The sequence below is a fragment of the Mytilus edulis genome, chromosome 12 (genome assembly GCF_963676685.1).
Source record: "Mytilus edulis chromosome 12, xbMytEdul2.2, whole genome shotgun sequence".
NCBI classification, from domain to species: domain Eukaryota; kingdom Metazoa; phylum Mollusca; class Bivalvia; order Mytilida; family Mytilidae; genus Mytilus; species Mytilus edulis.
In genome coordinates, this window is record NC_092355.1 from 54,653,679 (window position 1) to 54,797,857 (window position 144,179).

General features: G+C 31.3%; 4 protein-coding genes across 15 annotated transcripts; 3 read left to right on the forward strand and 1 right to left on the reverse strand.

The window, feature by feature from the left end:
* Positions 1–1,280: 1,280 nt before the first annotated feature.
* LOC139497711 (uncharacterized) lies at positions 1,281–21,252 on the forward strand. Its single transcript, XM_071285947.1, has 8 exons — positions 1,281–1,518; positions 9,548–9,994; positions 10,620–10,777; positions 12,433–13,653; positions 15,494–15,577; positions 16,586–16,666; positions 18,058–18,553; positions 19,667–21,252. Exons 1-8 carry the CDS (start codon positions 1,281–1,283, stop codon positions 19,708–19,710), a joined length of 2,769 nt encoding a protein of 922 aa, XP_071142048.1. The 3' UTR covers positions 19,711–21,252.
* A 9,487-nt stretch (positions 21,253–30,739) lies between these two features.
* Positions 30,740–36,053, forward strand: LOC139498829 (uncharacterized). Its single transcript, XM_071287391.1, has 5 exons — positions 30,740–30,877; positions 32,447–33,238; positions 33,889–34,041; positions 34,682–34,827; positions 35,595–36,053. The coding sequence occupies exons 2-5, from the start codon at positions 32,497–32,499 to the stop codon at positions 35,820–35,822; spliced, it is 1,269 nt and encodes a 422-aa protein (XP_071143492.1). The 5' UTR covers positions 30,740–30,877; positions 32,447–32,496; the 3' UTR covers positions 35,823–36,053.
* A 7,326-nt stretch (positions 36,054–43,379) lies between these two features.
* LOC139498830 (coiled-coil domain-containing protein 60-like) lies at positions 43,380–87,836 on the reverse strand. Of its 11 annotated transcripts, XM_071287392.1 has the most exons (22): positions 87,514–87,821; positions 78,123–78,418; positions 69,761–69,847; positions 67,472–67,548; positions 66,492–66,561; positions 65,617–65,747; positions 64,571–64,600; positions 63,135–63,242; positions 62,364–62,528; positions 61,868–61,978; positions 61,067–61,160; positions 59,520–59,715; positions 58,419–58,466; positions 52,037–52,154; positions 51,393–51,441; positions 50,914–51,026; positions 49,629–49,769; positions 48,452–48,616; positions 47,448–47,541; positions 46,988–47,023; positions 45,646–45,684; positions 43,380–43,830 (listed from the first exon to the last, which is right to left on the reverse strand). In XM_071287392.1, exons 1-22 carry the CDS (start codon positions 87,560–87,562, stop codon positions 43,504–43,506), a joined length of 2,544 nt encoding a protein of 847 aa, XP_071143493.1. In that variant the 5' UTR covers positions 87,563–87,821; the 3' UTR covers positions 43,380–43,503. The 11 variants fall into 11 exon arrangements, with proteins under 11 accessions (XP_071143493.1, XP_071143494.1, XP_071143497.1 ...); XM_071287393.1 differs by lacking the exon at positions 64,571–64,600 and having other exon boundaries at positions 87,514–87,834; XM_071287396.1 differs by lacking the exon at positions 58,419–58,466.
* A 265-nt stretch (positions 87,837–88,101) lies between these two features.
* Positions 88,102–100,810, forward strand: LOC139498832 (uncharacterized). 2 transcript variants are annotated; one of them, XM_071287404.1, is made up of 7 exons: positions 88,102–88,161; positions 93,298–93,523; positions 94,611–94,720; positions 95,197–95,253; positions 96,757–96,867; positions 98,379–98,546; positions 100,391–100,810. In XM_071287404.1, exons 2-7 carry the CDS (start codon positions 93,349–93,351, stop codon positions 100,430–100,432), a joined length of 663 nt encoding a protein of 220 aa, XP_071143505.1. In that variant the 5' UTR covers positions 88,102–88,161; positions 93,298–93,348; the 3' UTR covers positions 100,433–100,810. The 2 variants fall into 2 exon arrangements, with proteins under 2 accessions (XP_071143505.1, XP_071143506.1); XM_071287405.1 differs by lacking the exon at positions 100,391–100,810 and adding an exon at positions 99,147–99,718.
* Positions 100,811–144,179: the final 43,369 nt, after the last annotated feature.

A 144,179-nucleotide genomic window follows, 5' to 3' on the forward strand; every position in this document is an offset into this window, starting at 1 on the left:
TATATTCAGATCTGTAGCTAGTTTGCGGAGATTGTCGATGGATAGCTTCTTTAAATTTTCCCGGGTCGCGATACTTGTTTAGTGTAAACAGTTGATGTTGTCATGGTATCATTGTTGTAAAAAAGTAATCTAATGTTTCATATTTTATTGTTAAAATGCATTGAAAATAATATTTTTAATTTTATAATAATGAAATAAAGTGTTTTGTTACTATAAGATTGTGGGTGGTGCCCCAGAGCCGTTTCGGCGCATGTCTGCATAAATTAGTAAACAAGACTATTCCTCAAATTGAGAAATGTTGTTTTATTTGCCAAATCCTTTCTGAGAATGTGCATTCAGTGTAATTGTTTTGTTATTATCTTGCAAAAAAGAATAATGGATACTCATATAACTTTTTTTTTTATCTACTCACAAGTATTCAAAATATTGACTATATTCGATATTACAAAACAAAACATCAACAAGTGTTATAGAAGACTCTGATGTTACCTGAAAAAAAATATACAATCACAACCATTTTCGTCTCGACTTAGAATATTTCATCTTACTGGTACTCCAAATATATTCACACTTACCTGATGTCATCCATCATTGATACTTTTTACAAATTCCATTTATACTAAAAAAAAAGTCTATACAGTTTGTTCCTTATCATTTATTATGGGGCCGGATCGACTTGGGACGGATCAACTTGGGGCCGGATTGACTTGGGCCGGATCGCTTTGGGGCCGGAACGACCGGATACCATAAAAAAAACATTGCTTGGAAAGAGCATTAAATTTGGTAAAGGGATTTCAACTGAAGAAAGCACTTCTGTATGTTTTCGCTGTTTACTAACAATAGGTTTCTAAATCAGCAAATACTTGTAGAACAGTGGTTGCAGGGGCAGATCCAGCCATTTTAAAAAAGGGGGTGTCCAACTATATGTCCCCATTCAAATGCATTGATCGTCCAAAAAAAGGGTTCCAACCCCTGGATACACCACTGGAATGCTAATCAGATTTTTATTTGAGATTTGAAAAAATTATGTACGATTCTTTATACCTGTATATACATGATATAAGCTTATTATTACACTTGCATATATGAAGAACACGTCACAATAGGGTTTCATAAGAAAAAAAATCCTCCCAGCCGCCCCATTTTTTTCATTTGGATGAAAATCTACTAATTAATTTTAGTTGGCCTTATAAATCTTCTTAATTATTGATAAAAAATATCTCTTAATCGTTAGAAATTATTTCGTTGTAGATCATTTTATTCCAACTGAAATAGAATTAATGGCTGACAAAAAGTCAGTTCCTTTGTACCTTGAATTACTTAGGTCTGGCTCTGAGAAGAAAAGGGACATTCGTTTGGTTATTGTTGGAATGAAGGGTGTAGGGAAAACTTCATTGCTTAAGAGATTGTTCGGAGAAGGAATAAGCCATGGAGATGTACCCAGTACAAATGGAATTGAAATTCATAGAATTAAATGTAAAGCAAACACAGATGAAGGCATATGGAACAAATTAGGAGGTATGATTTATAAACCTTAATAAAAAACTATTTCATTCTTCAGAAATACTTTAAATATATGAACTCAATTTTTTTCTTCATGTTTCATATTTAAGGCCTACCACTTTATTCACAAAATATTACAAACACTTACAAGTAATGTAGATGTTGACCAGAATCAAAAGTTAATCACTCTTTAGGTTAAGTTGACTTTTTAAATTTCACTTGAAGATCTAAGTAATTAAATGAGTGAAAATCAGATAATGAATAAAGATCCAAGTTAACTCTCGAACAAGTAAAAGTATGTATGACATATTTTTATAACGATAAAATGCAGGTATACCGTATATAAAATTGATGTCATGTGGGCTTCAACATTTATATTGAATACAAGTTAGGAACTTGTTTTGCCAGGTTTTTCTTTTGAAATAATTTTTATTAAGAATGATGGGACTCAAATTGACAAAAATTGCTTAAAATTTTATTTGAAGAAAAGCTTCCATGCATCAGGATCACACTCCCTACAAATGTATAAATAAAGTGAAATTTGGAAAAATTTTCTTAGACTATATCTGGGACAATATCCCTAATGCGCCTCCGATTGAGGAACACAAAAGTTGTTTGTAAGCAAACAATTTCTGTGTAGTGATATTAGACATGTTTCAATTTTTAACAAGTGACTGAGTTTAATCATTTGTGTTGATCTGGAAAGTATAGGACCTTAGAATAAATGTGTTAAAACTATGGAGTTATTATACGTATTCAAAGTATTCAATTTTCAAAGAAATTATTGTGTGAAAAAAAGGGACTTTTTTTTACCATGAAGAGCCGCATCACAAAAGGATTTTCGGGGTATTCTAACTTACGGAAAAATGAATCACACTTCGTACCCCGAAAATTTAACCACATATGTAAAAATGTCTCAGCTTCGAAACAAGCCATCATACATATACAAGTTCACGATATGGGCTGAGCTACAGAAGAAAAACGTTACCATTACCGCCTATGGAGAAACAATTGCGCATACTGCCCCATCTGTTGAATACTTACTTATATATATGTTACAGGCATTTTCTAAATTTAGGCATTTTCTAAATTTAGGCATTTTGTAAAATGGCTACAAGATTCAGTCATTATACATAAATGCCTGAAATTATTTTATAGAATAAAATATCAAGAAAAACAGTTGAAAGCTTTGAACGCCAGAGCTGTTTTATTTATGATAATTACTGAATTAAAAAAGTAGAGCTTGAATAATAAAGAATATATTTTACTGAATTATTACAATTCACACAAGCACAGAACTTGACAATTTTTTTAAAAATTTCTCAAAATGTTTGCACGACAGAATTGTACACAATAGTTGTCTTCATTTTTTGCAAATATATTGTTTGGCGTAAAATCCGAATCTCCGAGAAATCTGGATCATCAGACTTTTAGCTCTTTCATTACCTTTACATATAAAATACTTAACGTTAGGCAACATAAGGTTTTCAATAAGCACACACGTCACACATGCATATCTTATTTTTCATATGTTCCAAAAAAAAAATCAAGGTATTATCCTGATTCTTTTATCCGCATCTTTTTACTTATAGCTTTAACGGAACTCATTAGCAGATCTGCCCATGGCGGGTGATCCCTCTTTAGCAGGAAACGCTTCTTTCAAAGCATTGTAATTTTTCTTTTCTTTGCCGTTTTTCAGCTCTCCTAGCCAAAGGAGTCAAGTCTGTTTTCCATCTTTGTCTGTTAACTATTACAATAAAATTGAAAAAGGAAAATGGGAATGTGTCAACATGTTCTCCTATGGAACTACTAGGTAAAATTTAACCAAACTTGGCCACAATCATCATTAGAGTATCTTGTTTAAAAAATATCTCCATTTTATCTTCGATTGCCACAAAAAATGGCCAACATGGCTATAAATAGAACATATGGGTAAAATACAGTTGTTGGCCTAATATATCTCTAAATCTAATGCATTTAGATCAAATCTGACATGGGGGTTAAAAATTTCATCAGGTTAAAATCTATCAGCCCTGACATCTTAAGATGGTCGGACAACCCTTTGAGAACTCTGGCTGTTCTGCAGGGGAATTTTTTGTTCCTATCCAAAATACTTTCATTTCAATTGCAAGCTACAGTCTAAATTTCTGTCCTTTGTCAAGGTCAATCTACTGTAGAATCATAACCAAATTTTTCACGTTTTAAAAAATACATGACATATTTGCTACTGAAAGCAAAAAAAAACAGCAATCGGTCAATTAAAAACGATTTTTTCTCTACTCTATATGTTTTACTTCAATATTTTGAATCTATATTTTTAAAAAAAAAAGTGATTGATAATTTTGTTCTATTGACAGAACAATTTGTCTTTTTGTCATTTTGACAAAATAATCAAAAATTCACTTTTGATATTTGAAATACAGAGTGAGTACGTACTTAATGTAGTTTCACTAAAAAGAACATATCATAAGGCATAAAAAACTTCTGATCTGGTTTTTGGCGAATAAATTAGTTCTACCGAACCTTTAGTTATTTTCTATGCAAAATATTGTGATTTTGTCAACTTTTGCCATATGCATCTCAATGGTATCCTCCTTCTACAAATTGCCTGAAACACAACAGGCAATTTGTGGAATTTTGCTTACAAATTTCAGTCATTTTACAAAATGATTAGGTATTTTTAGTCATTTTGTATAATGCCTGTCAAGGTTAAGCATTTTGAAAATTGCCTGAAAATTCAGTCATTTAACAAAATGCCTAAATTTAGAAAATGCCTGTAACATATATATATATGCCTAAGAGTGAAAATTTCAATTGATGTTGAAGTCACTTAGTTCAAAGTTCAAGGGGTCTAAGAGGTAATAGATTTACCAAAATTTTACGAAGTCTTAAACGCTAGACTGACGTGTGGCGTGATCAACGCCAAAAACTTCAACAAACTATTACAGTTTGTTTTAAAGCTAGTATAAGGGGAACCATTTGAAGTTAGCCAATGAAATTAGGTTTGCAGTTGTATTAACATTGACAAATCTCATTTCTGTGGAGATTGTTTGACCGGCTCTCTAGATCATAATCTGTTGTCTTTATATTTTGCATATTACATGTACAAGTTTGTTATAAGGTATCGCTTATGTCAGTCAATGAAATTTGCTGTGCTGATGTATTCGGATTGGCACATCTTACATTCATGGAACTTTTTTTTACATTTTACCATTAGCCATGCTTGTTTGTCCTCAGTGCAATGTTACTGTAGAAGGCATAGAAATATAGAAAAATATCACACGTACATTTTTTGCTAGATTTTTTAAATGAACATCAGCCTTGTCTCAGATAAGTTTGGAAATCAGTGCAGATAATATGAGTAAATATTGTATCGATAATTGCATTGAAAGCACTCAATATAAAAACAAGGAGATATGATATGATTGCCAATGAGACAACTATCAACCAAAGTTTAAAGGAGGTGGATATAAGCAATTATAGGCAACCATACGGCCATCAACAATGAGAACATTATACCGTATGATCGGCTTTATAAGGCCCAAAACTTGGAAAAATATGAAGCAATTCCATTGAGAGTTGTAACGGCCTTATCTATAACTAATCAATTCAACAAATCTACATTTCATGTAGGAAATTCATGAACTCATGTCAAAAAATTATTTTATTTTGAAACAAGTCCTGGCCTTGAAGTCATAAAACTTTCGAGTCAGTTGTGTGTACTCATACTCCAAAATCAACCAATCAAAATGCTCAACTTCATGTTTCGATCATGATTTTTGTGCTCCCAGCACTGAGCAAAGTTTTATGGCTTCAAACCCTGATTAAAAAATATTTAAAGGAGGTATTTAGCTTGGAAATGTAAATTTTATAGGAAATTGCATTGTTAGAACTCGCAAATTTCTTGTTTTTAAAACTCACAAGTAGAGGTAAACTGAAAACGATTTGCAGATAATAAAAGACGAGAAAAAGTCAAACACATTCTCAAAACACTTAATAGAAAACTGGAAGGATAGCTAATATTGTTCAACTAGCAACAATTTTAAGGAATTAGTCATTAAGTTATGTTTTAGAAAAAAATTAAAAACACTGGCGTTCAATATTTTTTAGAGAATTTTGTCCTTTACATTATATATTGAACATTGCATTGTAAGCACTCTCACATACTTATTTCTTGTTGCATATTTTTATATGAAATTCATATGCTAAAAGTTTAATATCATTAATGTCTTGTACCCCAAGAATCCAAACCTCAATAAAAGGAATGTTGGGATTGATTTAAGGGGCCATGAACCAAACCCGTTAGAAATAAGGTGACAATTTTGTGCCAAAATAGAAGAATTTTCTGGTTTCTAAACAAAAACTTGAGGAAAATTCTATGGGTCTGTATACATTTTTTCAACAAGGTTCCATACAAAAAACAAAAATGGTCAGTTGATTTTGGGGGTTGAGGTCATAACCGTATAGGAAAAAGGGTCAAAAACTGTTCTAATACTTGGATTTTGTATAATCATATTTTAAGTTGGTTTTTTGTTGGTGTAAATATTTCTCAGATACATACTATAAGCAATAGGTCAACTATATATTTCGAAGTATGTCTGGTAGAATTTTTATGACATTGATGGTTTATTTGTCAATGTTAACATTTTATCGTTTAATCTGTTAAGCAAGTGTATGAATTGATAGTAAGGTGTACATGTGTGTCTGGCATAATTCGTCTGCCCGTGACATCATGGTCATAGAACATAGATTATGTAACATGTATGTGATACTTGTAGTAAACCGTCATATTACAGACTTTCAACATAAACTTAATGATAAGTAAAACAGGCTAGACATTTCACCGTGTGCATTCTTTAGTGAAATTCTGACTCATTAAAAGTAATAGGATATATACATTTGGTCTATGGTCTAGATGTCTATCAGACAGGATTCAACTGACTTTGAGCTATACACCAATAGTTTTTTGGGATTTTTGTCTGTTTTTCTAGTAACTATATGCAATAGCACGCTAGGTATAGTGTCCGGCTAGGATCGTGGTTTTTCGAGTGATTTGGTCCATTTTTGTCGAGTGTAGTTCGGGCTTTTTCGAGTGATAAAGCTTGCGATAAGTTCATTCAACTTCTATTTCGTAATTATAATAGTTTTTTACATTACTACCCATCTTATATTGAAAACTATACATATTTACTCCAACAAAGAAGCACAATTTCCTTGTAGTTAACCAAAATGTCCGGGCTTTTTCGAGAGTAACTGTGAAATCGTCCGGGTTTTTAAACAAATGGTCCGGTTTTTTTTTACAAAAAAATCGATTAAAAAAAATGGTTTTCTAGACTTTAAACAATGACTTTTCTAGTTTATACCTGTAATTTAATGAATGGAAATATCATGTGTTCTCAATTAATCACACAAACATATTACTACATTGATCAAAATTAACCTTTTTGAATTTAATGCAAATTTTCTGTTCGGGAAACGTTTAACCACAACTTTCCAGTATAAAATAGGAAATTATTGCATCGACATTCGTTTTAAAAGTCTTTACAACATAGTAAAGGGGAATTATAATCTTTTCAACTTCATTCAATGGTACTTTTGTTGTCAAAGTAAATAAAAAATTTCGTGTTGAACCATGGAGTTTTTATACGGAACGTATCATGGTAACCCGTTGTCCATCCGTTCATTGTCAGCATGTCGGACAAAAACTCACAAACTCTGTAATCGATTTACATGAAAATTCGGTGAATTTTCTGTCTATTGTGGTTTCCTCCCTTTTGGATTTTATAAATTTTAGATTTTACGTTTCCGATTTATGGGATTTTATTAGAAAAAGCTAAAGTATAATATATAGAGACTGTGTCACTCACCTTGCTACAGTGCATTTTAAACAAAGGACACTCTTCAACATTAAAGACAAAAATAGAATTCATGACACAATTCTCTGTTTTGCCGGTGATATTGACTTGTTTGTAGACCTTACTTAACTGAAAATTATTGCTGTTTACAGTTATCTCTATCTATAATGAACTTAGTCAAGTACATTCAAAGGAGAAGATTTTTGTAAAAATTAACGGACGACGACGACATACCACGACGAACACCAAGTGATGAGAAAATCTCACTTGACCTTTTTGGGCCAGTTGAGCTTAATGTATTTTCTTTGGCGAGTTTATTATTATTATTTGAATTTTATAATGAGAGTTGAAATTCAGCGATATCCCATTCTCACAAGTTATAAAACCTAGTTGTCGTAATATGGTCAACATTCTCATTTAGTTAAATTAAAAATTCCGCGAATCGTTGTTTTAGTATTTTGCACACGAAATGTACATCGTCGTTACCTTTGATTGGTCATCAACCGAATAGCCTGTGAAAATGCCGTGATATCGTCTTATGATGATCACATTAACGCAGATTTTCGTACCGGGCTATTTCATAGCACACTCCTTGTAGTGTGGTACGATAAATTTCTATTCATGCAAGAAATAGAAAATAAGACACAACCATGCATTAGAGTTCTAAACGAACTTTAAAAACGTGGCAGGTGTATCATACCACCCTGGCTCAGCTGTCTATTACAAAACGTAAATAGAAAATACAAAACTAAGAAACCTTAGTAGTGGACAGCAAAGAAAATTCAGAAAAATGCTATGTAATAAAACACATTCTACGAATGGAGGCCTCCCCCCTGCCCCAAGACAAAAAAAAATCCATGGAGAAAAAATGAAGAAAGAAAAACAAATACAGACACACTTAATTCGTCCCATTACTATTCTAATTGACAAAAAACATTTGAATTAGATTTTATACATACGCAACAATGCAATGAATAGCTCATTAGGAATACAAACTATCTGTATGTACACCTTAAACCAAATTGTCTATGCTTACAAAATATTGATGACATCACAAGTGTATACTGTACTTGTAAGTCATAAGAAATGACAAACAACAATATACATGTACAAATAGACGAATGCTTTTAACATGTAAATGTTAGAACACCATTATAAAACGAATGCATTGGTTCATGCCTGGAAACGTACTTAATTTGAACCTTTGTTCATTGTTTTTAAACGTGAATACACTGACAAATAGCATTTTAAGCTATAGGAAATTTGTATAATCACTCGAAAAAAATCGGACACACTCGAAAAAGCCCGGACTGCTCTCGAAAAAAACCGATAATAAAAAAAATGAATTTAGTCTTAAAATGTCGTTTTCAATGGATAAACAAGAATTTTTGTAAAGTGTCTGTATATCTGAGGATATATAGATTCCATGTATGCATTTCCTTAAACAATATCAGTGTTATGCGTACAAAAATGGCTTTATTATGTATTCTGGAATTAAAGCATTTTATGGCTTATTTTAACTTTTTTTTAACGATTAGTAATATCTTTCTACATCAAGTACTATTAAAATAATATAACTTTGTACATTCAACTCAAGCGTCTATATCACGTCTTGTTAGAAATGAAGTCTGTTTGTTTACACTTTTGTTCATAATCACTCGAAAAAAAAGTGCTCACACTCGAAAAATCCCGATAAAATCACTCGAAAAATGTAATGTGTATATATCTGCCTGGTAGGTTTATCTTACCTCTGTATAGTCAGTTGACCGATTAGTTTCTGGTTTGTTTTCGTTGTTTTAGATACTGAAAGCAACATGTCAACAATATTTTTGGTGGAATGATCGTGATAAATTGTTTTTTTTTTCTGCAGGGTTTGTTTAACCTTTATCTCATTTTCATGGTTAATTGGTATATGTTTATTTTTGAGATACTAAATGCAAATTGGCAAAACAGTTGTTTTATGGAATCATTTAGCACAAGGAAGGAACTTATTTTCAAATTTCATCTATAAGGGGTGTGATTTTTTTCTTCTGTACTGTTGATTTATAATTGAAATTGAAATTAAAAGTGTTTACAATAATGTGCCAGTACCTTCCCTGGATGTCCTATCAACATTTAGCTAATACCTCCTGTTTAAATACAAAATATGAAAAACAACGTATTCTTAATACTGTATTTTCTAATCATAGGCAAACATAAAGCAACTGAACTGTGTGTCAGACTGTTAAAACCTTATGAGGAATCACTTAGTAGTCAGGGCAAAGGAACTGTCGAGTCATTTGGAGAAGCAACAGCCAACAAAGCCTTTAAGAACAACACATCAGCAAAACGCTTTGGTGATTCTCCAGTTAATCATCCTACAGGCGCTGAAACTCAGGTTACACATTGTGTTGCTGATTCATCTCACGGTCAACAACCAAATTCAAACTTATCTTTAGAACAAGCACATAGTGATATTAAAAATATGTTAAAATCTGCGGTAGATTTACATGACAAAGAGGAGTATGCCACATTATTGTTATGGGATTTTGCAGGAGATGAAGAGTTTTATCACACACATCAAACTTTTTTGTCTCCAGATGCAATTTATCTTGTTGTTACAAAACTTAATGAGGCTGATGACAAAGAGGCTCAAGGTAATGATGCTATCATATTCGTGATAACATTGTTTCATATTGTCTAAAGAGAAGGTGACAAAAAAGTATTAGAATATAGAAATAGTGCTGTTTGGATGCAGTAAAATTGTTTCCGTTCCTGTGTGTATATCTTTAACTAAAGTTATTGATTTTTGGTTTGGAGAAAAAAGTCTACCTTTAGTTCATTGATGAAGTGCGTATACTGAACTAAAGGTGTTTATTTCAACTCGTTTTTTTTGTGGATAGTTTTCTATTGGCAATCATACCACATCTCCTTCTTATTTTAAAATAAAGTTAAAATTTTATTGAATGACAGACCACACCATGACACAAGATGGGCCCTATTATTCCAAGCAGAAACTAAATTTGATTAATATTTATCATGAAAAACATACCCTTAATATTTACATATGATAATTAACATTGTATTTATAATGTGTTATCTTGGCTATAGTTGCAATCATTGTAAATTTATGCGAAAATATGAACTTACAATACTTCACATTGTCTTCTTATTGCTGTTAATGTAAATATGTTATCGTCTTACATACATATAACTGAAAAAATTCATTACATTTAATGAAATACTCAATTAATGTAAAATCCTTGTGATATCATCTTGCAGATTTATTCCAATTATGGATGAACTCGATACATTGTTACAGTAGACTGGAAGAGGACAGAAATAAATCTAATGTCAACAAGACAACATCAGATGATATTGATCCACCTGTAGTTATTGTTGGCACTTGGAAAGATGCTTTGACATCTGAGTCAAGAAAGGTATTGAAAATGTACATCTTCAAATCAAATTTCTATTAACCATGATTGGCTTTAGTCATTTCTTTACGTTTTTCGACTATCGTCCGTCATCTGTATTCCATTAATCTGCTTCCCTTTTGCATTTAAATATTAATTCGACTTTCATAGCTACCAACTCGACACTCAGCAATAAGAAATCTTCTTTAGATACATACGATTTTTTTTCTTTGAAACTGTTTGACAGATTAATTGAAAATATGCCTGAATCAAAGTTTGATGATCTTGAAATCCAAGATAAAAAAAATAGCTAATATTTGAAATAAATTCTGCCAAAACATCAAATAAAAATGTTATTGTCTGAAACTATTATGCCGATTAGGACGACACTTGTTTTCAAGTTAGTTGACCGTTATTAAATACATTTATTTCACAGATGATATCGGATATAGATATAAGAAAATGTGGTATGAGTGCCAATGAGACAACTGTCCATCCAAGTCACAACTTATAAAAGTAAACCATTATAGGTCAAAGTGTGGTCTTCAACAAGGAGCCTTGGCTCACACCAAACAGCAAGCTATCAAGGGTCCCAAAATAATTACTAGTGTAAAACCATTCAAACAGGAAAGCCAACGGGCTTATCTATATAAAAAACGAGAAACGAGAAACACTTATGATCCATATCAACAAACGAAAACTACTGAACATCAGATTCCTGTTCTTTATGTCTTAACTACAATCCCTTTACCTTTTCTGGAATGTGACTTACGGAATAAGACTATTTACCGGGTTTGTAATAATATAAGCAACACAACATGTGCCACATGTGGAGCAGGATCTGCTTATCCTTTCGGAACACCTGATATCACCCCAAGTGTTTGGTTGGGTTGGTGTTGGTTAGTCTTACGTTTTCTATGTTGTGGCTTGTGTACTATGATTTGTCTGTTTGTCTTTGTCTTTTTTCTTTTTTAGCTATGACGTTGTCAGTTTATTTTCGATCTATGAGTTTGACTGTCCATCTGGTATATTTTGCTCCTCTTTTATAGGAGTGTCCTCTCTGATAATTATGCCACACGAATCTGCCTACCATACAATTCAAGATGTTCACCACTAAATAATATACACCACTATGAGTTAAAATGCAACGCAAGGGTTGTGACAAAACTTGTCTGTTAGTCAGTCTTTTTCGTCAGTTTTGTTTTAGATGCTGACTCAAATGTTTTACATTTTGTAGATAAGTTTTTTTTAGATATACGTTCTCATATAACGAAGGTAAGATCCTTATTAATGTTGACTATGTCAAAGTTAAAGGTCAAAGCTATTAAAACAGAGACAAAAAATGAATACTGCATTTTTGGATGTAACATTACTTGGAATTATGGACATAGAGGAAAGTCCGTATAGATATTTTGTCACTAGATCTAATATCAAGGTTTTACTTTATAAACTATATTACTGCCTGAAATATTATCTGAAAAGATTCATATCTCAGAGTCAATACAAAACTTGTGGCTTAATTTTATTATAAGATTTTGCCCTTGTGTAGGGTTGTGGGTATGGAAGCTCGCACCATAAAGGTTCTTTAATTTTTAAATTTTGCAGGTGAAGATACTAAGCAAAAGCAAATATTTCTGTTTGTTTAGTTCAAATGTACCAAACAATTATTCTTTTTTTAGTTTGAAGAAGCATGCAAAGAAAACCTTTTAAAGTATACTGCAAATATGACTGACGATCAGCGTCAGCATATAAGGGACGCAGTTTTCATTTCTAATACAGAGGACGATAACAGTGTTTTCCAGCAAATACGACAAAGCATCTTAAAGTTAGCAAGAAATATGAGAACATGGAATGAAAACTATCCATTAAAATTTATTCAGCTGGAAAAGCTTCTTCAAGAAAAGAAGAATGAGTTACCAATTATAACCTTGCAGGAACTAACACAGATTTCTTCTAGATCACCAGAGCCATTGAAAGATGAGGAACTAATATTATATTTGAAATTCCACCATGAAATCAGAGCTTTAATTTATTTTGAGGATCTTCCAGATTACATTATTTTAGATACACAATGGTTGTCTGATGTGTTTAAGTGCATTGTAACAGCAAAGAAGTTCCGAGATGTAAGTATCAGGAATCAAAGCCGATGGGAGGATTTTTACAGTAGAGGGAAATTACACAGGGAAGTAATAGAGGAAATGTTAAAAAAAGAACAAAACGTTTTGTACAAACATAAGGACCATATCCTGAAAGTAATGGAAAAATTTGATATCATCATACGTCCAACCATATCCAATAAAGATGGTCCTGGTGAAAAACAATGCTATTATGTACCTTGTATGATTAAAGCAGAACCTGAATATGACATTTATCAGCTGTTTAATGTGACAGAAAATACCTGTGAAAAATCTACCTGGTTATGTTTTAAGTTTAAGTTTTTGCCACCATATCTGATGAATCATTTGATTGCCTCATTGTGCAGGGAATATGACGTTGCTGAAGTTGCTACAAAAGAACAGAAAAGACAAATTGCTCTTTTCCGAGGATCTGCTGTCTTTGAGTTACAGAAGACACCAAAATTAAGAAAGTTACTGGTAATGAAAGGTCTGAATATTATTCAAATTCAGGTTTTGCAGTTTGGGAAACAAATAGAAAGAGGGTTGTACAATTATATTGCTAACTTTGTGACAGAGGAAATAGTCCAGATAATAGATACAAGATTTAAGATGTCAAATGTCAAATTTGAGAAAAAGTGGGAATGTAGCCTAACAAAACCAAAGTCTGTGACAGGATTCAAAGAGTTTAGTGAAGAGCAGACTGAAATATATTATTGTGGCATCTGTAGAACTACACATAGTTATACTGATGAATGGTCAGATCCACAGAGACAAAACCTTTCTGTAAGTTAATCTTTTAGATAAGGTTTGGATTTAAATGTAAGACCCTTGAAATAAACCAATCAACAGTTTAACACCGGTTTACAAAACACTATACAAGAAACTAATTGACAATCAGCACAAAATTTTAGGTGAACAGTGCTATTTTTCTGAAGTTGCACTCATTGGAGTTATCTTTAGGAAACCCAGTGGGGGATCCAGAAATTTTATAAGAGGGGACCGGTTCAAGTCATGCTTCAGTGATTCCCTATACAAGCAATCAAATTTTTCTCACAAAAGGGGAGCCCGGGCTCTCTAAAAAAACCTTTAAATCCGCCATAAAAATATACAGTACTCCACTTAAAACTACAAACACAAAGTTGTTTTTAGACATGTAATCTATAACAAATGCCTTGTTCGAACTTATATGGTTCAATAAAACGTTTTATGAATTTAACACACATAGTAACTGTTAGTTATTCCAGCCTGTGTTTTTTTTTTACAAAAATTTATTTCATTGATAGGGAATGTTATAAAAGAGAACTGTTGTTTTTAAATAAGAATGATTTGAAATCGCCAGTGTTTACTTGTGAAAATTAAATTATTTGTAAATGCATGATACATTCAATAAAACAATAGAAAATACGAAAAAAGAAAAATAAGATTTCATCTGATTTTTCAATTTGAATCAATTCTTACGTACGATACATTTATGTGTTCTTGTGGTTACAATGTAGCTCTTTTATTTAGTAATTTCGTGAAGAGCTATATTTTGATTAATACTAAAATAAACTCATAAAAATATTGATTTTCGCTTTACTGTTGTACATTATTGTAAAAGCTTTATATGAACTTAATATAATCTGTTCTGGCTATTCTCCCAACAACAGGTTTGCTCATTTTGTTTTCATAATCATAATAATGTTATATTAACATAGTTAACATTTCTTAATAAACAAATTTGTTTGTAAAAAGTTAAGTAACAAAAATACTGAACACCGCGAAAAATTCAAAACAGAATGTTCATTTTCAAATTGAAAAATCAAAAGCTCAAACACACCAAACGAATGGATAAAAACTGTCATATTCCTAACTTGTTACAGACATTTTCTTATCTAGATAATGGTGGATTAAACCAGATTTTATAGCTTGCTATATCTCTTACTTGTATAACAATCGCTAGAAATGTGTTATCTCTATCAAGTAGCATACTTGATTCGTATGCAAGAAGAGTAAAAAATGTGATTTTTGATTTTATTTAATTAATCAAATGTTTAATTAGTTTTGAAGAAGTGTTCAGAATAGACCATTGATTGTAGTCAGAGATATGAAAAAGCCCCATCCTCTAATACTTTATTATTTTTCATATGCTAAGATTATCATTTAATTTTTTCATATTCTCTACTGTTTATTAAAATTTTAAGAAATAATCAAGAATTAATTTATCGTCCATAAACATTCAATGATTTTTGTGGAGTTCGTGTTGTTTCTTATTTCTTATTTCTTATTTATAACTGTTGATGTAAATGTCCTTTGGTTTTATGAGTCCTTTTTTACTCCTTGGTTTTGATTGTTATTGTCTTTATGACAGTCAATGAAAATTAGAAAATAATCTGAGATCTGGAAAATTTTAAATGAACATTTATGTGTCACATCTGCATATAAAATGCCAGGTTTTTATATTATCATTTTCTGACTTCTTCCATGTACTCAACAACCACCATCATTGGTTTTTGATGATCATATCATGTTTATTGTGGTATAAATCCATAATTGTTTAAGATTTTTAACTAGAAATGTCCTTTACAGATTTGTTAATAATTTGATAAAATGATAATTGTTACTGTTTTGAATATCATTTTAGTTGCCCCAGATGCCTTTTGAAGATGTTCCAGAAACAGATCCTAAAACAGAAACCACTAGGAAAAGTCAAACATTTTCTACAAAGGTAAAAGGCTATTTGAGACTGATGGAATAATTGTAAATCATATTTTAAATATTTTCATACTGAACATAGTAATGTTAAATTCTTTCTTATTATTAGTTATAGGATAACTATATTTGTTATGAACATACCTTGCAAGGTCCTCATGCCGGTCAGACAGTTTTCACTTGACCTAGACATCATTCCATGGGTCAGTGAAAAAGGTTAAGTTTTTGTGGTTAAGTCCATATCTTGCATACTATAAGCGATAGGTCTAGTATATTCTGTGTATTGAAGGACTTTAAGGTACATGTCCAATTGGCAGGTGCCATCTGACCTTGACTTTGTTTTCATGGTTCAGTGGTTATAGTTAAGTTTTTGAGTTTTGGTCTTTTTTTCTAATACTATATGCAATAGGTCAACTATATTTGGTGTAAGGGATATTTTATGATCTATATGTCAGTCGTGCAGGTTTCATTTGACCTTGATTTCATTTTCACGGTTCATTGATTAGTGTTAAGTTTTTATGTTTTGGTCTGTTTTTCTTATACGGTTTGCAATAGGTTTTCTTTATTTGGTGTATGGAATGATTGTAAGGTATACATATCTAGTTGGCAGGTGCCATCTGACCTTGCAATTGACATCATGTTCATGGTTCTGTGGTCAAAGTTAAGTTTTTCAGTTTTGGTCTTTTTTTCAAATACTATATGCAATAGGTCAACTATATTTGTTGTATGGACGAATTTTAACAATTTCAACTGTGTTCAAAAATCTGGGGTAAAACTTGGAATAATTGATTATAATGTTGAAATAAAAATTGGAACTCTTAAATACATGTTGCTCAAAATTTGAAGTGACCTAGCTGTTTCCCCTTCTTATTGATTTTTAAAGAAATGGTGGCATTATGTTCGTTTATTTTGCAAATGTATGCCAATAATTGTCAATATGTAAGCCTAAAATAATAAAAGAATCAAAATCTCTTTATTCTGTTATGACTGATATATTAATTAAATTAATGTATATATTTTTTAGGTGCATCTCAATCTTCAAAGTGGTATGGAAGCATTTTCAAGTGTCTCTGAAGGGCCAAATAGAACAGGCAGTTCAACAGGGGTATGTAACGAATTCACCAATTTAAGGTAGTATGAGTGTCTTTCGCCATCTTGGAGATTTTTAAAAGCCATTGTATTAATGATCTATAAAATTTTGGATTTTTTTTCTTTTCTGTGGTAAATTGTTTGAAGAATTTTGTGGTAGTTTTGTTTGTTATTCTGTAAAAACTAGTTTTCTGAATGTTATATATATTTCTTTTTGATGAAGTGAACTCTTTTAAAAACTAAACTCATATTGTTTATCAATAAACATAAATTTAGTTTTCTAACTTTTGTCCAAGGTTTCAATTGGTCCAAATCAGGTACAAAATTAAAATGAGTTTAATTTCAACATAAATTTAATATAGATATAGTATATATATATATATATATATAGGTTTCTTTGACATGCAGAATCTTTATTAATTTTAATTATAAATTAGATAATATCACATTGAGGTCCAAAGGGTCCTAAATTAAACTTTGTCAAATTATCAAAAATGAATACTTGGGGCTCTTTGATATTCTGATTTAAACAATATTTTAGCCATGGGTATTATATTATTGGTTATGAATTGAAAATAGATATATAACACATCATTTCTAATTTGTGAGAACTATTTATTTGATTTTTTTTATATGAACAGAAAATTACATGAATAAGATTAAACTGTGTTTCATTTCAACATACATCAAAGTATATGTATGGTTCTTTCAAATGCTGAATCTGAACCTGTATTTGAATTTAAGATATTCGGAACCAGTTGTAAAGTTGGTCCAAATTAGGGTCCAAAATAAAACTTTGTTTGATTCAACAAAAATTTAATTTATGGGGTTCTTTGAAATACTGAATCTAACCATGTATTGAGATATTTTGGATTATAGTCGCCTTTATCAATTTGGTCCACATTGAGGTCCAAAAGGATCCTACATTAAAGTTTTGTTTGATTTCATAAAAAAAAAAAATTATTGGTGCTTTTTGATACGCTGATTCTAACAATGGACTTAGATTTTGGATATAAGACCTTAATTGGAAAATGCCATGTTTAATTATTCAGTTCTTTAACCACATCCATTTTGTGTCACAAACCTATGCTGTGTCAAATATTCAATCACAATCCTAATTCAGAGGTGTTTTCAGCTTAAATTTTGTGTCCATACTTGCTCCACTGACCAGAGTTTGACCTCGCAGGTCAAACCGGTTTCGCAATTTTAACTTTTTACTTGATCCTGTTAAGGGATCCAGACTGCAAATACCGTTTTCTGCAGGAAAATCCTGTTTGCTATCAATCTGATATTTCCAAAATTGTTTTATTCAAATCTAGGTGATCAGTTATTGAATAATATCTTGGATTTTTATTTTGCAATTAACATATTTTACAGAACTTTTTTAAACTTTTAAAATATTTTCAGTTTACCAAGGAGGAGTTCAATTTTGCAAAGATGGGAATGATTGTTCTGAATGTTCTTGCCAATGCTTTATATGATTTACTCAAACAAGATAAACCAAACATATGTGCAAGGAGCGATTGTGATATAACCTACTTATACAGTGAGCACAGGAAACTTAATAAACATGTTCCAAGTAATTCAAACCACCGACGATGTCCTCCTGGGCCATGGGGAGGATCTTGGCAAGATAAACAGGTTACAGACATAGCTATTGGAGATGATATTGAACGCATACGACTCACCAGGAATGAACTACAACACTCTCGAACATTTAGACTTGATGATAAACGGTTCAATGATTTGTGCAATATTGTCACTGATCTTTTGAAAAGATTTGATCAATATAGTAAACCAGCAAGATTGTATATAGATCACCTAAGCGAAATTTTGGCCAAAACAATATCTGAAGAGGAAGTGAAAATTGTTCATCAAAGAATTGAAAATGAAATAAAATCAGGTACATACATTTTCTGATTGCTCAAATTATATGAGGATGAAATCCAAAACAGTTATAGATTGTCTATACGGTAATCTGTTCTGCTGTCTCTGGATTTTAAATTTTTTTACAGCAAAACTTACAAAAGACAAGATAACATTTCAATTTTAAATATTTTTGAATATCTTGTCCCTAGATATTGGTCTATAATTGGTAGGAATTCAATTATAGTCTTTTCATATGATACCTCAAGTAATTCTATTAAAATTTTGTGAATTTCAGTGAAATGTTTTACCTCATAAAGAAGGTTCCTTTTCAAGTTTCAACATTTTAGATATTGTTCATTTGAAGTTTTTATGCAACAACAACAATTTTTATTTATCAAAATGCAACGAATGTCAATATACTTACAGTTTAAAATACTAAGTAATCGAAAGTCGTATAAAGCTGAGTTCTTCAGGCATGTTATTGTTTTTGTCTCCCTTTTGACAAAAATCTTAGTAGTTATGGTTTACTAGTGCGTTTTTGCCTCGGAGTTGTCAACGATAATTTATGTTAATGTTATGCCAGAAAACGTTTTTATGGGTTTAAATATGTTTTAATTCCATCATCATGATCATAGGGTTGTTTCAGACAGGAAAATTAAGAAGATTGTCTACCTCTGACTGTGTTTGTAAATGCATGTTATCAATTCATGTGAAGAACAGCTTTATCAGACATGATTTGGTGTTCATGTTTAATCAATTGAGAGTTTCATCCTTGATCTTAAAGAGTAGTTAATGTTCTGACCAATATCTCATAAATACATCGCATACTGAACAGCTGACTGTTAATTGACCAACTGACATATGAAATTTAGAGGCAGATAAAGCAAGTTGTAAACATGGTTAGGACTATGTTTCCTGCCTTAATGCAATATACAGTGTTAAGGTAAACTGCTTTGCTGGACACTTTTTTTGTAGGTTTAGGCCTATGTTAAGTACACAGTATTGAGTTTTTAGGTTCTTCTGTTAATATTTGGATGCATGTTACTTTTCATGAGTTGTTTAAAATGGTTGTATAGTAAATGTGCAAAATATTTGGTTTATTTTATTTTAAATTACTTCATGTAGTAATGATTTTCTTTCTTTTCAGCATTGGCAATTGAAGTTGAAATTGAGCATCAAGTTCATGTTTGACCACAATTGAGCAGATTTGGAGAGAATGAATCAAATTGCAATACAAGACATCTAATTGTCTACCCTTTATACAGACACTATGTGAACTACTCAGCTGGTACTACTTTTGGAATTTATTTTGAAACGAAAGTTTAAATATTGGGCCAATGTTGAAATATTAGATCAATGATGATTATTGGACTTAGATTTGAATATAAAATGTTCAAATTTTGTACTAAAATTGAAAATGTACATGTGTGCAGTAGTTTTTTTGTGTCTAGCTTTTAAAAATTTTCAGATTTTGAATGTAGTCAGTATTGAGGAACTTTCTTTTGAGGCTTCAAACTGGTGTTTTATACTCGAATTCTGCTTACAATTTTCAATGCAAAATCTTTTAATTTTATAAGACAATTGTTAATATATTATAAATAAAGTTGCCCATTTACAGATGGTGCTGTTTTTCTTCATTTTTTTCAATTAAAAGATGTTAAATCTTTAAGTACTTTGTGTCCTTGCATTATTCAATACCACAAGGACCATAACTCCTGAAGGGTAGAAGTGTCAATCATTAATACTGAACTTTACCTTCGTTTTGTTTTTAGTAACAACAAATTAAAATTTGAAAAGCTTTGGTTAAATGGTTTTAAAATCAGTTAAGCACGGACACGACAACTGGAAACACCATTTTGCAATCTTTATAGAACCACAACTCCTGTGTGGTGAAAGTGTTAATCGTCAATATCAAACTTGACCTCCATTTTTTCAAAAGAAATAAGATATTAAAATTGAAAAAGCTTTGGTTAAACGGTTTATAAGTAACAGCACCGACAAGTCTGGAAACGCCATTTTTCAAACTTTCAAAAACCATAACTTCTGAACGGTGAAAGTGAAAAACGTCATTATTGAACTTGACCTACATTTTGTAATCAGAACAAAACGTATCAAAATTTGAAAAGCTTTGATTGCACGGTTAATGAGTAAATGCACGGATACTGTTTTGCAACCGTACACAATTCATGACCGATATTTCATTCGGAAATCCAGTTAGAATTAAGTTAATAAGCGTGCTAGTATTTTTTTATGCTTATGTGTAAATTAAAATTGAGAATGGAAATGTATTTGTCTTACATAAAACTTTGTTGAAAGTAATGTTTTGTATTAATGTTATAAGTCAGATGTAAAAAAACTTAAAATATTAAGCTTACTCAAGTTAATGTTTGTTGTTAATTGTACATACATGTATGTGCCGACTGTAAATGATTTTGAAGGTACTTTTGCCTATTCTCCCAAAATCATAAAATATTAAGGTTACTCAAGTTAGTGTTTGTTGTTAATTGTACATATGTGCCGACTCTAAATGAAACTACTTAAAACATACCAACTTAAACTGAGTTTAATATATGAAAATGTATTTTGTAGGTACTTTTGCCTATTCTTCCAATTTTAGAAACAAACATTCATACTAAATACGTCATACAGTCATGTACATAGTCCATACAAACATTCACACTAGGAACATAGAAGAGCTTACAAACATTCATACTATGTAATTATACATTAAAAATATTTACCATTCTTTAAAGTGATATGTTTATCCTGAATTTATTGCATTCTATAAATCTGTTTTGGTGCATAAATCCATCAACGATGAGTCCCTCATATATTCAATTCATAAATGTAAAGCAATGTCAGAAAAAAAAATTGTTTAATGAAGACATCTTGCAAAACTTTGACTTTTCAAGTCAATATCAAACTTGACCTAAGTAACAGCACCGACAAGACTGGAAGTCAAAGTCAAAGAACAACCATTAATTTCAATTTTCCGTTGATAAATATTGTGCTTGTCTAATTAAATAATTATGACGTCTTCACAGCACTAATTTAAAAAAAACTAGTAGCCTTTCAAGACCGTCATACTCATGATAATTATTTGGACTAGTATTGTGTAAATAATTGGAAATTTGTGGTATCTTGTTTCATAAAATTGTATAATCAAGATTATATATACGTCACAACAATGCGTCACTTTTTGATTCCTGTGCTGTCGTTAAAGGATGATGTACGATGTTATTCGGCGGTTTACATGTTGTCATCGTACTATTATATAATGCATTTATGTGTTAGTTTGTGCTGAGTGTTCTTGTGTATGTTTGTACTGTATTCCTTTCATGAAGTGAAATACATTGCGATATATTTACATTGACATATAAGCGGAAGGTTTGGCTAGAAATAAAGCCAGGTTTTCTTAAAATGTCCTCAAACAAGTCAGAAATATGGCAGTTGTTAACATATACTCCGTTTCTATGTATGTTGGTGTTTGTATTGTTGCACTTTAGTGTGCCTGTTGTTCCGTTGAAACAGTTTTACTCTTATATTTGATGAGTTTCCCTCAGTTTTAGTCTGTAACCCGGATTTGTTTTCCCTTAATCGATTTATGACTTTTGAACAGCGGTATACTACTGTTGCCTTTACAAGGACTTTCTCAAAATACACTTTCAATATGAAAACACCATAGTAAATTCTATTTATACAATTACCGATCACCAATTTGGCTTTCAGCATTGAGCAAAACGTATACCATAAAGTAACGATTATATGATAAAAAGACCCTGGATGAAAAAATTGTGGTACGATTCAAAGGAGCACAACCATGGGCTGAATTAGTCAAAGAGCTAAAAAAAAACCAACGAAAAACCATAATTGCAGACTAGGGATTAGACATAATGAATGTGTCATGGTTAAAAATGCGTTCAACTGTCTCCTTGAGTTGAGGCATTGATGTAAAAATACAATAAAAATGCTAAAAATCTAACAAACTGTTAAAGAGGGACGATAGGCATATCAAATTTGTCAACTTTTGAGTAATTGTACATGTTTTGAAAGAACGAAGGTAAATTGTATCAATTTCTGTATTTTATAACACATCTAAGAGACATTATACCAAATCATCTTACTATTTGTCTAACTGGTAGAATCACCTGACCATGAACTTAATTGCGTGATTCAGTGGTCAATCAAGTTTTTAAGGTAGGTTATAGAGAAAGAAGATGTGGTATTAGTGCCAATGAAACAACTCTCAAACCAAGTAACAATTTGAAAATTTTATAGTAAACCTATATAAAAAAAAAGAGAAACATTTATGAACCACATCAACAAACATTTGTTTGGGACTTTCTGTTTTGAATTTTCCTCGAGTTCAGTATTTTTGTGAATTTACTTTTATATATAAATTCTTATTGAATGCTAATTGCATACAATTATACAATTGAAGGAATGACATACACTATTTTGATAAAACTCGTGCTATACATGGCAAACATAGGAGCTGACCTCTGGTCACTATGTTATTTCAGAGACATAAACATTCAAAGACATGCAATAAAATTCGAATTGAACAATTAAGAAAAATCAGAGTAAAAATAGGTTACACTGATAAATAAAACTAAACATGATTAAAGCGCAATGTCCGAGCAAGCACTTTTCTTTCAGTAAGTCTCGCCTCTTCCTATCATTTTCAAAAAGAGAAGTCTTGCTATCATTAAGTCTTGTTTGTGAGAATCTTTTCTTGGCACTTATGATACTCAGGCAGTTAGAATCAAATGCCAATAGTCTTGTTTGATTAATACAGTCCATTGTCTACTGTTCTTCTTATAATTCTTTTAAATAAGGACGAACATAAAAGTATAAATCGCAAAAACATTGATTTGGTGGTGCATTGATTAAATCAACTGTTTGGTTACTAATATTTATAGCATTGCTGATAAAGTATTCGAGCTATAATCTAATATTCTTAATGAGAAGTTTTCTTGGTTCTAATACTGAATCTAGTTTCAGTTTGGTCACTGGTTTATATAGGTATAACTTTGACATGAAAACTTTTATCCTAAATAGATTTAGAGATTGTAATAACGATATCAGGAACACATCCGCTGTCATCTGCTAAACGGTTATTTCATAACGGTCAACCAACTCGTGATGGAGTCCGTAAAACTTCCGAAGGGATAATTTCAACTTCATCATTTTGAACTTCTGGTTAAATAGGTTCCTCGTGACCAGTAACTCTCTATTAAGGAAATCATGATAGACAATACAAACCCGGCAATATCGTATCAATTGGGAGATATGTACTCTGTATGCAGGCGCTGCTGGCATGTTGCTACATAAAAGTGGAAAGTTAACAATGGGAAAGCTAAAATCATCTCTTTTTTTGTAAAGTTTTGTTTTCAACCGACCCTCATTGTCAATTTCTAGATGCAAGTCACTCAACATTTGTGTCTTTAAAGATTGATGTAGCATGGGTTTGATAGACCCATTCAGTTTCATAGTTCTGATTTGTATCCATTCGTAAATAGTATATACGTCTTCTTTCTTGTATTTAACCCATTACCTGGCTTGACCCTTCACTGAATTTATCAGTATTTTGAAGTTGTGTTTCCGATTGATGGATCGCGATATTTCGGACCTCTGGACAACACATTTCGCAGGGAAGTGTTATTGACATTGGTGAGGTCATCGGTAATAACTAGGCCAGCCAAACGCGCATGCAAGTTCCGGAAACTTCGACAGAAGCATGTTTATGATCAATATAGACAAAATAAGCAAATTTAGAAATACATTCAGTTTTTACGTTACCATTTCGATGCAATCGGATCTTCGTGATTTCTAATTAAGACGTCAAAACTTCATAAAATTTTATGAAACTTCGACAGTAGCATGTTTATTTACAAAGTTCCATTAAGAGTACACCTTTTTTTAATTTATATATATCTTCCAGTATCAGCTAAATTCTGCACAGAAAATCCGGTTTATAAGTCGAGCAGTCTATTTTAAGGTCAAATGAACGAAAGGACTTCGGGTACTATAGGTAAGAATTCTGAACAAATTATCAAAAGTATTTTTTATGTAAACTAGCTCAAATAGCACTTATTTCGACAGTCTAATCACCTTTGTCTGTTTTAGGAACAACCACAAGTTTGAGAATTGTGTGTTTAGTTTGTAGATCTTCTTCTCATTCCGTTAAAAAGTTGGCCTCATATTTGAGTGTTTTAATAACTCCGCTCGGTAAAACAGCAGGCTTCTTCAATGAATAAAATTGAAAATGTCCAGAAATTTAAACTATTTACACTGTACAATTTGGCAAGCTGGTGTCTAGTGAGGCTGCATCTGGGTCCAGGGTACACTGGTAATCTGGCCCTGAACTCTTCAAGTATTGCTGCAGCTGCTACTGTGTCTTGCAGTAAGCTCAAGTCTCTTATAGAGCTTGGTAAAAAGGAGTTGTTGTATACTTCCTTTGTTGTCCTGATTTTTCTAATTTTATGGCCACCCCTTGTTCTGCTGTCCCCAGTTTAGCAGAAAGTAAAATCACAAAAATACTGAACTCAGAGGAAAATCCAATCGGAAAGTACATAATCACATGGCAAAATCAAACGACAAAACACATCAAAAACTAATGGACAAGAACTGTCATATTCCTGACTTGGTACAGGCATTTTCAAATGTAGAAAATCGTGGATTAAACCTGGTTTTATAGCGCTAAACCTCTCACTTTGTTGACAGTCTCATAAAATTTATAAGGATCCACAAATAATTCATTCCACTACGCGATTAAATAATTTTGACGTTTGTAGTTCAACGTATTTTCTAATTCATAATACAATATCATAATGACATATTATAGAACAATAACATACTGACGGGATATTTTAAAGTACAGAGTCATGTTATAAGAACCAAAGAAACACAAAAAGTCGCATTTACAAAACACACCAACTGTGTATAGTAGATACTAGTAGCTGGTTATAGATTGTATCTCCATCAGTTGGTTCTGAGTCTTGTAGCAAAGGACAAGTCGTATGTTCATTCGTCTTTGCTGTAGGGTATTCCACTGGAGTTGGTCTAATATTCCAGTGAAACATCCTGGGGAAGTGTCGGTGTACTGGTTATATATAAACCGTGCTGCTTTGCGCTGTGTCCGTTCGAGGTCTTTGCTCAGTGTGGTTTGATGGGGCGGTTCCTGCGGAGAAAACCGAGGGTCCTGGTTGCTTTTCGTTTTCCGATGGTGTTATTTATGTGTTTATATCACTGTAGGTCTTGACTAATGGTAACTCCAAGGTATTTTTCCCTATCAACAACTTCTGGTTGGTGTCCATGCAAGGTGTAATTTGTTTGCAGGGTGTGACGTTTGTTATATATCCTCATGACATTGCACTTTTATGGATGAAAACACATCTGCCACTTGTGTTCCCACTCTTCCAATGCAGTGAGGTCTCTCTGAAGAGTTACAGCATCCTCAGGATTTCTAATTTTCCTGTGGACCAGCCTGCAAACAATCTTACATCCGAAGATGTACAATCTGGCATATCGTTGATATATTTCAGAAATAGGAGAGGACATAAAACTGTCCCTTCAAGTTGTTGAACTCCGGATAGAACATGTAGAACATCCAAAGCGGTAGATGTATTTCCTTCTAGGATAGCTGACTGGGTTCTGATGCTCAGGAAGTTCTATATCCAGCTCAACGTTGTTCTTTTCACCCCATAATGTGACATTTTCAAGAGCAAGCGTAGGCGTGGTACCTTGTCAATGGCTTTTGAGAAGTCCAGTAGAATGTTGTCTGTCTGGTGCCCCTGGCCCATGTTTTTGTGAGCTGGTTTAGTGTAACGTCTAATTGGGTCTCACAGAATCGGCGACTTCTGAAACCATGTTGTTCGTCACATAGAATGTGGTGTCGATCAAAGTGATCCATTACTGTGCTGTGAATAATTTGTTGTAATAGATGTCAATGACACAGGCCTGTAATTTGTGGGTTGGTGTTTCTCTCCTTTCTTGAAGATTGGCACGATGTTCGCTTTGCGCCATTCATCTTGGATCTTACCCTGGTCAAGGGAAAGCTGAAACATCCGGGAAAGATACGGAGCTAGTGATTCTGCTGTCTGTTTAAGGATATGAGCTAGAACTTCGTCTTGGCCTGTCGCTTTGAATGGTTGGAATCCCTTTAAGGATTGTATACACCTCTTTCATGAATGATGATATTGTCCATCATAGATTTCAAATGTGAACTAGTAACCAGGTCAGGTAACAGTCCGGCGCTGCTTACGCGGACATCTTCCAGTTAAGAACTGTTGCTTGTCTAGACTCCTTCTAAAGTTGTGCTTTCTGAAATTCAGACGGTTTAGTACTTCTTCTTGTCACGCGTTTTCATGATAACTGCTTTTGGCCACGGTATAGGCCCTCTGATTTTTAAAGATGTATCTTTATTTACTATATCATGTATATACAGTTCTACAAATTCAATTGTGTATCCATACCGCTGAATCATAGAAACCTCTATCCCCAAAACGAGCAAAGAATCTGTAATGAGAAGTAACATAATTGCATACATTCTTCTGAACATGCATGAATGTTTGCCATGCACAGGACGTTAAGTAACCAACAATGGATCAATCAAATCCGTAAAAATTCAGAAAAAAAACCCCGTTTTGTTTTATTTCTCCATATTTTCAGAACAACTCGACAATAGTCCATGTTTACTATGCATTTTGTAGGAATTATATGAATGTCTGTTACTCATTTTTCAACTGAATAGCTCATTTCAAAAATTCATTAACTATATAAGAGGGTCTGGATGGGGGTCTATTATTCTGTAAACATTTAATTTGCATCCCTTTTTTCTCTAATCTTCAAAAAATTAACCCCTTTTTTCTCTAATCTTCATTTTTTGAGGGCATTATTCTTTAATCATTTAACCCCATCCAAACCCTCATATAATTTCTCAGTGTACGTTTCCGTATATTTGACTTTTTCGCTAGATATAATTCATCTGTTATACATTATGAGAAGATTTTGTGAACATTTTAAAATAACTGATGTTAAAATACGTTCATAATGGCAAATCATAATAAAAAAATATAATAGGCCGAATTTGTTCACTCTATTTTTTTTAATTTATATAATAGTCATGACTAGTTGTTACAGTCAAAGTTTATGATACTTTGTTTTGGACCGACTTAATCAGAAGCGTTTGACACCATGTCTTCGTCGCAAGGATTCCAGGCTAATGACTCTTTTTAATGTTATCAAATCTGTAAAAATGGACTATAAACATAATAATTTAAGCCAGTTCAGTTGTGTTCTGAATTAATATTTAAAGTCGAAGTCAGTACGTTGATACATCTTTTAGCCTTTTCACAAAATGTGGTTCCCTGTTCTACATGCAAACTACTTGTGCTGAATACATGATTTAGTAACCAGATTCACTGTTGCTAAAATAACTTTTACTTTTAATTTAGATGATATACAAGTCTTTGATTGAAGATAAGCAATTGCACATTTGACAGTTTAAGAAGGTTAAACTTATAAGAAATACTTTGGAGCTGTAAATTTTTTGCAAAACACTTTAAAAAATCTACATAGCATCAAGGACAACAAAGAACATGCATAGCCTCACTGGACGAACGATTTTTGAACTTTAATTATTTTTTTTCTTTGTAGAATACTTTTCTTGAATTGTTTGTACCATAGAATTAAAGATGTATGAATGCTTTTCATTTTGAATCATAACACAAATAATTTTCTATTTACGTTGGGATACTTTGGTAAGATTTTCATGACCTGGTTTTATAGGTCTGGCAAAACCCAATATGGACGCAATTACGAACGGCACTATATTTATAGTGGGTCTCATTGGGGTCTAAGCGTGACGCGGGATTGCCGATTTTTTGTAAGCGTGACACGTGAAAGTCAAATTATTGTGTCGTGAAAACGGGAAATGAGGTCTTGCGGGACCCGGGAAATGACAAAAAAATGAGAATTGCTTACGTACATAGTGTAAGCGGGATACATGAATCTTACAAAACAGTAAGCGGGATCCGGGATCGGAACCCCCCAATGAGACCCCCTTTATATATCTGGCAGAAAAAAATCAATGACAACGATCTAAATTTATGAAACATACATTAATCCAAGGATTTGTATATCTCACTATACAAATCCTTGATTAATCTTATCTAAAACACATTTCCTAAGAAAATAAGAACTGTAATCAAGGATTTCGGATTTTTTGTTTTTATGCAAGTTCTTTCGTCTAAGAAGCACTGAATTCTCTTTTTAGTTAGTGAACCTATGATTTTAATTTATATTTAACCTTTACTTTCAGAGTTCTCGGGACTTTTCAATAAAAATACTATTTTCTTTTGACAATGCTCAGGGTCACCCGAGTCTGAGAAAACGTTAATTTTTGGATTATTTGGGCAAGTTTAGGGTATCACACATATGAACAGATTCAGGAGATATTTTTCTATCTATATAATGACAAAAGAAGGCAATTTGCACTAGCTTGTGTGCTTTATTCATGTAATTTCCAAGAGAGGGAGTCATTATTTTGACATTTACCAAACTTAATTTTTCGTCGTCTGCAACATTAACCAAGTGCGCATAAACTTTTTTTTCGTGAAAACACAAGTATTGATGTAGTGTGTTTTTTATTAATAGAAACATTTATTAATTATCATGCATAAATATAATATAAGGGGGCAAACATTAAAGATTGTTCGTAATTGTGTCCAGTCGTAATTGCGTCCGGTAAGGCTAGTCAACATTTCCTCAGACTTCAATCGAAAACCGACACTTTAAAATACAGTTCCATACCAAATACGATTAAAGATTGGAACCTTCTACCACCGGATATTTTCACCAAATTTCAGACAGTACAAGAACCAACTAAAACCTGTAACGAAATTGTAAGGGGGGCCCCACTTAAAAGTAAATTACTTGACGCATGCACGGTGTATTTTTAAAATATCCTTGGATGTATCACCGTAAACCTATCAAGATCAAGATAGCCAATGGGCAGATGCGTCACAGAAAACCCCCCCAAAAAAACCAAACAACAACAAAACCCCCCAAAAAATATCATGAAATAGCGCCATTCAGACGTCATGATTATTGATTATAACTTAAAAACTTAGCAGAGTTAAACAAGCGGTTTCGAGATAATCAGATTGCTGATTTTTTTGTAAGCATGACATGTAAAAGTCAATATATTGTGCCGTGAAAACAGGAAAGAACTAAGTCTAGCAAGACATGGGAAATTACAAAAAAAACGAGAATTGCTGACGTACATACATGTTAAGTGTAAGCGTGATATGGGATCAGAACATCCTAATTGACAACACATTGGGTTCCCACTGCTTTGCTCACCTGCACACTGCCTCAACTTGATACAATCATACTCAACTTTAACAGAAAATTATTCAAACAAAATGTTGGCTTCAACAGGGGAGAATGGGGAGGGGGGTTGTTATGGGCTACAGTTCTGCCAACATTTCATGAAGCAAATGTGTGAGATTTGGCCAAAATTGAAAAGATCAAAGAGAAAAACAATACATGAAGATCAAAGGAAAATGCCACTAAAAAAATATGAACAAGCGTGAGTCTCACAAATGCGCGAGACTTGGCAGCCCTGTCATATTGTACTGTGTACTTGAAATACCTTAAATAATATGGAAACCCCAAGGTATAGCAGATGGGCTATATTTAAATGTATGTCATATATTGATTTTGTTAAAATGCATAAAATTAATGAATCTATTACAACTGTATACATGTAGTGTAAATTTATATTCAAAAACCTTCAATAATTACTTGTGTTGTTGTTTATAGCTGATACATGTATGTATGCAATTCAATCTTTTTAAAACATTGTACATATTATTATAGTAGTTACTGTAAATTCAGAAATTATTGCGATGTTTTTTTTATTGCAAAAACTGCAACAGGATTATAATCGCAACAATTTAAACAAGCATTTTGACATTTTATATGAATTAAACATGATGTTAATCAATAAAGCAAAAAATAAAATCACATTTTTGTCTACAATGACAAAATTGGTAAAAAATAAATTATGCACGCAATAATTTCTGAATTTACATTCAGTGATTGTCTTTAAAAAAAGAAAAAGAGGTGATAATAGATTTTTTCTTTTCCAGACATATAGATTGATTATACTGCAACAAGATGATACTGAAATTAGTCACAAAAGGAAGTTGAAATCGACTGATCAGATGTGACTGAAAAAATTGGACACTACTGCAAAACAGAGCGGCAAAAGACCTGATAAAGAAAAAAAAAATTTGCCATGATGAACTTTACATGTATTTCCAGTAATTTAAAAGATACTGTAATTACTGTAAGTTTTGTGAATCTCAAATGATGTTAATTGAAAGAAGCTACACACATTATTGTGATTTAGTAAGCAAGTTAGTAGAGATGGCCTGGTTATTTATAATTTTCCTGAAAATTAATCCCTGTAAGGTAGGTTGTCAGTAGGATTCAAAGTTCTGAGCATTTTTAAACATTTTCTGATTTACATAATTTGTCAACTTTATTCTCCTTTTTTCACTTGCAAAAAGAAAACAGATGAGTTTTCTTGCTTTTTATGTGCAGGTTAACCTTGGAAAAGATATATTTTCGTGAAAAATTACCAACAGTCAGAAAAAGAAAAAAAATAATAAAACGAGATAATGAAGTGTGTTGACACACTATTTCTTATTTAAATACATTAAGCCCTAAAAAATGCTGTATATAACAGTTAACTAGAGATGTTACCATACTGCATACCTGCCATCATTTCAAAATGTCCATGGACATGATGGAGGTTTTATGTGCAAGATTACTCTCAGTGTCCTAGAAAACCTTTAAAGGAGCCTCCATATTTATTTTAATATTGTTTATTGCTTCTTCATACTTTTACAATGCAATACCTATGGTAAAATTGATTGTTTTTGTTTTAAATTGTGGACAAAATTTTGAGCCTTTGTTGGGGAAATTCCCCGCAAATAGTGACAGTTGGCAGGTACAATGTATGATACTGTCTTCAACAATAAATAAGCATCATTCTTTACATGTAACAGGTTATTATTTGAACTTGGAATTATTTTTAATTATAGAATTTGCATAATTTCTTGGGTTTAAATTTTTTGATAAATTTCATGTTAATTTGGTATTGTGATGTTTTGAGCGGTTCATAACACTTTCATACAATGTATTTTGGTTAGATGAGAGGGGGTAGGAGGGGTCCTGATCCCGAAATCACGGGCTTAAAAACACAAGATCCCGAAATCCCGGACTTAAAAACATGCAATCCCGAAGTCCCTAAAGTCGAAAAAAGAATTTCTAGATTCCGAAAGGGTCAATCCTGAAATCCCGAGCTTAAAAACACCCAATCCCCGAGTCCTTATAAAGGTCCTATCCCCCCTCTTAGATAGTGTTGTGCACGGCACAGTACATTCTAGTGGAAATACCATTTTCCTTGTAATAGAAAGTGTTGTGCGCAGCACAGAACATTATAGTACAAAATAAACATGGAATTTATTAAAAATTTCAATAACAAGAATTTAAGCAAATTTCATAATTAAAAATAATTCCAAGTTCAAATAATAGCCTTTTATGTAACTCAGTTTTGGCAATTTGTGGATGAATTTAACAGAGACCACTAATGAACTGCAAAGGAAATATTTATGAAATAAAAATTAGAACACCCATGACTAAGATATATTTATAGACAACCATGTAGAAAAGATTCTGAACTTGGGACTAGCTTTTTTATTGATGACTGGTTAAATATATATTGAAGTTCTACTTCAGATAAAATAATTCATGACTTCTGATAAAAGATATATTATAAATATTAAGTACAGAAAACAGAAAAAAAGTAAAAGAATTTTAACCAAATGAAAAGGTTTTTGTTTTTTTACAGGACATGATGTTTCAATAGAAAGCACTCAAGATCACAGCTAAAAACATAAAATGGATGACCAGTCTGAGACAGGGGAGGAGTATGCTGTCTTTATTGGTAACTTGAAAAAAGATGCTTCAAAAACTGATCTGAAAAGAAAATTATTTGACCTATTTAAGCATCATTTAAAAATAGGCCTGAAATTCCATGACATTAAATTAAAGGGAAGGAAAAATAAACCAAAATATGCATTCATTCATTTACAGTCAAAGATTGATCGTGACATGGCATTAAATTTGCTTGGTTCATGGGAGAGTCGTTCTCAGTTGAGCTTTGGGTTTTTACACATTGTTGAACCGAATCAGATCATTAAAGTTTGTGTCAAAAAGCCAGATGTTGTTAGCAAAGCTGGAATGAAATCTGATTCCAATCAAGAAATTTATCATGAACAATACAAAAATTCAGATACAAAAACTAAAATGGAAAATACGCATTCACAACATAAACAAGGTGTCATATTAGCCTCCCATATTTCTGAAGATTCTGAAAATGTGCCGATAAAAGCAGGATGGGCTCGCAAATCAAAAACTGTTCATTTTAGTTCGAATGAAATTGTTGATGGCAGACAAGGAAGTACAAAACACTACGAGGAAGGTGAAACACTTGGAAATGAAACTAGGGATAAGGAATTTAAAGCTGGCGGAGGTGACCATTATATAAATAAAAATTTGAAGGATCATGTTTCAAAGTATTTATGTGGGTTTCTGAACAGTTCACAGAGAGGGACATTATACATTGGTGTTAAAGACAATGGTAGGTACATATATAGACACACAACAAAATATTAAACATTTTTCAAATTCTGTCTGTGATTTGATCTTACAATTTTTTATTTTAAGAAATCTATAACAATTACCTCCCAGAAATAACGTCTTTTTGGTGACCGTTGAAAATAAAATAGCTTGGGAAATATTAACATGACTATTTGTGAATACAAGAACTTCTAAGCCATTTATTTATCTAGTCCCAGATTACTCTGACGTCCAACGGCTGTTTTGCCAGACAAGCTGGGCACGGCCCCAGCTTGTCTGGCAAAACAGCTGTTGGACGCCAGAGTAATCTCGGACTACTATTTATCATATAATTTAAAAAATAAATAAATAATTAACTCTCTTTTAAAAAATCTTGTTCTAAAATATTAAAGTTTAAACATGAAAAATAAAAAAATTCTAAAAACTGATCATAGCTTTTAGAGAAATTTCCAATTTGTTTATGATATTTTTAAAGGCCTGATACATTTGTAGTAAGCTAAATGTATTGGTGGATTAGAAAAAAAGAGGATGTGCCAGAGTACTGCGAATTCAAAAATTTATATTGGGTGCACTTATTATTTCAATTTTGTTAAAAGGGCAAAATTGTGGGATTATTTTCTGTGTTTTTAGGAAAATCTGCATTTTTTTCAGGTACTGTGGTTGGAATAGAATGTGATCAGCATACAGAAGACAACATTCGTATCAAAATAGACCAAACTGTCAAGACAATCAAACCAGCCATCTTTCCACAGAATTATCATGTGGACTTCATCCCTATTTATCACACAGGTGGTGCTCTAAAATGTGAGTTTTTCTTATGGATTGTACTGCCACTGGTTGTTTACTGTGGATTCATTATAATTATTCCTTGGATACTAATTTTTATGGGTTTTGTGGGTACAGGCAAACCATGAATTCAAAGGTTCAATGAATTACACATTTTATATAGGCTTTGTACAATGTAAACAGAGATAGCAAAACCACGAAATCAAATATCCACAAAAACACAAGTTTTTCTCAATCCAAGAAAAATTGATATTTACAAAAATAAATATTTATTTAATGTTTGCTGAACTGTTCTTTATATTTAACTCTTAAAGTGTATCATTTTTCATTTTTTGTCAGTACTGTATATTTTTCTTAGAAGGAAAGATTTTAAGGGGGTAGACCTTGGTTCAGGGAGATAACTCTTTAAATCAGTTAAGCGTTTGTAAAAGTCAAGTTCATCAATGTATTTTAAGCATTTACCTGAAACAGATTGAAAATAATCTATGTAACCTAGAAGCTTAGAATATACTTTTGAAAATGGTTGACAAAAACGTACTGATGATTTTAAGAGTTATTTCCCTTAACCTAGGTCTACCTCCTTAATTGTCATTTTGATTCTTCCCGATCTACTTTGTGTAATATACTATCCAGATCATGTCAGTGCTTTTACTTACAGATAATCACAAAGTGTTAGAGATTACAGTAGAAAAGGTAGAAACCTTGACACAGCTGTATGAAGCTGCTGGAGAAGTATATATACGACGAGATGGAAGTGTACAGGGTCCACTTAAACCTTCAGATATACAGGAATGGTCCAAACAGGTAAGGCATTGTACAGGGTCCACTTAAATTTCAGATATACAGGAAGGGTCCAAATAGGTAAGGATGTACCCAGGGTCCACTTTTAAACCTTCAGATAAACAAGAATGGTAGCAATGTTCAAATACCAAAAAATAATTAATTAATTTGATAAGAGGTTTCCTACCAATTAGAGCTAAATGATGTCCAAATTCCTTTATGGAGCATTTTAAAATCTTGAAATAGCTATAAATATTGGCCATTATTGAATGAAAAAAAATAATTCTTGATGTAATCTGTGGAGTCATTATTATTCGTTGGATACCAATTTTCATGGTTTTCGCGGGTACAGGTGAACCACAAATTCAAAGGTTTAAAGAATTACACATAGTTTTCTATAGTTTTAATATGCAGAGATTGACAAAACCACAAAATCAAATATCCACGAAAATGCAAGTTGAACTTTGAAGAGTTATACTAATATATATTAAATTACGATGAGAACATCCGTTCAATTGAACGCAAAAAATAAAACTGATCTTACCTTGAATCGAGTGAGTAGATTTCATAACATACTGGATCTCGGTCTCCTCGATGTTTTTGCGATTGGGAACATACTAAAACGCGGAACATATTCTATATTTATAATAGTAACTCGTGGTAAGTATATTTAACCAAATTCATATAAAATGCAAGTTTGCCTCAATCCACAAAAATGAATACCCACAAAATAAATGATATCAAAATTAAACTATGCCAGAAAATGACAAACTTTCATTGTTTTATTTTAGATTCATCATAAGGAATTACAGAAGGCACTGAAAAGACAGGAAGATAAAAATAACAAAATTTTAGAACTTGAAAAACAGAAAATTGTTTTGGATATGGAAGAGGAGAAGAAAAGACTTCAGAACGAATCAGAACAGGAAATTAGTCACTTACAAAAACAAATATCAGAAGTGAAAGAAGAAAATAAATATTTGAAGAAACACAAGTCAAAAGTCTGTGTAGTAATGTGATTCAATTCAACACTTTTTTATAGGATTTCTAGCATAATTTTGTTGAAGGTGATGTTTTTTGACTCCTCAATGGGCTTTAACCTTAAATAAGACATTATTGTTTTAAGGAGTCTATGCTTCAAACCTCTTGGGCTTTTAAAACCTTTCACTAGACATTATTTTTTGAATAATGCTTTGAATAGGACATATTGACCATGATAGAATTGTTAATACAATAAAAGATTACACTTACAGAGATATATCTAAATTATAAGTTTCATAAAGGGCAATGTAGAAATTATATGGATAAATCTGCTACATTAGGAATTAGATTCTCAATGTGTGTGCCTTTTTTTTTAATATATTTTAATTTTTTTAATTAGATATTTCATCAATATATTTTACAAAAGAAATAATTAAGCAATAAAAAATGTCTAAATTTGCAATCTATTGTATAAGGGGAACAACTTTAAAAATTATGCTGCTTAACACTAAATAACCTGTGTCAGTGTACTCATTATAGCTCTTTGTGAGACATTGGTAGATACAGAAGAATTAAAAATTAAAATAGATTCTGGAAACAATACAGTACATGTATTACACTATTAACAGTTGTGAATCCAAAGGGGTGGGGTCCTGGATTTTTTGGATGATCAATGCATTTGAATGGGAACATATAGTTGGAACCCTCTTTCTCCTTGGTTGAAAATGGCTAAAATCACCCCTGATGTATAAGGAGGTTGAAGATGACAGGATGTGTTTCTAAATTTATAAAAGTAATAAATCTTTGCATAATAAAATAATAAGATATGTATTTAAGATCATGGAAACTGCTGAAAATTATAACTTGTTTTTTATTCATATATTATGCAGCTTGCTGTTCTATTCATTAAAAATCATTGGCATTGAAGAGGGTTCTCCACATCTGCATTTGCAGGGCCTTTGTTGCCTTAGTAGTCCATTAAACTGTATCACTAACATGCATAGTCCAGTCATAACTGAGGTTGTGAGTTAGAGTCCCACATGAAGCAGGCGAATTGACACTAATCTTAATTTACTCAGATTTTCAGTTTTCCTTCCTATGGTCAGTGGTTCTCTCTTAGCATTCCATCTTCCAACGCCAATGAAAAACTTATCCCCACAATATAGCACTATAGTGTTGAGAGTGACATTAAATGTCAATCAATCAATCAATCCCCACCTACATAAGTATTCATTTTTTTAAAATCATATTGTTATTCTATGTTTATATGTAAGCTACTTGTGTTGTTTTCATAAACCCATAGGGGTATAAATTAATTATTGATAATATATTTATTAAATTATATGTGATAATTTGTGAAATAGAATGTTTTCATAATAATTTGTGATATTTATTGATCTTTAGATTTTTTATGTGGTCTAAGACCTCTCGTTTTTATGTATTGACAATTCAATCGTACTGACTAGGATTAGGATTTTTGGAGGGTTTATTATTTCTGCATTCTCTAATATTTTAGGTAATTGTCTCTTTTCATATTTTCTACAGATTATTATCCTTTTTTTAGCCTTCCTCCCTTCTCTAGGTTTTAGCCAGTCTTTCTTCCCTATATTTACCGTTTTACCAATAAATTTTTCTCTTTTTTTTCCATTATTCACTGTTCTGTAAACCCCTGTAAGAACTCATCTATTCTTTTATCACAGATGCATTTTGCTTTGAAAATAGCTGCAACAGTCTAAAATCTTGCACTGAGGAGAAGGGATTATGTATGCATTAATGTTCTGACCGTGTTTTGTCTGTAACTGTTCTTTAGTTGCAAGTGAACAGTTTCTCCCACTGTCCTCAATTAAGATTTTGCTTACTTGTAATATATAAAATGATTAAATGAGCTGGTTCTAATAGAAATTGACCTTATGCTATGCAACTTAATTTTTATGAGTGAGCTGCAGACTTTATAGAGATTTTATCAAGCTGAAGTAAATTAGCAGATCTTGCAAACATATATGATTTACATCTGACCTAGCTCAATTCACCTATCGCCCATATAGGGTTATGCTCCGCCCATTTATGCTAATTAGCTATTGCCACGGAGACTCAGACAAACAAAGCGGAAAAGATGGCGACCGCCAAGCCTTATCGTGCGGCAAGTTTGTCTGATCTTGCAGAAAAAGGATTTCTATCTGACCTAGCTCCAATCTTGCAGAAATAGGATTTCTATCTTTCAGAAATAGATTTTCTATCTTTCAGAAATAGCATTTCTATCTTGCAGAAAAAGGATTTTTATCTTGCAGAAATGGGATTTCTATCTTGCAGAAATAGGATTTCTATCTTGCAAAAATATGATTTCTATTTTAATTTGACGTAGCTCAAATATTGCAGACATATCAGCTAAAAAAAAATTGTGTTACGATAATCTTTATTTTTGATAATGTATTTGTTACTATGTAAATGTTATTTTCATGTTTTAGAGATTTTATTTTTCCAATAAAAGTGGTAAAATTATATTCTTTTCTTTGTTACAATAATCCTATGTAAACCAGAATTTCTGGGTACATGTATTAGGATATCCACTAGGAATACTGTAAGTTCAGAAATTATGCAAGGTTTTTATTATCGCTAAGAATGGAAACGAATGAGGATGGCAATAATAAGAACTCGCATTCTGATATCCGATACAGATTTTCCTGAAATCATAATTATAATATATGTTGCTTTTTTTTGTTCATTTTTAAAAAATCACAATAATAAATGCACAGGCCTATAATGGTTTACTTTTACATATTGTGACTTGGATGGAGAGTTGTCTCATTGACACTCATACCCCATTTTCTTATATCTATTATTTGTTGTTATGCCCAATCTTGAGCAGTAATGTTATAATGTCTCATCTTCAGTGGCATTTATCTCATAAAAGGTAATACAGCTGTAAAAATATATAATTTATTTAAATATTTATTTTTTTTAAATATCACAGTCTCAGATTCTACATCATCCAATTAATAACTCATTTGCATACAATACTATATACGAAATTTATATCACAGTATTATTTCTGGTAAGTCATGTTTGATAAATATTTAACTAGCTAATGTATTTGAAGATCAAGATTATTTTAATCCTACTAAAATCCCCCTTCCTTACCAAAGAATGAGCATTTATCAAGAAACATTTTGAGTTAATAAAAACATATCATCAAATCCAGACACTCAGAATCATACTGATTCCTCCAAGAGTTATTTATTTAGTTGTGAATTATTTTATACATGGAGTCAACTATAAATTCCAAATAACATATTCATACACCAAATGAAATTGTAAGTAATCTCCCTTAACTGTTTATTAGGCGAGTTACTTCCCATTAAGTACTATAGGAATAATTTGTCTCCCTTTAACAATAAACAAGAAACAAGCTAGTTAAAAATAAATGTATGAGAATGCAAGTTACTCCCCATTAAGTGCTATAAATTGGCTCTTGAAAAAGTAAACAAAGAAGAGCAAAATGCAGTCACAAATAAAACTTGGAGTTACCTCCCATTTGCTTTAAAATGTGCCTTACTCCCCATTAAGTACTTGTACTATAAGAACAAATTATCTCCCTTTAACAATTAAAATCTAGCAAAATGCAGTCACAAAAAAAAACTGAGTAAACTCCCTGGAGAGATATTATGTGAGTTACTCCCCATTAACTACTATGTGAACAAAATGTCTTTGACAATTAACAAGACATGCAATTTATAAAGTGATTTACTCTACATTTATAAGTACTTTTAAAAACAAATTGTCTCCCTTTAAACAAAGAAAAAGACTAGCAAACTGCAGTCACAAATAAAATTCATTGTCATGATGATTTTGCTTAATATACATGTATGTATAATAAATGATTGCTTTCTTATATGATTTGGTTTAACTTCAGTTATAAAAAATACCATTAAATTGTGGAAAACAAAGCACATATGAAGCAAAAAATTTATAAGAACTTATCATATCTTTTCATTTCCCTTGAAATGAACATTATATAATTAATTAATTTTAATAAACTATAGAAAAAATTAGAAACTGATTCAGTTATTTTATCAAATTATGCAAAAATTAAAATTACAAAAATTTAGAGCTCCAATAACACTCCGGAAAAACTGAAACAAAGACAAAAAGATGGAAGTCTGCAATGCCATGTGTATTAGACTATTAAAAAAATTAATCACACAAAATAACAGACGTTTAAAAAAAAAAGAAAGACATTTCAAGAAACGTAACTAAACAACTACAATAACAATTGAACACTACGTTTGAGACATAGAAAATAGACAAAGTTTAACAAAAGAACACAATTATAGCGATGTCTCTAGATTGAATTGATTAATTGTCAAACCTTGGATTAAACCATAAAACAATTCCACAAGACAAATTTACTAAAAGATGTCAGGTATTGGTGTATGTCTAATCTGGCATTTTTTAAGATATCAAATTCTATGCTTAACTTTCACCCAATCTTCCCCAATGCTCCCCCCTCCCTAATAGAAAAACACTTTTTTAATTGTAAAGGATAAAAGTATTTAATCAAAAGAAAGTTTAAAGAGTATATTTTACAGCGTAAAACAAAATTGATTGAGATTAAAATTTTCATGCCACTTGAGACGGCCCAAAGAGTAAAGGATTTGTTTCTTTTGTTTCTTTTCTCTTGCAAGCAGAATATTAATATGAAAAAAAAAATAAAAAAAAATATAAGGAAAATGAAATATGCATTGTGTAAATGGTAAACAGGCTTGTGAAAATTAAAATTATAACAACATAGAAATATAACATATAACAAGAATAAAAAATATGAACACTAAAATAACACTACAGATACAAAATACAATGGTATAAAGAAAAACAAATTACCATGGAAACACATACAGCTTAGCAGTTAGCCAGTTTAATTTGAGAGGCCCCTCATGGGGGTGTCCAAGTAATCACATAATCATTAATTTTTTTTTAAAAGATAATCAAATAATAAAAAATACAGTCCTAGATTATCAAATAATCACGAAATATTTAGGCTGGTAATCAAATAATCATGAAATATTTAGGCTGGTAATCAAATAATCATGAAATATTTAGGCTGGTAATCAAATAATCACTATAACACTGCCCAAGTAATCACATAATAGGAGCTTCAGTTGAATTTCAAACAACTTTTAGAATATGAAACCTAAAAAAAGTCATAATATCAAGAGAAACAGCTTGTTTCAGGTGACTTCAACTTAAATCTATTAGAGCAATTGAGAATTCAACACCAGGCTTTTAAAATAAAAAAAAAAGTTTTTTTGATAAAATATAAAATGCAAATATGGTTTTGTTTGTAAAGAAGTCAATGGAAGTATGGTTTTACTGTAAGTAGTCAATAGGTGAATTACCCATATACAGAGAAACCACACTTCATTGAACCCTGCATAAGGTAAAAATTTATCTTAATCAGACCCTGCATAACTGAACCATTGCATACACAAATACAGTGATTTTACAGTTTGACATAAAACACATGTCCTATCAGGATAATATATCCAGTCTCAGTTTGCTATAGTTAAGACATCTTTTAAATATTTCACTGTATATTTGAAACGCCGAATACATTAAAAAGTTTATCAAATCATTCCAAAAAGATTCACTCACATTAGAATAAAAAGAATTTTTGTTCCTGCTAAGCCACTTTTATTTCTCAAAAAAATAATCTTTAGAAAGTTGGCTGTCAATTGACTCATTTATAAAGGTTTGATAAATTTATGTCATGGGTGTATTTTTGGGGGCAAAAAAAAAAATGCAATTAGACTACCTACACCTATTTTTCGTATTGAGTAGTTCATTGAATGAATTGTTTTCATTTAGTTAAACAAATGCAGTGTGTTGTTCTTTATAGAAATCAAGAAATTTCTAATGTGAAACTGTCAACTTTCAATTGACAACCTTGAAACCTCAGGCATCTGCACATTTTGGATTTATGTATCTATTTACTTGCTTAAAAGAATATAAAGCTACAAAAGCTCAAATTAAATTATACGGTCATAAAAAACAAAAGATAAGCACCATGCACCAAAATGTATTAAAAAAATCAAATTCTGATTACAATTATTGTACCATAATTACAAATCATTGAAAATATCTTGTAAAACAATATAATGCTTAAAACTTTTTTCATATGAATGAATTTGGCAGCATAGTAATAAAGCTTTAAATATAGATGGCGACACTAAAAAGTAACAGTTATTTTTTTCTTTGTTTTGTCATAGATTTTTTTTTTATGAAAACTTTGGCAAATACACAAATTAAAGAATTGAAGTACCTATATATGTCATGTCAGTTACTAATAGATTGAGCATTTAAATTCAAACACCATCATGAAATGTATTTATATTTGAAATTTTGAAAAAAATTGAACAAAAAGTTCAAAGCTCACTATTATTTATTATAAACATCTATAAATGAAACACATTTTCAAAATAAATTACTGAATAATATTTAGGTTTTACTCTGACTGAAATTCAAATTTATGCAAATAGCTTCATTTTTAACCGATACAAAATTAAAGCAAATTTTATCATGAAGACCATTATATTAACTAATTTGTTGTATTCGTCATCATGATGTTAGTCTCAAATTCTGTGAAAAAACATCATTTGATAAGATTTAAATGAGTTAAGGATGTACTTAGGTGAGGTTAGTTGAAAATTAATAAATTAAGAAGTTAAAATTGAAACTATAAGCTTGTAGAGCATAAATTAAGGATAAAAATAAGCTAAAAATATTGATAGGTCATGGACCTCCTTTTCAAGATAATTGAGATTTGAAATATGGCGGGAAAAGGCTGACTCAGACTTTTACCTTATATTTGCATTGGTATTATTGGGACTCAAAACAAAAGAAAGAAAATTAAGAAACTTCTAGAATTTTGGTAAATGACCTTTCATGAGCGTTTAAAGTCTTATATGAAAAAATAAATGGGTGTAATGGGGCAAAATATTTTACATTGTATTGTATGGGAAAACACCAAGGAGCCCTAACATTTGACACCAATTCCAAAACCTCACCTAAGTACAACCTTAATGCAGTTAAACTACAACTTTGGTGTTTTGATTCATGTGAATACTGTTTTAACATTTTGGCAAAAAAGTTTAGATTTTGATTTCACTATTTTGGGGATTGGAGTGGAAGAATGAGGGGTCACACTAAATGAGAAATGTATGTACTAGTTATATACCCGAAATTAAATATTAAAATAAAGCACCCAATTTTTCATGTAAATTCTGATAAAAAGGCTCATATTTAATGTCACTTGATTTTTTAAAGCCAACCTAGTTCAAGATATGTGAATAGGGATGGTTTCTGTAAGTGATTGGATTCAAGCCGGCCCAAATCTCATAAGGCTTATGACAAGACCTTGCAGTCTTTAAATTGGAGTAGTCTTAAGTTTGATAACACTAGTCCATCTATTGTAAGGCTGTCCCTTTAGCTGAGGAATCAGACCATTGTAAAAGGTGTCTGATCGCATGAGTGGTTCTGGACATAGAACCACATTCGAAAGATATTATTACCAGTCGAACAGAAAACAATGGCATCATATATAAAAGATCACATACTGTAATATTTTTACAATTCTTAACTTTTCAATCAAATAATCCATCCCATCTATTTCGAAAATTAGCTTACAATGCAAAAAATAAAAACAACAGAAGCAGCATAATTATTTCAACCAGTTGTCATGGGTCGGATTAATTTCTTATAAGCACTAGCACTACGTCGTGGGACTGCCATTGATGTAGGAGTCTGTTTTTTCGATGAAGTATCATCTTTCTCATCATCCTTTTTGACAGGTGGCGCTGTCTGTGGTCGTATAACCTTAGGGAACTGTCCCTGGAACCATTCTTCAAATTGTTCAATAGACATTTTTACGATTTTTTCTCGGCAAAATTCTATGGCGGCACTGATATCTGGGCTGCAAATCTCCCATTCACGGAGACGTTCTAAAACTTTCAGGAATTTAATTTTACTGTGCTGTTGACCAAAGCCTTCAATCTGAAATTATACAATTATCTCCCCTTATAAAATTATTCCCCTTTAAATAATAATATATCACTCTAGCAAATTCACTATTCTATGTACATGTAGTATTATTTACTATTGGGATCACAAAAGGAAAGAAATTCCTAAAAGACATTTCAGAAAAAAAGAAGACAATACTGTAATAGTTTCTCTAAAGTTTACTCCTACTACCATGCAAAATAAAAACTTAACTTCTAAAAACAACCTAAAAACTACCAATGGCTTAAAGAGTCTCACCCACTCTTAATATCTCACCAATATTATAGTGTTGAAGCTGGCACTGAAGCCAACAATCAATCAACCAATCAATCATTGACAATATTTTTACTTTGATTAAGATAACTTATCTAGGGTATATATTGCCATCTCGATAGCCTGAGGTTTTGATTCAAATCCTGCATGTGGCAGGTGCACTTGACTCGTATCTTTATTTATTGACAAGAATTGGGTTTTTTTTCTTACTGAAGGTCACTGGTTTTTACCAAGGACTACGGCTTCCTTCACAAATAATAACTGACAGTCAAGAAAATAACACAATAGTGCTAAAAGTGGCATTAAACACAGATTAATCAATCAATCAAATATATTGCCCCTCTTAGTAGCTTTTCTTCTTTTTCAAAATAGATTAATGTATACTTATTTTTATAGAACGTATGTATTTTGTTTACAATTATTGTTTAGGTTTGTTTTCATATTCAGTAAATCATGAAAATCAACTAAACGTGTAGTGGAACAGAACCATATAAATTTTCTGTTTTGAATTTTGCAATTGTGATTAAAAAAAGTCTATGTTTTTGATCGTGTCAAGCCATTAACTTAAGTCATAAACATAAATAAATTGAAGTCTATAGAAATCATACAAATATAACAAGAATAAATGAAAATTTGTGTTAAAGGGAAGCAACTGGTGGTTATTATAAAGATATTGATATATATTTTTTTTTTCTCGTAAAAAATATTTCTGAAATAGTCTGTTAGGCCAATTAAAATTAATTGGTAGATTTTCATCCCCGCCAGCCCCTCTGAAATCGTCCCGCCCCGATTTTTGTTATTTTGAAAAATTTTCGATTTCCGGATTTGTTCATCTCCGTTTCCGGTAACCGTCAAAAATTGTGTTTCCTTCCAAACTTCCTGTTTCAAATTTGGAAATAAAAATTAAAAAATAAAATCCTCCCACCCGCCCCATTTTTTTCAAAAATTTGGATGAAAATCTACTTATTAATTTTAGTTGGCCTTATTAAAAATCACTAGTTTAGGGAAACATGTGAATAAGTTATACATACATTGTATTAACAACTAAAAATTAAAGTGCAATAATGGGAAAGTGGATGGGTATAATTGTGGTTGGGTATAGTTGTACAAATAATAAATAAATAGTCACCAAGCAAACACAATTTCTAATAAAAAACTAAATCTAATATCAATTACTGCTTTTGATATTTTACATTGTCGAGAATTTTCCCAAAAATGTTATCCTTAAAAAAAATAGATTCTCAATTTTATAATAGTTTCTATGTTAATATTAAGTAATTTTTCCATGCATTCGACTATTAGACAGATTTTTTTTCTGTTTTTAAAATCCCAATAATTCAAAGGTTTTTTTCCTGTGAGTAAAAAAGATTGTTTCTCAAGACAACATTAAGAGTATTTCCGAAACAAATACCTAGACTTATCTAATTCAAATTTTCATTTTTTTTTTATTAACGTAAAACTTTATTATTTGCTTGGTGACCATTTGACAAAGTGAACATAATCAAACAATGAAACAGTGTGAAACAAGACATATACCTGTACAACCGTTGGTCTACGTTGTGAACTACGTCGTGTCTGAATTACAAACAGTATATATCTAACATGCAGGGAAAAAATACAACTAGTCAAAATATAGCATTGACAAAAGTAAAATTCTGATCCTGTCTTTTTCTTTCTAGCTGGAATAAAGCATTATGTCTGCCATGTATAGGCCTAGGGGAAAGCTTAAAAAGGGGAAAAGCAGGACTTTTGGTGTGTTTTCTGTTTGTTCTAGCAGAATTCCTCATAAATTCAGGTGAAAAGCAGGGGACATAATCAAATAAACACATACTGTGTTTTACAAAAATTCTTACAACTAAAATTGATAAAAGTATGCTAAATTGTATAAGTCTTTTGATCAATTTGGTGGTTGTAAGATTCTCTATGAAACGCAGAGCAGATTTTTCACTACATTGCATTTTATATTCTAAACTTGGCCGTCTACAGAAGACCTTTAAAACAGGAAAAAAGGAAGAATGTAAAAAGAATTAACAATAAAAAAAATATATACAAATTAAATAAAAGTATTAAAAATAAATAATAAATTAAGACTACTGGATGGATGGACGATTGTCATGTTAGTTTCCGTAGATTAAATGAAGTAAATTATCAGATGTATGGGAACTGTAGGCAATTTTAAAAATTATATTAAACCATCTGATCAAATACTTGCTTGATAAGATTGACGAAGCATAATCTGTATCTGAAGTAAGATCAAAATTTTATTTTCAAGCTATATTTAGACACCCTGTAAATAAAATGATTAATTACCATAACCAGAAATATATACATGCAGTTTTCATTGGTTCAGAGTTAAAATTGAAATAAATACAACCCATTATTAGACAGTTTACTTATGATGTTTAGTGCTTCTCTCTTGTCTTAAAGTATGTATTATCATGGCCTATAACATTTTTCTCTGGATGATCTGAAATCCTCTAAAATTTGACCTTCTGACCTCAAAACTAATTTGTTTGTTTTTTCTGTATTAAATCTCTTAAATCTCGTGAAAAACTTCAACATTTGGTAAGAGTTATTTCTGGTAACAATGATATTAAAGGGAGATAATGGATACATAAAGATACAGAACATCTGGGTCAAAGCTTTATGAAGATCGGACCAGAATCAGTACATATATGGATAAAATAAGAGACTGCTGCAGTGTTCCTTCAAATCTAAAAGAACAATACAGCATGAGTATAATCATCACAAACAAACTGTCTGAGGGTGTAATAAGTGCAAATAATCAACACTAATGCAGTTGAAAGCATCACATGATTCTGTTGATGAAAACATTTGAAAATCCATGCCAAGGAGAAGCAGGGATCATTCCACTTACTCTCTGATGTTTAAAACTCCCAGAAGATTCAGGTTTCTAAAAAGTAAAATCATACTCTATCTTCTAATTTTAATTGAAATATCTAGGTATCAATCTTAATTTAAAGTCTCCAGAGAGGTTTAATAAAAAAGCTGAAAAAATTATATAAAAATATATCAGTACAAAAAAAAACCAATTATGAATGAAGAGTTTTAAAAATTCAAAATGACCCCCAAATTTACTTTCTCAATTTATTTTTGTTTATCATGTTTATAAGACATTAACATTGTTTCAGTGGCAATTATACCACATGACAGAGGCAGATACAGGACAGTTTTATGACAGCAGAAAAAAATCATTGAACATTTTTTTAAGATCATTCATCAGAAACCACACCTTTTCACCAGTTTAACAGCCCCTTTATGAACCTGCTTACAGATAGCTGTTATATTTGACCTTGAGAATAACTCTATGAACTTACAGATCCAAATTTTGACTTGAATTTGTCTATTATATGTTTATAATGCCACTTGTTCTGTAAATCTTCAGGTACATTCCTCAGTAAATCTGTTAACCTGTAAGTAAATGTGGATTGAATTTATTTTCTGTAGTATCATTTTATGTGGTTCCAGAAATTTTTGCTTTTTCAAGGCTACATAATTTTTGATTGCATCATCTTGACCTATAATTTTAGAACTAGCATATGTTTTTAAACTCTGATCTTATTTTTGTAATACATAACAAACTGTTTGTATACAACAACATTATAATTTAGACCAGTTTTATTATATACATCGTTGTGAATACAAAGTAAATTGTATATGTAAAACAATCAATGTGTATCAGCCAACTGTGATGGTATCAATATCAGTCACAGTTGCAAAGGTTTTATCAAACCCCTTTCCTGCACGACGTCATATAATCGATACTAGTCACAGTTCCAAGGGCTTTAACAAACCCCTTATATGTCTTATATTTATTGAAAAGTGAAAAAAAAACATATAACTTAGTTGTACTTGAGGTACATGTATATGTAATGAAGTGTATATGATTTGGCTTTTTCAACCCTCAACCTATACCTTATTGCTATTTGTCCGCCATTACTGGAAATCACAAAAGTTCTGTAAAATTTTGACGTCATAATTGAAAATAACTGACCCCACAATGGAAAAGTGATAGTTGTATTCCGTCAAAAGTTCAAGCAGAGCTCCTAGGAATATATTGGTGTCTCATTTTAATACAGGTGTGATTTAAAAAAGTCAAATGATATTTTCTATTCATTGCTTGCTATATATAGCTATTTCAAACACATACATAAATCATTCTGATTTTACTAGAAATAACAAAGAAACAACAATATCACAAAATGCATAGATATTTCCCCAAATCATAAATGGGAGATAATTCTTACCAATTTCCCCAAATCATATATGGGAGATAACTCTTATCAATTTACCCAAATCATAAATGGTAGATAACTCTTACCAGTTTCCCTGTTCTTCCATTTGTTTTTTCTTCAACTGTTCGTTTGTCGGTCTGATGAATAATTTATCACTTCTCTCTCTCATTTGCCGTAAAGCTTTATGGAAGCTAGTTGTTCTCTGACTGTTGATAGCTATAAACTTATTCTGGCATATCATCATTCTTTGTCTAAAATACACCAATCAGAAAGCTTGTTATTTAAATTATTCTGACAAATCAACATTAATTGTCTAAAATACACCAATCAGAAAGCTTGATATTTAAATTATTCTGACAAATCAACATTTATTGTCTAAAAATACACCAATTAGAAAGCATGATATTTAAATTATTCTGACAAATCATAGTTTGTTGTCTAAAACACACCAATCAGAAAACTTGATAATTAATTCTGACAATCATAATTTTTTTTGGAAACACACCAATTAGAAAGCTTGATATTTAATTTTGACAAATACTCATTTATTTTTGGTGGGTACCAATCTTCGAGGATTTAGGAAAACTTACATTGGATTTTTAATTTCAGGGTTTTGCCAAAGTCTGTATACCAGACTATAGGAAATTTATTATTCGTTAAACATTTAATTTCATGGCTCATCTTAACACACAAAATCCACCAAAAATTGATATCCACCAAATAATAATGAACCAAAAGTACACCAATAACAAAGCATGATATTTATACTGATTTTACTATTTGGTCTAATGTTTTAATTTTACAAATGACAGAGAAACAGTTCTTTTATTGCTGTTATTTTTCTGACAATCAAATGAATGAATGTTGAGGTACTTACAGTATCAATGAATAAAATCATTTATATTTCAACTTAAACTTTCTTTTTCTTAAATTTGTGCACAACTAACATTTACCGTCTCAGCTATTTTTTTCTTATTTATCATGATAAAGAATGATGCATTATAACCTACTGTGTTTAAATTTTATTTTTGACCTATGAACAATTTTGATTCATCCCTGATGAGTTTGATGCCAACAAAACCCACATAACAAATTATAAGCCATCCAATGGCTCCAACAAGCGTTTTTTTTCAATCATTAAAGTAGCTATTCATTGAAATACATCAAAAAAATTATAATTTAACTTTTTTATGCAATTCAATGCAATTACTGTCTGCACAGGTAAACAGAATAATGGTTTCTTATAATTACAACAAATCTTACTTTTCTCTATGTTCTAATTCCTCATGTAGAAGTAGCGCCTTCTCCTCTTGTAATCTTCGAAATTCTGTGTTGATTTTATTAGCCATATTACCATGTTTTAGACTAGACCTTGTATTTTTGAAATGCATCAGTGCAGGTGAACTGAAATATTTATAAAGGTAGCTTTGATATATATCTAATATGTAATTAAAACTAATATAGGCTATGAACGAGCAAATATTTGTGACCTTTGACCTGCAAATTCATTTTTGTTTATGTCATGAAACACTGTAATTCTTAGTAGCAGTGCTATCAATTTTTTCTAGTTTGTTTTTTATTCAATAGTTTTGAACTAAGTAAGAACGTGTTTCAATGTTCAGTAAGGTAAAAAAAAAAAACACTCCATAATTGGATTTTTTTTAAGTGAAGAGAACTCTACAAGGCAGTTAAAAATTGTTAATTAGTGAATTATTTCCCTTTGATGACAACTTTGGATTTGTTTAAAAAAAAATCATTTGTAAAAAAATATATGCAAGTTTTAATTAATGCAATGAATTTCCTGTCATATTTCTAACATTATATATAATTATTTAAAAGATCTGATTGATAAAGAAACCTTCCGATTGTAAACGCATACCACTTTTCCTATCCTTTAAAGATATTTCAAATCCATTGAATGTTAAAGAGATGAGAAAAATAAAAGCTTCATAGAGAAATTTAAGATAGACGGTCGGGTTGTTGTCGCTTTGACACATTCCCCATTTCCTTTCTCAATTTTACCTTTGATAAAGATCTTCTCCAATTTCAAATTTCAATATATTACAAAATTTCAATGCAAATGACTTAAATTTTTGGTCAGTTGACCTTATGTCATTTACAGAACAATTACTTTTGGAATTTGAATTCAAACACTTTCTTTTGTATAGGTAACCAATAACAGGAAAACGTTTATTTTCTGTAATGTCGGGACAAACTTGAGATTGGTTTATTTTTAATGATTGGCAATTTCTTTCTGGACTTTCTGTGATAAAACTTTAGTCAATATCCAGGAGTCAATTTCACAAAAAAAGTCATGAACAATTCAGTATACTTACAATCAATCTTAGTCGTAAGTTTTTTTTATGAAATCGACTCCAGAGTACAAAACTTGTGCTCTTGAAACACTAAATCTAATTTTTTTTATTGGTTTTTTTTTTTATTCTTAGCCTCTGTATGAAGATTGTTCTCAATATTTTCATCACTGTAACCCTTAGTGTTTAATACAAAATATTTATACAAGACTCTATTGCCCCTTTTTTATCCCTACCTTTTTGGACGTATAAAATGTACATCTGCCCTATCCTGTCTCCCAGGCATTTTGTCCGTTTGATTCAATGATTGTCGAACGAGTTGTTCTATTTTGGCAACTTTTGTACTCCTCTGAAAAATAAATGTTATCATAAATTAAAAAATTAAAATTTGTTTAATTTAATGCGACCCCATAAAATAGTTCTGTTTTTTTTACCTTCAACTGGCTATTTAATTTTGAAATAATTATAGTAACCTAATATTTAAGGAGTTGAGAAGAAAAACCTTTCCCATTTGGAAACTCTTACTTAAATATCACAAACAGGGTAATAGAGATTTAAAATAATATTTTCACAATCCTGTTTATTGGGAAATATCATGTTTATTTATTGCCTATTTGGGTGTCCCAATAGAGAGTTTTACAAAAGTCTAAGAGTATATGCAAGTATACAAAATATCTTATGTACAAAGAAGATGAAAGTTTGTTTTTTATGTTACCTTTAATTCTGAAGCTGTTTTGGCTAACTTATTTTTTTCTTCATTAACTCTGAAATAAAAAAAACCATTTCAATTCATTAAATTGTTTGTTTAATGGCTTTCCATTGGTATGAATATTTGAGGAATATTATAAAAAAATAAAATAAAAAAAATAATTATTTGAAGTTTTCAGTGACAGTTGTTATTAATAGTCCTTTTCTATGTATGTTGGTATTTGTTTTTGTTGTAGTTCAGTGTTCCTGTTGTTTCTTTGTTTTATTCTTATAGTTGACGTGTTTCCCTCAGTATAAGTTTGTTACCCAGATTTGTGGTTTTGCTTACAGTAACCAAATTATGACTATTGAACAGCAATATACTACTGTTGTCTTTATTTTTCTATGTATACAGTTATATTGATGGAGATTTTAACAAGAGTTCAATCTCAGGAACTTTGTCAGCTGTTGTCTAATAACTTTCTTATTTGGAAAATCAGGAGTTGACGACATGTTTTTTTCCTGTCTATTGTTGAAGATTGAATGGTGTATATATCCAGGAATTTGCAAGTCTTCCTCAATCTGCAAAATTTGTACCCACGAAAATGAATGATTCCACAGTACTCCTATCATTGAGGTGGGGGTATAATAAAATACATATATTCAATTTACTTATTAGTCCACTTTTCTATGGCAGCACTTTCATCTTTATCAATGGAGTCTTCTGTCTTTGTAGCACCTTCACTGCCTGCTTTAGAACCTTCAATATCTACAGACATTCGAGAAGTCCCTAAAACAAAGAACAAAATAATTATAATAATATGAAAATATTAAAGTGATTACATTACAAACAGAGGCCATGCCTTTTTCAACTTCGTTTTACCTAAAAAAAGATAAAAATATAATCAGTATTGCAAATCTTTAATTCAAAGTACAAATAGGATTGATTATTGGTTGCTTAATGTCCAGTGACAAATATTTCATGCATGCTCAGGACAAATTGGATGAAAATTATATAATGCAGGGTTCTCACTAACGTTTTTTGAAGGCAAGTCCACTAGGGCTTGTCATATTTTGCCATGGCGAGTTCGAAGGTGAGGATGCAATTTTATTGATATATTATATAATTTCAGTCCTCATGACAAAAGGACAAGTATATCAAACAAAATTCAGATTATTCTTTAATTATTTTTTTTTTAACCTTTGTTATAGAATGATGATGTATGTTCTCAGTTAATACAACAGTTTACAATTTTGATGCTTCTTTGGACTCTCTAGACAGATTTTAATGAGTCCCAAACTCATTGACTCGCCTTAGTGAGAACCATGTAATTATGGATGATGAAGGTATGGATCCTCCGTTGTTTTTCGGAAATAAACATGATGCTGAATGATGATGATAAACTGTGATGATGTGAACATCTCCCATGTATCAAATATAAGTAAACTTTATAGTTACAAAATATGAAATATCTGTTATTTTGATATTAGATGAGTGACTGACTAGAGAACTGTTACTTCAATGATTTACTAGACATTAGTTTTATTTCTATTTTGAAACACACATGTTACAGCGAAAAAAATTGGCAAATAACTTTTTCTAAAAAACATTATACAATTTTGGACATATTTGAATATATTTGGTGACTTAGTTGGTTAACCCTTTAACCCCCAGCGTGATGGCGACAACCATTCTTTGATGACCCGTATGACCCTCCATACTTTTTTTGAACTGCCCCAGCTGAACTGCATGATAGCGGGGACTTCAACCAAGTAGTTCATGGTCCATCAACTCTTCTCAGATGTCTGTTCATGAAAATATGGCACTTTGAAAGCCGTTTAAGAGTTCAATATCGGAAAAACATGAAAAGTAGCCAAAATCCGGTGGGGGTGGGCATCTTTTGATGGCCACTACGTAACTGGAAGTGACTGTTGGCAAAAACTATTATCATATATGCATGCATAGGTGGTATAGGAACACGACGAGGTATACTATGGCCAATAGGAATCTAGTCTGTAAAATCTAGGTCACCGTTTTGTCAAAAATCCATAAAAACGGACATTTAGGCAGACCTGACTTGACAATAATAATTCCCAAGCAAGACACTGAAGTCCAATATACTCCCAGCTAGCATGAATGGACTACTGTAACTATAGGGTAATACTTGAATGACAAAAAAACACAGTCGTGTCAGTGTTCACCTCTCAAGGTCGTTTTGAAATCGGAAAATAGACGGAAAATCACCATTTTTCACTGGGGGTGGGTTCAAACCCACGAGAAAATATTGCACCTCCCACCCCACCCCCCACCCATGCCATCCGCCCCCAAATCCCAATAAGTAGTTTAATAGATGAGCATCAGTTACAGCATCAGGAGTTTGCTCATTTGCATATAATTTGCATATGTTTGCAAATTTTCGAAAATGCCTGATTTTCCAAAAATGTCTTGGGGGCGAATGAGTTAAACTAAGGTTGAACAAGAATGTGTCCACAGTACACGGATGCCCCACTCGCACTATCATTTTCTATGTTTAAAGGACTGTGAAATTGGAATAAATTCTCTAATTTGGCATTAAAATTAGAATGATCTTATCAAAGGGAACATGTATACTAAGTTTCAAGTTGATTGGACTTCTACTTTATCAAAAACTACCTTGACCAAAAACTTTAACCTGAAATTTGCACTATCATTTTCTATGTTCAGTGAACCGTAAAATTGGGGTCAAAACTCTAATTTGGCATTTAAATTAGAAAGATCATATCATAGGGCACATGTATACTAAGTTTCAAGTTGATTGGACTTCAACTTCATCAAAAACTACCTTGACCAATAACTTTAACCTGAAGCCAAAAACTTTAACCTGAAATTTGCACTATCATTTTCTATGTTCAGTGAACCGTAAAATTGGGGTCAAAACTCTAATTTGGCATTTAAATTAGAAAGATCATATCATAGGGCACATGTATACTAAGTTTCAAGTTGATTGGACTTCAACTTCATCAAAAACTACCTTGACCAAAAACTTTAACCTGAAGCCAAAAACTTTAACCTGAAATTTGCACTATCATTTTCTATGTTCAGTGAACCGTAAAATTGGGGTCAAAACTCTAATTTGGCATTTAATTTAGAAAGATCATATCATAAGGCACATGTATACTAAGTTTCAAGTTGATTGGACTTCAACTTCATCAAAAACTACCTTGACCAAAAACTTTAACCTGAAGCGGGACAGACGGACGGACGGACGGACGGACGGACGGACGGACGAACGAACGGACGCACAGACCAGAAAACATAATGCCCCTCTACTATCGTAGGTGGGGCATAAAAAGGCTCCTGAGAAATTGTATATACCCTTGGTTATATTTGTTAGCGGCAATGATCAAATGGAACCACCATTGTTAGCATAGATATAGATCCCTTATACCAGATCATGATTTCACCAGTTAGTAGAAAATTAGTTAAAGCTTTTAAATATCTCTATATAGTAACTTGATTTACCTAGTTAATTAACTGTTACATTGGTTGTACATATAAAGGATAAAATCTTTGTCCAAATTCTTCATTTGGATATGATACATATTGGTCATTGGATTGTATTCAGTTTTAACATAGGTTACATATTAAACACCTCATCCCAATTTTAAGATTTTACCTAATTACTGTCCTCTTTAAGATGAACAGATTTTAAGATTAATTTATAGGCCTTGAACCAATAACCCTTCACCTTTTCTTTCCAATTCCACTTTGAGGGGTTATTGAAAGATTTATAACATACCATAATGAACTCTCCTTAAGCTTGCTGTAATAATTGACAAGTTATTATATTAAATGAATCTGCCTGTCCCTAACACTGAATGTACTGACCAATGAACCTGATCACTATTTTGGAATCTGCGACACTTGACCCTTTACATTTTGTGACACTTGAACTATCAATGCCATACAACAATTACTTTTGCATTACAGTGGCATCAAGACATTTCCTCTTGTGACATCAAAATTCTAGGGTAACATATGTGACATTCAGTAATGGCAGACAAATAGCAATAAGGTGTATACAATACCAACCAATGTACATGAGAAATTTCAAGATAGCAACAAAATTATGGGAAATAGCAAAAAACACACATTATGACCTACAGCTATATATCACATTTAAAATGTCTGACTAAATCAACTGCAAGTTATCCATTTTAAATTTGCTTTTAAAAGTAATCATTCAGATCATTAGTACATTACAATGGTATGCTTCTGTTATTAATTTGAAACAATTCCTAAATTTCCTGATTAAGAATTGTGAAACCCTGTCAGCCTTTTTTGCCAACATAAAATTGTATAAACAAAAATAAATTCTCCAAAGATCAATTTATTACAATATTTCAAACACATTATCTTAAATGATTAAATGATAAATTCATATTGTTCAAAAACTAAGAATAAGCCATGTGTAAACTGAAGTAAACCTGTAAACATAAGACCTACATATTTGGTCATGAAACCATTTACTGATTGATAATTGTAATGAAATAAGTCTATCCAAATAATTGTGTCTAGAAAATGCTTCTTCAGGCCTGCTGAAATTCTGGGCGGTTACGTTCTTGAAAAAAAATGGTTACTGAACATTAAGTAGTGCATTCTGAATGAAAATAAAAGACGTCTTAATTTATTATGCATTAAAACTATTATACACAATTTTTCTCTAAATCTACAAAAACATCATCTCATACAAATACAGTACAGCACAAGTGGATTAAGCTTTTTCCACCTGCACACAGTAGGTGTGGACACATGTTTGGGAAAAAGTTCAAGAATGTCTACCATACCATTTTTCTTTTGTTTCATCATACAATAGACTATTTTCATATTACTGACCTTTGACTCCGGATTATATAATTTGATGATTTTTTGACTGGTTACCTTGGACATCATGGTACCAAGTTAGGTAGGAGCAAGCTAAAGAAGTAAAACCAAGCTTTCAATCAGTACAATTTTGGGGCAAAATTACCTACTTAACTTTTTTTTTCACTACAAAATCATCGGAAAACAGTAAACTTTCCCCTCAAATTACACCGATTATATGTTTGATTACTTATTTTGGTTGCTCTTACTTGACCTAGTACCATGATGTCCAAGGTAACCAGTCGACAAATTATATTTTCCGGAATCAAAAGTCTGTTATATGAAAATAGTCTATTAACACTCAAAGTTAATCACTAAAATCAGATGAATATTTGTTTTGAAAATGATGGTACCACGTAGACTAAAGAGTGCTGTCCCCTGGCTATAAAGATAACTACCACAATCGACCAGATTTGAGACTTATTTATCAGTCTAAATGGTACTGGTACTTCAATATAAAAGTTAGTTATAGTGCAAATCTGGATAGGTTGATATCTTTTACAATTTCAATGATTTATCTTTTTGTGGTGGTTATGGCGGTGATAGGTCAGGTTAGGGTTAAATTCATGCATAACTGATACATTTTCTCTCACATTTATATATTTGCTGTCAAAAATACATTCACCTTGGGGTATTTGCAATATTTAACATGCATGAGAAACAAGTCATGAAAAATCCAAGCATAAAAATTTCGATGAAAAAGAAATAACATAAAAAATGTGGTGCATTGAATAACCTGTGTAGCAAATTACTTACAAGTGTGCACCACATTTTTATGTTATTTCTAAAAGACAGAAAAATATTACAGTCATTCCTTATAATTTAATTCTAAATTCCATTTTAAGCTGAAGTAAATCATGAGAAAACATTGATGACGTCATGGTCACATGACAAAATTATGTCTATGAGCTGATAAACAAAACAACATCAGCCAATTAGAAGACATGCTACATCAAAAATTAAATTATTAACAGTTATATGTAATAGATGCATGTGCTGGATGCCCACTGTGGTGAAGTGGACAAAGCTAAACCACATGAACTGTAGTGTATCTGTTCTACTCAAACATTATTATAAACTGATTAAGGTGGTACCCAACACGCTGACTAAAATGAATTTAGCTCATTTAATTTTCATAAAATTTTGACAAAATATTAACTTTGATCATTTGACAAAAATATAAAAAAATTTAAAAATTGAACCAACACTTTCTCGGAAAAAAATGGTTGGATATAAAGCAGTTTGACAAACACTTATTTTGATAATTGAGAAGCTTTATCTTTCCTTAACAACACAACGTGATTAAAACATTTAGCTGATTTTACAGAGTTATCTACCTGTAGTGTTAGGTACCACCTTAATCTACTTTACATTGATAGTTGTTTTCTAAGAAATAAATATAAATACATATACTGAAATAAATGTAAGTTATTTTAAATTCTTAATTCTTAATGATGTAAAACAGAGGGAAAATGCAAATAAAACATAATGTGCATGAACATGATACCAATGAATATCCAGGAAAAGTACTAATTAGATTGGAACAAAAACAGACATTTTGGATTCATTTAGTGGGTACCAATTTTCAATGAAATTTAATTTTGTGGTTTTGACAAAGACTGCATACAAACCAATACAAAATTACTTATTTGTTGAATTTTTTAATACCTGGCCATGAAGTCATAAAACTTTCGAGTCACTCAGTTTTTTGTTCTCATACTCTAAAATCAACCAATCAAAATGCTGGATTTCATGTTTTGAGCATGATTTTTGTGCTTAGATCACTGAGCAAAGTTTTACGACTTCAACCCCTGGTCTACTTTACCAAAAAAAAAATCCACAAAAATTGGTATCTCACTAATAAATGTGAATCCACATGTACAGTTACACATCAACAGATTAGAACATATTTACATATCATATTCAAGGTCTAAACATAAAAAGATGAGAAATAACATTACTGATCATACTTAAAACTAATGCAAGAATAATTGATTCTAAGACACATATTGTTTGATACAAGAGACTGTTATATTACAGGATAAAAATACACCAGATTCTAAAGAATCGAAGTAATAATACATGGAACAGTGAAGGTCAAGGAGAACAAAGTGACAAAGTTTTGTTACACAGGTAACCATAGTAACTCACCTATACTTCCCAAAACAAAAACTTTGGAAAATGCATTTTTTATTGCAACTGAAAACAATTCATTTAAATATATATCATATTATGTGACAACATATTTGAAATGCAGCAGTGATTCATTTTACAAAAAAAATGTTACAACAAAAAAAGAATCATTAGTTCATTCCAGTATATAATAATTTTTCAATTCATATCATGATTTTTTTGTAAAAAGAGATACAGAATAGTGTAAGCAAACTTATTTTTGCCAGTTCATTATTTTACCTATAGTCCTTTTAAGCCGACTTTGATAATATTTATGGTTTGTAAATAAGGGAAGATTAAAGTTTTATATATGCCTGAAAATTTGTATTCTGCGTATTTTCAGATTTGTTTAAGTGAGAAAAAAAAATTGCTCATGAAAATAAGTTGGTTTACAGTAATAAGTATGAAATCATCTTGTAAACTCTAAAATGATTGTGACATTTTAATTATAACTGTTTGACAGCCTACTGAAAAAAGACAAAATGTTTGCCTGCTTATATCAAACAAATATCTGAGAGATGAGAACAGCAATTACAGCGCTGTTCCTGGTTGTTTTGAGTATGTCTGTGGAGTTGTATCAACTGTATGCTGGGTTTTGCACTAACTATTTTAATAAGCTATATCAATTCTTTTCCATGCTAAAACATTTTCCCTACTCAACCTCTCTTCCATTTAAGATAATCATAAAATGAAGCATTAAAGTGGTCAATTTCTAAAGACTATAAAAAAAACACAATTGCATAGGAAATTTATTACTAAGTAGGTAATGTTTTAGACAGACTTTTACAATCATATATTCTTAAAAATTTCTGAAAACTTAAATGAGGAAAATACTGTTAGGGCACTTAGGGCTGTTCCAGAACTTAAAGCATGGGGTAAGGGAGTAACTTTTACTTAGACTTTCATATTGAACTTTGAAGCTCAGAAATTACCTTACTGTAATCGTCTGTTGTATCTATCCTTGTGCGTACCCTTCAAGCAGAAGAAAACTTTCACAATGTATGTAACCTACTTTTACTTGGACTTTGACCTTATTATTAACCTACTTTTACTTGGACTTTGACCTTATTATTAACCTACTTTTACTTGGACTATCATCATCCTTGTAATCATCATCACCATGGTTGTCATCTTCATCAGCACTGGACCTCATGGTACCAGACAAACCCATCGCAGACCCAGCAAGAGACGTTCTCCATGTAGCTGGTTTCTTTGCTGTGGTGGTTCCCCTCCTCTGCATGTATAATCGACTGTTGAATCTATCCCTGTGTGTACCCTGCAAAAGGAGAACTTCACTATATATTTAATATTTATGATGATGAAGATAAATGCATATTCAGGAAGACTACAATTGAGGAACCTCTACCCTTCGTTAGTCTACTGTTTTTTAATTTTGGTTCATTTATATGTCAAGAAGTTAAGTGTGGCGTCCATTATCTATTATTGTTAGAAGGCCAGCTGAAGCCCAACTCTGGGTGGGAATTTTCTCCCTGTGTTGAAGACTATTTGATGGCCTTGGGTGGTTTTCTGCTCATTGACACATTTCTTGTTTCCATTCTTAATTTAATTTTAATGTGATATTAAGATGAACCCAATTATATATATATTATTTTCTTTATAACAAACAATAGTAAATAAGAAGAGGTAATACAATGATTGCCAATGCAAAGAGACAATTATGCAACTATAAAGTCCAAAGGTCTTTGATATAACCAATTATGTTGTACAACCTTCAACAATAAGAAACCAGGTGCTCCGCAGGGCGCAGCTTTATACGACCCCAGTGGTTGAACCCTGAACAGTTGGGGCAAATTTGGTCACAATATTCAAGCTTGATTCTGTCTGAATTTGGATTGTGATCAAATTTTTGACATAATAAAGGTTTTTGTCACAAAATAAATGTGGTCAAAGATCTAACAAATCTACTGCACAATACTGTGCAATTGAACATTTCTTCTTGAAACTTTTCAAAATTCAAAATTTGAAAAATTTTGAAAAAAAAGGAAGCCCTTCAAAAAATGGTAACCCCCCCCCCCCAACTTTTTGAAACCCCCTTGGAGCAATAACCCTTAAACTCAATCCCATGCTTTCCATTGCAGGATTGAACCTTGTAGTACAATTTCAGAGAGATCCATACACTTAAACACAAGTTATTGTCATGATTGTTTGGGAACTAGAAACATGCTTCTTTTGGCCCTTTTTTTTAAAGTTATTATCCAAAAACCAATGTGTCTTTGGACGACAAGGACGCAGACGACGACAAGGACGCAGACGACGACAAGGACGCAGACGACGACATCATACCATTATACGATCCCGTGAAATCAGTTTTTTGTGAGTTTCACATGAATTTTTAAAATAGAGTAATTCAAATAACATCTTAATTTTCAAATTTAATCAAAATCATGATAAATATCAATTTTTTTCTTTTGGAAATTTAATGTGAAATTCTTGTGAAAAATTTCACATCAGATTCATGTGAATCTCAATTCACGTGAAATTCACATGAAAATTTTCACATGAATTTCATGTATAAGCTTGTTTGATGTGAATCTCAAGAGAAATTTTTCATGTGAGTATCATGAGAATTTCATGTGAGCAAATTTTGCCTGTGTAGTGATACATACATGTCCATCTTGATCTCTGAATTTTTTCCAGTCTTTATCTATTTCTTTGTCTCTAATGGCAACATCCTCCAGTGTAGGAACACCTCCTATATTACTGCAATAAATAAAATTATAAACATAAATTTCTGTTTTGTTTGTAGACCTTAAAAGCAGAAAAGGATTGTTTGAACAATGCTACCAAAAGAAGTTATTTGAGAAAATAGTCTAACCATGAGAAGTCAAATTTTTTATACCATTTCTCTATTCAATATCTATTTTGTCCAATATTCTCTGTATGTATATTCTAACACTATTATTTTCCTATTTTTAATTTATTTTGCCTTTTTTTTGCCTTTTATTTTTAATTCTTTTTCTTTTTGCTCCTTGTTCTGCACTTTTTGCCCTAAAAAAACTTATTATATATTATTTATTCTGGTATCACCTAAGTTGGACAAAGGTATACAGAAAAACACATTAGTTTACATTACATTGCATATATGTACATTTGTTGAGGAAGCGTTAAATATGAGTTTTTTTACAACGGTATGATCAGTATAGCCAACAGGCCAACTAGGCAGACAAATTCAACACAAAGTTTATATCAAATTGTAAGATGTTATTAATATATTAAACATGCAGATCACAAATTTGCATTTTCATTTGTTAAAATTATATTTGTACATTTGTGATTGAGTGTCGTTGGTTGCTTAAGCCGAATTAGCACAAAAAGGCTATATCAAGGCGATGTTCATTTGTGTGTATGGAGTAAAATTCGTGTTGATTTATTTAGTGACTTTTTCCTTGTTAAAGTACTTTACTTACATTAATTTCCAGCAAGACATAATAGGTGTCATTTTTATTCCAGAGTCGTCACAGTTTCTCATCGCTTCTAATATCCAATGTAAAGCACAAAGCTGTCTGAATAAAGCATCACTGAAATACAGAAAAATATTATTTCCTTAAGGACATTTATTTATGTGCTTGTTACTTTTGTTTTGTCAGATATATAATAAATCAAACTGAATACTGTAAATTCAGAAATTATTGCGTGCCTTTATTATTGCGCTTTTGTCATTTTAGACTAAAATGCGTTTTTAATTTTTGCTATATTTAGAAAAATCCTGTTTAATTCATATAATTCATATAAAATAATTTCAAAATGCAATTTTTAAATGATTGCGATTATAACCCTGTCGCATAAATTTCTAAAATAAAAATTTGATTTATCTTAGATTGAAGTTTAGATCGAACAAGAATAGATAAAAAGTTACAACTGTTTCCCTGTCTAGTTCAAGATGCACTGTAAGCAAAGACAAACCTGGGACCAGTCTTTTCTTTGACTTCCTCCATGATATTGACAAAATGTGGTGTATATGGTCTTGGTATTTTCTGTTTCTTCTTCTTTGTGCTGGCAGATGTAGCTGGCCGTGACATGGGGATGATGGCTTTGTTAAAAGGTGATGAGGTGACATCTTCCCTAAAACTATAAATACAATCAATCATAATACATTGTTCACTGATCTGTGTTACAATTGAAAATAAAATCAAAAATAGAAAATTTCAATTTATTTTTCAGAGTTCGCGAAATCTTTTTTTCCCTGGTGGTACTTGAAGAAAATCTGCTGGTCCTCACTACTAATTCTTTTGAAAAATACTAAAATTGTGTCAGTCCTATGCAAAATTTTGGTGGTTAAATCCTGAGGACCACCACTTTTCGCTAACTCTGATTTTAATCAGACATGATATTTAAAAACTTCAAAATGTGCTACCAAATTATATCTTGAATTACCAGAACAGGAAAAGGAAATGAATGTTATATTATATTGAATGCACTATTATACATTTTCAATATTAATTATCCTAAGGCAGATTGACACTTTTAAATTATCAAGGCATTTTAAGAGTACACATCTGTAAATTTAAAAAAAAAATACATTGATTTTATTGGTTGCTGTCTCTTTAATGTGTACTCACAATCTCTTTCTAGCTTTTTTTTTTATAAGAATAAAAAGAATAATAATAGAAGAATGTGTTTATTAATGTGACACTGGTAAAATATTCTTCAAAAGTCATATTTTTTAATGCTAACCTGACAGAAGAAGACACAGTTTTGTCTCTTGGTTCAGGTGATTCGGCATCTGAGGCTGCGTCATCATCAATGTCCTCATCTGTATCCTTACCATCTCCATTCATAAAACTGTAATTTAATCATATTTATGTAAAAGGTTATATATTGTGGATCAGTTTATTTTCCAACCAATTGTTGTTGATTTACAATTTTTTTTAATTTAGGACGAATTAAATTTTAATGGAAACTTGATTTTGTTATTTTTAACAAATATTTGCCACACGAAGTGAGTTGAATCTGAAACAGGGTAGGATTTGTTGCACAGATTTTTTATTGTCCGAAGAGCATGGCACTTTAAAAATGTAAAACACACAAGAAAAATACCTCATTTCAATCAGACTGCTGCATATTTATACATACATATAGCCAAACATAGAACCCTTGGGTTGTGGTCAAAAATCAGATTCAGAAGTAAAATCAAAGAATTTCAAAAGTATTTAAATAGAATACAAGAAATTTATTTGAAAATTTAAAGATTTCTTTTTTAGATTTGTCCAACATATATATGTTCCAAACTAAATTAAGCATAAAATGGTAGTAAAAAGCATCAATTAGAATATATATATACATATGTAAAAAATTAAATCCAAATTTCTTTAGATTCAGAATAATCAAGCTTAAAAAACTTCACCCAAGCAAAAATTCAACAGTATTAAAAACTACTACATCAACATACAAAATATGATCACATTTTTCAAAAACATTGTGTAAAAACATAACAATATAATATTCTGGCAAGTAAAACTTCAGCATCACTCACATAAATATATACATATACGTTGATCCACACACGTTAAATCCAGGATTAATCTTTACTGAGAGTATGAAAGGATCTTTTGTAAATAAAATTAAGAAAAGTGTTGAGATGATTTAAGGATGGAATTTTATAAAGTTTCAGAATAAGAAAAAAATTGGCATGAGTCTTGAAAAAAAATATAACAAAAGATATTGATATTAACTACTTTTTAAAATTGTACAATTTTGTAATATTAATGTTTAGTGAAAGACACATTTCTATTGTGGAAGATTGCATGTTGACTTCAAGACATGTTTTGTGTACCCAATATCCTCTTTCACTTTTCCATGGCTGGATTATCTCCCTTAGCTCCTGAATATTTCTGATGTTATTCATTTGTTTCACATCATTTTCATGATTTTAAGTCATCCTGGATTTGTTTAAAAAACAAAACCTATATTCACAGACCAAATTTAAAGTTCACAAAACACCCCTTTCTGATAAGTTTAGCAACAACAAAAAAATTGACATTTTACTCATTTTTTTTTTCTTTCATTTTTCGTTATTTAATTTCAAATTGTATAGAATAAAAATAGAAAATAATTTTTTTTGTGAACTTTAAATTGGCTCATATTTGCTCACACTAGCTGGTGACTTTTACCTTAAACTTATAGTTGGTACATCAGCATCACTGTCATGGAAATGTTAATTCACATATATTCATAAATGATGTGTATTGAATTGAAAGCTCTAACTCATTATAAACATGCATGACTGTTTGTATTTCAAATTTATGTTATTCATTATAACTGATTAATGATTATTACATATAAAATATATAAAATACCGGTAGTTCATGCTTTCTTTTCATAACCTTTCATGCACACCTTTCATTAAGTGTAGTAAAATGCATAACCTTTAATGTACATTTTTCTATTATGTGTACCTATAGCTAGTAACATGCATTAAAAAGTTTTAAAATAATGAAATTACAGATAAATTATACCAGTGTATCCTTAATGAAGGAAATTTAAGCTTGGTTGCTGATCAGGTGCACCATAAATTCTTCATTTGCTAAATATAGAATTAACCTGATAGATCAGATTGTTTAAGCATTTTTTCAGTAACTATTCAGAAACTTAATCAGTAAATTTTTTAAATAACAGTTGTTTTCTTTCAATAGGTAGTAAACAAAAAGAAATACTAATTTCATGGTCTATTTAGCAAGCAAGGAAACTTAATTAAAAATGAAAAAGCTGTAAGCATGGTAAGGCCATCCTTATCAAATTCCTTGTGTTTCTGTTGCCTACCTATACCTTGTAGAGTTTGATTGGTAGGTAGGACATTTTATTTTGGAAAACAACATATCAAGTTACATGTTTTAAACAGGAAAATGATGTTAGAGCACTAAAATTTGTTTATTTGTTTAAAATTTGTTTATTTGTTTAAAAATTAAAATGATTAATTTCATAATTTTTTTTCAAGTAAGATTCTTTTTTGGTTAAACCTGGAGAGGGAAAAGACAAAAAGTTGTACTGCATTTTGTATACACGTCTCAAATGCAAGATCATTAACATGGATAAAGGATCTATTTAAATAAGACTGATCATCCTTGATTAAACTATGAGAGAAATAGATGCAAAGTTGTCGTTTTTGATTTTGTAGGGTTGTGTTATGCGTTTTTTCTCAATTTAATATTCTACATACTTTGATAATTCAACCTCGTCTATTAATTCATCATCTGTTTCTTCATCACTGGAACTCTCCTGTTTTGGAGGTTGCCACTCGGTTTTCCGTCTTTCTAATTTTAGACGTTCAGCTTCTTCAATGGCTGCTTCCTAAAACAGAATAAAAACAGTAATGTCACAGTAAAAATGAGATATACATGTATGACTAAAACAAATTCTACTTTCCTAAAATTGTTTTGAAAGAAAGAAAAACAAAATCCCCATACTAAAATCCATCTTTAATACGATAAATTATTAGAAGTCAATCTTTTGACGAACAGTACCTGTAGCCTGTAATTCAGTGGTTGTCACTGATTGCTGTGTAACATATCTGTTTTTTGTTCATTATTCCGAAATTATAAATTTGGCAGTTAGTTTTCTAGTTTAAATTGTTTTACACTTGTCATTTTGGGACCTTTAATTTTATAGCTGACTATGCGATATGGGTTTTTCTCATCGTTAAATGCCTGTATTGAAGACCTAAAGTTGTTAATTAATGTTTCACTTAGTCTCTTGTTGAGAGTTGTCTCATTGGCAATCATACCGCATATTCTTATTTTTTATTAAAAAAGAAGTATTCAATGAACAACATTTTTTGAAACTTTTACTTATTTTGCTGTCATTTAATGACTTAAAATCAAATAATTAAAAAAATCAGTATGGATTACAAAAAGATGTCCTTTTAACAAGATAAAACACTCATGAATTGAAAATCAATCAACCTGTTTTACACTGAAAGAAAAGAATCTGAATATCAATAGAGAAACAAAAACCTCTTGATTCATTCAGACAACAAATTGGAAAGTTCTAAAATCCAGAATATTATGTCTGACAAAAAGATAAATGTCCACCAACCTTAGAAGTTTGTTCTTGTTTAATAATATCAAATAATCCATGACCAAGTCTGACATTCCTGATAACATGCCTGAAAAAAAGGTATAAATTAACTTGTTTTAAATAGATTATACATTGAAAAAAAAACCCTTTGGACAACAGTTGTCATTACTTCTACTACTTGGTATTTTTTCGACAATTTTTTATTTTAAGTAAAATGAAAACAGAGTCTAAACTCAATCAAATATTTTTCTTTATTGCCCTTAAACAGTAATTTGTTTACACTGTGTTTAATGCTTCTTTATACCAACTTGGCAATACCAAGGCTGCCATTTTTTATTTGTGGAGGGTGCAGAGTGCAGAGTACACATAGAACTTCTAAACTACTGTTGGAAAACTAGTAATTATTAACAATAATGGTAGTTCTTTTCATTTCAAGTGGTTAATTTTAGTTAATACTTTTTCAGCATAACTAGGTATACTGAGAAAATCTTAAAACATGATTTTCTTCATTCCTGTAGTCAATCTAATTAAAAACCGATCTCTCATCGCTCCTGTTTCTGATATGTCGCGTGGGAGATCTAACGAAACCGGCTTTGAGGTCACATGTGAGTGAACTAAAAGTTATGAATTTATAAAGATATGCAAATGATTTGACGACCTATTAATAAGCCAATCCAAAAAGTTTATGAATTATTTTGACTGACGATTTCGTCGTAAATAAAATGAGTTACATCCCTTTGCCTTACGTTAAACTTCCAAGATCGTGGAAGACTCAATTTCATTGGTCGAAAAAGACACACCTACGAGGTCACTCACATGTGACCTCAAAGCGGGTTTCGTTAGATCTCCCACGCGACATATCAGAAACAGGAGCGATGAGAGATCGGTTTTTAATTAGATTGTCCTGTAGTATATATACATATTCTCCAAGACAATACCATATCATTAAATAATTACTCTCAAAGGGAAATAACTCTTTAACTGAATCTTAATTATACCTATTATGATTGACTTCTTTGTGAATTGTGTGTAAATCTTTTCTTGTTCTTTTTAATCTGAACTGCTGTGTGGATGACTGAAAAAAAAAGTTTCATTATAAACAAAATATCTAAATATTGTAAAACAGAAATTATTGAGATGTTTTTATTATTGCAAAAAAATGCGACCGGGTTATAATCACAATAATTTTAATTCGCATTTTGAAAATTTTTAAAAGAATTAAACAGGATTAAAAATTAAAATCACAATAATAAATGCATGCAATAGTTTCTGAATTTACAGTTTATTAATTCATATATATACTTAACTATGTTAACATTTTACAGGAAGTTTGTTTCCCCAAAGATGGATACCTAAAGAATAAAATCTTATGTGACTCCTGATTAGATGATACAGGGTTGGAATTATTTTAAACTTCAATCAAAGACAATAAGGTTTAAAAATCCAAAAAATAAATTATAGTTTACCATGTCGAAAATATCTTCAATGTATTTACGAAGAATCCATTATAAATAAAGTGCAAATTTTAGACTTTTTAACAAAACTGCTAACTATTTTTAGAAGTTAGTTTATTCTTCAAGAAATAAAATAAATATTAAAATTTCCAAACTATGTTCCATAATTACAATCAAACCTTTAAACAAAATTAACGCAAAATATTTTTTATAGTTTTCCTCTATTTGTGGATTGCTGACGCATCTTCTTTTTACCCAAACTGAACAGTGATATTGTTGGCTTTTTTCAAAATTACCTTTACCCTTTTTTATTGGGAAAATATGCGTCATTTTCATCAAATTGGGAAATTTAAAATAAACCACGAGTTGACTGAAACTTCAATATACAGACCCATTTTCAAGAGTCAAACCCTGCTTTAAAATAAGATCCCATTTTGTCAGTGATGATACATAAATAGACCCTCAAATGTGCACATATAGTAATTTTAGGCAACAAAATTGTTTAAATTAGTGTTTTTCAGTTTGTATTCATGCACAATTAATACTGAGGCTCAGCACTGTTTGGGAAAAAAGTTGTCTTTTTGGGAATAATTTTAAGCCATTTTTTTTTCCAATTGGAATTCTTCTCCAGGGGAAAAAAGCCTTTATTCCTCACTAATTTAAGGCAAACAATATCACTGCTGAAGGAACAGTAAAATGTGATCTTCATACCCAATTACATTTTACAAAACTTTGCTCCACATTGACCATTCAATTGAAAATTAGACATGTGCTTTATTGGTAATAATTTCTGCATCTGTTTTCTGAAACTTTTTATACAATATTGGGTATTGAATTCACTTAAAACATTTATATGTAATCTGACAAGTCAGTTTCTATGACAGAATTTTATAGTTGATACTTTTGTCAGAAAAAAACAATAGGTACAAAGATTCTCTATTGTCTAAAGTCTGGCAAGAAGCCAAATGAGAGTCAAAGTCAATTATTCTGAACTAATTGATTGCATCCGATTGTTCCAAGAAGTATAAACCGATTCTTTATTATTTTATGAGTTTTAACAATTCAGAAATTATCAACGCTGATTTCTATGAAGTGGAAATGGACACCAAAACATAAAGATTTTCCAATCAATTTTCATCCTGTAGTATGAAAAAACATTATTTGAAAACTTATTGAATTATACATTATGAATTCAAGGACCATCAGGACTGAAAAATATATAGCCAGAAATTAAAAATATTGACTCGAAAATGACACACACAAAAAGTAAAAAATGAAATGTACTAAAAGGAAGCTAAGTTTTCCCCCTCTCCAAACAATTTGTATTGAGACTTAATTGACTTAATTAATTATCTTATCAAGTTCAGAGATTTTTCTTTTTTTCGAAATGAAATTCCATTGAACAACACATCATTTTTGAGCATTGTTTCCCTTCTTAAACTGTTATTTTTTTTTTATAAAATCCACAACCTTAACTTGAGGTTGTGGGAGAAAGTTTCAGGAAAAAATCCTAAAAACCTGGAACAACAAATCCTGAAATCCCTAAATCTGAAAGAATCAGTATTTAAAAAAGGTTTAATAAAATACTTCTGTCCTGGAAAAGCTATAAATACAGAATACAGTGTAACCTGTCTAATTCAATACCTGAATATTCCAACATCCTGCTTTAACCGACACATTTTCATGGTTTCAAAATATGCCTATCTTTGCAGAAAAAAACTGAGTTTTCTGACACCCTGCTTAATCTGACATTTTTTTCTGGTCTCCTAGTGTGTCGGATAACACAGCTAACACTGTACTTTGATCCGAAACGATAGACAATAAAATACTTACACTAGAGCCTATGGGTTCTTTCAATTTACTGCTAATTTTTATATCATCTTCATCTGAACTTGAGCTTTTGACCTTTTCTTCTTCTCTCTGTCAATTAAAACACAATTTAATTAATATTAAAATTATAACTGTGCAACACCTTCCACAAAAAAGATGATCCTCCTTCCCCCTTTTGTTAAAAAAAAATCTCCACCTCCTTTTTACCCCTAAAAAATCACAAGTTAGTGAGTATAAATAACATGAATCAATAGCAATCTCACAATAACTAAATTTATTATCAATTTTGATCAAGAATCTGTGTCTATAGGACACAATGACTATAAGTTACAACTTATAAGCACTATCACATTCTCCTTTTTTGTAAACCACAGTGGTTATCATATTGTAATATATATAAATATATATGTTTTTCACTTTTTACAGAATTGTACAAGTGATGTCCGGAAACGCCTTTTTGTTTTTTTCTTTTATTAAATGTCGTTAACGTAAGACGTGTTTTTGTTCATGAGCTAGTCCCAACCCAAAACTTATAATTAAGACGAGACGATATCGTTACAATATTACCAGTAGTTTTGCTTTTATACTTTGTCATAAATAAAGCAGCAATTTTATATTTTAATTGTTTCACATTTGTAAAATATGTTGAATACTTTTATAGCCAACTTAAACATGACTAATGCATGGTTGTTGCTCATTGTTGAAGGTTGTACAGCTTGACCTTTAGATGCTTACATCAACCTGAGTACATCATTTGGCCTTTGATGGATAGTTCTCTCATTGGCAATCATACCACATCTCATTTTATACAGAAAACATAATCCCCAAACTGTCGTAGGGCACAATTGGCACATGACAAATTTCACCACATCCTTTTATCATTATCCAACAGATATTTGATGTTTAAGTTTAGTAATCTGTTTATAACTTTGCTAAAATATAATATTGATCATTGTTGATAAAAGAACTGTAACATTTCTACAAAGAATTTCCATAAACTGCAACAATATATAATGGGATAAAAAGACCTACATAGAAATTTAAATTAAGACTATTCAAAGTACTAGAAAATTTTCTTTACACATATAAATCCTACATCAATATTATTTTGAAATTCTCAGTTTAATTAAATGTTTTTCACAGATAATTTAATTAAAAATTTCCATTGCCTATACAGTTATTGGTCACCATATTTATTAAATCCAAGGAGTTAAATCAATATGGACTTTATTTAGTAGAAAGAATTTTCTAAATACTTATGACTTAAAGTGTATGAAAAGATTTCACTATCAACTGACAGATCTAGATGAATCTCAAATTATGGCTAAAAGAAGGGGGAGGGTAAAAACTGAAGCTGAGCAAACAAACAACGCAATGAATACATGAGCAGTGAAATAAACAACTAATATTTAGAGAATATCATATTGTACATGTACTGATGTTTAAATTTTTAGCCATAAGATGGGTGTGTCTGAAAGTGGGGTGGGTGGGGGTTAATCTTTTCTATATAATCCCCCCCCCCCTCAACTTGTTTTGTTTTGTTTGCCCAATTTTCACCTATTTTACAATGTACATGATGTAATAGAGCTTAATATACATGTTATACATGTTATATGGATGGTTTCTATACTAAACAAAGGTTAAAAGTTTATATATACAATTTTGTACAGGTCACGCTGACAAGGTCTTGAATAATGGATTAAAAACTATACAAGTAGCCATTTAACAAATAATATTTATTCACACTATAATGGGTCGTAGAACTAATCGTCTAACCATGTATACAGATTAATTTAATCTTTTATAATCTTGTATCCTATGTCAAGAGTTATCTGCACCTGGAATCTGATCTCATAATAATGGGGAATAATATTTTATTGTTTTAAATTGCCACTACTTACTAAACGGTATTGGTAATGTCTCAGTATGAACCTAACATTGTCAACAGATTCACGATAAAATCATTTGTAAAAAAGAATGCGTAATTATATTTTACACATTCCAATAATGAATCAAGGTTTACATGTACCGAATTTATATGGATATACATGTACATGTATTTGCATAAACAAATTGGTATTCTACTACTTCAAAATCGTTGATTTATGTCATTTGAATCTTCTGTTGTTTTATGGCTGTTAACATAAAAATCCTAAATCAAGCCAAGTATTTGTTAAAGCTATAGCATTTTTTTATTTTTATTTCTGGCTTGTTGTTTTTTTTAAATTGCCAGACCCAGTTTCACAATGTATGGCAAAAAAACAAAAAACAACTGCCTTCAGAAATTATAATTAGTTTGACTATAAATTTTTTATTTTTTTTTATTGTGGTCCAATGAATTCCTCTCTCTAATACATGTAATACCTCTAAATTTATCTTAATTTGAAATTTTGTATAATAAAATTCTTATTTTTTCGAATGCAAATTTTTATTAAAGTAAAATTTCCAAACAAAAAACAGGAAAAACACTATATTGTACGAGGAAGAAAACAGTTTAACCTGAGCAATCAATCATGACCCTAAACTTTAAAGGATTTTGAATTTTATCTGATGCAAAAAAATCTCAAAAACCAAGTTTTCAAGGACTATATGTATACAAAAGTACAATGTCAAATGAAGAAATTTATAAATGACCTTCACATTTAATTTGCTGTTTTGCATGAAATCTCAACAGCTTTCAAATGTTCACTAATGATCAAAGTTTTGCCAACAAAGCTTTTATAAATTTGGCAATAACCAAATATATGCCATGTAAAGTAAAATCTTTCACTTATTCCTGACAAAATACAAACACAGACAGTCAGATACTAATGTGTTAACGTCAAACTACGTCCATGTGGTATGAAATAAATTTAAATTCTTATGTTTACTAGTTTATCTAATAATGTTATCTTATTTCTGTATAGTTTATAAGTACTATGAAAGTTAAAAGACTTATCTAAGAACTGTCAAATTTATTGTTTGATATTGAAAATATTTGTCAAATGAAATAGGAGATTTGTCACTTTCAAAAGTACATATTTCATGACTGTGTGTTTACATGCTGAAAAATGTAAACATTGAAAGAAAATAAATCTCTTTCATTTATTAGTTTAATACTTTAAAGAATCACTACCGTGTAGATAACAAATGAATTTGAAAAGATAGTAAAACTTAAATAAAATGGCATTTTTTCCCAATTTAATGAACTAAACTCAAATATTGAATTAAATTATTAAAAACCAATTGTCTTGCTATCAATTTCCACTTCAACTCAAAAATTTTGTCCTGATACTTCAAATTTGATTTTGCTTTATTAATTAAGATAATGTGAATTCTAATTAACTTTGTGCTATTTAGATAGTCTTCTCTTCTATAGATTTTGAAGAATTCTCCTTTTACATTGTTTGGAGACTATTTAAGGGGTTCTCATTGGGGGGATCCCGCTTACTGTTTTGTCAGATTCCTGTATTTCGCTTACACTATGTACATAAGCAATTCTCATTTTTTTGTAATTTCCCGGGTCCCACTAGACTTCATTTACCTTTTTCACAGTACAATAATTTGACTTTCAAGTGTCACACTTACAAAAAATTGGCAATCCTGCGTCATGCTTAGACCCCAATGAGACCCACAACACACTTTATAATAGATAGAAAATTAATAACAAAACTTAGAAAGTTCTAGTGACCATAATTTAAATATAGAAAAAGGAAGACATTCTAATATTTCTAGAGAGCAGATATTATGGCCTTAGTTAAATGTAACATATTAGAAGATATGTAAGACTGTAAGACATATATATACATGTATGTAAGACATCTTTCTTAATCTTGTAAATTCACATTTCAATTCAACATGTTCAATAAACAAGGATTTGTGTGTACATGTAGTTTGATTTTTAATAATTTGCATGATTTGTCAGATAGGTATTTTCTACATTTTAAAGTTCACTGTAAATTAAAAACAGACCATTTAGTACATTTGCCTCGACATGCACTTATATAATATACATTGTATCAATTTGGCACAAAACTTTTCATGATCAAAAGTTTCCATTAATCTTCACACAAATTAGTCGAAGTCAGGTAGAGTTCTAAAATTTTCCTTATAATGGCAATTGATCAACAGTTGAAATTAGATTAATAAAACTGATTAGTTGACATTTGATTATCGGCATATTTAAATATTTCATAGACCAACAAGGGTTTAACCTTGCAGATTCGTTAAATGATTAAAATCAAGATTTGGAACCAAAACACCTTTTCAAACAATTTAAGTCTTTGACATTCTAATGATTCTGTAAACATCAAAACAGAAATAAACTGAAATTATATAATATAACTTCAATTAATGAGATTTGTGTAGACTGCAGACTTGCAATATTAATGTATTTAAGGTTTATGTACCCTTCTGTAGCCATTTTTGTACGAATTTTTCAAACCTCAATTGTATCAAAACTAAAGATATAATAAATAATAGAGATAGGCCATTTAGTACATGTTCCAAGGGGAAACTTGATGTAAAGCATTATTTTTTACTGTTTCATTGCATTTGATAGAAAAAGAGGACTTGGTGGCAAATAAATCAAGATTTTTATAGAAAAGTGCAGAACCTTTGGTAAAAATATAAATTTTTATATATGATTTAGAATTTTAGTGCACTAAAATGAAATAAGACATACATTTTAAAGCAAATGTTCTTTTTTTTTTTAGCTAAAGGTTAATTAAATTTAACTAATACACATGATACAGGAATCATAAAAAAATCAATTGAAAGATTATCGAATTGATAGTGCTACAGTCATGACAGTAAAAGTAATTTCCTGGCCAATGCATTATGTTCATTTAGCTGATTTCAAAATTAATTACATTTCATAGAATTTGTACATTACTCTATTCTAATTAGTATGAGTCTGATTTTGTAGATATTTGTCATAAAGGGAGATAACTCCTAAATAACTAATGGATTGAGACTGATTACACATATCTTAGGCCACAGACCACAATTAATTCCTCTATCAGTTCTTTATAACCTTTTGCATCATTAAAAAAATTGCACCATGCACTTTTGTCCAATTTTTTTTGTGTGTAATGTATTGTCCTAGTCCAAATATATATCCAAAATTCAGAAAGATTGAAGCAATCACTTTTACAAATTTAGCCAATACACATCCATACCCCTATTGACAAGTCAAGAGATGTTCCGAAAACTGTAAATATCACATTTTTGCACTTGTCCTAATCACTCATTCCATATCAAAATCAGTTAAAATACAACCTCCAAAAATTTATTTGACCTCTCTTCTTTCATTTCCACCCAAAAAGATTTAAGGAATGAGTGAGGAAAGGAAAGAAAAAAAATTAAGGAAAAATACACTCTAATTAAAAGGAACTATATTCGTGGACAACGAAAAGCGGGGTCATTAATTGTGGTCTTGGGCCTATTAGGGGCCTAAAACTTGACCAATTCTAATAAAACTTGGCATGATTCAAGCTTAGTATATTATAAAACAGGTTACAAAGTTTCAAAGCCATATGATACCAAATAAAAAAAATGTGGCATTTTTTATATCTGAATTTTGGGTGCTGAATTGTGGCGTTGAATTAGAACAATTAAAACTATCAAATTTGAGCTTCTAAAAACCAAAAGATACCAAAACTAACACTTTTTAATGTCTCTATGTATAAGTTAACATCTATTTAAAGCAACAGAAAGCATATTTCATGTATCAGACTTATGCAAAATGGCCAGAAGTTAATTTTATATGAGCCTGTGCCAAAAAATAGAGGTTTTCAATTAGGGTGAGGCCTTATATCAAATGTAATATTTTTCACTTACCACAATTTTCTGAAGTTGTTAAGTTATCAAACAAACTTTAACAGGCTATAAATGTACTTTTGATGGAAATATAAGTTTCAAATAGCATAACGCATGTGGATAAAATGGTCTTTAGCAATGTTATGCTTAAAAAAACAGATTGCCAGTTTAGGCCGTTCCCCACATTTGCATATTTAAAAGCATATAAATGATATGGGAGATGGAGATATACTTCTTTTTGCTAAAATCTGTGCTCAGATATGATAAAACATGGAGCCTGGATGTAACAAGACTGTCACTTTCAACTATATATGCAGACAGTATGGTCTGATGCAAAGTTTATTAACTTTACTGTTTAAAAACTGAATGAAATGTCAGCCTCAAAAGGCCAATATTTAAACCACTAGCTATCCAACAGAAGAAAGTAAAGGTAGTCTGTGAAACAGAAATGGTTAAGCAACCAGTAATAAGTGTTTTTGATGTAGGTTCAGTGCAATCTGTTTTGGAATACAACTTTTAAGTGCATAGAACTTCACATTTCACCTGCTGTGTATACTGACCGTTAGACTTAGACTATTAAAACAGCACATTTTGCACTCTTTTTATGTTTTTATCTACTTTTTTTTGTGTTCAGAGTTCACAAATAAGTTAAACAACTGAAATAAATACCACAAACACAAATAGATATCAGAAAAATACTGTCAGAGAGAAATTAAGCATGCTGTTTTTGAAAAAATAGTGAAAAAAGTGAAAAAGCTACATTTTAGGCATTTAACCTGAAAAGTGACTTTTTCACAAAATTTCTATCAAATGAAAGTGAAAATCATTTCTTCTCATATAGTTTGACAAATCAATACCAATAGATCATTCAGAAAAGATGCCAAAGTAAAAATTCTAAATTTGCTGAAATGCACCTCTTAGGCCACAGACCACAATTAATTCCTCTATCAGTTCTTTATAACCTTTTGCATCATTAAAAAAATTGCACCATGCACTTTTGTCCAATTTTTTTTGTGTGTAATGTATTGTCCTAGTCCAAATATATATCCAAAATTCAGAAAGATTGAAGCAATCACTTTTACAAATTTAGCCAATACACATCCATACCCCTATTGACAAGTCAAGAGATGTTCCGAAAACTGTAAATATCACCTTTTTGCACTTGTCCTAATCACTCATTCCATATCAAAATCAGTTAAAATACAACCTCCAAAAATTTATTTGACCTCTCTTCTTTCATTTCCACCCAAAAAGATTTAAGGAATGAGTGAGGAAAGGAAAGAAAAAAAATTAAGGAAAAATACACTCTAATTAAAAGGAACTATATTCGTGGACAACGAAAAGCGGGGTCATTAATTGTGGTCTTGGGCCTATGTAACAGCTCATCTACATGTACAATGATTTTACATTTAAGTTTTACAATCATCTTAAATTTGATTCTAAAATTATATCATAAGTAAGCTGATTTATTTCTACTTGTCATGATTGTGTACATGATGAAATATCTTAATAAAATTTTGGCAATTGGGTTTTATTTTCATTGACTTTAGCTAGTCCTATAATATATGCCTTCGCATTATATATTCACTATTTAACGTTTTCATGCTGATATTTTCATTTTTTATTATTTAACGTTTTCATGCTGATATTTTCATTTTTTATTTTTTGTTCGCGGGTGGCACATTGATAGTAAAAAAAAAATATCAGAACAGTAAATAGAAATAGTAAATAATGTCCCCAGGATCATATGTTATAGGACTATGACTTTAGCATGTTGAGCAAACTGATGAATTGATTGAAAATTCTGACAATGCTGACAGACAAACCAAACATTTGTTCTATATATATGTATATTATACAGTACTGTAACAGAGGTATAACTTGAATAAGGCCATTTGTTGAGCCGAAATATTTGTCAGCACGATTTAATAACAACATTTTCGTATTATAACATCTTATATCAGTACCGTTGTGCAAATCTTTAGACTGATATAATTTTTTCCTTATCTGCATAGTATCGCCTATTCTAGACGATCCGGTACATAGTAAATTTGCTGGTTGGTCGTTTTTATAGACTTTTATATATATACAGTATATATACATGATATACATGTATTTTGTCTGGTGAACAAGATTTCTCTAGATTTTCTGCTGATAAAAATTTTGCCTTTTAAAAGTTGATAAAGCAAATAAAATAATTATGTTTTCTGTTACCCTGTCACTGCCTGTTGAACTTTTATAACATGTCAAAAAGAATTTTCTAAACCTCTTTAACTGTGGATTCTATCTCTTTTCAGAGAAGACCTAGTCAGGGCTTCCAAAACGGTCATATATTCCGGTCATTTGTATAATGTCCGGTAAAAGTCGGCTGAGCAAAGCATGAAACGGTCATTTACTTTTTAGTTTTCAAGGCTTTCAGGTCATTTTTACATAATTCACGATCTTTTTGGCTCAACCTTTTGCCTTTAACATCAACACATTTCCGGTCATAAATGTGACATGATGATTAATTACTATCAAAACACCTCTAGGTACTTTTAGTGTAGTACTATAGTATAACACTTACCTCACTTAGCTGTCCTAATGCATGTAGAATTAGTTTATCCTCGTCTAAATAAAATGGATCTCCAATTCCTTTATAGGGCTTTTCCTTTCTGGCGTTGAAGCCATGACACTCCATTTGCATTTGTCTTCGTTCATAATTATCTTTTCGGATGTCTAATCTTTCCAGTTCATCTCCCCTGGTTCTGTAAGCCTCCAAATTTCTTGTGTTGATTTTGGTACCAGTTATAAATGGTTGAAGGACTGGTTTGAATTTCCCGCGAGGATGGGGATGTTTCATTTCATAATTAGTCCAATCAGCTGGTAAAATAAAACATTGTATTTGAAATTCGTGAGTGGAGAAGTTATGTAAACATGATAAAATACCAGATATATTCATTCAGCTGGCGCCTTACACATTAAAATTTTGTTTGAAATGTGTAGACTAAAATTACTGTTATAGTGACAATATTAGGACAAGAAGCATGAAGAAGTAAAATTCGGCAACAAAGAGACAAAATTAACAACTAGACTTGGAGACAAGAAAAAATATTTACATAATTTAATACAATGACTTATATTTAAAAAAAAAATACAGTTAATTATCAACATGATCAAGATTATCAAGATTATCATGATTATGTCATGTATGTTTTGTCTTACATGTACATGCCTTGTAACCATGGTAACATGTATAAATTATAGATTGTTTTTCTGTAAATGTCACAATGATATTTTCCATATAAGAAGTCCTTTTACGGATAAAACTGTACCACTTCAGTGGCGGATCCAGGGGGGGGGGGGGGGGGGGTTCCGGGGGTGCGCACCCCCCTTTATTTTTGCCGATCAATGCATTTGTATCGGGACATATGTTTTGCACCCCCCCCCCCCCCCTTTTGCCCTGGGTGCCCTGGGTTAGCACCCCCCCTTTCGAAAATTCCTGCATCCGCCCCTGCACTTTATATTTAACTATAAAGTTTTATAAAAAATGATTTCCTAGAATGGAAAGTTTATATGCGCACTACTATTTTTTTCAAAAATCATATTTTTATATTAAATTTCACCACATATATGTGTTCACCAGCATTTTGAACATTCATCATCAATCACAATGCATGCTCTTCAAATTTGAAGTTTATTTGCAATGTCTTGTATTTGATAACTATAAACATGATCATGACTGATTAGTCTTTTTTATAAAGACATGAAAGATGAAATATATGCATGATATGTATGCTCATCTGGCATACAAAATTTTAAGCCTAGTATCTACAAATATATGAGTTTATTTTTAACCTTTTCAACTACAACTGGTACAGTATTCTCCACACAACTTTCAGATATTGAGACATCAGCATTAACATGATTAACATGATTAAGGAAAAATATCAAACTAATATACAATGTAATTATGTACATTTGTAACATGCAAAATGCATTATTTTATATCATGTATATTTGCATGTCATTGTTAAACAAAAATACAGATAACATTATGTCATGCATGTATTAAATAAATATTAACACATGGTTTTAAAAACTAAAATTAACTAATTAACATGATTAACTAAACCAAGACAAAAATGCAACTAAAATGTAAACATGGTAAATAATTATACATACTTATCATATAATAATCTGCAATTGATTTAAACATATAACATGTACATGTACATTTATATGCACACCCTGTATACATATTCAACTGGTTGACAATTAACGAGTGTTAATGATTATATCTCTTTTGTTTTACAATATATATTTGTCCATGAATATAACGTAACGGTACCCAAATTGCACCGAGTACCCAAATTGCAGCTATTTAGCAAAAATAGCAGCGGAAATCTTACAATATTTCCTAGAGACTAAACAATTTGTATTTTTATTATTTAATACTATGTATGTATTTCAAAATAGGTAAAAATATTTAGATATACACAAAACGTTCACAGTATTTATCAACAGATGAAGTGTTTACTGAAAAAGCAAAATGTACCGAAACGTCGCCATGCGACGTCATCAAAACGTCATCTTTTTAAAATTAGCAAATACAATATGTTTTAAGTATCCATTTCTTAATAAATGAATAGTAAGTATGGACAAATATTCAATTGTTCAAAATATTTGAAAAAATTAAACAAACCCTCATGAAAATATTTTTCTGAATTTTTTCTGAACTCTATGCTGAAATTTTACTGAACACATTTAGTAAACCCTTTTCTTAAAAATGCCTGAATTTGGCACGTTCCAGCAAGTTTTCAGCACATTTTCAGTAAAAATTCAGCAGTACGTTTTCAGTAAGTATTCAGCATTAATGCTGAATTTTTCTGAACACCTTGCTGAATTTTACAGAATCTATTAAAACTTTTTGCTTAAAAATGTCTGAATGTGGCACATTCCAGCAAATTTTCAGTAACAATTCAGCAATATTCAGAAGTAATTCAGCATTCATTCTGAATTTTTCTGAATACCTTTCTGAAATATTCAGAACCTATAAAAAACCTTTTGCTTAAAGATGGCTGAATTTGGCACATTCCAGCAAGTTTTCAGCAAACTTTCAGTTACAATTCAGCAAGACATTTTCAGTAAATATTCAGAAATAATTAGTATTACTTCTGAATCTTTCTGAACAACTTGCTGAAATATTCAGAACCTCCTAAAACACCATTTTCTAAAAAAACAGCTATAATTTAACACGTGGGTTTTCAGCAAATTTTCTGATAAAGTTCATCTAAGACTCTAAAGGTAAACTTTTCAGCATTTCTTTCTAAAATGTTCAACAAACAAAACAATATTTAAGCAAATATTCAGTAAAAATTTGAATTAATCTATACTCAGCCAATATTCAGTCTTCCGCTATTGTTCAGGATGGGTTCAGACCATTTTCAGCTTTAGTTTACATTTTTCAGGAAAGGTTCAGAAGATTTTCAGTTATAATTCAGGAAATGTTCAGATGATTTTCAGTTATAATTCAGGAAAGTTTCCATTGGTATTTAGACAATATATGAGCTTTTTTAATATTCTGTCTGAAAGACACTATTTGTCCAAAACAAATAAACATTATTTAAGAAATACAATGGTGTCATATGTGAAGTAGAATAATTAGTTGTGTCTTTGTCTTTTTTATTATTGCTTTTTATTTTGTGTCTTATATAGTTGCAATTAGATCAGTCAAGCCTTTTACAACTGATGGCTAGTTTGTGTTATGTTATGACATCATTGACCCAGCATTGTGACACAAGAAATTTATGAGAAAGTGGACACATTTTAAAGTTGGTCATACATATTAATACAGTATAGATTTTGCCCATTTTAATCTTTAACTGACCAGTAATGACCGTTTATTATATCTCTGGGTTTTTTTTGTTTTTTTCTATCTATGAATTGTTTGCTCAGCATCAATCATGCCACATCTAATTATTTTTATATTTTGTATATTAAACTTATTTTGTCCCAAGTGAAAGCTTCCATGCTGCTGTTGATACTTGGGCCAAGTATTGTACACCGTTAGGTTACCACACGAAAGGAGCACTACAGTAAATCTACATGTAATCTCACGTCTTTCACTTGAAACATTTCGTATTTATAACAGTAACATTAACAATATATGCGTCTTGTTCTATTTTTCCAACTAAAAAAAAGATGTCTTTTGGACTCTTTCCTGTCCTTCAACCCTTTGAAATTTTCTTGTGTTAATATGGAAAATCATCAATCCAATTTCAACGGCCTGATAATTATTTCAAATAATGTGAATCATGAATTATTCATGAACTTTTAATTCTATTAATTCAGAAATTGAGAATTATTTGTATATTAAATAAAAATCTGATTATAATATATGTAAACTTCTCTTTCTTTCTTTCAAAATTGAAGTTTCAGAGCTTCAAACTTAGATCAGTTCAATTTCAGCTTGAATTTCAAAAAGTTTCTGTGGAAGATGCAGGACTTTCACCTGCAAGAAAATACAATCCACAAAGAATCCAATGTCTTACTTATTTTTTAATTCAATATAAATTATGATTTTTTTCATAATGCCATTTTTTTAATTGATTGATTTAATATCATGAAAAAAAATAATTTTAGAAGGGAAGCGAAAAAAGTATAAACATTTCTTAGAGTTTTCTGTATTAAAAGGTGCAGATCCATGATTTTGTTTGAGGAAAGAGCGCCCCTTTTTTTAATGATCAATGCATTTGTCGATTTAAATTGGGACATATAGTTGCCACACCCCCACTTTTGAAAATGGCTGGATCCTCTGCTGTTGGTGTGAATACTTGTAAAAAGTCTATGCAATTATCTGTATATGAAGCTCCATATGTGGGACCCTGGCACCCTGTATCTGCTATTGATTGATACTTTCATAAAGAAAAGCAATGTGTAATATCTAAGTTCAGGTTAGGGGCACAATATGGTTCATTTCCAAAATCCTGCTTTTTTGTATTTTTCCCCCATTATTCCTCTTTTATCTGACATCCTCCCCCTCACTCAATTCCATGTCCCCACAATCCTCTATAATTCACATCCCAAAATTTGCAAAAGCATGCCCCCCCCTTTTTTTGTCCCTTAAATTAAAAAAACTGCTGGTTCCCAAAATATGGTCCATTTACCAAATCCGGTTATTTTGTAAAAAAAATCATGAATTCTCTCATATTCTCCCCCTCCCCTTGTTCCATATTCAACCCCTGTATCTCACATACCAAAACTTGCAAATGCATGTCCCCCCTTTTTCTTTTTTCCCCATGAAAGTTAAATAACAGCTGGTTCCTAAAAAAAACAAGGACATTCCCCTTCCTCCTCTGATTTTGTATAAATACATGTTAAAGTTTAATGGTCAGTGCTTAATGATATGCATAAGTTCAATACATAATTTCAAGGATTTTCTTCATTTTTTATTTATTTTCTGGTGTTGACTTTCTCAAAAATGGTTTTATAGATTGTCTCTATAAACTTTTATCTTTAAATTAGATTTAAAATTAGCAATAAACATTTCAGTTCAAACTGTAATATACTTATCTGATAAATATAGCCATCATTTCACAAATCGTATTTAGGGCGCCTAAATAGTTTTTTGTTGACGTAATTTATTATGCGTTTCCGGTTCAGAAAGGTTTCACTTATTAAACTGGTATCTACTTTCTATGAACATAATGCAGTAGCCAGCAGGGGACCAGCTTAGATCATGAAAACGTTTTAACCCTCCTTATAACTGACTGTACTATCAATGCTTGTAAATAACACTGTATTGGTTTACAACAACAACGATTGACTAATCTGATATTTTTCTTAGTTCTTTTTTATGCCGAAAAACAATTAAGTAAGGCATATTGAAGAACTTGGAGAGAGATTCAGAAAACATCTGCTACAGATAAAATTAACACTGGCAGTGCACCAGCAAAAACGGATAGGCTATGGAACAAATCGCAAATAATTCCAACGTAAGTTCCCTAAAGTTTCAAATATTTTTATTTTTTATTTTTATAAATACTTCGACACCAAGACACATTGGCACCTGGCAAGACCTTCGGTGTCAATATTTTAATATAACATAGGTCATTGCTGGTATAATTTTGGTATGCCTTTCAAGTCTTCTAAATAAATGAGTTCTAGACATTCCGGCACCTTGTCAAATCGGCACCTTATAGACAGTTCGGCACCAAGTCAAATCGGACCTGGTTAATTCGCCCCCAAAATTTACAGATTATGTTTTGCAAGTTAGGGAATCACGACTTTTAAAGAAAGTAAATTAATTATAGAAACAACAAACTTGTTATAAATTGTAATTGATATAAGATCTTCAGTTTTTAATGTGATTTCCAATCATAACATTATTAATAGAGTACTGACTTTAAACAGAAAGCCAGCTTATTATTGTTTATTGTTGATTTCACAGGTACCTGTGGACATGATTACATTTGGGTGCCCCTGAGTGGGAGAATCTTAAATGACCCCCCCCCCCTCTTTTTTGGCACATGTAGTTAATGATTTTGAGATTTTTTAATGTGTTTATATAAACTATTTTCACGTCGAATATATATTTTGATTTTACTGATTGGCTAATATCTCAAAAAGATACGACCCAAATTCTTAAACTTTCCCTTAAAAATCATATGTCACAATGCTTATGTTAATATATCAATTACTCTGCTCTAAAAATTAATTGTTTACGTTGTTAACGCCAATTGACTTCAGATCAACTCATGTTATTAAAAAAACAACTTCAGTTTTTTGGTCTTTAGTGTACATGTATTCTGCTCTAATCTGATATAAAAGTTTTAAAAGTATTTTTTTGCCCCACCTACGATAGTAGTGGCCGGTGGCATTATGTTTTTCTGGTCTGTGGGTCTGTTCGTCTGTTTGTTTGTCAGTATATTCATCTGTCCGTCTGTCTGTTTGCCCATCTGTCTGTCCCACTTCAGGTTAAAGTTTTTGTTCAAGGTAGTTTTTTATGAAGACTTGAAGTCCAAGCAACTTGAAACTTAGTATACATGTACATGTTCCTAATGATCTAATGCCAAATTAGAGTTTTACCTCAATTTCAAGGTCCACTAAATATAAAATATGATAGTGTGAGTGGGTCATCTGTGTACTGTGGACACATTCTTGTTTGTATTATTTTCAGAAGATTTTCAGTATTCTGTCTGAACAGTTCAGCATCTGGCTCATCTGTTATTATGAGCTCTTAGAGCTGTTCTGAACAGTTCAGCTTTCTATCATTTCAGAAATATTTTTTTTAGCTGTTTTGAACAATTCAACACTGTCTGAATAGTTCAACACATTTTCTTATGTATCTCTGAAAAATTCAGCAAGTATTTATTCTGTTCAGAATGATTTCAGTATTGTTTCTGAACATTTCAGGATCTTGAAAATCTGTTCAGAAAGTTTTCAGGGCTGTACTGAAAAATTCAGCACTGTTCAAAGATATCAAAAAGTTTTCAGCATAGTTTCAGATGTTTGTCTGAGGAGTTCAGCAATACCTGAACAGTTCAGATTATTTTCAGCTTCAGTTCAGCGATGTCTGAATTTTTCAGCACAGTCTGAACTTTTCAGAAAATGTTTCAGCACTTTTTCAGCAAATCTGAACATTCCAGTAAGTTTTCAGTATTTCTTCAGAATTTGGAAAAAGTGCTTCAGCACTTTTTCAGATCCCAAAAATTGGTTCAGCATGCATTCAGCTAGGGTCCAGAACCTATTCAGCAAAACTCAGCAAAAATTCAGACATTTTATTTCATGAGGGAAAGCTCTGTTATTCGACTTTTGACGATGCGAATTTAAGCATAGATGCAATTTTGGTACTCCTCATTTCAGAATCATTGATGGTTTGGAGGTCAGTTTAGACCATTTTTTCTATGATTCCATATGGATTAAAAATCGCGAATTGGTATACCTATATAATAAAGAAGGATACGGCTACAAAATAAACACAGAATGGACATTATTGTCTTTATCATAAAAAAACGTAGGTGAAAAAGCTTTCAAAATAGGTGCAATTTGGGTACTCTAGCTCCTTCTTTCAGAATTATTGATGGTTTGGAGGTGAGTTCAGACCAATTTTTCTTAGATTCCATATGGATTGAAAATCAAATTGGTGTACCTAAATAATAAAGAAGGACACGGCTACAAAATAAACACAAAATGGAAAATTTTGTCTTAATCATAAAAAAACGTAGTTGAAAATACTATCAAAATAGGTGCAATTTGGGTACCGTCACGTTATATATAAATATATTATCATTTATTATATACTTAGTAGTAAATACAGATAAATTGTATGTGTAATACAATCAATGGCAAGCGTGCTGTATCAGCCACCCGTGATGATATCGATATCAGCACGGTTGCAAAAGCTTTATCACACCTTTAATCTGTATGACGTCACGTCACCGATTGCAATCACTGTTGCAAAGGCTTTATCAAAATCTGTATGACGTCATGTCAAACCTTCTTATCTGTATGACATCATGTCACATAAAAAAACATCTACTTCAGGTATACATGGTATACAGGGGCGGATCCAGCCGTTTTAAAAAGGGGGGGTTCCTTATAACCCAGGACAAAGGGGGGGTTCCAATTACATGTCCCCATTCAAATACATTGATCGTCCAAAAAAAAGTGGGGTTCCAACCCCCGGAACCCCCCCTCTGGATCCGCGCCTGGTATATGTATATAATAAAGTGTATATGATATGGCTTTTTCAATATCACGTACACACCGTATCAACCCTCAACCAATATAATCCCTCGAGCAGAGCTCTTGGGATTATATTGGTGTCTCGGGTTGATACGGATGCAATATTGAAAACGCCATATGATATTCTCTATGTATTATACTAACATAAAAACTTGATAGCAAAAAAACCTGTTTTTCTAAAAAAAAAAAAAAAAAAAAAAAAGGTAATTCAATTAAATGTTTTTGATGTCTCAGGTGTGACAACTTGATATATTATCAATGATTATTTGGCTTAATTGGTGATTACAACAAGTGTCAAAATTATATTAACTTATAAACTTATACAGGCCATTCATCAGGAGGCGGTACCCGGTACTTTTACCCTCCTATGCTATTGACAAGTACCGCCTAAATGAAGGAATTTTTATATAAGATATTCATGGAATAAATTGAAAAGTACCACCTAGAAACGTGGAAAGTACCAGTCAACATGAAAGATAATGAAACCCCTGCTTATAATTAAATATTAGTACTTCAATTGTGCCGTGGTAAACTTATGCACTCAAATCACATTTTGGGCTCATTGTTTTTACTGTCAAGTTTATATTTCGAATAATATATTTATTGGAATCTCACAGATTCATTTATTTTATGGACAGATACATGTAATAATAAAAAAAAAACAAGGAGAGATATTAACACTTGTGTCGATCAGGTCAAAATATTAAAACATAATATTGGCGAATGTTGATTCCAACTCAACTTTTTTTGCAGTAATTATTTTTTTGGAAGAACAATCACCAAAATCGTAAATTACTTTTTATTTGCAAATGTTACTAAAATAATACCAAACCATTGTCTTCATATTTCTTTGATGAACAAAATTTGAGAAAATTTAGTATTTTGTATTAATAACAAGGAATTTTCATACGTAACAAGTCATACAAATCGAATTTTTGAAATGAAATTGCACTTTTATTGAATTAAAACATGTAATTTCATATTCTTTAATATTGTTAAAAGTAATATATATAACACTATAAAAAGTAGCATAACACCATAAAAAGTATTTTTCTCGGGATACATCAGTTTGATTTTAGAATAAAATGTTTTTCTTGTATTTCTCCGGGAAATCGTGGTACCGAACAGGCACTTGTTTCTGTCAATTTCCGAGAGAGAAAAACATTGACAGAAACAATTAATTAAGTCCCTGTGATACACATAACTGTTAGGTTAGAAATAAGACTTACTTGTCAATGTAGGTTTAGGATGTTTAAATTCCTGCAGAACTGAAGTCATTGTGGAAATGATATATCAAACCAAGAGTGGCCAAAAAAACAGAAAAAATATTCTTGAAATAGAAAAGAGCCTTTTTGCACTGATTTTTAAATTATCATTTTCACTTTCACTTCACTTTCAAACCAAATTCCATGCCACAGGTAACCTGAATGTATTAAATATTCTCCTAGCGAGTTGTGGGCATACTGTCAAGTTACACTGCATTGATTTCTGAACATTTTATCTATCACATTTTCAAACACAGAGCCAAAACGGAAGTGGAATTACCGGAATATAAATAGTTCGTCGCCGTAGCTACAGGAGAAACCGGATACAGCCGTATTTTCAAAGAGTATAAATTATTGCCCGACAAAACTTAAAAAGGGTAGATCTATTACACACAAAATATTTTCTAAAAGAAAAACCTGGTAAAATTTGTAAGGCATATAATCGTATTGAAATCAGTGCAACGTACTTTTTGTTGTGAGCCTGTTTAAAAAATTGTAATTTAAAAGTTTGAGATCTCCCCTGCGAGATTTGTTTAACCGAAATTACTTCGGATATTAGAATTGAAACTTCCGGTGATCACACCACAGGCGAATCAGAATTTTGTTCAAGTGGTATTTACCAGTGTTTACTATTAAGACCAAACACATTAGATTCAAACTTATTTCTAATGCATCATAGCTTTCTCCTCTTAACATGATCAACGTTATCCTCGTGCTCGTACTACATATTGTGTCACAACATAATTTGCATACTTGTATAAACAACTGATAAAAATAGTTGTACAACTGTCAGAACTGACCAACTTACTTTAATGGGTCCACCATACAACAACTTATAATTTTCAAAACGTACATGGCATTAGAAGATTATGTATATAACTATGTCTTTAACATTAGTAAAACTGGAAAGTCACAAATCCCGCTAACATGTTTAACCCCGCCATTTATGGGAAGCAAGTTAACTCGTACCATGTTAACTCGTACCAACGGAAACTCGTACCATGTTAACTCGTACCAAAAAAGTGAACTCATACCAACGTAAAGTCGTACCACTGGGAAGTCGTACCATTAAAAATATATTAAAAAATACGAATGTTTTGTGGTGTTTTTTCTTACTAAAATTAATAAAAAAAAAGTTGAATTACTGTAATTTTATACTGGATTTTAATGAAAACTTGGACAAAAATACGGACAAAAATACGTTTTTTTTTAGGTATCATTTACTTTCCTCTGAAGGTGTCACTACTCTTTATTAAAGCAATGCATATCTGACACATTAAATGAACATGACATTACTTGAAATGTTAAAAGAAGTTGTCATATTTTGAAAACAATATACATAGAAGTTATTAACGACCTTACTGGCTATTGCTCGGTCGGCAATCATAACCTGGTGCAAAATATTAAATATATAAAAAAAATCATACTTTTAACATGTTGGTCATAAACAATTTACAACCTTTAAAACACACTAAATTAATTCTTTCAGTGAATAAAATTCCTTTGAGAAACAAAAGAAAAGTACCCAAATCTATTCAATGTAACTGATTTAAATGATTAAAAATTAAATCCAATGGTTATCAGTAGAAGTTTAAAAAAGAATGATTCAAGGGAGACAACAAATCAAATCTGCCAAGGTATTGTCTATATCTAATACACATAGAACATTAGCTACAGATTGGTCATTGTACTTTCAAATTATATACATTTTACAGACTTAAGAGGTATTGAGAAAAATAACAGTATATATTCATAATTAAACACCAATCAAATGCATTTAAATAAGTTGGTACGAGTTTTTTTTTAGTGGTACGAGTTGACGTTGGTACGAGTTTACATTGGTACGGGTTAACTATAATTCCCATTTATGTATGTGACTGTCCCAAGTCAGGAGCCTGTAATTCAGTGGTTGTTGTTTGTTTATGTGTTACATATTTGTTTTTCGTTCATTTTTTTACATAAATAAGGCCGTTAGTTTTCTCGTTTGAATTGTTTTACATTGTCTTATCGGGGCCTATTATAGCTGACTATGAGGTATGGGCTTTGCTCATTGTTGAAGGCTGTATGGTGACCTATAGTTGTTAATGTCTGTGTCATTTTGGTCTTTTGTGGATAGTTGTCTCATTGGCAATCATACCACATCTTCTTTTTTATATATTTTGACTTTTTTTATACATTTTGTGTAGATCTGTGACCATGCATGACCTACACACAATGGGTAGCACACAATGTATACATTTGGTTTATATTATTTCTTGATGCAGAACCATAGCTCTTATGACCTTTTGATATTTTTGACAATTTGAAGACCTCCTCAAAAATTTTAAAATATAATACATGTTATAAGGACCATAAGCATGATAAGAGTTATGGTTCCGCAGCTATTCATCAGGCGGGATCCCCGTTGAAATAGAACAAAAGAATCGAAGCTCTTTGTTAGAGAAGGTGATAAATGCTTACGTACTGTATTAATGTTTACTATAGTAACAAAATTTTTAAAAGTTTTATTTTAAAAACACTATTTGCATAAGTCTTCAATTTATCTATTACATAGTAATGCAGAACAATTAGATATCAAGTTGACGACATTGGTATCTACATTTTGTATCAAGTTGGATGTAGAAAATGCATAACCTCCGATTTTTTTTTTAAATTACCAAGGACGGAGAACATATCAATCTATTAGTTCAGTCATGTCAGTAATTTATGTGTGTGCCCTTCCATTTTGTGACTCAAGAAAAAATTCAAGGGTCCGGAAACGGTCATATATGCCAGTCTTGACCTAAACTCGAAGTATTTTGTCCTAAATGAGTAATTGGGATTTAGGACAAATTTTATTTTTTTACAGAAACAATTTCGGTCATTTAATGTCATTTCGTTGAGATCGAGTTTCTAACATTGTCTAAATCGTCATTTTGAACTTATTTTATGTTTGTTATCCTTTTCCTGTTATAAAACTGCCACTCCGGTAAAGTGTTATAATCCTGAGGGCCCTCTTAATAACTATAGTAATGCCTCGGGGAAATATTGGCTAATGATCGCTAATCTCTTTACCTGTGTTTTTAATTAAATGTTCTATTGATCACAAGCTCAGAACTAATATTTTAAAGAAATTAAAAGTTCATAACAACTGTCTGCATTATTTAATTACTTTTCTCAGCTTCGACAATTGTCAATTCTGATTTAAAATTATATTAAAACTAAATTAATTTACGTAAACAAAATATTGTTTCACTACAAACACACGTGCTTTGTTTACTAATACGCATGCTTGAATTGCTCTTCCGAAAATTAGACACTAAATCGTAAATTCAAAATGATTTCATGCTAAATTAAACAAGTTCAACTATTATAATTAATATTCAAACACTATTAAAGGTAAAACAGCTAAAAAGCTGACAATTTCCTGTGAATTTGATAAACAAAACTAATCCCGAAAATGAGTCCGGAATTGGTCGTTTTACTATTGTCGTAAAACATCCCGTTATAATTTTGTCTTCAAAATGGAAAGAAAGGTAAGCTAAGTTTGAGAAATTTATCGTTTTGAGTCATTAAAATCATTTCATTTTTAAACTGTTGCCTTCCTTTTATTGCTCAAGATCGATTTTAAGGAAAATGGTAGGGAAATTTCTGAAGTAAATGCGATGCAACAGTTAAACAAGTTCGTTGATGCTACGAGTATGCCTGTATAAGCATACACGCAATCTTTGTTTGAAAAAGGGCACCAACTTTTAAATTATCCGAAAATGACCGAAATTAGAAGAAAAAATTTCCGGATCCTTGGTAACCATGGTAACATATTGTATCGAAAAGAGAAAATCAAGTGCACCTTTTTATGTTAGGGTGTGTTTGAGGTGTATATTTTGTCTTTACAACGTACAAAGCAAGAGTATTTGATAGATCATCTTGCTTCTTTTTACTAAAAGTACTCGACGACAGTCTTAAGTCATGTAAGTTGGATGATGAAAATGCATATCTTCGGAAATTTTTTTTTTTTTGTGTGTGATAACTAGGGTTTATAATCTTCAACCACTGAACATTTTTAGTCTGCCCTTCCACGAAATATTTAATTAGAAATTTTTAAATGTTCAAGAATTTTCGAAAATTCCACCTGACAACCAATCAGACAATAGTTTTAGGTTGAATCAATGCAGACGAGATCATTAACTGACAACATGACTGATGCTCATTAACTAGTAGAAACATTTGTCTTTTAAAATACAACTGACATATACATGTAAGGATCATAATGGTGCTATATCATGTATATGGATACATTTATCGGTTTTCAAGAGCAAAATTGGCAGCGCGTCATCCCTATACTAGCTACAATTGCTTCCATTTATACGATTGTGAAAATGAACTGGCGTATGTATCATTTCCATTTGTACCAGAAATGCTCATTTACTACATGTGTACTCTGATTTGTTTCTGTCATTTAAACTTTTTATGGGCTAAATGGATCCCTGTAATTTTGAACTGGTAAAGTAATTGTTTATACTGCTTGACATTTTCCAAACACCTGTCTTTGTTCCTAAATGACATGTACCTCTAATCATGCTAATGCATTTAAAAGAAGCTTATGACAAGTTTATGACCCTACCTAAATAACAGGTGTTATTATTTATAGGTTTAGGAGATCTTTTGAGTTTATCGTGTTTATATTGTGCTCAGTTTACAGAGTTTGGGGTGCGGGAGGCCTCAGAGTGCTTTGCTCATTTTCATTGTACATGAAATTATACTTTTATCACGTAAATGAATAGTTAATAGGCCAAATATTTTAATGACGGACAATAAAATACTCTATTAGAGACAGGTAGTTAAGAGAAATTCATATATAGAAAAAATTCAGATATTTCCACTTACAGGACTTACAAGAACATGTTGTATATAAATTTAGATAAAAAAGGTATGATGGCCTTACAGTTTGGGAAACTACTGAATAAGTTATTTTAAAATCACTCATTTAATAGTTTATGTAGCAAATATAAAATTCTGTGATTTTGTAGTTTGTACCAAAATTTTATTTTATCTATTAATAAAAATGCAAATAATTGACATTTGCGTCTTTAAAGTAGCTAGGTCTATCTATGTCTTTGAATCATTTTAATTTTCAAATAAGTGATATCGATTGTCATGTCATTTACCGGTACTCATTATCCTGGATTCAGTACATTGTCATTACCTGACATGACCAGTAATTTTATAAACTCATATATGAGATCTGATAACTCAGTGGTGGATCTAGAAATTTTCATAAGTGGGGGCCCACTGACTGACCTAAGAGGGGGCCCGCTTGAGTCACGCTTCAGGGATTCCTTATATAAGCAATCAATTTTTTTCCCAAAAAGGGGGGCCCCCCCACTAAATCCGCCTCTGTAACTTATATTAGTATCACAATTAGTTTTAGGATCATTAGTACATAACTATACTATACAGTTAAAACTACAATCAAATATAATCAATCAGATTTTGTTTAAGAAAACACTATAGTCTTATTCATGTTATTTGTTATAACATTTCTAGAGAAAATGTTTCTTGAATAAGTAGTTTTAGAAATCACTTATTTAAGTAATTTCCATAACTGTCTAAGGGATTAAACTCTAATCTCTGAAATAATTTACCTGTACAAGAAAATAAAAAAACACTTGTCTTTAGTATAAAAACATGTACAATGACGTCTTTTAACTAATATATAATCAAGTTGTCAATTACCTTTTTCCTTTTATTTCAATTGTTTCTTTTAAGATTAAACACATACTGAATAAACCCAGTGGAACAAGTATGAACTAGAGCAAAATGGCGAGCGTTTACCATGAGATTATTAATGATAGTATTACTGTAGATGATGAAGAGATTGATGAATTATCTGCTCAAGGGTATGACGAGGATGATAGACTACCAACACTACATATATGGCCGAAGAATATAGGCATTATACAAATAGTGTTTGGTTTTGTAACAGTTTGTATAGGTAGGCGTTGTTAGTTTGTTTTCGATTTATGAGTTTGACTGTCCCTCTGGTATCTTTTGTCTCTCTTCTAAATGTATTCATACAAAGACATTGAGAAATACAAAGGAAATACAAATGAATATCACCTCTACCTGGATCACCTGTCATTACAATTTTTATGCCCCTACGGTAACGAGGGGGCATTAAGTTTTACCCTTGTCCGTCCGTACCTCCCAAAGTTGGCTTCCGTTCTCTAACTTAAGTTTGCCTCTAACCAAATGTTATGAAACTTATACACAATGCTTATTACCACAATATACAAATCTAATTTGAATTTTGGTGCCATCACTTTTACTGCTCTAGACTTATTTACAAATGGAAAAATTGCTCAATTATTCATTTTTTGTCTTAAAATATCAATCAAGTAATTTTTAAATTGGAGTTATCTTCCTTTGTCCATGTTTATAGTTGAATCAATTACAATCAATGCTTTATACAATTCAATGTTTAATTTTGCCTCCCACTGATAAATTAAAGCAATTCTAACCCTGCTTTCTAAAATATTTTAATGTCTTCTTTGAAAATTGGAGTTATCTTTCATTGTCCTGAATGGTAGTTGAATCAACTACATCCAATGCTTTATACAATGCAATATTTAATTATACTTCCTACTGATAAATTTAAGCAATCTTTACCATTCAGTGCTTCCAAGCACTTTTATTACTTTCTAGGGTACTGCCCCTTTAAGATGAAAAAATTGCTGAATTTTTCGTTTCTGTTCTCTCTCTTGACTTTTTCTCAACTAAATGTATATATGTAATGCTTTTAACCTCAAAACTCACTCTGAGTTCATTTTTTGGAAGCATCGCTTTTACAGTTCATGAGTTATGTCCCTTTATAACGTTATATGCTAGCAGGGGGCATCATCTGTGTCCCTATGGACACATTCCCCATTTATTGTGTTATGTGAAAATTGGAACTTGGAATGTCCTTCCAGTATTTTTGTGAAACTTTTCAGTATTCATGATACATGTATGTGTCTTTTTCATTTGATTTCCTTCTCCTTCAATTTTATTTTGGCTTTTTATTATTCACTTTTTGGTTTTAGGTGTATTAGAGATATTTTATCTGCCACTAGTCATACATCCAGAGGAAGAAAGAGAAATACATTTGGGAAAAGATAATTGTTATGGTGCAGGGCTATTTGCTGGCATATGTGTAAGTAAAATTAAAAAGTATGACCAATACATCTAGAGAATACACAAGCTGATTCAGTTCAACTTCAAACAACTTGGGTTTTTTTTCACAATATATGCTGGTGATATTAAATGGGGGAAAACTTAACTTTATGAAAAACTATTATGATAGACATAAACCAACAACAATGACTGAACTATTTACAGGGTCGTGACTTGGGACAGGCACATGCAGAATGTGGCAAGGTTAAGCATATATGTGAGTGCTTAAATCTTCCCTAACCTTGGACAGGCATGATAAGAACAAACTGTAAAATAAGTTGCATTTAGCTTCATAACTAAAAAGGTTGGTACAACTCAAGATCAACGAACATAAAAACAATAGATGCATTTTTTTTTATAATTGGATGCAAACAATATTTTCCTCATTATTACAAAATGTACTTGATGAAAGGGGAATAACTAAACATTTTCTGATTGTGATTATTCCATTTCCAGATGGTCCTGACAGGCAGTACAGCAGTAAGAGCCTCAATCAGCAGGAGACCTACCTCTGTAAGTTAAACAAAAAATCATGTTTAATAATGATTGGAAAAATACCTTAGATTTGATTGATAGAAATATTGGTAATTAAACATAGTAATATGGTAATAAGTCCATCAGATAAAATCTTTCTTTAAGGACTACCAGTGTTCTAGCCAGGATTTGAAAAGGGCAGGGTGTTAGTCAGAAAAGGGCAATTTTAGGCGTTAATTAATGTCTGACACTCAAAAAAAGGCAATTATTTAAGCCTCAAAATTAATTAGCACATAACTTTAATTATGCATTCTTATAAATTCAAGTTTCAGTTAAAATGGAAGTAATATATTTCAATACTTTTGGCACAATTTTATATGGTTGACTTCCATAAATCTATGGTCATGAAAACTCATGATGCTGAGACCGTTTTAGGAAGCTGTTTCCTTCATATTATATAGTTGCTGTTACAATACCAGTCTCAACAAGTGTGTAAACAGATTGTGAATTTTTTATACTTCCATACTTCATTGCACTTGATAGATCAGTTATTATCATGGTTAATGGAAGTAAAGATGCAAAATATAATTTTCAAAAACTACACAAGTTCTATTGTCATCATTATGATAAGATGTGACATCATTACGATAAGATATGACATGTATCAGTCAACTTACACGAGACATGGTTTGCTACTCTTGCCTGAAATTTATAGTCACAATTAATTTATTGAATGTGTACTGAGATAAAAATAGGCAGAAGATACCAAAGTAATATTCAACTCTTTCCTCCATAATGACGCCTTTTGACGCCACCCCCTTTACTCCATAATGACGCCTTTTGACACCTGTGTAGTACTTCAGTTGAAATGCTATGTCTCCAAAATGTCTGCTTTAAAATTGTATCCAATATGAAAAGGAGATTCATGAGAATATCTGACTTGAATTTCATTGATGATTAGTTTTCACAATGCATTAACACTTTAAACCTGATGATTTTTTTACTGAAAAAAATCCTATGCGAATCAAGTATTTAAAAAAAAAATATCCATGGAGTAAAGGGTTAAAAGTAAAATAAAAGCTAACAATGCCAGGGCATACAAAAAAAAATAAAGAAAAGATTAACAATTCCGCAAAAAACACAAAATTGAAAACTAAAGATTGAGTAACACAAACCCTATCCAAAATCACATTAGCATTTAATCATAGTCAACAAACAATGAGCCATACTGCAAACCAACTTATTTTCATGTTTTTCAGGAGTAGAAAATAACATGAATATAAATCCTCGATAAAATTTAAAACTTTGATCTTTCCTTGTTTGACTGCATGAGTTAAATTAGGATATTGCAAAATTAAATTGCCACTAAGTGGACTTCACACTATACAGGAACTAAAAAATCTGAGAAAATAATTTGGTTTACAGAAATCTGTTCTAATAGTGATGGAATTTATGAGAGATGACCAGGACACCTCAATTTTGAAATGTTGATTGCTAGCTTTCTTTTGAAATTTGTTAATTTTGTTTTACTTTATTGTTTAGGTGCGGAAGTTTTTTAATTTGACAATTTTTACATTGTTACTATATGTAGCTTCAGCAGTTCTATTAATAGTTGGTTACAGTGTGAAATGGACAACTAGAGATCAATATCCTGTAAGTTTATTTTGTATTTAAATCTTAAAAAACAGCATTTAAGTAGTAAGGGGTATTCCATTAAAATGTATGTGGGAAAGTAGGAAGGGACTTTCAAAATATCTCTACAACCAAGAACCACTTTTTAGATAATTTTGCATAATGGTACTAGGCCATGACCCACATTCAATAATTATACTTCCCTTCCTACCCTCCAACAAACTTTCTAATGGAATAGGCCTAATTCATTTCTCTATGTAGTGATTTTAGATTTTTTCTTTTCTTTTATATTGTCAATATTTTGTAATCATGTTAATAATGTATTGATAAGTCTAGTATGACTCTTTTTGTCAACATAACCTGATGTTGTTACTTTTAGATTTCTGTTATTAACTTCATATCTATCATTTTTCTATATCAGACCTACATGTAAAGCCTATGAATTTAATTTGGAATAGAAGGAATGATATAAAAAGTTTTTGATAAAAAAATCAAGGGGTTATCTCCCTTTGTCAATAAACCATTAACTTGCAAAATGACATTTCCAATCTTAAGTTTTTAAATTGTTTGATATAAGCTTTCAGAGATTCAAAGGGGTTTATACTTGTAGTATTTGTTGACTCTTTTAATTGTTTTGATGGATAACTTGAAAAGTTTGGGACTTACAAGTATGATTAACGAGGCCCCTCATGGGGGGGGGGTTCCTAGTAATCACATAATCACCATTTTTTTGCCAATATAATCACATAATCACCATTTTTTTGCCAATATAATCACATAATCATTAAATATTTGCTTATCTTTAGTAATCAAATAATCATAAACTAAAAATACAGTCCTAGGTAATCAAATAATCATGAAATATTTGGCTTAATAATCAAATAATCATTAAAAAAACGGCCAAGTAATCACATAATCAAAAACCCCATGAGGGCCCTCATTAACCTCAAACAAGTGAAACAACTCTTGCATTGGCTATACTAAAAATTAGCATGTTTATTATGATTTTGGGGATCCATGGTGGATAACTAAACAAGTTTTCAAATGAAAAGATATCAAATTTGGTAATGATTTATTTTATGATTTTAAACAAAAAAGGATTATGGACAGGATTTGTATTATTTTTTTACTCAATATGAATGATTGCCAATAAATCAATGCCATGTTAATTAAATTTTCACAACAACTCAAATGGATTTTGTCTTTTTCAATTGACATCCGAGATGGAAACAGAACATATTACAATGTATAATCAAAGTTCACATTATGTAGATGGTCAACTGTGTCCTCCATGTGGAGAAGCATGCATTTTGCTTTTATGAATCAAAAAAAATTAGACACGAAATATCTTGTTAAAAGTAGTTGAGTTTAGTATTAAATTTTCTACAATTATCTAATGCTGAAAAATCAGTCAAATGTAAGTTTAAAATACCATTATAATATGTATGGTAAATGGAACGTTAAAATTCTACTGGAAATGGTGATTGTTTTTGTTTAACGTTTAAAAAAGCTTTTTTTTTTTAATTTTGCAGGTGGATAGTTACCTCTATGAGATCCATATTTTTGTGTCTGTGTTTACTATGATAGGATTCCTGTTTATAATAGCTACATTTGTTCAGTACTATGAGACTATTTTCTGTGGAGATTTCCAGCTGTGTTATAATTGGTTTTCCTGCTGTCTTAGATGCATACCTAAAAAGGTAATGTATATCTTCTGTTAACCCTAGGTGATTTGGTGAGAAATCACTACTATTGTTTTTATACGCCCTTTTACGGGTCCTATTATGGTATTTTTTCTCTGGATCACCACCAATCACCCTGATTGATATTCACTTAACACCAGCAAAATTCTTGATTCACATTTACTCTTACTTCATATTTTGATTCACATTTACTCAACAATTCTTGATTCATATTCACACAACACCAATAATAACCCTGTTTCACATTTACTCAACACCAACAATCACCCAGATTCTCATTTACTCAAAAACCAGCAATTAACCTGATTCACATTAATGCAAAACCCTCAATCACTCTGATTCACATTTACTCAACATTAGCAATTATCCTGATTCACATTAATGCAAAACCCTCAATCACTCTGATTCACATTTACTTAACATTAGCAATTATCCTGATTCACATTCACCCAAAACTTGCAATCACCTGGATTCATATTTTCTCAACAACAATAATCACCCTGGTTCACAATTACTCAACACCAGCAATCACTTTGATTCACATTTATTCAATACCAGGTATGACTAAGTTTACCATACTTTTCACTTTCTTTGTAGATTTTACAGAAAATAACTAATTCTGTACGAGGAAAAACATGAGGTGTAATGTTAACAACATCATGATAAATGGTTTAAACCAAGAGCGAAGAATAGTTCTGTGAAAACATTTATAAATATATAGATATAGTCATAAAAAAACATTGGAGATAGTCAAATAATATTCTAGTCCTTGATATTCCCATTAAAGTCTTGCCATAGTACAAATTATACCATATTTATCTATAGTACAAATTGTACCATACGTATTATAAAATGATTAACATAAGAAATGCATCACCTTGTTTTATTTTTTATTGCATAATTAAGTTTTTCAAAGGTAGAGATATTTGAATCAATATGTTTTGGAGACAAATATGTTTTTATGCCCCACCTACGATAGTAGAGGGGCATTATGTTTTCTGGTCTGTGGCTCTGTTCGTCCGTCCGTCTGTGCTTCCGTTCGTTCGTCCATCCGTTCAGGTTAAAGTTTTTGGTCAAGGTAGTTTTCGATGAAGCTGATGTCCAATCAACTTGAAACTTAGAATAGTACACTTGTTGCTTATGATATGATCTTTTTAATTTTAAAGCCAAATTAGACTTTTGACCCTAATTTCACGGTCCACTAAAAATAGAAAATGAAAGTGTGAGGTTCAGGTGAAAGTTTTTGGTCAAGGTAGTTTTTGATAAAATTGAAGTCCAATCAACTTGAAACTTAGTACATATGTTCCCTATAGTATAATCGTTCTAATTTTAATGCCAAAGTAGATTATTACCCAATTTCTGGTCCATGGAACATGGTAAAGGATAGTGCGAGTGGGGCATCCGTGTACTTTGGACACATTCTTGTTAATTATTTCTTTTATGGAAAAAAGGTAGTGATATTTGAAATAGCAAGTCATAATTAAGATTATTCTGAGCACAGTTAAATGTTTTAAATGTTTATAGCATTAAAAAATTTGCCATGCAGATGATTACACAAAATAAATTAATTTACTACTTACAATATATGATGACTTTGAATCTTTAACATGTTTAATATGCTCTCTGTGTTTTTTGTATGACTCACAAAATTGCTCTCCTTCACTACATCATGGGTTTAAATGTTATTAAACAAATCTATGCATGTGATAATTTCAGAAGATCACACATAAGTATTATAACTTTTGTATATTTGAATAGAAACTCATTGTGTGAATATTTCAAGGATGATCATCTTAATCAAATAATTTTTACATTATGTTTATTTTTTTACTATTTTTTAGCCAGAAATAAGACAACCTATTGCACTAAACCAGCCTATCTGATGCTTGCTACAATTTCCAGATAATGCCTGCTTCATCTATAAAATTTGTTCTCTTATGCAGACTTCATAATGCTTTGTATAAATAGAAAATGTAAGAATGCCATAAGTTTCTCCTAACAAGACTTTTCTGATGATATGCCACCAGGAGATTAGTGATAAGCGTCATTCCATATATTTTGGACTATCTGATGCTTGGTTAACAGTCTATATTGCTAGTCAAACCAACATGTTGTCAACTCTTGCAATTATTTAATCAGAAAATTCGTGAGTTTTTGCTAAAAAAAAATTCTGCTGATTGTTTTAAGACTGAAAATCGGACTTAATTTACCCAATATTTTTTTTTCATGATTTTTTTCATGTCATACATATAGAAAGTCCATTTTGTACTGTGAATTCATATATTTATGTGGGTACTAATTTTTGTGGTTTAAGGAAAACTTCCAAATTTGGATATTTAATTTCATGGTTTTTGCACATAGTCTGCATACATTCCTTTAGAAAACTTACTATTAGTTGAACATTGAAATTCATGGTTCCCTTGTACCCACAAATTCATAGTAATTTGTACCCATTGAATAATAATGAATCCACAGTACTTTATAAACAAAGTAAGAAAGCATTATATTTACTTAGTTATAGTTGCCAGATTGCTTATTAATAATTTTTCCCGAAATCAATGGTGTGATTGTCAAAATGGACTTAATCAAGGTTAAATATTTGTTACACTTGCTTTGCGGTACTGTAAATTCTCAAATGATTGCAAATTTTTTTATTAATAAAAATAATATGACTTTGTGAGTATTGCAATTATAAACCATTTGCATTCTGAATTCATTCCATATATCTGAATGTAGCTTTTTCTGAAGTCACAATAATGTGCTCATTTTTTAGTCCAATCTTCAACAATCACAATATTAATAATGAATGCATGCAATAATTTCTGAAAATTATTTTGAAGTATTACATATTTTTTTTTATGTTTCATGGAATTGCATCTGCCTTCTGACACCTTTGAACATTTATTTTTGGTATATATTTATACTGTATCTGCTAATTATGAATTTTAAGCAGCATTTAAAACTTGTATATGCCTTATCTTTATAATCATTTAGAACTCTATTGTATTATGTAATGATAAGTTGTAATTTTATATTTTGTTATGTCTTTGCTTAAGCTTATTAAATCACTATTTTTTAAAGCTATGCATGTATTCTCATTTTTTTTCTTCTGAATATAGAAACATTAATGCTAAAATTCAATTAATATTGCCTCATTTAAACCACTTCAGAAAGACAAAATATTTGGCTTAGCAAATATTTATGATAACTTATGATTTCAATTACATAAGAATATTTATTTTTGATCTGATACAAGTTTTTTGGTAGGCAAGATTTATAGATTATCGTTGATCATCTCAACGAGATTAATTTTCTCGCTTGAGCTGGTACAGCGAAAGTGAGAAAAGCATCGAGTTGAGATGACCAATGATAATCTGTTTATCGCTATTTTACCTATGACGACGTTGTCAATTTCATGTCAATTTCGTTAGCAATGCCACGTGGCCTCCTTAGTTTCTAGCGATAACTTTTCCATCTCAAGCGAGAAGCATGATATGAAAATTATCACAAAAAAAGATCAAAAGAAAAATTCACAAAATAGCGATAATTCTGTTTACATGAGTTTCGTCTTAGTCATGGTTTGCTGTCGTTACTGAATTACTTCCTCTTACTTTTGTGATTCACCATTTCAAATGTGTTACCTCCCCTTATTATACCCCATGCAACGAAGTTGCGGAGGGTATAATGTTTTTGACCCGTCCGTCCGTCAGTCCGTCCGTCCGTCAGTCCGTCCGTCCGTCCGTCAGTCCGTCAGTCCTGTTTCTTGTCATCGCAACTCCTCTCAAACCACACAACAGAATTTCACGAAACCTTTTCAGATAATAAGGACATACTATGTAGTTGTGCATATCGACGGGAAATTGCGATTCAATTTTTTTTCTAGGAGTTACGCCCCTTTGAACTTATTTACTTTAATGTACTACTGCAACAGTTTGTCATCGCAACTCCTCTCAAACCACACAACAGAATTTCACGAAACCTTTTCAGATAATAAGGACATACTATGTAGTTGTGCATATCGACTGGAAATTGCGATTCAATTTTTTTTCTAGGAGTTACGCGCCCCTTTGAACTTATTTACTTTAATGTACTACTGCAACAGTTTGTCATCGCAACTCCTCTGAAACCACACAACAGAATTTCACGAAACCTTTTCAGATAATAAGGACATACTATGTAGTTGTGCATATCGACGGGAAATTGCGATTCAATTTTTTTTCTAGGAGTTACGCCCCTTTGAACTTATTTACTTTAATGTACTACTGCAACAGTTTGTCATCGCAACTCCTCTCAAACCACACAACAGAATTTCACGAAACCTTTTCAGATAATAAGGACATACTATGTAGTTGTGCATATCGACGGAAAATTGTGATTCAATTTTTTTTCTAGGAGTTACGCCCCTTTGAACTTATTTACTTTAATGTACTACTGCAACAGTTTGTCATCGCAACTCCTCTCAAACCACACAACAGAATTTCACGAAACCTTTTCAGATAATAAGGACATACTATGTAGATGTGCATATCGACAGGAAATTACGGTTCAATTTTTTTTCTAGGAGTTATGCCCCTTTGAACTTATTTGCTTCAATGTACTTCTGCAACAGTTTGTCATCTCAACTCCTCTGAAAACACACAACAGAATTTCATGAAATTTTGTAGATAATAAGGACATATTATGTATATTGACAGGAAATTATTATTCAATATTTTTTCTTATACAATTTTTTTTCTTATACTTATTTAATTTCTCCAATGACAATGTGGGGACATGGGGTATGTGAGCGTGCTCGCTAAGGTTCTTTAATTTCAAAATGATTATTTTCCATTATTATTGAAATTAATTCACATGCACTTTTGACATATTCATCTGACTGAATAGTAATCTTTTGATGCTATCATTGTATAAAGTGATTTAGAAATAGGGATAAAAGGTAATCATTTCTATTTGCCACATTGCACATTTATGGGAAATAGTTCATATGAAACAATTACTCCTAGCTTTTCTTTTTGTATGTACTACTTTGCAAAATATGAAATATGTTATCTTTGTGTAGTAGGTTTTGTAAAGAAAAAAAACTTTATATTGTTTAATTTTGACTTTTTGAGTATTTTCACTTATGTCTAAAGGCAATATATGGTTGGGTTTCCCATTGAACCATGATTTCTTCATTGCATGTGGATTTATATGCCAGTCATTTAGTTTTTTATTAGCTCACCTGGCCTAAAAGGCCATGTGAGCTTTTCTCATCACTTGGCGTCCGTCGTCGTCGTCGTCGTCGTCGTCGTCGACGTCGTCGTCGTCGTCGTTAACAATTTTTCAAACATCTTCTCCTCTGAAACTACTGAATGGATTTGAATGAAACTTAACATGATTGTTCCTTAGTATATCCTGCACAAAATGTGCGCTTCGATTTTTGATCCGTCAAAAAACATGGCCGCCGTTACTTAAAATAGAACATAGGGGTCAAATGCAGTTTTTGGCTTATATCTCAAAAACGAAAGCATTTAGAGCAAATCTGACATGGGGTAAAAATGTTCATTAGGTCAAGATCTATCAGCCCTGAAATTTTCAGATGAATCAAACAAACCATTGTTGGGTTGCTGCCACTTAATTGGTAATTTTAAGGAAATTTTGCAGTTTTTGGTCATTATCTTGAATATTATTATAGATAAAGATAAACTGTAAACAGCAAAAAAGATCAGCAAAGTAAGATCTACAAATAAGTTAATATGACCAAAATTGTCAATTGACCCCTTAAGGGGTTATTGTCCTTTAATGACAATTTTTCACAATTTGTTCATCATATTTGCTAACTTTAAAAAATCTTCTCCTCTGAAACTACTGAATGGATTTGGTTAAAACTTAGCATGGTTGTTCCTTAGATTATCCTGCACAAAGTGTGTGCTTTGATTTTTGATCCGTCAAAAAACATGGCAGCCGTTACTTAAAATAGAACATAGGGGTCAAATGCAGTTTTTGGCTTATATCTCAAAAACGAAAGCATTAAGAGCAAATCTGACACGGAGTAAAAATGTTCATTAGGTCAATATCTATCAGCCCTGAAATTTTCAGATGAATCAAATATCCAATTGTTGGGTTGCTGCCACTTAATTGGTAATTTTAAGGAAATTTTGCAGTTTTTGGTCATTATCTTGAATATTATTATAGATAAAGATAAACTGTAAACAGCAAAAAAGATCAGCAAAGTAAGATCTACAAATAAGTTAATATGACCAAAATTGTCAATTGACCCCTTAAGGGGTTATTGTCCTTTAATGACAATTTTTCACAATTTGTTCATCATATTTGCCAACTTTAAAAAATCTTCTCCTCTGAAACTACTGAATGGATTTGGTTAAAACTTAGCATGGTTGTTCCTTAGATTATCCTGCACAAAGTGTGTGCTTTGATTTTTGATCCGTCAAAAAACATGGCCGCCGTTACTTAAAATAGAACATAGGGGTCAAATGCAGTTTTTGGCTTATATCTCAAAAACAAAAGCATTAAGAGCAAATCTGACATGGAGTAAAAATGTTCATTAGGTCAATATCTATCAGCCCTGAAATTTTCAGATGAATCAAACATCCAATTGTTGGGTTGCTGCCACTTAATTGGTAATTTTAAGGAAATTTTGCAGTTTTTGGTCATTATCTTGAAAATTATTATAGATAAAGATAAACTGTAAACAGCAAATATGATCAGCAAAGTAAGATCTACAAATAAGTCAATTTGACCAAAATTGTCAATTGACCTCTTTAGGAGTTATTGCCCTTCAAAGACTTTTTTCACAATTTGTTCATCATGTTGACTTACTTTAAAAAATCTTCTCTTATGAAACTGCTGTATCAATTTCAGCCAAACTTAGGCTAAATGAGTTTCAGAGTTTCAGAGTATCTAGTATAAATTTTATATTTCATTTCCTTGTATGTCAAGAAACATAGCTCCTATGGCTAAAATAGAACATAGGAGAAAATGATTTTTTTTGGCTTTTGAAGAAAATAGGACGATTCAAAGAACATTTAAATAAATTGAAAAGACAAAATAATCATTGATGAGAGATTAAACCAAAAAAATTCAGGTGAGCGATTCAGGCTCTTGAGAGCCTCTTGTTGTTTCTAACTTTCTGTTACTAGAAATGTGAAATTTAAAAAAATAAAAAGTGAATCACTGAATAAAGAGGATATTTGGATCATTCTCTATTTCAAAACCATGATGAACTTTTCATCAGATAGAATTTTCATTTTATTCATGAATCAATTTTTAAAATGTCAAAATAACACATTGTATATTATCATATTGGGCATTTACTAAAAGGCTGTCCATAAATTAAAGTTTACAGCTGTAAGGTTGTCTTTGAATAATGTTGTTTTATATACATTTCTTTATTATTCGTTTAATATTCTGTACTAAATTTTTGCAGTTATGGATTTGATTTTATTAGTGAATCTCATAAAAAAGGTAGAGTACAGGAAAATACTGTGCATTCATTTATTCGCCCGAGTTCCAAGTCAATGATTAAGGAAAATTGAATTTATGTGGATATTTGATTTGATGATTTTTCTGAAGTCTGAATACAAGACTGTATAAAGTTTATACTCCATTGAACATTTGAATTTCCAAATCTACACACATTGGTATCCCATGAAAAACACATAGTTCATAGTAGTATGTACAAAAATCAATGATTTTGTATTTTACAATGCTCTTCATTTCTTTCTCACCATTTCCAAAAAGTTTAATATTTAATTTAAATTTTGAGTTTTTGTTATATTCAATTGAAATGTTAGGCATGGTGTTGAGTGAATGCAATGCCATTGGTTTTAATTATTTTGGTTAAAACAAATTTTGATTTGATAGGTAACCAAGACTTGGTATATGTATTTAAAAAGATATTGAATTTTTGAATTCATTCATATAGATATTTTTACCTATTAAAAGTAGATCTTAATTTGTCAATTTATGAGCTATAAATAGAATCTGATACAAACAATTTATTTCTATGTATTGCAATAAAAATTTACACATTATAAATGCATAATAGTTTTTGTATGTGATAATCACATGAATAAATTTGCGATTAGATGTAAAATAAAAAAATTGTATGCAATTAATATATATTATACTGGATATACATGTATACAATGTTAACACATATTGTGTTTCACATTTGTTTTTAAATTGTTGAAAATAGTTAATTTTCTTTAAATTGTTAAACATTTTTTCATCATACCAGTGCCTTTTATATAGCTTAGTTTACAATAATAGTTTTGTTCAGTTTGAAAAAGGATGTACTGTGATCTTTGGTCTTGATTGACCTTTATCTTAATGGGGCACTAGCTATGAGATATATAAAAAATCTAATGTATTATTTTTTTGCTCAATCGTTAATTAAATGCAAATAGTAAACTAATTCGCTTTTAACTGCAAGAATGGTTCAATTTTGTCAAAATAAGCTAAAAAACATTGATTATGAATAATTTACTTGCGAGTGAATAATTCGACCTCATTGGATCCGTATTCATGTGAGCTTCAATTTAACCCCTTAGCTTGAGATGGATATCATGTGAATTGTATGTGTAAAGTTATTTAAAGGAAAAGAATGTCAATATTGCAAGTGAAACAAAAGTAAAATCATTTGATTGACTAATTCGATCCACAAAAAAATCATTCTTATTCAGGTAAAAATGATGATAAACATTTATATTTCATCTAAATTATGAAATTAAAAAGACCTAGAATAATCCAACAGCACGAGTTTGCTTAATCTATTTATATCTATATTTATGTTTACATGGCTTATATGGTCATAAGATGACTTTCGAGGTCAACTCGATAATTGATTAGATGACATCTAGACTAAAATACACACAAAACAAAGCTACGTTTTTCCATTCCCGTGCCCTCTTAATTACTTATTTTAGACTTTAGTAGTTTGGATAAATATTTCGTTATTAATCAAATATGAAAATTTTATTAAAATCAGTGGACATGAATTTGACAGCTAGTGACCCTTTAAATATGAGATTTGAACTTATCCTGCTTTGTTCTTGAATAACAGTCAGAATTTTTGAAATATTTGCTTATATGGCAACAGTTTACATGAATACACCTTAATGGTACACATTAGTATAAATGTGTATGAAATAAAAAATATGTGGCACGAAACCAACATGATAACTTAGTATTACTTGCTATAATCAAACAATGGCTATGACATAAAAGGGCATGCAGATTTTTATACCCCCGCTTTAAAAAAGGGGGGGTATACTGTTTTACCTCTGTCTGTCTGTCAGTCTGTCCGTCCATCAGTCCGTCAGTCAGTCCGTCAGTCAGTCCGTCCCATGAAACTTTCGTCACATTTTTCTCAGGAACTACACATCCACCCTTTCTGTAATTTGGTATCAACATTTATATATGTCAGCCACACCGTGTGATGCGTTTTCAGATTCATCACTTGACAACTTCCTGTTTACCGAACACTTGTCTGATTTTACACATGATAGCCAAGTTGAAAATTTTCATCACATTTTTCTCAGGAACTACAATACAAGGATTTCTGAAATTTGGTTTCAGGATTTATATAAGTCAGCTATACCGTGTGATGTGTTTTCAGATTCATCACTGGACAACTTCCTGTTTACCGAACACTTGTATGATTTTACACATGATAGCCAAGTTGAAAATTTTCGTCACATTTTTCTCAGGAACTACGATACAAGGATTTCTGAAATTTGGTTTCAGGATTTATATAAGTCAGCTATACCGTCTGATGCGTTTTCAGATTCATCACTCGACTACTTCCTGTTTACCGAACACTTGTATGATTTTACACATGATAACCAAGTTAAAAATTTTCGTCACATTTTTCTCAGGAACTACAATACAAGGATTTCTGAAATTTGGTTTCAGGATTTTTATAAGTCAGCTATACCGTGTGATGATTCAGATTCATCACTCGACAACTTCCTGTTTACCGAACACTTGCATATTTTTACACTATTAATATTATCCACTTGCGGCGGGGGTATCATCAGTGAGCAGTACCTCGCAGTTTCACTTGTTTTTATTGCATATAAATTAGAAAAGAAATATTCATTTGTAAGCAGTTTAGATTATTTGTATGTTGTTAGAATTCTCATAAACAAATTCCTGTCTTTGTCCTTGTCATCTCTAATATTCTGATTTATTTTTTTCTAATAGTTTTAAACTCTAATATGTTATACATGTTTGTTTATCATGTTTATATGGGGTTTGATATTTTGAATCTTCATATTTTGTATTTGCCTTCATATTTATTATATTACTTTGATGCAAATGTTTTGTTTTATTTAATAACCCAGAGTTCATACTCTCAAATGGCCCCCTCAGGTCCAAATCATCTTCTTTAAAATTTCTGAAAGAAAACTGGGAATAAAACAAGAGATGGATGATACATTGACATATGTCAATGAGAAAACAAACAACACAACAAACCAATAGACTTGATGGAATCAACATATAGTCTTTAATACTAGATATGGCCATAGATGCAAAGAAAAAGACCGATGTCCTTTCCAAACAAAAATGAATAAAAGTGCAAAAAATAATAATGAGAAACTAGTGATGTGATTGATTAATAGCTTTTCATTCAGTATAGGCTACATCCATGTTGTAGACATTGTGGTCAAATTTTGAAGTCCATTTTGGTGTAGTTGTAACTTTGTTTTGTAACACATTTACTCCACAACACACATTATTAGCTCACCTGGCCTAAAAGGCCATGTGAGCTTTTCTCATCACTTGGCGTCCGTCGTCGTCGACGTCGTCGTCGTCGTCGTCGTCGTCGTCGTCTGTCGTCGTTAACAATTTTTCAAACATCTTCTCCTCTGAAACTACTGAATGGATTTGAATGAAACTTAACATGATTGTTCCTTAGTATATCCTGCACAAAATGTGCGCTTCGATTTTTGATCCGTCAAAAAACATGGCCGCCGTTACTTAAAATAGAACATAGGGGTCAAATGCAGTTTTTGGCTTATATCTCAAAAACGAAAGCATTTAGAGCAAATCTGACATGGGGTAAAAATGTTCATTAGGTCAAGATCTATCAGCCCTGAAATTTTCAGATGAATCAAACAAACCGTTGTTGGGTTGCTGCCACTTAATTGGTAATTTTAAGGAAATTTTGCAGTTTTTGGTCATTATCTTGAATATTATTATAGATAAAGATAAACTGTAAACAGCAAAAAAGATCAGCAAAGTAAGATCTACAAATAAGTTTATATGACCAAAATTGTCAATTGACCCCTTAAGGGGTTATTGTCCTTTAATGACAATTTTTCACAATTTGTTCATCATATTTGCTAACTTTAAAAAATCTTCTCCTCTGAAACTACTGAATGGATTTGGTTAAAACTTAGCATGGTTGTTCCTTAGATTATCCTGCACAAAATGTGTGCTTTGATTTTTGATCCGTCAAAAAACATGGCCGCCGTTACTTAAAATAGAACATAGGGGTCAAATGCAGTTTTTGGCTTATATCTCAAAAACGAAAGCATTTAGAGCAAATCTGACATGGAGTAAAAATGTTCATTAGGTCAATATCTATCAGCCCTGAAATTTTCAGATGAATCAAACATCCAATTGTTGGGTTGCTGCCACTTAATTGGTAATTTTAAGGAAATTTTGCAGTTTTTGGTCATTATCTTGAATATTATTATAGATAAAGATAAACTGTAAACAGCAAAAAAGATCAGCAAAGTAAGATCTACAAATAAGTTAATATGACCAAAATTGTCAATTGACCCCTTAAGGGGTTATTGTCCTTTAATGACAATTTTTCACAATTTGTTCATCATATTTGCTAACTTTAAAAAATCTTCTCCTCTGAAACTACTGAATGGATTTGGTTAAAACTTAGCATGGTTGTTCCTTAGAACATCCTGCACAAAGTGTGTGCTTTGATTTTTGATCCGTCAAAAAACATGGCCGCCGTTACTTAAAATAGAACATAGGGGTCAAATGCAGTTTTTGGCTTATATCTCAAAAACGAAAGCATTAAGAGCAAATCTGACATGGAGTAAAAATGTTCATTAGGTCAATATCTATCAGCCCTGAAATTTTCAGATGAATCAAACATCCAATTGTTGGGTTGCTGCCACTTAATTGGTAATTTTAAGGAAATTTTGCAGTTTTTGGTCATTATCTTGAATATTATTATAGATAAAGATAAACTGTAAACAGCAAATATGATCAGCAAAGTAAGATCTACAAATAAGTCAATTTGACCAAAATTGTCAATTGACCTCTTTAGGAATTATTGCCCTTTAAAGACTTTTTTCACAATTTGTTCATCATGTTGACTTACTTTAAAAAATCTTCTCTTATGAAACTGCTGTATCAATTTTCAGCCAAACTGAGGCTAAATGAGTTTCAGAGTTTCAGAGTATCTAGTATAAATTTTATATTTCATTTCCTTGTATGTCAAGAAACATAGCTCCTATGGCTAAAATAGAACATAGGAGAAAATGATTTTTTTTTGCTTTTGAAGAAAATAGGACGATTCAAAGAACATTTAAATAAATTGAAAAGCCAAAATAATCATTGATGAGAGATTAAACCAAAAAAATTCAGGTGAGCGATTCAGGCTCTTGAGAGCCTCTTGTTAATTATAAGCTCTATTTGATGGAGATGAAATCGAGAACACATATTTTCCTAGGTCTCAATCGTAGTATAATATACCCATTCTTATATAAATAAGAAACTGGTGTGAGTTATAATAAGAAAACTTTCCCTCAAAGTCACAATGTATAAAAAAAAAAGTAGCAATTATAGGTCAAAGTATGGCCTTCAAAACAGTCTTGGCTCAAACCGAACAGCAAGCGATAAAGGGCCCGAAATGGCTAGTGTAAAATAATTCAAATCGGAAAACCAACGGTCTAATCTATATGAAAAATTAAAACGCTTATGAACCACACCAGCAAACGACTACAACTGAACAACAGGCTCCTACATATTTTAGTTTTATATTTAGCTTACTGTTTTGTTCTGATGGCACATGTCCTTACTATACAGATATACAAATCCATGTACATTTTTATATAGATGCCTCTTATGTTTCAATTATACATCGTTTTTCCATCCTCTGTTAAGTAAGAGTTGTGGAAGTTATCAAAGGGAAAGTAGAACATTTAGGAAACGAACTGATAATGTCATGGCAAAAAAAAACAAGAAAAAAAAGTGGGTTTTTCTATAATAAATAAGCATATTCACTTGCGGAAAAAGGGGTATATTCACCGCGCAAAACATCGCATGCTTTTACGTGCATAATTTTGATAAAAAAATGTTTGATGTACAATTTTGTCATGGCAAAAAAAAAAAAAAAAAAAAAAAAAGTCTACAAAACATAACATGAAAAATTAAAGACTGAGCAAGACCAGTATGAAGCAAACATGAAACTTATGATCATGGATTGTGTTTCATAAAAGTTTTGAAACAAGCCATCATAATCGGGCAAACAATTAAAGCCCAAACACCTCTCCACCATTTGCACAACGAGTAATCTCCATTTTGTCGAGCCTGTGACTTTGTCGCAGAAAGCTCGATATAGGGATAGTGATCTGGCGGCGGCGTTAGCTAACTTCTTAAAAGCTTTATATTTTAGAAGGTGGAAGACCTGGATGATTCATACTGTGTATATGGATGCCTTATGTTACAAAGTTTCTGTCAGTCGCATGTCCAATGCCATTGACCTCATTTTCATGGTTCAGTGATTACTTGAAAAGTTCAGGTTTTTAGCTCACCTGACCTGAAAGGTCAAGTGAGCTTTTCTCATCACTTGGCGTTCGTCGTCCGGCGTCCGTCGTCCGTCGTCTGTAAACTTTTACAAAAATCTTCTCCTCTGAAACTTCTGGGTTAAATTTAACCAAACTTGGCCACAATCATCCTTGGGGAATCTAGTTTAAAAAATGTGTCTGATGACCTGACCATTCAACCAAGATGGCCGCCATGGCTAAAAATAGAACACAGGGGTAAAATGTATATTTTGGCTTATATCTTTGAAACCAAAGCATTTAGAGCAAATCTGACAGGGGAAAAATTGTTGATCAGGTCAAGATCTATCTGCCCTGAAATTTTCAGACGAATCGGACAACCTGTTGTTGGGTTGCTGCCCCTGAATTGGTTATTTTAAGGAAATTTTACAGTTTTTGGTTATTATCATGGATACTATTATAAATAGAAATAAACTGTAAACAGCAATAATGTTCAGCAATGTAAGACCTACAAATAAGTCAACATGACCAAAATTGTCAGTCAACCCCTTAAGGAGTTATTGCCCTTTATAGTCAATTTTTAACAACTTTTCGTCAATTTTTGTAACTTGTACAAAAATATTCTTCTCTGAAACTACTTGGCCAAATTTAACCAAACTTGGCCACAATTATCATTGTGGTATATAGTTTAAAAAAATGTGTCCGATGACCCCGCCTACCAAACAAAATGGCCGACATGGCTAAATTAGAACATAGTGGTAAAATGCAGTTTTTGCTTTATATGTTTGAAACTAAGACATTTAGGGCAAATCTTTCAAGATTTAAATGTCCATCAGAATAAGATCTATCCCCTCACAAATTTTCAGATGAATCCGACAACCCGTTGTTGGGTTGCTGCCCTAAAATTGGTAATTTTAAGGAAATTTGACAGTTTTTGGTTATTATCTTGAATACTATTATAGATAGAGATAAACTGTAAACAGCAATAATGTTCAGCAAAGTAAGATCTACAAATAAGTCAAATGATCAAAATTGTTAGAGGACCCCTTAAGGAGTTATTGCCCTTTATAGTCAATATTGAACAACTTTTCGTCATTTTTGTAACTTGTACAAAAATCTTCTTTTCTAAAACTATGGGCCAAATTTAACCAAACTTGGCCACAATCATTACTAGGGTATCTATTTAAAAAAAGTGTCTAATGACCCCACCTACCAACCAAGATGGTCGACATCAGTAACAGGTGAGCGACACAGGCTCTTGAGAGCCTCTAGTTTTGTAATGTTAAATTGTCTCTTATTATAAGTAATAGGATAACTATATTTGGTATGTGAATACCTTGCAAGGTCCTCATCTCGTCAGACAGATTTCACTTGACCTCGACCTCATTTCATGGATCAGTGAACAAGGTTAAATTTTGGTGGTGTAGTCCATATCTCAGATACTATAAGCAATAGGTCTAGTATATTCGGTGTATGGAATGATTGTATAAAGGCGTACATGTTTAGCTGGCAGGTGTCACCTGACCTTGACCTCATTTTCATGGTTCAGTGGTCGAAGTTAGATTTTTGAGTTTTTTTTTCTCTTATACTATATGCAATAGGTCAACTATATTTGGTGTATAGAAATATTTCAATCTATGTCAGTCGTGCAAGTTTTATTTGACCTTGACCTCATTTTCACGATTCAATTGCTCAGTGTTAAGTTTTTGTGTTTTTGGTCTTTTTTCTTAATCTTTAAGCAATAAGTCAACTATATTTGTAGTATGAAAGACTTTTTAGCTGTACATGCCTGCCTGACATGGTTTATCTGACCTTGACCTCAGTTTCATGGTTCATTGGTCAATGTTTAGTTTTCTTGGTTAGTGTTTAGTTTATATGACAGTTGTAATAAAGCTTTAGATTAAGGATTATCAACATAATATTAATGATAAGTAAAGAAGGCGAGACATTTCAGCGTATGCACTCTTGTTAACATATAGACAGATTGAAGAAGAAAAAAAGTCCAACTTTGTTTCATAAAACTTAATATAAATACTTTTTGTATTGAAAAGGAATGCATCATAAAAACAAGTGATGAAGTATCAAGAGACTTGACTTTCTGATTGGCATGAGTTTATTATGAGTGGAGAACGTTGTTTTTATCATATGGTAACCACCTGTACTCCTCGACTGGTTCTTTATATACTATACGTCAAACTTGAAATAATGGGTATCACATATACAGATGAGCCTGTCTTATATAGTGACAAAATTATAGACAATGTGAACTGGATAACGGCTCAAGGATACAAATGTGGTGATAAGTCTTATACGATGTCATCCATTGGTTTTATATATTCCTTGTAAGCAGCAGACCTTTATAAAGAAATCATAATAAGAAATAGAACTTTATCTTTTCGTTCTTTTCCGTTTTTTGCCAAGGCGTTATCAGGTCTCTTTGACTTGTGATAACTTATGATTTTTGCTTCCCCATTGTAAAATTTCTATGTTACATCATTATTCCAGTAACCCTTACATTTAGTTTGAACTTCCCGGTTGTTACTTAATTCTAGCTGAGCTTTTGTTTCGTATCATGGTGGCCTTGATAGAGGGTTGAAGTTTTTTGAGAAACTTATCTTAGGGTCGTAAAGTTGACGCATATAATTATTAAACATGTTTTTTTTAAAGCCACCCCTTCAAAAGTTTTACGGACGCCAACATGAGTTGGTTTACCGCTACAGGATTTCTGCAACATAATGCTAGTTCTTTCTTTTAATTTGGTAAAAATGTAATATGGGTAAGTGGGACTACTGACATGCAAAAAAATGAAAACAGATCGTAATCAGCTTTATTCTCTAAAACTAGTATATGAAGCATTAGTAATTACACACAGAGAGTAACATCAACAGTTATAGAGCTCTTCATTGTTGAAATACATATTTTCATTTTCAATTTATCAGAATTTTTATTAATAAAAATGTTAAAAATCACTAATTGGCCATCCTATTTTTCCAATATATGAGCCAACCTATGGATATAAAAAAACAACTGTTTAAATCTGGAATACAAGTACAAAATAATATACCATAAAGCGCTGCATATTGCTTTTGAAGACAAGTACATTATCAAAGAACTATAAATAAATAGACAATAATATTGCATTGACTTGACATATCGTTGATATGTCAAGTCAATTCACTATTATTGTCCTTATACTGCAATCTTAAAAACACATTTTCAATTGTTGTTTATAGTGCTAATGTTATTTTTTTTATTTAAATATTGGGGAAAATCCCCCTTTAAAAAGGCCTCATATCATACAGGCGTAGAAATATACAACACGATGAAATGTACATTACCTGTTAAAAACCGCAATCGATGGTGAACGAATTCGTTTGAGTATAGACTAAAATATCAACAATAAGCATAGAACATATGGAAACAAAAAATATTAACAAGTGAACTATTTTTTTCCAAAAATTGTAAAAGAAACAAAAATTGTGTGATAGAAATTTGAAATATCAATAAATCACCAAGTTTTTGTTACATGAACAAACAATCTGACCAATAAGTTCCAAATATGTCTCCAAATTTACGGATTTAGGCAAATAATCTGTCTAGTTTGGAGACTTAATTATTTGCAATTTGTTGGTCAGACTGTTTATTCATATACAGAAAACTTGGTGATTGTTTTGTATAAATCAAATTGTTCCTTATCAGTAAAATTTTAGTGGGTTTTTCTATATGAATGGGATTTTGAATAAATAAGCATATTCACTTGCGGAAAAGGGGGTATAATCACCGCGCAAAACGTCGCGCGCTTTTACGTGCATGATTTTGATAAAAACATGTTTGATGTACAATTTGTTTTGGTAAATAATAGCTATTTAATACATACATTTCTCTCGGAATATGGAATAAAAGAATTACTGTCTTTTGTTTCGGTAAATATGTTGTTTAATTTGACTTTTAAAAACTAATATTCACTTCTTCTGCCGTTGGCCTCAGTGAAAATCAGTTTTTCAAAAGTTAATAAAACTATTTACCTCATCAACAGACAGTAATTGTAGAATATTTAAACAAATATCAAAACTTGTGTTTAACAATCAATTTTTTGTCAAATAAGCAATTCAAGGGGAGATAACTCTTTTCGTTAAAAAACATACTGAGATGAGTAGGGAAAATTTTAACTCTAAAAAATTATTTGTAGCAAGAATCAAAAATGTTGACATTTATTTTCTTCTTATTCTTCGTAAAACATATTATAAAAACTATCTTCCCTCAATTTATTTCAAAATTTTATTTCATAATTGTTTTTATGCACACAAATGTGTTTTTTCATGAACAATTAAACCAAAGTTTGGCAACTTTCAACGACTCATAGCTTGGATATACAGATACGATTTCACATCCCCTCACGCGTGTAAAAAAAATTTCGATTTTTGTTTACCTGAATGAAACGCACCATCGGTTTTAACCCGTATATAAAGAAATAGTGCATGATTTTAAACAATGAACTTTGTATTTACGATAACAATAAAAATTCAATCATTTCAAGACAAACTGTTTTCCAGTTTAAATTACAATCCTTTTTGATGTAATTTTATTATATCATTTAAAATCATGCATTTAATTTAAATTTGGTTTCGTCATTAATAATTATTTTATCAAAAAATTACTTTGACGATTTAAAATTTCGTACTTATGATATGTTTAGGACGTCCTCAAATTAGATGCGTATGAAATAGCTTCGAGACACAGCTTAGGAGTGTCCTAAGTTGATCCTAAGTCTGTCATAAAATTGGTCTTAGGATGTCTCCTAGGACAAATTTTATGATACTTTCGAGAACATCATTCCTGGTTATGATTTATATTGAAACATTTACATGGTTTATGAAATGAAATAGTTTTTTTTTAAACTGATAAACAAATATTCAGTAGTGAAAAAAGATCAAGAGACAGTTAATACGGTTTAAATAAAGTAGGTTAAGATTTTTTTTGCAAGAATTTAGTTTATTTTGTATATTAAAAACAAATAAAATGTTATTGTTTTTTCTCAAGCAGTTGCATTTTTATCTTTTCAACAAGCGTATGTGGCAAACTGACCCGTTCCATATGTCATATAATATCTATTTATACAAAATATGCAATATATTAATATGTACAAAAAGCACAATATATATATAATATAAAATAAAAACAGGATTATATTTTATTTGAAAAAATGTCTTAACCTCAGTATAACATGCAGATAGAAAATCATACTAGTGTGATAAAAGCAGCTGTATGTCATCACATGGCAATAGCGAATTAAAGTAAATCTAAAATACATCGACACTACAAAATGTGAAAGCGTAAAAGTGATAAAAAAAAAAAAAAAAAAAAATATGTTAATCATCTGTTCATCTCATCAAAACATTTAATCACCAGACTCACCTCTTTTATACGCTGGGTTAAAAAAAAAGAATCCCACAATTCAATTTCACGTATATTGTAAAAAAAGAGTCACAATTATGAAATAAATCAGAAACGTCTTATTAATCATGTTGATAAGATGAAAAGTCTTACAAATGCATTCTTGTCTCAAATGGTAAAACATTCATAACAGATCCCTCAGGTTTTGGTTGTTACCTATTGGTGTCTCCCTTATCAATTATTTATAAAATTTAACATCTTTAAGCATCGATAAATTACTATTGCTTATATCAAGACTATTTTCTGCCCTTCAAATGTTTAGATTTAAAGAGACGAGATACTTCTGCCTTTTGAATGCACAATCGGACACTATTTCTAATGTAGAAATTTAGCAGATGATATATGTCTGTTGGTGAGGCTATTAATTGATATAGTAATCGGCTCATTTTCAAAATGCGGGAGACCACATTACTTCTTGAATGCACAATCGCTTACAACATCAAATAAAAACCAATGTAGACAATATACTTAAGTAAGTACATAAAAACTTGTTTATACAATCCATTTTAGTATTTACAATATATTCTAGTGTCGGGCAGGATACAACTTTAAAAAAAAAACGGTAAAAAATATAATTACAGTAATGTTTCTTTGTCCAGAGACGAAAGGCAGCAAACTGTTCTGCCAATAAATAGCTACAATTATGTGTTTAACTGTTGTATACAAGCTATGAAAGACAATATATGTAGATATTTAGTTTCAAAATATAATTAGGTATTGCATGTATTGTAAATGATTGAACTTTTAAAGGAAATAGATTAATTGTGAAAACAGATATGAAAATCAAAGAAAGACGCATTCAAACATAAAGTGTTATACACACAAAGCATTTAACATGTTTAATCCACTATATCATTATCATCAATAGATTTAAAACAGAAATACTATCCCGGTGTTTTATTTGTTTTTGATGCCTCCCTTCTTTTTTTGTTGTTGAAAAAATGAGACTTAACTGGATGTTCAATAAAGGAGTCAAATTTTGCGGTATAAAGGAATAATAGTGATTACGTTTATCTACTATCGACTGAACATCGTGTTGGTGTAAAAACAATACCTTTTTCTGCGAGAATCCAATTTAATAAAACAAAAAAAATCTCTGGTTATCTATAGCAATGATATTAGATAAAGATCGTATTATTTCAAAAGTGTGCAGATGTTCAGATAAACTCAGATAAAATTGAAGCCATCGATCGTACTCTTATTTTTGACATAACAAAATAGATAATTACTAAATTTACTGTACATTATTTAATTTAAAATATTTCTTTCAGATTTCTCCATTTTAATGATAGGTGAAAATCATTGGACCAAACATATTAATTTCTGCATTTGTTAAATACTAAAATGTATCTATATTATAAGATAAATAACATATTTTCCATGATACACTGAATGTGTTACAATTGCACTTTATCTATCCCTCAAACGTTGCATATTTCATTATAGATATAAATGTAAGATAACGAGACATAGTTGAATAAGCACTTGCTTATACCATAATATCATCAAATAAAAGACGAAATTGGGTACCGTACTAATGTCCCTGCTTAAAAAAGGCTGTTTTTAAAAAAATGGACTACCTCCTTTGATCTCCGAGGTTTATAACATTGACTGAAACAAATTAATTTCTGTTAAAAAACAAGCATAGTCACTTGTGATGAGATAAATAACAGAATTTCTATCAAATAGGAGAACAGTCTTACACATGATCGTGAACTGCATTCTTGTGTCAAAAATCTCATATTCCATAATATATCTAATCCGACTATGGTCTGCTATTTAACAGTGTAAGATGGCAAGCAATCCAGATCTTTCTTGAACAAACAATCAGCAGATAATATGCGGATACAAAATCAAAAACAATATTTATATCAACCTTAAAACTTAAAAAAAAATGTAAAAAATATACACATCTTTGTGTCCGTCGATACTTTTCCCGATAGTAAACCCAAAGTATTGCTATGTCTGTGATTTACATATTGTTTTAGCTTTTTGTGAAAGAAATGAAAAAGGAAGAGAGATGTTATATATATTATGTATCAGAACGGCAACGCCTTTTTTGTGATAAAAGATTTTTTCTATGATACTTCTAATACAGATCGTCTCATTGTTAAAAGTATTCTGTTGATCATATATTTTTTCAGACAACATCATCTAACTTACAGATTAATCAAAATTCGGTAATCGTCAGTTCTAAAAAGCATGCGATTCTTGTTGTTAATGACTTAGGGTTCTTTTTGATACGTTTTATTCAACGATGAGAAAACTAACCACATTGATTAATAAAATATGTTGCTTTCATTTAAATTTAGATTAATCTTTGATGTCGTTGAAAGGTAATTTATTTCCAATATTATTAAGACTGGCTGTTGTCTTAATCTATAATTGGGTCTGTTTGTTTCTGGTATGGTACTGAAAAGAAACAAGATTGTTTAAGTGAATATCTATAATATTAAAACAATTGAAAATTGTAATTGTATGTGTTGTTTTATAATATAAAAAATATAAAAATTGAAACAACGTATACGTATTTACACAAGATAAAAATGCTTTTCTATAGGCATGAATGAATTTGATTGGACGTTTACTTCGTCAAATATAGTAAAGTGTTTTCACTAGAGAAAACAAGTATGTTATAGGGCGGTTGTAAGATTTTCATTTCAAATTAAGTATGTGTTTAGAACTCAGTTACCTTAATTTGAATTTCGAAAAATTGATAAATGTATAATTTTTACATTCAGATAGAATTAATAAATTGAAATCTTGTGAAATAAGCAGTATATGCATAGAATGTACATAAAAAAGGACGACTTAATTCCGTCCTCACAATTTTATTTAAAAAGGTTAAGGATATTGTTGTAAGTGTTTCCGTTTTGATAGTATGAAAATTAGGGTGTCACCATAAAGAAAATGTTAACAGCGTTTTTGAGATTGACAAACAAGTTGTACGAATTTTATCTCTTCACATATGATGTCATCGAAACACATTTAGATATGAGTACATTGATAAAATAAAACCACCATTCATTTCATGCGAGTCCAACTAAATGTTCCTAGCTGGAAAAAAAATCGGAACCGAAAATCTTTTGTGTTCGATTTAACAAGAACTGCACACATAGTCTTCCAAAAACTGATGAGTTTCTACTTATTTCAGGTGGCGATCATGTAGCTCAAACATTTTGTAATTAAAAGAGATGTTGGATAGCTATTATTGATTTTTGGCTATGATAATTTCACGTTATTGTTGTCATCCTACTTAAATTAAAATGAACGCAATAAACAGATGCAATGTCTCATCCTCGCAAAAAACTTAAGATGACTAACCTTCATAAGGTCACGATTTCCAAACGCAGTAGCTGAATAATTCCGTTTTCTGCACACACAATCAAATAGCGTTCTGAGTCATCAAAGAAGACATCAGAGGACGGTGGTACATCATTTAAAAGTATTTTGTAATTTCTACCTGTGGATGAAATGACGGTCAGATAATGTCCGTTTGTAACATACACATTTCTGAAGTAGTCTGTAGTACATCCATACAGTCGTCCGAGACAACTGTCGCTAAATTGCCACAATATAGTCTTATTCCTCCCATCAAAACAGTAAACGATGCTTCTTTCCATTTCATCACCTGTTGGGTCGAATAAACTGCAGTATATATTTCCCCTTACTGTCAACTGAACTTCTATGTTGCCTCTTAGACGACAAACATCGATTCTGTCGTTTGAAAATCCGTTGCAGTTAAATTCTGTGATGACAACTCTATTTCGATTGTTTTGGGCAACATAGAATAAATTTCTTGAAAAAGATAAGGCATATTGTGTATGTTCCTGAATGTCAAATTTTATTTCCTTCTTTATTCCTGGTTGATAATAACCAATATCTATACATTTAATATGATTACGAAGCAAAACTGCAATTTGATTTCTTCCAATCACTGCCATGTCTAAAGTTTCATCAGCCAGTTGGATGCAGAAATTTCTAGTTTCAAAACTTTTGGTATCTTTTGAAAAAGTATATGAAGATATTTCGTCACGGTTATCCATAAAAATTAGTACTTCATTGATCTTGAGACATTTTTTTATGAAGACGGATTCGTGAACTGGTTTATCCGGTAACTTTAGCGAAAATGTTTCAGCAATTTCAATGGAAATGGTTTGATGGACTCCATCTGAATTGAACAAATTCATTATGGATGTATCTTCAAGTAATGGTACAATGCAATTATTTCGAATGAATTATTTCAACTGATTACCACGTATACTAGCATGCGTCTCATTTATTTAGTAAACAGTTATTTTCTACATCATATAAAATTGAATAAATACACGAACCACTGAATTTTTCTGAAAAATGTCAGTAAGTTTATATTTTGCCATGGTGGTACCAGTTTAAATTCGAACTTTGAAAATGACCGTCCCTTTGAGTATTTTCCATTTCTTTTATCTAGGAAATAACGGGTTTGTCTAATGTAACACAATACAAAAAATGTACCAAAAACTGCGGTATGGTTTTAGATAGAAAAAAATAAGAATTGGAATATAAAATCCACATCTGATAATACAACAAATGTATTGTTACAAATGCATTCATGGTAGAAACGACTACACTGTTGACTCTATTTTATAAAGTATGTCATTATCTTTTATTCAATTTTAATTGACCATTTGTAATGAAATTTGAAAAATAAGCACAATTTAGAAACAAGGACAATTCATCAATAACATTTCACATTTCAAGGTGAACTTTTATATTGCATTGGATATTTACAGATTTGAAATACATGTAGGTTTTCGGTATTGAATTGTGTTACATTTTATAAGGATTTTATCGTCTCAATTAGCTCTATGGTTTGCCAATTGTTGTAGGCCGTACTATAAACTATGATGCCTTACACTCAAATCAATTGGATTATGCTTGAATGCTATAAAATAGAAAGTCAAACCACAGCTCATAATTTGTTAATGCTGTAGAAAAAAAGGCTTGTGCATACCTGTTCGAGATATGAAGGCAACTTAAAAAGTATCTTTTTCAAGGTTTCATAGACCAATTTCGAGTTCATCCGTCACCGGAAAAAACTCGTCAATTATACGCGCCTTTGTGACGTCATTTACCAGATTGAGGGGCTCGCCTGTATCCCTGCACTATAAACGTTCATCAAGCGTCTTAGTGATCGTCATTGTACAAGATAAACTAGAAATAAAGTTTGTTCAGTAGGTACTTAATCACAATTCCCTAATGACAGCGGTGTAGATAGTCAATTATCAGAATTTAATTTGCCGAATATATCGTGCAATTTAGCTTTTATAGTTTTTCAACCACTCGCTCAACATAGAAACGGAAGTCACAACGCACCTAAACGCACGAGTGACGTTCATTAAAACTAAAGTTTTCGACGGAAATGCATCGAACTCGAAAATCGTTTTGTCTCGCCATCGACTTTAGTCGAAAAAGCGATGGCATAGCGATCCTACATTCCGTCGTCGTCGGCGGCGGCGGCGTTCACAAATTTTCACTCTGTGATTAAAGTTTTTGAAATTTTAAAAGCTTTCTTAAACTATCCTGGATTTCTACCAAACTTTGACAGAAGCTTGTGTATGATAATAAGATAGTATCCAGAAATTAATTTCGTAAAACAAAATTCCTGTTTTCCGTATTGTTTCTGTACATGGGTTTTCTGCCAGGAAACATTACATTCACTCTGTAGTTAAAGTTGTTTAAATTTTAGAAACTTTCTTAAACTATTCTGGATTTTTACCAAACTTAGACAGAAGATTGTTTATGACCAAAAACTAGTATCTTGAAGTAAATTTGTTAAAATTGTGTACCTCTTTATCTGTATTTTACTTATAAATGGACATAGTTTCTCTCCCAGTTAACATCATATACAGTCTGCAGTTAAAGCTTTAAAAATATTTGTGAGATTAATGAACTATCCTGTTAGAAAACGTGTGCCGTCAGGCTTTTAATACGTGAGCATTTGACTATTACTGGAACATATTCCATCTGCGTTCACTTTTCCCCTGTCCGATTTCGATAACGTTTAACGACTTGTTATGCGAGTCCATATTCCAAGAAATATTGATTTTCGCCCATGCTAACATATAATAAAACGTCTATGTTTCAGCTTGAAATGCATTAAATAATTGTCCATAGCCGTGTAGATAATACTTTGGATAGAGCAATTAAACTTATACTTTTGCGATCAGTTACAAACGTATATCTGTTATCAATAATAGATATCATTGAGCTATAAGAAAATAAGATTTGGTATGATTGCCAATGAGACAAAACATCACCAGAGACGAAATGACAAAGAAGTTTAAAAAAAAACAACTATATGTCACTGGGCGGCATTAAACAATGATCAACACATACAGCTATAGCAGGATCAGAAATAACAAACGCAAATCAATTCTAACGAAAAAAATAACAGCCTGGTTTATGTACAAAACAATGATCGAAAAACAAATATGATAGCAACAATCGACAACAACTGAACAGTAGGCTTCTTAACTAAAACATGAACATACATACAGTGGACGGGGTTTGTATTCATTCTCTTTTTATCGTTTTTTATAGATACAAAGCTAATTTAAAGTTTGAATAATTATAATTTTGCAACTTTTTTGGGCTATGGTACAATACAATATTATTCTGTTCTGTTGATGATGTTGCTGTATCATACAGTTATGATAACCAATATTAAGCACAGGACATCGGTATAACTTGCATTAATATGGTGGAGTACTACTAGTAACTTCTAATAGCTGGGCATTCTTTTTTATGGTGTCAGTTAGAAATAATTCATGGTAGGTGTAAAATTGTTTTCATTTAACCATGGTTTGGGCATAAGCTTTCGCTTGGAATACATTACGAATATAAATGCTACAATTACAATCAATTCTACTGCTGTCGTGAATTATTTTGATTCTAAAAGGACAAACATGGTACTTTTGTCAACCGTGAAAGCCCTATACAAACGTTGCTGTTTGATTGTTCCGTTACCCAATCCCTTTCAATTTAATAATCATATAAGTAATGTAAGTAATGTATTTTTTTTTTTCAATAATGAAAAAATAAAATCAGGACCCCAAAATTTAACAAACATATACCAGTATCCAATGCGACTTGTGCACTTGTAAAATTTTGATGATGGTCTTCTTTTATGTTGAGTGATTTCAAATCCATATATTTCAATATAGAAGATGAACTGGAAAATGTGTTCCTTTCTTCCAACAAACCATGCCTTGTTGCCTTACGTAACTGGTCTTTTGTTATTGGATTTTCCTCCTGGTAATTTAGTAGCACAACAAAATCAATAATTATGCTACCTGCCCTACAATAGAAACTTTATGATATAAAAAAAAAATAAGAACTATAAATCTCGTTACACATTTGCTTGAAAGTTGTTGGACTTGCAACAATCTTAACAATATCTTTTAAAACAAACAATTAAAAGAGAGCTCATTTTGTTTTGATTATCCCTTGACATAAAATGAGAAGATGTGGTAAGTTTTCTACCACAGACCAAATAACATAGAAACTGGCTATCTTAGGTCATCGTACGGGCATGTTGTATGCATATTTAAAGCCCAAGTCGTGAAAAGACCAATCTAGAACATATTCACACCTTTGGTTGATATAAACAAAAAAATAGCCTCTCCCATTGTAATAATAAAACCTTAATATAAGCTCACTTTAATTATTAGAAAGGTAGGTAAAAGGGCTGTAAATCATATTTCATGATGAAATCAAATAGTAATAAGATAGTTTTGTGATAACAAACTAGAGACTAAAGTCTATGTCGCTCACCTTGGTTTATGTGCGTATCAAACAAAGGAACCCTCCAATATAGAAGACGGGATCAAACTTCATGACAAATTATTTTTTTGCAGATCTGATTTTATTGATCGGTATGTTTGCATGGTTTCTCTCTATTTACTTTAATTTTTGCTCAAAAGAACAAAGAGGGTAAAAAAAATCCTTATTTAAGGGCAATTTCCCATGAAGAGTGACAGTCTACTAATTATTACAGCAAACTTTCACTTTTTAATAAATCTTGACTTGCCCATTATTTGTGTGATTTAAATTGTTATAAGAAACAACGGAAAAGGATGTTTCTCTCTAAATGTCAAAGTTTTCATGATAATGGGCAAAAATAAAAAAAAATGGATAAATATGTCATTGATGGGCATTAACTCCTAAAATGTCTTACAGTTTTGACGTTAAAACAATTGGTAGAGCTCATTATGCTGACCTTTTCTGCCTTTTCAAGACTTTTCTCTATTCATAACGGTTCAAAAATTGAAAGACAAAACTTGCTTTTTATCCCTTTGTTCAATATTTAGCCATGTCGACCATATTGGTTGGTAGGTGAAGTCATTGCACTCTAAAAAAAAGATACCCGCATGATGATTATTATTAAGTTTGATTAAATTTGTGTAAGCAGCTTCAGAGGAGAAGTATTTTGTCAAAGATGTCTGAATGTTAAAAATTTACTACAAAGATCAGGAACTCATTAAGGGATCAATTGAACATTATTTCTGCTTACAGTTTATCTCTATCTATAATGTTATTCAAGGTGGTAACCAAAAACAGTAAAATTCCTTTACAATTATCAATTCAGAGGCAGTAACCTAACTACGTGTTGTCTGATTTGTCTGATTATTTCAGGGCAGATAGATATTAACATAATGAAGATTTTACTATCAGATTTGCTCTAAATGCATTAGTTTTAGAGATAAAAGCCAAAATCTGCATTTTACTCCTATGTTCTTTTTCAGCCATGTCGGCAATGTAGGTTGGTAGGCAGGGTCATTGGACACATTGATTGTTTTAAAAAGATGATGATTGCGGCCAGGTTTAATTAAATTTGTCTCAGTAGTTTCAGAGAAGATTTTTGTAAAAGATAACAAAAAATTACAAAAAAAATTATTAAAAATTGACCTCAAAGGATAATACCTCCTTCAGGGGGTCAATTGACCATTTTGGTCATACTCACTAATTAGAAGATCTTACTTTGTTGTACATTATTGCTGTTTACAGTGTATCTCTGGTTTATAATATTCAAAATATTAACCAAAAACTGCAAAATTTCTTAAATGAGCAATTCAGAAGCAGCAACCCCAAAACGCCAAAACTATATTTGCTTAAGTATTTGAAATATATTAAATGCTTTACATTTCAACCAAATTTGCAATGGGCGAGTGGCGAATACATTTATAATTAGTTATAACCAATTTTATCTAAACTGATCGGGCGGAGCTTACGTTTTATTTTGCAAACGAACAGTCTATTAAGAAGATGTGTATGATAAGGATGATTCCATTATTATAGTTATTGATTTCTTATCATCTATCAGTTTCCCCAAACAGATATACAAAAGAACTGAGCGTATGATATGGGACGAATAACTGGACACATTGATGATTTTATCATAACACACCTGTCTATAGATGGACTTATCTTTAATAAACGAACCGGTTGAACCCCGCCAAGTCATGTGAAATAAATCAAGTAATACTTGTTGGTATAAAACAAAATACAGTTAACATTAAAAAGTCAATGGTTCATGAACAATTGAAATGTCTTTCCTTTTTTCTTTTATTAATTGCCTTCTTAGTTAAAAATATATGGTTTCTAAGGACTTTTATGTTCATAACTAGTGGTTGCTAAAGACAAAAATCATTCCTAAGGATATTACTACCAGTATTAAAAATGTCATATGTACTATTCATAGTATTTAAATTTAAAAAAATAAGTGATTGCTAAGGACTTATATGTCGTTGCTAGGGACAAAAATGTCATTCCCAGTATTAAAAATTTCATATTTATATTATTCATAGCCTTCTAAGTTCAAAAATATATGGTTGCTAAAGTGTTTTATGTCATTGCTAGGGACTTGACCTCCTACCTTGACCTTACTTTGTAGATCTTATTATGCTGAACATTTTTGCAATCCAAAGTTTCTTTCTATCTCCAACCACTTTTGAGTTATAGGCAAACAATCATCATTTCGGACCCCAAAAACAGTTTTGGTGCCCTAGTTCCATAACAGTTGGTCCAATTATTTTTAACCCGTAAAACAAATGTAGATCTCGACAAGACACACATTTTCTTCGTTACATTTTATCAACCATCTTTTACGGTTATTGAGTAAATCTGATAACAAGCTAAGGTCAAAATCTAGGTCATGACCTTGACCTTTGACCTTAGGTCAATTTTCATGGTCACGTGAATTGATAATCATTGGTGATGATCCGAGTGGCTACAACTTACGGTTTCTGAGTTTTAGTGGCCAACCGACATTGGTTAATTTTTAAAGTGGCATAACCCTACCAATGAGTCGTTGAATCTTTTCGATCCAAACGTAGCGAAGAACCAAGGTCTGTTCCTGAACAAATTCCACCGTTTGTTTTTTTTCTACCTATTATGGTTATGAAGTTAGAATGATAACAAGGTTTTCGGTGTTAGGTGAGATAATCGCTATAAAGGAAATGTTACGGGGTGGTGACCTCACCACAAGATAGCTTTTGGTCAATTGATACTAGATACCTAATATCATTTCAACATGTCGCGTACTTTTTCTGGGAAATTTCGTTAAAGTTTGGCGGAAAGAATAATAATAATAATTAAAAACCAATTGTTCAGAGAACAATTGAAGGTCTTTCCACCAATAAGGATCTATATTGATATGAAAATATTAAAATTCAGTTGAAAATGTCAGTTCCTATGGATTTATGATGTATAAATATGAATTTTAAGCAAAGGTCAAAATCTAGAACGTCAAATTTACTGATGATCTTGACCTATATTTCAAGGTCATTAACCCAGGACCCCAAATCAAAAGACCCTAGGTCTGTTATATGTATAGTTAATGAGTTATATCACTTCACGTTTAATTCTAAATATAGGAGGGGTAAAAACTCCCATTTTATGTCTACACACCCTTTTAACCAAAATATATAAGTTACGACATGTCGCAACTAACAATTTAGTAAAAATAATTTGTCGATATCTTATAAGGTTAATGAAAATGTGTGAATATAAGCCAAAATAAAGTTAGAATATGACCTTGACATAATTTTAGGTCTCTATTACTTATGGTTTACCAGTTAGAAATGCATATCACTTATATCATATACAAAAGGTGGGATAACTCTCATATGGAGTCTCCGGATAGCTTCGGTCAAAATTAATCAAATCATCCTGAGGATAAAACGAGCAGTTCGGTTAGATATAAATTAGGGAGACCATTTTTTACTTCCGGTTTAAAATATGTTACTTCCGGTAATTTTTTATTGTTTACTTGACACTGATTCCAAAAATATATGGTTCTATATACTTTTTCATTAATAAAGTACAAAATATAGCTACTTCCGGTTTACAAAAGGTCACTTCCGGTTGTCTTTTTCTAGATCACATTGCTTGCAACCTAATTTAAAAAGTCCCATGTCTTGATCATGTATATATATGAGGTAAAAGCAAAGGTCAAAATCTAGAACGTTACATTTACCTATGACCTTGAGCTCAATTTCGAGGTCATCAACTAAGGACCTCAAATCAAAAGACTCTAGGCCTCTACTATATATTGTTAATTAGTTGTATTATCTTACAACTTATATTAGATATAAAAGGGGGCAAAACTGGCATCAAATGTCTACGTACTCTTTCGACTAAACTTTACGTGTTACGAGTTATACGGCTTTAGAAAATAAGTGAAAATAAGCCAAAATCAAAATTTATAATATGACCTTGACCTTTGACCTTGACCTTATTTTCATTTTTTAGGACCAATGATCTCAAATCAAAAGACCCTAGGTCTCTATCACTTATGGTTTACCAGTTAGAAATGCATATTCTTATATCAAACATAAAAGGGGGGATAACTCTCATATGGAATCTATATATGGCTTCGGTCAAAATAAAACAGAACATCCTGAGGATATAACGAGCAATTTGGAAAAATAAATTTGTCGGTTTCTTATATGGTTGCGAAGCCTTAGAGATAACAAGGAAAACAGTGTTCAGGGAGATAACTCTTATTTGAGAAAGTATTCGGTTAAGCAGAGTTGGTTTCAAAAGTGTATACATATAAACTGTTTGACATCATATTCCAAAAATCTAAGCGACATCTTGTGAAACAAAAAAACAGCGAAGGAAAAAAAATAGGCAGAAGAAGAAAAAATAATCAGAAGAAATCCAATAGGTCTTTCCACGGAAAAGTGGAAAGACCTAATAATAATAATAATAATCAGAACAAAAGCTATAGGTCTTTCAACCTAAAAGGTTTAAAGACCGAATACTAATAATCAGAAGAAATCCAAGAGGTCTTTCCACGGAAAGGTGGAAAGACCTAATTAAAATGTCAATTGTTCTTGAACAATTGAGAGGTCTTTCCTTTTGTAATGTAAAATACATGTTCCAATAGACGTAGAATGTATTGAAAAGTTTTCAGAAACCTAAAACAGGGGTTATGCCCCTTACAGAAAGGTCAAATCTCTTCTGTCAAATGTTAAAAAAGTTGCGCCTCATCCACCTCAACGTTTTTCACTATTTACTATTTCTGTAAGTACAATCGTTTTTGAGATATCGACTAAAAAGTTGTAAGGTCAAAGGTCAAGGTCAACCTTAAAAAGCTTTTAAACACACTGAAAATCCTTTACATCAGGTCAAAAACACATAATTCTACAACTTACGGTGGCCAACCGACACCGGTTAATTTTGATAGGGGCATAACCCTACTAATGAGTCGTTGAATCTTTTCGATCCAAATGTAATGAAGAACCAAGGTCTGGTCCTGAACACATTTCAAGGTCATTAGTTCCCAATGGCATTGCTGAAGACCCCATGGGTGTAGGACCTTTGGTCATATAGTAAAAACTGATTTTGCCTTTTCAGAAACCTAAAACAAGAGTTATGCCCCTTACAGAAAGGTCAAATCTCTTCGGTCAAAATGTAACAAAGTTGCGCATTAATGACCCAAACATTTTCCACTATAATTTCTGAAAGTATTAAGGTGTTAGGTCAAAGGTCAAGGATAACATACACATTTGACCTTGAGGTATTTTTCAAAGTCACATGAATTGATGATGAATGGTGAAGATCCTAGGTGTCTACGACTTACGGTTTCTGAGTTTTGGTGGCCAACCGACACCGGTTAATTTTAATAGGGGCATAACCCTACCAATGAGTCGTTAAATCTTTTCGATCCAAATGTAATGAAGAACCAGGGTCTGGTCCTGAACAAATTTCATCTTTCGTTTTTTTCTACCTATTACGGTTACGGTGTTTGAACGATAACAAGGTTTTTGGATTTCGGAATGATTACTCCGAACCGACAAAATATTTCGACTCACAGGGTAAGTTCCGGATAGGTATTCATGACACCAATACAAAGTGTGAACATGAAAGCGACACGTCTTACGGTTAAGGCTGCTAACTTCGTCAAAGTTTGGCGGAAAAAAGAATAATAATAAACAGAAGAAATACAGTAAGGTCTTTCCCTTTTGAAAAAGGAAAGACCTTAATAATAATAATCAGAAGAAATACAGTAAGGTCTTTCCTTATAGAAAAAGGAAAGACCTTAATAATAATCAGAAGAAATACAGTAAGGTCTTTTCTTATAGAAAAAGGAAAGACCTTAAATATATACAAAGTAAATTTACGCGAACAATTTTCAATTAATAACTTTTAAGTTATAACATTGCATCTTTACAAGGCCGTTTTCTGGGATGACTGGCTCTTCTGATTTCAAACAAATACCACAATAGGAGTGCTGACTATTGCGGAGGTGATACACATGTGGTATGAATTCTTCAATTAGTGCGTGGGTTAATAAATTGAAATCTGTACAAAACAAAATATTAAATGCAAAGTTGTTGTATTTTTTTTAACATTAGATGAAACGAAGCAAGAGTTATAATGAAGTCTTCACTTCATTGTTGAAGACCGTACAGTGACCTATAGCTGTTAATTTCTGTGTCATTTTGGTATCTTGTTGAGAGTTGTCTCATTGGCCGCATCTACTTTTTTATGTTCAATGAAAATATAACATTTAAATCAGACTTGAATTATTTGACTAGTCTACAAATACCACCATCAAGATTGTTCAACATATTTCATAGAAGATAATGTTGGAAATAAAACACAATACAATTTCTTTTACATATAAAGTGTTTATAACTAACTTTATGCTTGTAACATTGACTTGACATGCTGCTCCCGGAAACTTCCTCTTGTACATTAGATGCATCTATGAAAGATAGAAATAGATGATGATAAAATAGTTATATATTATATCAAAAACTTTGATTCGTAGAATGTTTGGATAAGTAGTAGTGTATGTAGGAGATACCTGTTATGTATTTTAGGCTTAAAGTTCGTGAAACATACATATTACTGTCGCAACTTGAGTTAATCTAGGGACGCGATATTTGCGACAACACATACAAGTTTTACGAATGCTGATGTTGAAATTGTCATTTCATGCAGTTTTTAAGTGTGTGTATTATTTTTTCAAGATTAATTTCAGGTCAATAGTGTTATTATTTTATTCTTATTTCAAACAATTAACAGTGTGTACCTGAAGATGGAAAATAACCTTGGAGTTAATATGTTTATAAACATGTCATTTGTGGATTCGACGCGGGAAAAACAGGTATTGAGGTTTTGAAATGGATATATTATAAAATCCACCAAGCATTTTCTTGGAGCGAAATGTTTTAATGAATCTTTATGCCATCATACATATTAATAACGTTTAAAATTTAAAACGACACTTTATAAGTGTAAGCGCTTTTCGGAGTTACCCTTTTCGGCAATTATAAAACATTCGATACGGTAACCGTAAAACAGTGTTTTTCAAATCAATTTTTTTAGTTCTACAAAACATAATATAAAGAAAACATAAATCGAGGTACATATAGTTTATAAATGAAACTATCGTTTGAGGTGTATGAGCTTTAGATTTTGCAATTTGATGAGGGACTTTCCTGTTAGAATTTTCCTTGGAGTATTTTAGTAATTCTTATTTTTTTTTCATAATGCATGTTTTTTCTCTCAATAAAACCTAACAAAATAATGAGATAGCTGTTTACCTCTTCAGTAAAACCATTTGTAAGTTCTTTGTATTCTCGATTATTTGGATCTTTCAGATTAGTGCTCCATGCCTTTTTCAAAGAAACACAACACTCAAATTTGCCTGTTAAATAAATCATTGATCATATAGCAGAAACATTCATTGGAAATTTATTTATATTTTCATGAAGTAAGTACAAGAGTTGAAAAGACAGAAATGTGAAGAGAAACTTACCCGAACAATTTAGAAGCAATGTGATTATTTAAAAAAAAGATAAAAATATTAGGTTTAAAACTAAAGATTGAGTGAAATTGACCAACCGGATATGAAATGTAAATTCTCCTGGTACGCACAACTCGCTGTCTACACTTATTTACTATGAACCTATCTAAATTGTCGATTGAGAGCTTGACAATTGCTTCGATACATGCTCATTATGAAATGCCTGATTTTATCGGATATAATTTGAGATTTGCGTTTTGTGGAGTTACTTTCTAATGCATTAAATAAACTTCAAGTATAAATAGTAATATGTGGTATTAGTGCAAATGGGACAACTCAGCATCCGATTCACAATATGTAAAGGTATCCATTATAGGCCAAAGTAAGGCTTCAAACTCAATGCAATGACAGCAAACTATAACAGTAAGACATTGACTATTAAAACCAATTGTTTAATCTATATAAAACTGGAAACGACAACCAATAACCAATATTATCCTAACTTATAACCAACCTTTTCCCCTAACCTGAAACAGTAGTGTAACATTACAACATAAAACATGTAAAATGATAAACAATAAACTTTTACTAAGTGTTTGTGGTTAGCATCTTAACCTATTGTTGCCCTGTGTTGATACTGGATTATTTCAGACAAAGGTACTTGTTTTTAGAAAGGCAGATTCCTTGAAAAGAGGAACGTAGGATACCAGAGGGACAGTCAAACTCATAATCGTGTCTATTATCAGACAATAAAATATTATATAACATGTCTATTTTCAGACAATATAATAATATATATAATAACAGTTAGTCGTTAATCCACTCGTTTTGATACATCATGAATTGAAGGCTTTGAAGAATTTTGAAGACAACCATATTAAATATCGTCTCAAATGTCCGAAAAAGGTATTTTCTTTTTACATTTTTAATAATCTAAACTTTAGATATGTGTGTTTCACTCGCCATATCAATTGCTATGCATACAAAAAAGACCACGAAAGAAAGTGTTCATAACTGTTCAAAATACGAATTGTTGAATAGCTGAACATGGCAAACAATGTCTAGAAATGGAATATTGGCATAATTGGTATACATAACAAACTTGTTTAATTAAATTTTCAAATGTTTTGTAGAAACTTTGCTTTCTGTGAGTACTAACATGTGAGTAAAAATGGTTTAAGGTGCATTTAGAGCGAAAATAAAGAAATGAAAGTTTGAATATTTCTGTTCGAAATTAAAATCATGTTCTGAGAATATCTTTTTGGAACGAGAGATATTGATTAATCCAAATGTTATTTTAAATTGTCTGCTTTAAAAAAAGATTGTATTTTTGAACATTTCTTACAAAATACTGTTATTTTCCATCATCGGAGAAAACATTATACACAAAAATATGAAGATTTTCAGTCTATTAAGAAAAAGGAAAAGTAGAACAGAGAGCAGAAATCCGATTGATTGATTGATTGTTGGTTGCTTTACGCCGCATTAGCATAAAAAGGCTATATCGCGGCGAGAGCTAATTCGAATATTTTTACAATTTAAAGCATATTTTTAAAATAAGACAAGTCCTTCAATATACTAAAATTCTTGACTAAAGCAAATTGATTATATACAAATAAAAATCAACAGTAAAATAACGTGATAAAAATTAAAAACGATTTAAATTATAATAACATTTTTATATTCTATAATAAATTCCAATTTCTTTTAAAAATGCAACAATATTTGTAAATGGAACATTATTGAATAAATCATACATATTATTGACATTGAAATGCTTCTTACGAATATCAGCAAAGTCAATACAATTAATTAAAACATGTTTAATAGTATACTTGCAGTTGCAAGGAACACATTGTGGTTCATCTTCATTTTTTAAAAGATACTCGTGTGTTATTCTAGTATGACCAATACGACATCTAGTAATAACACACTGATCTTTTCTGCACATAATATTATTAAAAGGTTTGCCTAAATAAGGTTTAATTTCATGCAATTTATTATCATCTTTTTTACTCCATTTATTTTTCAATATATTAAAAACATATTCTCTAATATTAGATTTAAAATCAGTATATGGTATATCACAGTTAGATAGAGGGTCACCCAGGGCATTTTTTGCCTCAAGGTCTACAGCTGTGTTTCCAAGGATTCCAACATGACTCGGAACCCATAGAAATATTATTTCTTTCAGAAGAATTTTTAAATTCCTCATTACATATAAAATTTTGAGAATTGTTGGGTTTTTAGATTTAGTATTTCGTTTAGCTTGAAAGCATGAAAGTGAATCCGAACATATAATGAATTTGGATTTATCTGAAGAAGCAGTAAATTTCAAAGCCAAAATTATTGCTTCTGCTTCAGCAGTAAAGATGGATGCATCAGATGGCAAACGGAGAGTTGCAGCTCTGTCCCTGAAGACAGCAACAGATGCAACTCTGTCACCATCTTTTGATCCATCAGTATAGACAGTTGAAAAATCGAGATAATCGGCTTTAATTTCAGCATAGTGTTGCTGAATTAAAAGAGGATTTGTTTTATTTTTATTGTGTTCACGGAGATCAATATCATTTTTGGTTTGGGAAGTTCCCATGGAGGACATTTGCAAGTTTTAAATTGATCAACAGATTTTAAATAAAAAGAAGCTAAATGTGGTTTTAAACGTATACCTAACGGAGGAATTATATTTTCATGTTTTGCAAAAACATCTTCATAAATCGGATTAAAAACATAGCTGTAGGCAGGATTATCTGAATAGGCTTTTAGTTTGACAGCATATTGAAGTCCAAGCTTCAAACGTCTGTCAGAGAGTGAGTGCTCATCAGCCTCTACATACAGACTTTCAAATGGTGAGGTTTTAAATGCGCCAAGACAGAGACGCAAACCCTGGTGATGCACAGCATCGAGAATCTGTATGTAGGACTTCCTTGCAGAGCCATACACTATAGAGCCATAATCTAGTTTAGATCTAACTAGAGATCTATATAAATTAAGTAAAATGTTGCGATCAGCACCCCAGTCAGTAGTGCCGACAACTTTTAAAATATCTAATGCTTTTAAACATCTCGATTTTACCATTTTGATATGGGGTAGAAAGGTTAAGTTTTTATCGAAAATTAACCCAAGACATTTGGTTTCATCAACCATTTAAATTGGGTTGCCGTACAAAGTGAGTTCTGGATCAAGATGCAATTCCTTTTGTTACAAAAATGCATCCCGACCGTTTTTGACGTGGAAAATTTAAAACCATTTTCCGAGGCCCAATTTTCAATTCTTCCAAGACATAATTGTAATTGTCTTTCTATGTTATTCATATTTTTGCCTCTGTAACATATTAAAAAATCATCAACGTACAATGAACCTTCAATATTACTTTTTACAACTTCAACAAGGCTGTTGATTTTAAGACTAGATAATGTAACAGATAAAATACTGCCCTGAGGGACACCCATCTCTTGATCATACAGATCAGACATGGCGAATTAACTCTAACATTAAATTGTCCGTTAGAGAGAAAATTAGAAATACAATTAGGCATATTGCCTTTCAACCCCATATCAAATAGATCTTTTAAAATACCATATTTCCATGCAGTATGTTAGGCCTTCTAAAGGTCGAAAAAGACCGACACCACATGTTCATTTTTCGCAAAACCATTACGGACAAATGATTCGAATCGAACAAGATGATCAAGAGTACTGCGGCCCTGTCGGAATCCACACTGGATATTGGCTAATAGCCCATTGGACTCCAAGAACCAAACAAGGCGATCATTGACCATCTGTTCGAGTGTTTTACAGACACAACTGGTAAGAGCAATTGGTCGATAATTAATAGGATCCGTATGATCTTTACTTGGTTTTGGAATAGGCACGACGGTTGCAAGCTTCCAGATTGATGGTAAATCACCAGATTCCCAGATGTTATTCATGAGATGCAAGAGAGCTTCTAGTGAGGAATCTAGCAAGTGTTTTAAGAGTTGGTAGTGAATATTATCAGGCCCACAAGCTGTATCATGGGCTTTTGACAGAGATGTTTTAAGTTCTTCAAGAGAAAATAATTTATTATAATTTTCACCATTTTTTGATTTAAAGTTTAATTTAATTTTTTCTTTTTGTTTTTTTAACTTTTTTAAAGTCTTCCCTGTAGTTGTTACAAGAAGAAGATTTCGCAAAAGTTTCACCAAGCTGGTTGGCAATATCCTTTTCAGATGTTAATAAATCATTGCCGTCTTTCAAATGTTTTACAGTGGCTTTAGAATTTTTACCTTTTATTTTGTTTACCATATTCCAAACTTTTGTCATCGGAGTGCGAGATGTAATCCCCAAGACAAATTTTTTCCAGGATGTTCGTCGGGCTTGCCTACAAGTCCGCCGTGCCTTAGCGCGAAAAATACGGAAATTACTCAAGTTTTCCGTCGTTGGTTGTTGATTGAACCGTCTTTCAGATTTTTTACGGTCACCTATGGCTTGATCACAAGCGTCATCAAACCATGGTTTGCTGGGATGTTTCGGATTTGCCGAGGTCTTAGGAATAGTTCTGTCAGCAATTGACGTTAAAACTGTATTAAAAGTTAAAATTGGATCTTGTACAGTCTCAAACATCTTTGGCTGAAGTTCCGCTTGACAGAGATTCTCAAACAAGGACCAGTCCGCCTTGTCAAGTTTCCAACGGGGTACCTTCTGTTGGGCAGAAGTAAAAAGATGTTCAAGTACTATTGGAAAGTGATCACTTCCACATAGATCATCATGAACACGCCATGAATAATCCAGAAGCAGAGAGGGATCGCAAATAGTGATATCAATAGAAGAATAAGACCCGTTTCCAGGATGAAGATACGTATTAAATCCATCATTAAAAATGCATAATCCTTCTTGAGAGACAAAGTCCTCAATGATCTTACCTTTGACATTATGTCTTGCTACCCCATAATGGATTGTGAGCATTGAAGTCGCCCATAAGTATAAATGGTGAGGGTAATTGATCAGTGAGGTTTTTGAGTTTTGCTTATCTATAATTGAATTGGGTGGAATATATATCGAACATAAAGTAATTGTTTTGTCTAATGATAAGCGAATTGCAACTGCTTGCAGATCCGTGGTGAGTTGGACTGTGCTATGAATGACGTTGTCCTTCACAAAAATGGATGATCCGCCTGCAGCACGTTCCTCTACCTTAGAAAATGTGCTATACATGTTGTATCCTTTTAAAGATACATTGTCACTTTCTTTTAGATGAGTTTCTTGAAGACAAAATGCAATAGGTAAAAATGACAGAACTAGAAGTGTTAACTCGAGCAGATTTATTTTAAGACCTCGGCAATTCCATTGGATGATATTTGTCATTATTTAATAATAGAAGGGCGAATGCTGTCGAGTTTGCCAGCATTCTTATTTCGCTCACCCTGAGATTGTGATCTTTCGGGTGGCGGAACACTTTCGATTTCCATTTCAGTTTCGTCGACAAATGTTGAAAATCTGTTGTGCGAGGAGAGTCGTCGATCTCCAGGACCACACGCAGCTGGTTTTACTGCGCCACGACCCCTTCCCCGCGACCTCGAATCAAAAGACTTCTGAGAGGATGTATTTACTGGCTTCTTTTGGACATCCTTCGTTTCAGGAGAACGAAGAGAATGGGGCTCTAGTAGACTTTGTACTGGACGAAGAAGATAACTTCTTAGATGCAGTTGAAGGAAGACTATTTGAGGTGGAAGAATCATCTATGTCACTGGGAATATCCAAGAGAGATTCACCGCCCCAACTGTCTATTTTTACTGTTTCTTTTTTATTTGATTTCTTTTTCTCATTTTTTTTTTTGGTGATGATAGTGAGCTCTGTAGGGAAGATTGAGTTGACTGAGTACTGGTTTTGGAAGATTTTGGTTTTCTTGGAATTTGATATGTTATCGGTAGGTTCTGTTTCAACAGGCAGCATTGTAAAATTGTCCGCATCAAGTGGCCAAGTCATGCGAGTTTATGTATTCTCGTGACTGAATGAGCGGACAACTTTGCTGGCGTACGATGGTCTGTTTGAAACAAGGAGATCATTCGAAACAGAAGCTATCTGTTTAACTTCTGGGTAACTGATGTTTCTTTCTGTTTTAATTTTAATAATATTTTTTTCTTTAAGGTAAACAGGGCAGTCCCTAGACGATGAAAAATGGGATTCACTACAGTTTCCGCATTTAGAAGATTCAGAGTTACAGTTTGTTCCTACGTGTCCTTCGTCAGAACACTTGAAGCATCTCTGCTTACCACGACATTGTTTGCTTCCATGCCCAAACTTTTGACAAGTAAAGCATCGAATTGGGTTAGGGATAAACATGTCAACTCTGATTCCGAAGCAACCTAAAGTAATAGATGGAGGAGGAGTTGGAGTTCTAAAGGTCAAAAGATATGTATTTAATTTGATTATATTGCCATTCTATTTAATTTGAAATCTAATAACATCAGTTACACGAGCAGAAATCCGAAGTTTGGAATACATTGATTTTTAATTACACAAGTATTAATGGCTGAATGGTTAATTTCTGTTTCATTTTGTCTTTTGTGAAGAGCTGTATCATTGGCAATCATAATACATTTTCATATTTTTATATTTTAGTAAATATGATGATTTTGATACAATACATATCGAGTTGATACCGCTTGTTGTAATGAATAAATATATGACAATAATTATAAAAACGACCGACAACGTGTCCAATGTTGATACAAGAGGGTTACACATTCATTGAAGATACCAAACACACAATTCAATATACCATTCTCATGTGGGAGGGCCACAGCAATTCCGAAATTAAGAAGCGGTTATATCCAACAATTTAAAAGTTTGCAAATGGCTGAATACCTTGGAATGGAACATCCTTAATGGCATGAACAATATTTGCTGTTATGCAATAGTTGATTTATTGAATTGATAGTAATAATAAAATGTCATGTCAGCGTATGAGACATAACTTCTATTTTCATGTTGCAAGGGTACATAATTGGTCAATGAAATCCATAATATGATAAATCTATTAGTGACCATACTCCAATAGTTTAAAACTCATCAAGATACCATGTTCATAATTTAAAACCTTTCAAGTTATTACGATCTTCTCGATTAATATAAAAGCGAATGATACCATAGTAGAATTTCGTTCAGGCATTACAAGTTCAGTATTACAATTATTCAAGTTAAAACAAATAAGCACATAAACCTATAAAATGAAAGAATGCATTCGCTTCGACATTTTTTTTTAATCAAGGCCCACATTTGCTATATATAATCAGTGTAAAAGTGATCAATTGGTAGAATATTTGCTTTTCTCGAATTCCATTTAAATCGAATTACTCACTTGTTTTTGTCTTAGGTTCATCAAATGCAGATTCTGAAAAGAAAGTTAATAATACATAACAAACATGTAAATATTGGCGAGTTTTGTGAAGTTTAATATTATAGATCGCAAACAAGAATTTGTCAATAGTACACGGATGCTCCATTCGGACTATCATTTTCTATGTTTAGTGGACCGTGAAATTTGGTATAAATTTAGCATTTGAATTATCATAGGGAACATGTATACTAAGTTTCAAGTTGATTGGACTTCAATATAATCGAAAACTACCTTGACCAAAAACTTTAACATGAAGCGGGACAGACGAACGAACGGACAAACAGACGGAAGGACAGACGAACGAACGGACTCACAAACCAGAAAAAATAATTCCCCTCTGCTGTCGTAGTTGGGGCATAAAAATAGTAAAATCAGATTAGCAATCTGGAAAAAATATATATATATCTTTTTTTCTTATTACATAACTTGACAATTCATTTATATTTAGGATTTTTATCTACAATCAAAGAATACATACAAGGTTTCTTTTGTTACAAATATTAATTTATATTAATTGTTTTGAAAGTGATATTTGAATTATAATAATAATCACGAAGCTACAGCAAGAGTTGTGGTAAAAAAAAATGTATAACGTCTTTTTCAAATATCAATATTCTCATAAATTATTGTGATGTGTTTTGCAAAAAAGGGGAGATACTTCGATTTCTTAGTCATTGATCATTTTTTATAATCAATTTAAGTGATATTTTAACATGATAATACAAGCGGGAGGTTTGGCTAGCCATTAGGACAGATGCAACCTACTATTTTTTCTTGTTCCAATCCCGGATTATGGCAGTTGTTATCAAACAGTCCGTTTCTATGTATGTTGACGTTTGTTTTGTAGCAGTTGCGGGATTCTGTTTTTTCCCTCTTATAGTTAATGTGTTTCCCGCATTTTGTGTTAATGACCCGGATTTGTAGTAGTTCAACGATGTATACTACTGTTGCATTTATTTATCTATATAATTTCAATTTATATTGCGGAATAGAAGATTATTTGGTTCTAAGGAAAGTTCATATCAAATAAAAGGATTTGCATATGATTTGTGGCAAAAACCAAGTACAGCGGAAAAGACGATTGAAAACGGTAAGAATAAAACAAAGATATTTGAAAAAAAGAATATGTCCCTTGTTGACATTTCTGTCAATAAGTAGCATCGTACCAAATGTTTGCTTCTGATCTTGACACATACTCGAATGTTTTCTCTTGAGAATTCCAGGTGTATTGTCACGAAGTGAAGATTTTGTGGTCCAAAAACCTAAAAATAATATATTTTTGTAATGTAAAATATATGTAGTATAAATGAAATAGTTAACGAAGAGTCATCAAATTATTTTGCATAAAACTATTTTTACATAAATAAAAAGTATAAAGGTAAATCTACACTCATTTGAGCCTTTCTTACGTAATACATCATCAATGATCATGCTCTCTTTCTCTTATATTGTTCGTTGTTGTTTATACGATATCAACGTGGAAAAGACGGGTGTTTAAGACTGTTAGTGTTGTTTGTACTACTGTTCCCAGATTGTGGTGGTACCCATTTTTTTTTATGTATATGATGTATTATCATTGATATTAGTGTAATAAAAAGATTAATTTAATATAAAAAAAGAAGATGTGATATGATGGGTAATAAAACCAGTCTTCACAAGATGAACAAAGGGCCTAATTTATGTACAAACAATAAACAAAAACCAGATAGTAACACACCAACAAACGACAACCACTGGAACAAGCACCTACATACAGAATGTGGCGGCGTTAAACATGTTAGCAGGATTCCAACCCTCCCCTCCTATAACCTTGGCACAGTGGTGTAACAGTACAACATAAGAACGAATTATAAAAATCAGTTGAAAAAGGTGTAGCTTATCAGCTTGTTACAAATAGAAATACTAGTGTGGACGTGGCCGGGTACTTGTATATCCCAACAAAAAAACAGACAAAAAGTTCAAAGACACTAACAACTAGTAAAATAAATCATGCCTCTAAGACTATATTATCGATCAGTACAAATCCAACATCCAATGAATTTAGTGCAAAGACGTCGTAAAAATTTAGAGAAAAGCATAACCTTGTGCAATGTCAGGGTACAGGTACCGACAGTATGCAGATGAATTAATTTGTATATGTACATGTATATAACAATACTATTTAGTTTGTTTTAAATTTATTGATAGCAAAATCAATTTTGATACCAATAAAAACAATATTCAATCATCTTAATACAGTGTTGAATTGTTAAAGATCAATAAGTTGCCCAGGAGTAGGAGCAATAAGGGTTTAGGTAGATTCATGGTATACCGCCATTGTGGATTGTACAATCGTAGTACACAATCGTTCTAGATCTTTGCCCAAATCTGTAAATTTAGAGACAGATTGGCAATTTATAGGTTAGATTGTTTATCTATAGAAAAAAGACTTGGTGATTTATTTCCATTATTTAAAATGTTTAAATGAATGGCCTGGTTTTTGTCCAAGAAGTCATTTCAAATTTGAATACAATGTTTAGAAATGCATAGGGTCAAGAAATAGAAATGAACAACATAAAGATTTTTATCTGATGACGTCACAGTTATGTTATAATATGTACTATTTTCACAAAAACGATTAAAAATACAGAATCTATGCAGTTTTCTATCTTTATTTCCATTGTGGAAACATCGTCCGCAGCTAAAAAAACAACACAATAATTTTACAGGAGCTTTATTATAACTATTGACATAATCTCACCAAATATAAAGTTGTTTCTTAGGTGCGCACATACTTTTTCAATCTAAAATATACTTTAAATTTGATGAAAAACGAGGAAAATCACAAATTTTAGATTATGCAAATTTAGTCACGATTTGTTGCCATGGTTATTTGTTTAATGACAAGTTTTCAAAATATGTATGATAACTTTTAAACTTGCAGTATTTTTTGGGCTAAATAAGGACCTTATTTCCCTACCCGGGCACGGTAAACAACAATACGTCTTACCTTTCACAAACTCCTGAGAATATGTCGCCTTGCTTGATCCGATAGACGTATGAGCTTTAACTTTTAGCTTATATGGTATCCCATAATCTAAATTATCAAAATTAAAATCTGTGTTTTTGAGGCCATCAATGTACTTAAACCAATTTGTACCATTATCAACTGACAATTCGATACTGTAGGTTACATGATCTGGTTTGAAGTTTTGTGTATTGGTAGTAGATTCCCAACGAAAATTGACAGTGTCATTTTCGATCATTACCTCAGGGTTTTCAGGCGCATGTGGAGGAGGCTCTGAAAGAATGAGCAAATATAAATGTTAATTGTCATTTGGAAACATTTACTGGAATTATCTCTGGTATACAGTTTTGATTGACACCTTAAAATTGTATGTATTTACCTACTACAAATCGAAGTAGAAGCTCAGTGACATGATTTTAAAATTTGTGGACTTTTTTGCATTTCAAAATACTTTATTTAAATATTGTCTTCAACTACACACTTTTATTTAATCAGATAATAGTATTGTGCCGATTTCTCTCCAAACATCGGTAAACATGTTAAACGAAAAGTTTACAAATTGTCTTTATCACTGGAAGTCAGGCGCAAAGCTTAAAGGAAAACCAGGTAAGTCTTTGTACGAACATAAACCCGTTAAGGCATATATACAAGTTTACAAAAAAGTAGATCAAGGGTAGAACAGTGTAGTTATGATTTTTTGCTTCATAGAGAAGATTTAAACTGCCTTC

Excerpts from the sequence above, each read along its gene's own strand:
- LOC139498830 (XM_071287392.1), bottom strand. The coding sequence starts at position 87,562 with ATGACTTCAGTTCTGCAGGAATTTAAACATCCTAAACCTACATTGACA. Across the intron at positions 59,716-61,066 it reads TCAGAGATCAAGATGGACAT|GGTACACACAGGGATAGATT; the intron begins GTATGTATCACT and ends CTCCTTTTGCAG. Across the intron at positions 47,542-48,451 it reads ATGGAAGAACAGGGAAACTG|GTTAACAGATTTACTGAGGA; the intron begins GTAAGAGTTATC and ends ATTTACTTACAG.
- LOC139498829 (XM_071287391.1), top strand. The coding sequence starts at position 32,497 with ATGGATGACCAGTCTGAGACAGGGGAGGAGTATGCTGTCTTTATTGGT. Across the intron at positions 33,239-33,888 it reads CATTGGTGTTAAAGACAATG|GTACTGTGGTTGGAATAGAA; the intron begins GTAGGTACATAT and ends CATTTTTTTCAG. Across the intron at positions 34,828-35,594 it reads TACAGGAATGGTCCAAACAG|ATTCATCATAAGGAATTACA; the intron begins GTAAGGCATTGT and ends GTTTTATTTTAG.
- LOC139497711 (XM_071285947.1), top strand. The coding sequence starts at position 1,281 with ATGGCTGACAAAAAGTCAGTTCCTTTGTACCTTGAATTACTTAGGTCT. Across the intron at positions 1,519-9,547 it reads CATATGGAACAAATTAGGAG|GCAAACATAAAGCAACTGAA; the intron begins GTATGATTTATA and ends TTCTAATCATAG. Across the intron at positions 16,667-18,057 it reads GAACAGGCAGTTCAACAGGG|TTTACCAAGGAGGAGTTCAA; the intron begins GTATGTAACGAA and ends AAATATTTTCAG.
- LOC139498832 (XM_071287404.1), top strand. The coding sequence starts at position 93,349 with ATGGCGAGCGTTTACCATGAGATTATTAATGATAGTATTACTGTAGAT. Across the intron at positions 96,868-98,378 it reads CAACTAGAGATCAATATCCT|GTGGATAGTTACCTCTATGA; the intron begins GTAAGTTTATTT and ends TTAATTTTGCAG. Across the intron at positions 98,547-100,390 it reads TTAGATGCATACCTAAAAAG|CCAGAAATAAGACAACCTAT; the intron begins GTAATGTATATC and ends ACTATTTTTTAG.